General features: G+C 57.0%; 1 protein-coding gene and 2 pseudogenes across 3 annotated transcripts; 2 read left to right on the forward strand and 1 right to left on the reverse strand.

Annotated features, from left to right (window-relative positions):
• Positions 1 to 2571: 2571 nt before the first annotated feature.
• Positions 2572 to 101640, reverse strand: CHL1 (cell adhesion molecule L1 like). 3 transcript variants are annotated; one of them, XM_036219359.1, is made up of 27 exons: positions 101480 to 101640; positions 56788 to 56960; positions 51769 to 51874; positions 48864 to 49051; positions 42948 to 43070; positions 41494 to 41664; positions 40701 to 40748; positions 38911 to 39031; positions 36777 to 36961; positions 31018 to 31149; positions 27691 to 27831; positions 27329 to 27440; positions 25545 to 25711; positions 23164 to 23329; positions 20538 to 20662; positions 19109 to 19210; positions 18734 to 18931; positions 17444 to 17514; positions 12975 to 13197; positions 12036 to 12151; positions 11713 to 11917; positions 11418 to 11540; positions 10570 to 10749; positions 7871 to 8032; positions 6853 to 6984; positions 5301 to 5373; positions 2572 to 2789 (listed from the first exon to the last, which is right to left on the reverse strand). In XM_036219359.1, the coding sequence occupies exons 2-27, from the start codon at positions 56897 to 56899 to the stop codon at positions 2573 to 2575; spliced, it is 3699 nt and encodes a 1232-aa protein (XP_036075252.1). In that variant the 5' UTR covers positions 56900 to 56960; positions 101480 to 101640; the 3' UTR covers position 2572. The 3 variants fall into 3 exon arrangements, with proteins under 3 accessions (XP_036075252.1, XP_016013598.2, XP_036075253.1); XM_016158112.2 differs by lacking the exon at positions 101480 to 101640 and adding an exon at positions 101202 to 101346; XM_036219360.1 differs by lacking the exon at positions 101480 to 101640 and adding an exon at positions 100649 to 101003.
• On the forward strand, positions 52582 to 52700 carry LOC118601825 (annotated as a pseudogene).
• A 29654-nt stretch (positions 101641 to 131294) lies between the features above and the next one.
• Positions 131295 to 131413, forward strand: LOC118602657 (annotated as a pseudogene).
• Positions 131414 to 142082: the final 10669 nt, after the last annotated feature.

Here is a 142082-nt window from a genome sequence, read left to right on the forward strand (position 1 = left end):
ACCAAAGCCACGTTTTCTCAGACACATGCAAAAGCAGTGAAGAACACTTTTGTACGGCGAAGACCCTGCTTAATTTTCTTCTGATGACTAATTCTCGAGGGCATGTGCAAATCATGCCGCTCGTTGGACAGGAGATCAATTTCGTTTCCTGTAGATTTGTTTTTCTATAAAAATATATTTATGTGCTCACAGGAAAAAATTGCGTTGGTGCGCGTGGGGTGACTTTCCAAAACATCGTTAGATTGTGGGTTCATTTGTGAAGTTAAAAGGCATCTTAGCTTTTATCATTTTCAAATTTTTCTTCGTACAAAAGAACACCCTGTGTCAAGGAGAAGGCGACTGGGGTCATCGTTAGCACTTCAGAGTCGAGACAGTCCACAGCCCAGGGGTTGAGCGTCTCGCCCGCGGGTTTGTGCAGGAAGTCGGCGCTGGCACTGGGGAAGAACTGGGGGTTCGCCGGCCCCGGGGCAGCTCTCTGGGGAGCCATCCCGCCATCAGGCCTGGAGTGTGGGCAAATAACGGTGACGGCAGCCCGGAGACGGTCAGCCCCGGGCCGGGCGCCCCGTGCTGAAGTCCGCAGCAGGAGCCAAACGGCAGTGAGCAGCGGTCACAGGGACGGCAGAGGCAGCCGCGACGCGGCGTTGGTCCCGTGCCCGTGGGCTCCGGCCCCTCGGGAAGAGGGGCAGGGACGTCCTTCCACCCCGACGCCGCGTGGGGACCTCCACTGGGAGACGCCAACGCCTCATCACCGGTGTTAATGCCTAACTTAAAGATCGTTCAGTTTATAGTTCATCTGCTCCTAATGATTTTCAGAGGCCATTTCCAGCTCACATGATTCTCCTAAGACCGTCCTGGCCGACGACAAACAGGAGGGATGAGCGTGATCGCAGAGCTAACCTCGGGGCCCGGCCTGGGCCTGGCCAGGAGGCGGGTCCTGACCTTCCTCCCGGCTCCTCGGGACGCGACCCTGCCCTCTGGAGAAGCAGCTCCCCTGAGACCGGCCAGGGCACCCCTGGGCGTGTGGGTCCCTCACACATTCACGCAGGGCGACGTCCGCCCTGGTTCTTACTTTGGGAGCGTGGTCCATCCTGACCCACGAGGTGCTGCCGAAATGACATTCTGCTGCCTACGCGTGTTGGGTGACAGACACACACAGGATTAAAGCGACTCCGCGTGGGTCACCGCGCTGACCGTCACAAACGTCACTACATTTGGGTCCCCAAGAAATACAGCGGCTATGGAAATCGAAGTCAAGGGTGTAGCAGTAGACGCCCCAGCTATAGTTCAGAGAATAAAGGAAACCTGTGAGCTAATTCCACTTAAACAGAATTGAGAATCTTACGGCAAGATTAAAAGACGTTTCCGTAATATCGGAAGTTGAACACGGAAGTGTACCGACATGCCTGCGCAAACCTTCTACTTCTAAACCAGTTCCACGTACGGTTTTAAAAGGACTAGCAGTCTACTTTCCAGGAAATAAGTTTCCTGAATTTGCACTGACATCGACAGAAAGAAAACAGAGAAACGTCCCACCACGTTTAGCATGTGACGTCGGCAAACGCCCAGGGCAGGGGGACACGCAACAAAACTTCCGAGACGCAGGAAGACGTTTCCCTCAGCATTTCTAGGACGTTTTATTTTGAGACTGTTGGGAAAAGCAACGTAGGGACAGAGTCCAAGCGCCCGACACAGTGTCCTTGGTCACGGGCCCTGCGCTGTGGGGCCTGGCGCTGGGACCACGGGCAGCGGCCTCGGGCCACCGCCGCGTGCCGTGTAGACCCCCTGGCCGCGCTCCCTGCAGACTACGACGCGTCTACACTGAAGCGTGCGAACGTGAGCATCGTATGTACAACGTGTTCGGAAGGTGGGATTAACACAGGACAAAGGTGAAAGCGGCCGGCTTAGAGGTGGACATGGAATAAGGGGCAGCAGAGACCGCACTCCGGCCTCGCCGAGGGCTCGCGGTGTCTGTCACGAATTGACCTCTGACCCCTGCGCCCCCACAGCCGAACGCGGTCCGGGACAATGACGAAGGCATGAGCTGATGTCAGAACCGACAGGGAGCAATGGTTCACGCTGGAACCGGACCAGCTCGGATCCTGTTTGGACACGACCGTCCCTGGCAAGTCGTCAGAGCTCAGTAAACACGAGCCGACTGGTCAGCCGAGACCCCTGCGCCTGCAGGTCAGGGCGTGCGGGCCGCGGGCCAGGAGCGGCCGGGAGGAGACGCCCGGGTCCCGCGTCCCTGTTCACGTGGGGCCGCCGTCCTTCCGCCCGCGGGAAGCTGTCCCCCAGGTGGATTGGGGGGCTGAGCACAGCGTGCACGTGGGGGCCGCGCCTGGTCACAGCAGCAGCCGCGGGGCACAGCGGCGCGGGCTTGGGGTTTGGCTGCGGGAGCTCGAGACACGGGGTCTGAGCCGCGTCCCGCACGTCGGCTCCTGCCCGAGCGCCGAGCCCCGAGCCCAGGCCCGTGGGGCCAGGCGCCGCGTCGCCCAGCGCGGTGGCCGCGGGCCCCGGGGCGGGCGACGGGGCGCACACGCACTGCTCACGCCCGCGGCGGGAAGGGCACGGATCACGCCCGCGGCGGGAAGGGCACGGAGACGCCGCCGCCGCTGTCCCCGGGCCCCTTCTCCCCGCGGCCCGCGTAGGCGCCGATGAAGGACCCGTCCTCGCTGAACAGGCCGTGGTCGCCGTCCCCGTAGGCCGCCAGGCTGTCCGCGCTGCCCGTGGTCCCCGTGCCTCTGGCGAGCGACCTGACGCTTCCTTTCAGCGGCTTTTCGTCACTGTCGCTGGAAAACAACGGGAAAGAAGTTGCACAAAACCCGACAGGGAAAACTTTGGTAAAGCCAGACTGCCGCGTGGCTGCTCCGGGGTCTCAGGCTTTCCAGGACCTTCCGTGAGCACGGAGGACAGACGAGCCCCCAGCGACGTCCCGTGTGCCCCGTCCTCACTGTCTGCGTGGCTCCGAGTGCCCGAGGCGTCTCCTCTGTCACCCGCAGGGCCCCCGTCCCCTGCGCCCGCGTTGGCCGGCGTGGAGATGTCCAGCCCGTTGGCCCCCGGGGGCAGACGGCACCCTCTCTGCCCTCACGGAGCGGCAGGCCTCGACCCTCTGTCTTTACCGTGTGAGCCCCCGGACCCTTCCAGAATGTCCCTTTGGTTCAGAGTCCTCCATCCAATTTCGTTTGTCGTAACCAAAGAGCCTCCTTTCCTACAGTTTATGAGCTCAGGTTTGTTAAATTTTTTTTAAAAAATGACAGCATCTGGCTCGTTTAGACCATAGATGCTGCAACCGACTTATGTTTACGCTTCGGTTTTATTCCAAAGCGGCTCCGTCTGTGAAACAATGTGGTCCCCCCAGTTTCTGGCAAGGGTCTAAGTACCCACAATCGTCATGCTGTAGTTATATGACAAAAATGAAGGACTTGAAAAATCCTGGAAAAGTGAAGGACTTGGAAAAGCTATAATCGGAACGGACTAGCACGCGACGCTCCATGGCGGCCACCAGTGCCACCCCTGCGGCGGGTCCTGTGCCCGCGGCCCGGAGCGTGGCAGGCGGCCCTTCCCTGCCCGCAGGTGGCCGTGGGACGTGGCTGGGCCAAAGAAAAGGGGACAAAGGTGACGTGTCACTTTAGAGCCGGTGCTCACCCTCCACACCTGCTCTCTGCGCTGGGGCGATCTGCATGCCCCCCCCCCCCCGCCAGCCACCGCCCCTGCGTGACAAAGGTGACCTGCGCACAAGAGGACGGGGAGTTGTCTGCGCCGGCAGCGTGACTTGCTGCGCTGACGACCACGGGCTCCAGTGGTGACCGAAGCTCCACGCGGAGCTGCAGGCGTGAGAGTCGGGTGCCGGGCCACAGCGCCCAGCAAAGCCCGCCCCTGGGACGACTGGGGTCGAGGCCACGTAACTGACGACCACGCCATTTCAGCAGAGGAGGGCGAAACACACATCGACTGCTCTGAAGCAGCTGTCCCCAACCCTTCTGGCACCAGGGAGTCTAACGCCTGGCGACCCGAGGCGGAGCCGAGGCGGCGGCGCCGGCGCTGGGGGCGGCTGCAGATGCGGATGGAGCTTCGCCCGCTCCCCGCCGCTCTCCCCCTGCTGCGCGGCCCGGGGCCTCACGGGCCAGGACCGTACGGGTCCATGGTGGGGGGATGGGGACCCCTGCTGTACAGGGACACAGGTGAGATGGTTCAGGGGGTGACGTACCTATTTTCTGAAAGAGGAAGGCGTGTGATGAGGGAGTGTTTGCACACGGCACTGACTTAGTTTTCTTGCCTAAAAAGTGCCCACTATTTGTCAAGAGCATTTTAAGCAGCTGCTGTGGGTCCCCAGTGGTCCCTGCTGTGAGGAATCGGAGCCACAATCTATAATCTGGAAAGTTCTTTCTCGCTCTCTGTCTGTCTCTGCCCCTCACATCTTTCCTTCTTCCCCTTTAATGCTCCTTATCCCGGGAAGAACTTGAAGTGAGTTGTAAAGAAATATAAAAATAAAGAGAGAGAGTGTTGACCAAGCGGAAGGAGGAAAAGCCTGTTGGGAGCGGTGAGCGCACACAGCTGTGTCAGGGGGGACAGGGCAGCCGGGGGGACACGCCAGGCCACGGCGCAGGCCGGGCCCAGGACGACCCCTCAGGCCTCTCAGTGACGGCCGCCGGGCGTGGCCTGTGCCAGAGGCCGGGCGGGCCTGGGGACGGCCACTCAGCGGCAACACACAGCGGCTCCGCCGGACGCGGCGACGTCCCACACAGGAGGTGTCAGGGCGGAGGGCGCGACGGACAGGGCAGCGCGAGGGGCACATCGGGACGGTGAGCGCGCACGGCGGACACGTCCCCGGGGGCAGCGCCTGGCGCCCGGCCTCCTGAGTTCCTCCCGCTGTCTCCTTGCGGGTGTGGGCACCTGCTGCCTGCCGCCTGCCCCTCCACGAAGCCCCGGAGGGAAGCGCTGTCCCCTCTCGGCTTCGTTACTGCACTTAACAGAGCCCAGTCATCAGCGCAGAGGAGTTTTGCCTCCTGCGGGCCAGGGCGCTGAAGGACGAGGTGTGTGACACGCTCACCTTCGCAGGTGCACACAGCAGGCGCACGGGGCCCCTGCACGTGGAGGTGAACAGAGCGCCCCCGGGCTCACAGCGGCCCTGCTGACAATGCTTTGCTAGGCAGAGGGACGGTCGCCTGACAGATCTGCCCTCGCCCGGTGCTCACAGGACGCCCCCTGCAGCGCCCAGATGCCCCGGCCCACGCGGGGCGCCAGCCGCGTGACCCTCAGGCCCCGTGACCCGAGCGAGCGCAGGTGACCGCCGCGGGTACCTGTAGTCGCCGAAGGTCTCGTCTTTTCCCGACTGGATTTCTGGGTCTGGGTGCAAGTCTTCCTTTTCTTTCACTACAAGAAAAGCACAGGAGAAAGTCATGCACAGAATTTACACAAAACGTAGCAGCCGAGCCGAGAGAGGTGCCGGTCACACAGCCCCGCTCGCCCTGCCACCGCCGGCGGGTCGCGCTTTCTGTGGCTGGACCTATAGCCCGTCCGACCGCTGAAGGACGAAAAGGACGTGTGGGTCCCCCGCTGTCTGCAGACCCTGCCGTGGCCACCTGTGCTCATGGGACGACGAGACTCGCTGGGAGTCTCGCTTGGCTGTGGCTCAAGCAGGCCGGTGACCGACACGCCCGTCACTGTCCGAAGCCCCCGAAGGTGCCGGAGGCTCACGCCAGCTCTACATGGTTAGACCGGACAGCGAGAGGCAAGCATTTGGTCGTCCGCACTTCCTCCTACTCAGAATCGTCCCTTGGTCATCGTGCGGGGTGACGGGGAGTGACACTTGGCGTCAGCCTGCCGCGTGGCCCTGGGTCACTCTGCTGTCCTGCAGGGAGCGGCGAGGGCCTCGCTCTCTCCTTCCAGCGCATGGTCTGAGGCAGCTCCTTTAGAATCCGGATGGGGCCGCACTTCACAGTGACCAGTGGGGGACACTCGAAGCCGACTCTCCGTGAGCTTCCGGTTAATCACCCAGGACACAGTGAGCCCGTGAAAATCCAGTGCGTAACAAGTCAGTCTCCACAGGGAAAAACGAGGCGTCTCTGCATCACGAATGTGGAAGAGGCGGGAGCGAACGTGCCCGTCCACGGGTGTGACTCAGAAATAAGCCTTTTCAACATCTCTGCGATTTTACGAATAAAGAGTGAGCGCTCAGAAGCGGCGTCAGTCTGGTCAGAGCCTGTCTTGAGCACTAATAACTAGTTCACGGGCGACCGCCCAGATGCGGGACTCTCCAGCGGTCCCCGACCTGTCCGGCACCAGGGCTGGGGGCTCCTGTGAGCACCTAGGGCCTGGCCACCTGAGGCGGAGCTGAGGTGGCGGCGCCGGCGCTGGGGGTGGCTGCAGATGCCGATGGAGCCTCACCCGCTCCCCGCCACTCCCCTCCCCTGTGCGGCCCGGGGCCTAACAGGCCAGGGACTGGACCAGTACGGGTCCCTGGCCCAGGGGGCGAGGCCCCTGCTCTAGGCCACATACTCCCTTTGGTTAGTTAGTGCAGAAATACTTTGTGCCTCACACTGCACTGTATCCCTAATGTGCTAATAGGAATCTGGCTTGAAGCTGTCACTGAAAAGACGAGAGGTCTCTGGAAAGTCGCATGGAAAGACAGCTGTGTTCACCTGTTGCTTTCTGCTCTGTATCCCACAGCTGGGGGAGAGCTCACGGTGCTGGGCCGTTTCCGTCTGGCTTACTGCACTTAGCGCGACACCCCCAGGTCCACCCGCGCCGTCGCGGCCGGCAGCGCCTCGTCTCCGACGGCTGAGCCACGCGCGTCCCCACCAGAGAGCCTCGCGCTGCGCCCGCGCGCGCCGCGGAGCGGCAGGACGTCACCTGAGTACTTCCCGCCTCTGTTCCTCTTCACGAAGCACACGGTGAGCAGCGCGAGCGTGAGCACCGCGACGGCGACCATCAGCCCGATGAACCAGCCCTGCGCGGCGATGTCGTCGTACAGGCCGGCGTACCCTGCGCACAGAGAGGGGGCGCTCGCTCGGGGCGCGTGGAGTCCCGGGGCGGCGCCCCTCGGGCGAGTCACACGGCGCTTTCACACGCGCACAGGGAGAGCCTCAGTGTCGCTCTCCCTCGGGTGACCCTCAGGGCCTGCGAGTGGAAGGCCGCTGCGTGGGGAGGACGCTGATCAGTGTCCAGGCTTTACTGGGACAGGGCCCTGTGCGCTCGCGTGCGGGTCCGAGGCCGGAGCCCGGAGAGGACAGTGCAGGCGGCTGAGGTCGGCCCAGCAGAGCGACAGCGGCGGCGGCGGCGGCGGCGGCAGCAGCAACAGCAGCAGCGGCAGCAGCAGCAGCGGCAGCAGCAGCGCGGGCCGCCTTGGTTACGCAGGTTGCCCTGGTCACCGTGGGTTGCCTTGGTAACCGCAGGCTGCCATGTTTACCATAGGCCGCCCTGGTCACCACAGGCCACCGTGGTTACCACAGGCTGCCATGGTAACTGCAGGTTGCCTGGATTACCGCAGGTTGCTTTGGTTACTGCAGGACGCCATGGTTACCGTGTGTTGCCATGGTTACCACAGGCTGCCATGGTTACCGCATGTTGCCATGGCGTCACCAGGTTCTGATGGTTTGCTTTTCAGTTTTTTTGTTATTCACATGTTAATGAGCGGGGACATTTTTAGGCAACTACACATGGCAGAAACAGGAAGGCGAGCTGGACCTTCGCAGAACATTTTTCCTTTTCATGGTTTTAAAACGCTAGGCCGAAAGAAACTGAAACGCCCGTTTTTACGGGGCGCGGCCTCCACGCGTCTTCCCTCTAGCACAGGAAGTCCGCACCGGGAAGGGCTCTACCGGACGCGAAGGGGTCGCCCGACGCCGCCCCACGCGGCCTCGCGCCTCACCTCTCCCTCTCGTCTCAATGACATCTTCAAAAATGCTATTGTTATCCACCCAATTCTTAGTCGACAGGCGAACTATATGTTCAGCTCCCGGCTCAAATACCTCGACTGGGTGAAGCTTTTGAGTAATATTTACTCCTTCTGATATCTTCCCGAAACTTTTACCTAAGAAATGTACACAGTTAAATCACGTAAATAGGAATCATTGAAAAGCAGGACATGGAAAATAAAAAATATGTATATATTGTTATTTCAGATGAATCAGAAAGCCACTTGTGGCATTTTTTCCCTCAGACAGTTCTTAAATTATCGGGAGAACAATAAAATCGACATTTTAAAATTTTTCCTTTTTAATATGCTGAAACTCAGTCAATGAAATTAACTTAATTCATGCCCTTTTAAGATGATAAACACGATGAAATGGCACTATAAATCTGCCTGTTTGTGTGAATAGTTCAAAACCAAACACAGACTTCAAAAAAATCACACGATATCATTTCGTGCAATGCGAACTTTGCCAATCCCAGCAGGAAACGGTGTGGCCACCGTGGCTCATAATTAAAGCAAGTGACATTTCAACTCGGTGTTACTAATCTCTGCCTTCGTCTTCTCCATAAATACCGATGCGATGGCATCATAATACAATCATGTGTCAAAGAGATGAAATTTGCAGAAACTTAAGCTACATCCAGTGCAGGTTTATAGGCACATGTAAATGAAACGCACCCATACTTTGATAATGTTGTGAGAAATTGACACTTTTCTGAAAAAAAAAAACCATGAATATGCCAATATATAAATTATAGAATCTCATGGTCACAGATAAAAATGAGTCAAGTGTAATTAAAGACACATTAAGTTCCAATCTCGCAACAAAATATCTAAAATATTTTCTCAGATATTTTGCTAGAATGAATTCAATAGAATAGATATAAACCAGAAAATATTAAAGATTGATACTGAAGATAAAATATATCCCATGTTGAGAATATTAAGGGTTGGGAAACTGTTTCAAATGGGTATACTTTGTTACATGTGAAAATTTAGCTATAACATTTTATCATAGATTAGAAATTAATTATATGGTTACTGATAACACGAGGGCTTCATTAAAACATGGCACCATGGAAGAAAAGAAGCCAGTGACATTAGCTGAGCAAAGCCGTTAAGATCGAGCACTGCTAAATAGAATGCAGTTAATTCTGCCTTTGAAAATCAGAAATATTAATATAACATTAAGTAGCATAAGCTTTTGAAAAATAGAGCAGAGCAAGTGTTTCATTCAAACTAGTAATGGCGCAAAAAGAATATTCCTGATTAACGTCATCTTTCTCTTCCGCTCGGACTATGGAATGTGAACCACATGGAAATCAGAGTGACGGCCAGGAAATCACCAGAAAAAAATGCTGGTGCATGAAATCCCAGTCTCTGAAGAAAGGCCGATGGCCTCCAGCCGAGCATGGAGAAGGATGCACAGAAATACATCCCCACGTGCACCAAAGTTATCATTTTTGGAGTGTTTAGTGATATCAAGATGCATCTCTTCAGTGAACAAATGTACGTTTTTCTTTTGTCAAAGATCATGCTCAAGCCCAGTGGGCAAAGGGGCTGCGGTTTCTCTCCTGCGAGCGTGGGGAGACATGCCTGCAGAGGGGTGACCTGGGGGCGGGGATACCGCTGGGGTACCGAAAACGCGGAATCCTGAAAAAGAGTGTAAACAGATCAGCAAGGGACGTCTTGGCCCTCCGGACACGCACGGCGGGGAAGACACTTGCCGTGAGGCCCTCCAGCTGCACCTCGGGTCTGCAGAGAGGCTGCAGCATGACTTACAAAACCACATACGCAGGTCTCCCGTCCTCTGCAAACAAGCTGTCCCGCGTGAGCGGGACTGAGCCCGGACTGCCCCACGACCTCGGTCCTGCTGGACCGCGAAGCTCTACTCAGGCCACGTGTGGCATGGTGTCCTCACAGGGCGGGGCCAGCAAGAGGGGACAGCAGGGCTGGTCACGCTTAGGCCTTGTTTCCATGGAAACGGCAACCCTCCTGGGCAAGTACAGGGTTCCTCTGACTCCCGTCCCTTTCTCACTCTACCCTCTCGTTCCTCTTGACGCCCCACCGATGTGGCAGAAAGCCGAGCAAACGCTGCTAAAATCCTAGTTGCAGAAACGATTCGGGAAGGGAGACGGTTCTGAGTCGGAAATGATTTTTAAAGTGCAGCTGAATTAGGAGAATTGTTTAAATGACACCACCGATTGATGGGCTGTTTTTAAGCCAGTTATTTGGTGTCGACCAGCAGACAGTAGAATAAAACGGACGCACGAATCAGCGTGTCCGTGAGTCCAGACACGGAGGTCAGGGGCATCAGATCAGTGTGCAGAGGGCCGGCCGGGAGAGACAAGTACGTGTCACGCAGGAGCATTTCCAGAAGAAAACTATCCTTCAGCTCACCTTACGGATAACTTCCCGGCCTCGGGTTCCCCGTGTTAATTAAGTAAAACGATGGTCCCTGACCTCACGTTCTCTAAAGCTATGGCTCGACTGCTGTTGCCGCAGAAACCCACAAATCGAGTCGACGTGACCTTGACAAGCGAGATAAACAGACTCTGCGCCGAGATCCGCGGTGCGGACGGAGACGCCCTCACGCGGGTTTACGACAGCGCGCACGTGCGTCCCGGCCACGGCGTGGCGGCCTCGCTACTTACTGCTGTCACCCGCCGTGACGCCCTCCTCGGTGGCGGGGCTGCCGCAGCCCCTGGACGTGCACGCGCGCACGTAGAACTTGTAGCGGGTCGCGGGGCTGAGGCCCGAGAGGCGCCGGCTGGGCTTCGAGGGGCTCGTGACATTGACGTCGCTCAGTTCTCCGACCTCGTAGGTGTCGTTTACTAAAGACATAAAGAACAAGGCCCCACGTCTTGTAGTCGTGACGATCCAGGCGACACTCCCTGATTTTTGCTTCTGCGAATGCTCGTGGTGTCCACGGCACCATCTTAATCACTCAGAGCCATCGACTTGTTTAATTCTGAGGCCGACGTAATTACTGCGACCAGAAATTACGTGGGGAAACTGAGGTTTTGTAAGGAAAAGCACCTTGCCTAGACCCAGGGCTAGAAACTGGCTCAAGGTCTCTGACAAACAAACGCGAAACCCCGCGTCTTGGTGCCCACTGGAAGACTGCTTTTCTTCTGACACAGAGCTTGGCAAAGCTTTCGGACAAAGACTAGCTGGTGACGGTGTCTGCCAGTGTGGCCCATGCCATCTCTGTCCGGCTACTCGACTTGGCCACTGCAGGGAGGAGCAGCTACGGACACGTGTACGTGAACGGCCCAGCCCTGTTCCAATAGCTTTTTTCTTTATAAAAACAGGCAGTGGCCGGAGGCTCCTCCGAGCCAGCTCCCGGGTGCTGAGCTGTAGGGAAGTGGGCGGCCTGCACACGGCCAGCATCGGACCCTCTGCACGGCGAGGAAAATCCTCAACCAAAAAACAAAACAAACGAACGAAACGAAACAGAACGTAGCTCCGAGGGGGGGACCGCAGCGCAGCGTCCGCGTACTTATCTGGTACTGCAGCACGTAGCCTGTCACGTTCCCGTTCGGCGTCTGCGGCGGTCCCCAGGACAGGGTGGCCGTGTCCTTGTCGATCTGGACGACCTTGAGGAAGGCTGGCTGGCCGGGAACTGGGAAGCACAGGGCCAGGGGCAGACGCTCAGGAGTCCGCGGGGTTTAGGAGGCCCCTGGGTGTCGCTTTGTCACGGGCAGCGAGCGGCCAGCCCGGGAAGTCCGCGCTCACGCCGCCGGGCGGAGACGCTCGCGTCGGCCCTGCGGACCCCCCACCCACCCCACGCCCACCTCCTTCTGGTGTCCGGAAGGCGTGGGGCTCGCTCTCGGGGCCGGCGCCCCTGGAGTTGTAGGCGGAGACCGTCAGGCGGAACTCGCTGAAGGCCTCGAGGGTCGGCAGCATCCCGGAGTTTCTCTGCCCCGCAAAGCGCAGCACGTTCACTCGCTTGGGGTGCGTCCTCCCGTCCAGCAGGCTTTTCGTTTTCCACCAGTTTATCTGCAGTGAACACGAGGACCATCAGCGTGCCGGCCGCGCGGCGGGCGCTCGGGGCGTCTTCCGAAACCGGGTCCGGCGGCGCGGGGACCGGGGGGTGGGGGGTGGGGCTGGCGCAAACCTGGTATCCCCTGAGGCGGCCGCGGACGCTGTCCTTCGGCACCGCCGACCAGGTCACTCTAGCCAGCGTGCTGTTGATGACGTCCACCCCGCGGATCTCGGGGGCCGCGTCGGGGTCTGTGAGGCGGGAGAGAGCGGCCGTGCTGGGGGCGCGCGCGCCGTCGGACGCCGGCGACCGGACCCGCAGCGCGGCTAACGCCACGCGGGACACGGCTGAGCTGAGCCGCTCACGGCCAGCGGCAGCCGTGCACGCACCGGGCACCGGGCGCCGCTCTAAGCCTGGCCGGGCGGCCGCGGAAGGCGGGTCACCCCCGCCCCGCTCTGCGGGGCGCTCCCCACGGGGCCCGCGGCGGCCGGGCGGCCAGGGCTCATGTCTCAGGTCGGTGGGAGAATGTGGGCGACAGGTGGAGTCGGACATAGTCACTTCATCTTCTCCACCTTGTGTCTGAATCTCACCATGGCTGCCGCAAGCCGAGGGTGACGCCTGCGGCAGGGGCTACGGCGCATGCGTTACTGTGACGTCGCGCCCCGCCCCCCCCCCCCCCGGGACCCCGGGCCTGTGTCTGCGTGTGTGTGTGAGTGCGTGACGTCAGGCCGCCGTCTGGGCCTGTCTCGCGGGCGCCAGGAGGGCCGAAGACAGCCGAGCCCGGGCACGGTGCAGGGCACTGACTGTCGCATGGCCTTTGCCGCTCGCGGACAAATGGGACCGGGAGCCTCGGGACGACCGTGCTGCTCAGCTGCCTGTACTGATTCTCCATGGAGAGACAGCTGCATTGGGGACTTAGGGACGAGTAAAACTTTCCGCACATTCCGCCCCCCGCCCACACCGACCACCTGCCCCGCGGCTGGCCCCGACGCGGGAACCCCGGCCAGGTTCTCTGCACCTGGCGCGGCCACACCCCGCGGGCCCGGGCTGGGCGGAGCTGAGGGCGGCACTTACAGTCCTCGCCGGAGTAGAGCACCACGGCCTGGGGCGCGGGGCCGGCGCCCAGGTGGTTCACGGCCTGGACCTGGACCTCGTACGGGGCATACACGCTGGACGTCATCACCCGCAGCGTGTGGTTCGTGACGGTTTCCTCCTCCCGCTCCACGGGGGCCCCCTGCGGCCTCCAGGTCACCCTGTACTCCAGCCCCGGCCCGTTCTGCTCCATGGGTCTCAGCGGCTGGAACGGCAGACGAGACGCAGCGAGAGTCGCAGGCGAGCCGTGGGAGGCGGGTCAGCCGCCCTGGCCGCGGGGACACGCTGCAATGGGGGCCGTGTCGCAGGGGCTCGAACCCACTTTGGTTTGGAAATGGCTGCGGAGACCTTTGTCCCTGCTTCCCATTTTACAAATGGCATGAGCTCAGCCTTCCAACTCCTAAGAGCCCTGCAGCTCAGCCCAACTCATAAGAATCCAGCAATCAGCCCCCCCAACTCATAAGAACCCCACAATCAGCCCCCTAACTCACGAGAACCCCACACTCAGCCCCCCAACTCACAAGAGCCCTGCAGCTTGGCTGCTGGGAGGACACGTGGCCCTGACACTGAGTCTGGCTCCCCACGTGAAAGGTTTCACTAGGAAACCCACATGGGGTTTAGCTTTTTTTATACTTCCTTTCACATTCCACTTTTTCACCCAAAGAACTGGCAGACATGAAGGACGTCGCCTGGCTACGAACAGGGTCTCCTTGTGGTCCTCGTCAGAACTCCCCTCTACCCGACTCCACCGTCCGATGGAAGAGGGTGGCGGGAGTCTCCCTCTCTGGAGGAGGCGCAGCTCCTGCCTGCAATAAAGTCACCTCCCCCTCCCCCAACACCCTGCCTCCTTTCTTTCTGAGAAACCCTTCCCCAGCACACACACTTCATGAAACATATAGCACAACTGAGTGGAGGAATGTCTAGCTCCATTTTTAATGGAGCAGGACTTTAATTCAAAAAAACATTAGTGGGATGTCAACCAACTTAATTTCGCAAAAACGGGAACATGCATTTAAACGAATCGGTTTTACGAAACATGTTAAAATGCGATTTTGGTCCTAGGTTGCGAGGTCCGCTTCTTAAGCCGTGCTTTTGTCTGCGCGTGTGAGTGGCGCCACAGGGTCACGTGTCGCGTTTTTACAGAATTTGCAGTGCTTCCTGACCGAATCCAAGTTACTAAAATACTCATTAGAGGCGTTGGCTGGAGTCGAGTTGACGGCATAGTGTTTACAAATAAAAGAAATTCAGGGTCATGTCCGCCCCACGGCGAACACGTGTATGAGCTGGGAGAGAAACGATCGAAGCGAAGCCAAGCCTTCTGGGCCCCACGGCGGGGAGTGGGGGGCGCCCCTGCGCTCACTGGAACACGGCGCCCCGAGAAGGCCCGCACCCCGACGCGGACATGAACCCGGCCGCGGCCGCGTTGGCCCGGGCCCCGGTCTCAGCCCCACGCCGTGCCCTGGACCTACGGCGCCCCCGGGCCCCACGGCACGCGTGTGCGAGGCGCGCGGTCTAGTGGGCGGGCGCGTGCGCGGCTCCACGGAGAGCAGGAAGCCGTCTGGGACATGTTAGCATAGACGGCGCCACCGTCGGCGACACTCGGGAATGATCTCACGGAGACGGCCGGCCTCCCTGACGCCCGGGCAGCGCCCGCAACACGCCGTGTCTGGCGCTCGGAGAAGGGACGGCAGAACCGCAGCGCATTCCTGAACGCGCCCCAACACCAGCGGACCCCCGGGGACCGCGGGCGGCGAGGGAGGACGGCCGCCAGCCCGTCCCCCGGGCATCCGCGTCCAGAGGGCGTCCAGCTGGCCCACGCAGGTCCTTCCGGGCGCCCGAGGCCCCGGTGGAATCGCTGGCGAAACTTGCCGTGTTTCGTTTTCTGGAAAAGGGGCGTGCGCTCCCAGCGCATGGGGGAAGCGATCCAGGAGGCGGCGGGGTTGCGACACCCCGATCTGGAAACCGCGCACGCTGTCCTGCCGCCCCGACCTCATCCTAAAGCAGGCGCGTTTCCTTCTCGCACTCGCGACAGAAATGATAAAATCGGGGGCCTTGGGCGTGGAACCCCTCAGCTGTGACTACACTGTCAGGTAACTGAAGACGTTCCTGTTTACCAAACTCTAGTCGGTTTGCTTTTATTTGGTGGGGGGAGGGGGGTTTGTTTTTTGTTTGTGTCTCTGAAATTAGAAATTTGTTATTTAATTGACTCTCAAACTTAACATAAATATAAGCTTAAGAACAAAGGAAAATGTTATGTGGAAATCATTCTGACATAATTATTTAACTGATCAGGCTGCAGTGGGCTCTGTGTTTTTTTCTTATTTTTTTCCTCCATAGGATTTTTCATTAAACGACATATTATTTTATTTCTGATGTATTTGCTTATTGTCTGTCCCTCCAACTAGAATATATATTCTACGAGAGCAAAGAAAGACGTTAATATTTATTTGTTCCTTTTTTTTCCCTGCCCTATATAAACCAAGGACCTCACGATACATTACTATTGACTGAACCATGTTCAATGCTAAAGCATGAAACATAAAGCAAACAAAACCTAGGGACATCTAACCCTTCCTAATGCTCAGCGGAGCTGCTAATCCTTTTTTAAAAACCACTTTCTTCTCCCAGGTCGTCATCTTAGAGACAGGAATCCTTTTGTAAGTCAGTACCAGGAGGGGCCTGGGGACTCCTTGGAGTCTGCTTGTCACCTGGGAGCCGTCTGGCATCTGATCACAGGGTAATCCATGCAAAATCGCCACCAGGGAAAATGTCCTGAGACTTCGCGGCGTGTGCCTGCGGTTTTAGATCTCCGACGCTTCAGATCAGCAGCAAGCACACCGGGGCACAGTGGGGACCAGGGACGCAGGGCCAGTGGGTCCAGCTCCGCCCCCGGCCGACTGCCCCACCCGCTGGGCAGGTAACGACAAAATCACTGTCCTTCCTCCTTAGAGACTCCTGAACACTGTCCTGGCGTAATCCCATTCTCACAAGGAGAGGGCACGAGTGACTAGTCTCCTTTTGGGTAAGCAAAGGTGGCTTCCGAGGACGGGCAGCAGGGAGAACAAAGGCGGCTCCTGGTGAGGCCACAGAATCCCGCGTCCGCTCCCCGCTCCGCGTGGAGGGCGAGGCTCCCGCCGGCCGCTGCTGCTGCTCCCGCGGGCGCAGTGCGGGGTGACGGGGACGTTCAAGGACACGGGGCGCCTCCCTGAGGACCCCGCCTGCTAATCACAGAGTGCGGTGTCATCGTCGCCTGCCCAGTCATGGCAGCACCTAGCCTACAAAACTTCCAGGGAACTGAAAAGCTGGTCAGACAGAGACACTCGAAAGAATGAAATGCCAAGGCGACTTCAGACTACGAACTAATTAGCAGATGTGGGGGCCACTTAGGCTTATGACCACCAGTTCCCAGAAGGAATAATATTGTTCAATAGGCCAAGTTACTGTGCATGATCAATTTTTTTTTCAAATTTTAAATTTGTAAAACTTAATTTCACTGGAATGGGAATAAAGGGTTCATGTTGATTTGAAAATATTAACTAAATATTTTGGGGGTAAGGGCTACATGATTTGGTAACGAGGGGGAAAAAATCAAACTAAACTTCATACGCCTATAATTCTCTCAAAAATTTATACCTGGAGTGTGGTGTGGAAATAAGTTAGGAGATTCCTGCATACATTCAAAACTGCCCTATATTTATGTTAAATTCAATGAATCCGGTGTTGGAGGACTAGTATCAGTCAGGCTGGTCGACTCACAATCTACTTGCCAGGAGGTTCAAATACTTGTTCGTGACACACGTCCAGGCAGCAGAGAGGAAGGACGTTATCCGCCATCTCGGGAGAGATGAAGAAACGACACATGCGGAGCGAGCTGTCGGGGCAGATCGAGGCTGGTGCCGCTCTCAAGAGGAGAGTCCGTTGGTGACGCCTCACACGCGATCGGGGCGGCAGCACCCACGCGTGGCCCTGGCTTCGCTGGCTCCTGGCGGTCACGGCGACACCACCGGTCGCCGCGGTTTCCGCCGCCGGAGCAAGGTGTCGAGGACGCTCTCGTGACGAGGCTGAGCCATTCTCTCGGTATGCGCAGTGTTTATTAGACCATATACCGAAGTTAAGTGAAAGGTTAAGGTTTGGGTACTTTTTGAACAGAAGAAAAAATTAGGGTCTCAATAATAAAAATATTAGGAATCTGAAACTTTTGGTAACTGATTATAATTAAATCGACCTGGATCATCTCTGTTAAATTATTTGCCACTGCAAACCTCATGACATTCTAATCCAGAGGACCTTTAAAATACACACACACAAAAAAAATCTGTATAAAATTTAATAAAAGATCAGTTTTATCTTTTTGTTCTTAAAAACACTGCTGTATCATTAAATTTAGCATGCAGACCTAAAAGAGGAAAAAAGAACACAGATAAACGCATAATACATTAAAGAATACATACCTCCCATTTTATAATCATTTCCTTGGGTTGAGAGGCTTGAACCCTTATGTTTTGCGGATTCTTGTCCGGAGCTGAAAAATCACAAGCATCACAATTATTTCTCCCTCTCGTATGGCCCATGGGTAAATCATCACTCCTCCGCTCTCCACACGGAAACTGTATTTAAGCAACTTTTATATACTTATTACTGACTATAGAGCTAAGTTCCTAAACTCCCCCCACCAGCTGTACTGAGACGGAACTGACGTGAAGCATCATGTAAGCTTACGGTTACAATGTAACGATGTGACAACTGTGCTTCCTATTTCTAGGTATGTACTGCAGATGGTTACCACAATAAGACTGGTTAACACATCCATTATCTCACAGGAGGCTTTAAGATATATTTTTTATTTAAAGGAGTAAAGTAGTGTTCTTGGAGTGATGTAATTATTCAGTGGGAAGAGTAGATGGTTTACATATCTTACTTTTAAACCTGCTCTTTAAAATATTAAACTTGCTTTTTAAAGCCCTACACCTGCTTTTTAAAAATATGTTTTAACTTTAAAGCTACTTTACTTTTTCTATGATTTTTGTCAGAAATGTACGTCGTAAATATTTGTCTCTAAGCTAATAAAATCAAACATTACATATTAACGTGAGCAGCTAAATCTAGGGACAGGAAACATACTGAGCTTGGTCCATTTCATAAGAAACGGCTCAGTGTGGAGCTTAGGGCCAAGTCCGACTTGGGCACGAGCCCCTGGCCAGGTTATCGCTGCTACCTGCTTTTCCTCAGTCCCAAGGGGGAGTTCTATCCTGGCACATTTATTCCACCCAGGGGCAAAGAAACAGTCCTGTGGTGTGGCCACACTGACGGACCATGGCCAATTCAGAGGCGTAATTTAGGACTGTTCTTCTTGGGATTTTAACAACAAAAAAGTGTCTTTGGAATTTAGACAGAGATCAAGATGCAGAAAACACACTAGCCATGTAAAGTCAGGGATGGCGGAGACTCTGGAATGTTACAAGGAACCTGTGACGGGCCCCACGCTCGGTCACAGGAGGCTGAACTCGCGACTCTCTCTACTGAACTTCAGCTTGGAACCTGCCGTGTCTGATTTCGGCAGGACACTGGCCATCGGGAGCTGCACGGAGCGCGTGGCCCACGCTGCTCCTGCGGCTGGGGGCGCCCCTGGGGCCACCACGCTGCACCGGGGGGCAGCCGAGCCCCAGCACACTCTGGCCACCTTAGTACTTTGCTCCTTCTGAGAAGCGCCACCCGTGGGCGGCGGCGTGGGAGGCACCTACCTGCGGGCGGCGTCTCGTGGCGCTCGGAGGGCCGGCTGGGCGGGCTGCGCCCCACCTCGTTCACGGCGCTGACTCGGAACTGGTAGGCCACGTAGGGGGCCAAGGCCAGCAGGGCCGTCGTCTCCTCGCCCCGGACCCGCGCCAGCTCCTCCCAGCGGCCGGGGTCCTCCTTGTTCCCTTCAAACTCTATGATGTACTCTGGGGGGCGGGGGGGGGGGACAGGTCAGGACGGCCTGGGGACAGGCGAGGGGCCCCGAGCTCCACGCACGAGTGCATAGCTCCGCACTAACCCTGACCCACTGGCCGCGGTCAGCAGGGCTTCGGGCCGCTTCCCGCCCTGGAGCGTAGGTCACAGGGGCGCCTGCCGGTCCTTACCGCTGATGTCACTGTTGTGGGCGTCTCCGGCCTCCCACGTCAGCCGCACACTCCTGTTGTGTCTCTCGGACAAGCGGAGGCTTTCCGGGGGGTCCGGGACATCTAATCAGACGGAAGGGGGACCAGGGGAAAAGGGGACCATGAGCAGAGTGCGGGGCGTGGCTTTTGTTCGCCGGCCCCCTCTGGTCCCTCTGCTGGATGAGCCATGCGCACCTCACAGCAGGGCCACCTCTGTCCCCTCCCGGTTCCGCTCTCAGTGGGGTCCTGGCTGGAGCTGTGGCGAAGGCCACAGGACGCCCGCATTGGAAGGGGCGGGCGTGGCACGGACGCCTCAGGACAGAAACCGGAAGGTGCAGCCGGGACCCAGCGCCCAGCGCCGACGCACGCGGGCGTCTGAGGTGCGCTCACACCAGGGCGACAGTAAAGGAAGTCTCGGCCCCAACCCCACTGAGTGTCCACTGCCAGACGTCTGCAGTGACCCAAAAACGTGTTTTCAATCGGAGGACACGTTCCTGCTTTAAACGTGGCCAGTGTCTGACCAAACGTCACGACCTCGGCTCCAAGGGCCACTGTCCCCGCCGTAAAGGACACGTGACATCCAGGCTTCGGGAAGAAACGTGATTGAAATGGGTCGAGCGCGGGCTCTAAACCCGTTTGCCACGTCTAGGAGGCTTCAGAAGCTGTGCACGGGTCTCTCGTTTGCCACCGTCGGCGGCGGGTGAGGAATCTAAAAGCCAGACACTGGCCTGGACCATCTGAACGTGAACTCCAAGAAGCCATCGAGAAAACGCAGCCCAGCCCAGAGGGCATTTTCTAACTTTATTTTTATTCTACAAATAATCGGTAAGGACTTTGTATACGAACAGCACATCTAATTGTGGCCACTACTTATTTAAAATTACCAAAGGCTGATGGTTCTAGGGGATGGCCTGATGACAAGACTGAAATGTGATGTTTTATAAGGAAACTTAACATCGCCAAGTCAGTGCTGTGTGGGGACCCCCGGGGAGACACCGCCAGCCGGCAGGACAGGGTGTGGGAACCATGCTGACACCCAGGAACCCGTCCTCTCCCCCGGGGACCCATCCTGATCCCTGACTCCCGGGGCTGTCCTCATCCCTGAAGACTGTCCTCACCCCTGGGTACCGTCCTGACCCCCACACTCTGGGAGGCATGGCTCCACGTTTGCTCCGAGAACTCACGCGGGCTCAGCGGTCCCAGGGGACAGCGTCCTGCCTGGCTCTGCCGTGAGGAGAGCTGCCCCCGAGGGGAAGGGGGTCAGGCAGAAGAGGAGACGGTGTTTGAAAGCAGGTTGCTCTTTAAGGGGACAAGTCGAACCGGCAGTATTTGTGCAGGGCTCAAACCACCACCGCTGGCAGAAGTCACCGAGGGACTGGGCAGCAGGGGGAGGGGCCACTCAGGCACTCACCAAGGACGGTCACCCGGGTTTCCTCCGTGACGCTGTCCAGGGCGGTTTGGGCTGAACAGATGTAGACGCCCTCGTCCTCCTCGGTGACGTTGGACACGGTCAGGTTAGCTCCGTCCACAGTTATCCTACAGGGAGGAAGTCCGTGTGACGCGGGCGGACACAGAGCCACGCGGAAGCAAACTCCTGCCAGAAACGCGCGTCCCCGTCCAACACCATCAGGGAACGACGACAATAATGATGATGATGACGATGATGACGATGACGACGATGACGAGGAGGAGCACTGCACGTGACGCGCGTTCCACCCGAGGGCGCCCCCGCTGGACACTGAGGCCAAAGCCCCGCCCACCGCGTCTGCGTCTGGTTCTGTTTTCAGCGTCAGCTGGGTCCGTGACGCCGGCCCGAGTCGCCGGGTGTCTGAAGAGCACACGGAACCGACGGCCACCGTGCTGCACTCAGCTCGTCCTCATCCAGACGTCTCGGGAGCCGTCACCGGGTCTATGGGCAGCGTCCTGGGTGCCACCCCCCCCCCCCGTGTCCCCCAGCCCGTGCCTGGGGTAGAGCTGAGGACCTGCTTCTGCCCCGCACATAGGCGGGGGACGCTGAGGGGTCTGCTCACGGGCGACCCGGCCATCTGCGACACTAGGTGGCAGACTAGCATGCTTCTTTTTTGCAAATCACTTGGAAGTAGCTTTTTATCATTTGTTCCATTTTTGAGAATTTCCGTCTAGCTCACTACAGGGAAAACACCTCCGAATGACAGCTTCTCCTGTGCCTGTGCAATGTCAAGCTAACTGCGCAGGTGGTCGAGTGGCCTTTCTCAGTGCAGGGCCGGAGAGTTTCAAACACGCTCCCCGCAGCTCGCTGCTCAGTTGAGATAAACAGTGTCCTGTGCGGAGGCAGAGGGACCCTCCATCGGCGGCGTCTTAACGTGACACTCAAGAGCCGGACTGCGGGAGGGCGCTTCGGGCTGGAGCGACACTGCTCCTCGCTCCTCGCTCACGGCCACCGCGCCCGGCTGCCTGGCCAAGCTGCGTGCCGAGCTGCGTGCCGGTTCCCGTGACCCGAGTCCGCGTGGCACAGCGTCGGAGTGCACGCCGACCACCCGCAGGTTCGGCCAGCTCCTCACACAGGGCGGGTCCTCGGACGCACGAGGACGCGCGGGGACGCGCAAAGGACGCACGGGGACGCGCGGGGACGCACGGGGACGCGCAAAGGACGCACGGGGACGCACGAGCACGCACGGGGACGCGCAGGGACGCACGGGGACGCGCGAGGACGCACGAGCACGCACGGGGACGCGCGAGGACGTCACGGCGCAGCGTGACGTCCCCGACGCCATCCCTTCTGCACTTTGCTTGAATGAATCCTACCACCTCGCCTGTTGGGAAGGGAGCCCCATCCTGATGGCCCCTGCCGAATGGAACGCCTTGTCACCCTCGCGTCCCCTGCTCCCCCTTCTGGCCTTCCTTGGTGACGAGGACAGGCCCCCCCACTGCGCTCCCCGCGCCCCCCCCCCCGCCCTCCTGTCTCACACCCTCCGCTTCAAACCGCGAAGCCCCTCTCTCTGGCCCGCAGGACCGCATCCTGGCTCTGCCTGTGGTCACGACGGTCCCCGCCACGCTGTGCGCACTGGGCAAAGGATTCCCACTGTGTTTTCCCGACAGTTGGGTGTGACCCACAGCCACCCATGGGTCAAACACCCGCGGAAGCCCCCCAGGGTGCCCCGGCCCTCCCCGTCGGTTTCCACGATGTTGACGGGGAGGTTCGCGGAAGCCATGACAGACATGCGGCATCCCAGGGCACCACAGGGACGGCAGTGAGACCAGAGCCTGGACCCCAGAGCCCAGCCCCCGCTCCACGCTCCCGCCAACCCCGGCTGAGGGGTGCGGCCGGGCAGAGGCCTTGGGTGGCTCCTCCTGCGTGACGGGGCACAAATCACAGCTGCAGGTGCGGCCGGCGGGGGGGCTGCGTCTGTGACCCCCGCGGGGCGCTGCAGAGGGGGACTTGCTGACCCCCGCCCCGCGTGCGGCCAGAGGTCATGCCGGCCAGCGGCAAGCGACGGCCCTCGCTCCTGCACGCGCTGGTGCCGGGCGCTCGCTCGCACCTCCTCCCGCGTTTCCTGCGTCGTTCTGCGGGGGCCGGAGAAGGCCAGAGGGTGCGGACACACGACCAGAGGACACACAGCCCATGGACACGTGACACGCGGCCCACGGACACAAGGCCCGCAACACGCACCACCACGGCTCTCCGCGGGGCTCCGGGCGCAGTCCAGGCCCTGCCCGGGACGCGGACGCGGGGCTGGGCGGGGCAGGCAGGGGCGGCCACGGTTTCCGGCCGCCCACGTCACCCTGAGTGCCCTGTGACTAAGACCCGCCCCCCCAGCTGGTCCAGTGGGTTCAAGAGCCCCTCGCGATACTCGCGCCTCAGACTCCTGGGGTGACATCTGTGTCGCACCCCAACGGGAGGGTACGTGTCACATGGCAAACTGGTCACAGAACAAGGAGCGGCGCCCCGGGGAGCGGCGCGGCTCGCCGGCGCGGGGCTTCTTCAGTGCCGCCTAGAGACGGAAGCGATCGGCCCACGTTCCGGCCCCGCGCTGCTCTCGCCGCGCGCGCTGACCCACCTGCCGTCGTCCGTGCCGTTGCCGCCGAAGGCTTCTCCGCCCGTCCTCCAGGTCAGCTTCAGACTGTGCCTCAGGTGTGAGTCGCACCGGCTCTCACAGTGCAGCTCGAGCGTGTGTGACCTGGGGACGCGGGGACTCTCGGGGGAGATTCGCAGTTCCGTGGCATCTGTTTTCGCCAAACAGAGACACTGGTTAGGACCGCAGAGCACAGCCCGCCTCGCCATCGGATGTCCGCAGTTCACCCAGCCACAGCTGTCAACGTCACACTCAAGTCTCGCGCCGCGCTGGTCACCCTGGGACCCCGACGTCACCGACCATTACTAGCTCCTTTCCGTCCCCGCTGGGACAGTGGTAATTAACAGCCCAGCACCTCCCCTCACTGTTCCTGGGCTCAGGGAGTCAGGACCGGGGGAGGGAACCATCGCACCGGAGAGTTGCAAACAGCAGTTTTTCCTGGTCCTGCTTTGGGACATGTGATCACAGCACCGTCAACAAGAACGGGAAGGCGCTAGGTCCCTGTGAGCACCGCTGTCTAACGGGGAGCCCCGTGGTGGAGGGGAGCCCCCGTGCAGACGCCTCACCCCCGGGAGGGCGATGGGGTCAGCCGGGTCTCAGGGCCTGGGCAGGGGGCTGGCTCGTCACGCTTCATGGCCGAGCCTGGCGCCTGCAGGGCGGCTGCACACCACGCGCACTCAGGACGTCTCTGCCGCCTTCCCCGCGGAGCGAGGGGCGGTGAGTGATGTCCGGCGTGGAGGGACAGCCACACGCCGAGCCGGGCCGAGCGTCACGGCCATGTGACGAGCGTGTAAGTCCTCACGGCTGAGCGCTCACTCTGACGGCCCTGGGGGAGGGGCGCACACTTCACCCCGGGGAGGCGGCGGGTGGCTGTGACCCTCTTGGAGGCCGCAGGCTGACCTCCGATGCCACACGTGTCAGATGACGTGGGCACCATCTGCCTGTCACTGCGGGGCCTGAAAGCAAAGGGCCGATAAAACTGACCGCTTGGTAGCCCAGGCACACAACGGAGGGGTCGTCAGGCTGAATTAATGTAAGCGAATTACTAAACATCCTACTCCTAATTCTGAATTTAGAGCCAGAAATCGACTTAGCAATGACACCACTTAATGGCACCTGCCCTGGTCACCGGGACCCTGCTAAGACGTACGGTCAATGACAATGACAATTCTGTGACTGTTAACATGTCCACCTGACAGACGAAATAATTTAAGGCTAAAAAGGAATGAAGTAGCGACCCCAGTGTCCACTAACTGGTAAGAGGCTGCGCTGGGATTTGAACCCGAGTCTGGCAGGGACCGAAGCTCATGCTCCCCACCACTGCCGCCCACCCCCGCTCCGTCTCGACAGCCCTTGTGAGTGTGCACAATCCGCTTGTCACGGATACGACCCCTGTGTGGTCCCTGCACAAGAGTGGACGTTATAGCAGACGGGACTTGACCAGGCTCATGAACTTGACCATCTTGGAGACGAGCAGCTTCGAGGCCACAGTGGGCCCTGGAGGGGGCGGCAGCCACGGGGAGGCTCGCTGGGCTGGGGTAGGCTGGCTTTATGGGGTGTAAGACTTCGAAAGGGCCTTCTTTAAACTGCGCGTGACGCTTGAAAAGGCGGGAGGCGGCGGAGAGAAGCAGGCATTGGAGCGGGGCACGCACGTGCTTTAAGGTGCGGCCACGGGGACGGCGTGTCGGATGACACGGGGTACAGGAAGGAGCAGACAGCACAGACGACACGAGACGGGAGGGAGGGGGGGCTGGGAGGGGAGGGGCGGGTGTGAGGACGTCGGTGGAGCCGGGGCCTGAGCGGATGCGGACGCTGATGTGCGCGACCTCTCAGCAGCGGCGGGAGGAGGCCACCGCCCTGCCGTGTCACAGGGGCCCGTCCCCCCGCAAGGCCGCAGGACCCCTGCTGCTTTCCCGCAGAGGACTCTGAGCGCGGTCAAAACCATGGTGTCAACGAAGCCCGAGAGACTACTCGTGGCTTCCGGGGACTGTTCTAGAGAGACAAGGCACCGAGCCGTGCCAGAGTCTGAGAGGACAGAAGCCCTGCCTGTCACCCTGTCACACCTGGGTCAGCCTAGCGTTTGCAAGTGACTCGTGAGTTTTCAGCTTGAAGGGTGGATTACTGGTAAAGTTCCCTTGCGCTGGTCATTGTAATAAAATACGGTCACGGAAACACCCAAACGGCCCCCCGGACCATCCGGCCCCCCAGAGTCCCCAGACCGCCCAGCGCCCTCATGACAATGCTCCAGGCTGCCCACGCGGGGACGCGGTCCCGCACCCACATGGGACACGTTGGGGGCCGGGAGGGGCCTCCGCGCGTCGTCAGGGGCCCGGGGCCCGCGAGAAGCAGTGGCGGAGGTGAGTTACTTCGGACGTCCAGGCTGGCGGTGACCGCGGTCTTCCCCTTGGCGTTCTCCACCCAGCACGAGTAGGCGCCGGCGTCGTCCTGCGAGGTCTCGCTGATCTGCAGGGTGCCGTTCCCGTGCGTGTGGTACCGGCCGCCCTCCAGGGGCTGCGCCTCGTCTGCCTTCTGCCTGCGGGGGAGCAGAGGTCTGCGTGGGCATGGGGGACCCGCCAGTGCCGCTCAAGCCCGCCACGGGGGAGGGGCCTGGCCAGCTGGTGTCACTCAAGCTCCCCCCCCCCCACCGGGAGCTTAGAGACCTCGGACAGGGCCTCAGGGGTCACAAGTGTGTGCCTCGCCCACCCTACCCGCCCAAGCCCTCCATACTCCTCAGGGTTATCAGTGCCGTTCTGCACTTGTCCTCAGAGCTTTAACAAACACCTGGCTTATCAATGGCAGATCTTTTGCTGAGGACCAGTCCGAGCACCCTGTGGGGAGCCGGAACCTCCGACCCCTCCTGTCCCAGGAGGACGGGGCCATTCAGAAATGCCAGGGGCCGGGACGTCCTCCCGTGCTGGGGAAACGGCCGTGTCTGCCCTCACTGGCCCTGAGTCACGTTCTCCTGCATTTGTCCTCCCAAGCACCTGCTGCCACAGCTGGAGTCACCTGTGCCCTTCAGGGCAAGTGGCTGTGGAAGCTGAAATTCCCCAGGGCAGACTCTGGCCACTGCCCACACGGCACTGAGGCCAGCGAGGCGGTTACATGTCTCGGGGCAAAATGTCACCCTTTTCCCGTCTAGAAGGAAAAATTTCAGCTCGCTGCCAGTGTTGATGGAGCGTCACACGTAGGATCGCCACATTTTCTAAGATTTGACATTTTTGGTGATGGAGAATTACTGTGTTTTGTAAATGGAAACACCACGACTAAAAACAGAATGCTATCAAGTGAATAACGTCCTCTGTCTCCAAAGACTATCGACGTACTACTAGAACGATGTGGAGATAGTAATAAAAGTGAGACACTCCGTGGCAGACTTTGGGGGTGAGGTTAGGACTGTGGTCCCCGAGTTATCTCGGGGTGAACGCTACAGCCACAAGCACCACCAGCAATTATTCTCGGGGCCAAAGGGAAAAGGGTTAAGGGGGTGCCAAAAAAATCTCAGTCGTCGAGAGAAATCATATTTTAATGGCGTATTTAAAAAATGAAAAATACTGCACTAAAATCCACAGTGACAACATGTCCAAACCTTCGACAGGCAGGAGCCGATGCACTTGTGTGACCCTGCCTGGCTCACACCCCGGCCCTGGCCCTGCAGGTGGCAGCAGAATTACTGAGGGACCGTTTCCCACGTGTGTCCAGCGAAGGAACGAACGAGGCAGACCCCCACGACAGCGTGTCCGGGCTTACCGCACCATTGATGTAAGGAATTAAATCGAAAACATGTGTTGGGAGGTTTTAACATCTGTACAGAATGAAACACAGGCTTAGAGACCACCTGGACGCCACCCCAAAGGACCGCAATAAAACCACACATGACCTTGGACGGTGCCCGCGGGAAAAGCCGGCTCTGTCTGTGAACTTGCTGTCACTATCCCTTCGGCTCTCTGCCACCCTCATGAGCAGGAACGGCTGTGCGTGAGTCCCCACGTGACAGAACCGACAGCCCAGTGGGCCTGGGAGGGACCGGCAGGTGACTCTGCACCTTGTTCCTCAGAGGTGGGTCCACGGAGCCCACGGGAAACCATGCAGCCCGGGGAAGAACGGAGGAAGAAACAAGGGACACCCTCTTACGCAGACCCCTCCAGCTTACCAGGACACGGTGGCCTCGGGCGAGGCAAAGAACTCGCAGTGCAGGGACACGCTGGCCCCGGCCACGGCCGCATACTTCACGTCGTCTTCTGTCTGTATCAGCGGAGGGATGTCTGTGAGGAAACCAGGCTTTAAACTTCCAGGTAAGAAATAACACATGTCAGGCAAAGCAGCCCGCGCCCACCCAGGTTCGCGTCATGGGGACAGGAGGAGCCGAGTCACCGTCCTCGCCTGGGACACCACCCACACAGTCCCCTGCCCGCACGTGAGGCGAGGGCGCCCGCGCCCCCAGGGCTCCCTGCGCCAGGCTCGGCGTGGCCGTGCGCGTGGCCCCCGCTGCCGCCGTCGCCGCGGGGCGCTCACCCACGACGTCGACGTTGGCGCTGGCCAGGATGGTCCCGTGCACGTTCGTGGCCTCGCACTGGTACACGGCCGTGTGGTTCGGCTGCAGGTTGGTGAAGCTGACCTCGCGGGGGGAGACGACGTCCCCGGCAAACGGGCTCTCTGCCAGGGGTCAAAGGGCGGTGGTTTGGCCAAGTGCAGCAGGTGAAGGGCTCACGCGCCCCGCGTTAGACGCGACGCACGGCGTCTATCTCTGAAGACCAGTTTAGGGTGGAGAATAGGTCACAGAAGCCAATTCTTTACCATTTCTCAACATCCACCACGGACTTTTATTTCCAAGCTGTTTCAGCCTCCTGCCTTCGAATGACTCCTTACCGCCGAACCCCCTGCGGCCTCCAGCCCACCGCCCCCCACGTCCGCGCCCGGAAGGGGATTCCTGGTTCCTGTCTGGCAGGTGCGTCCCACTGCGACCCGAGCCCCTTCTCCAGTACAGCGCGTCCTGGGCACGGCCCAGCGTGGCGCACGCCCGGCCCCACGTCGCGGCCGCCTGAGCCCGTCCTCCGTGCCAGGAGCAGGCGCCCTGCTCGCTGCGGCACCCCTCTAGGCACCAGCGTGCGCGCCTCGTTCCGTCTGCTCCAGCAGCTTAGAAAGCAGGGGCGAGAAACCCCGCCCCTCTCGTTAAACCCCGCCCCTCTCACAAACCCCGCCCCTCTCGCGAGCAGGCCACGTCTGGGCGGAGCTCTCGCTGACACTTCCGGTGCGTGCGTCAGGGAGAGAGTCGTCTGCGGCACGCGCGTCATCTCATTGCGCGTCACCCCGCCGACTGCCCGGTGGCGCCGGCAGGGCCACCGTGGAGGGGAAGGGACCGGGCCGCGGAGGTGAGGCCGCGGCCACTGCGCCGCCTCACTCCCACCCCGAAGTCCCGGCGTCGCGGTGACGCTGCCCGTGGCTGCGGACCGGACGCCGCACTCGCCGGGACCGCGGAGCGAGGAGCCCGCGTCCGCGTTTAGTTTAATGACCGGTCGAACCTCTTTTCTCCGTCACACAGAGCAGTGACGCTGCTCAGGTCTCGGTTACAGAAAACATGGGACGTTGCGTATTACGGCAGATTTCTCACGCCTCCTCCCCTCCGAGTCACACGTGAGCGCGCGTGACACGTGGCCGTGAGCTCCACGGGCGGCAGCCCTGCCTGTGCGTTGGGTCCTGCGTCCCCAGCGCCCGAGGAGAAGCCGTCACTACCGTGGCAGCCGGGGAATACTCCCGGCATGACTGAAGCGTTCACGTGGGTGGCATTTCACCCCGGAGGGGCCCCGTGGCACACAGAATGACGGTCCCCAAAGACGTCCACTGCGACGTGGGGAGATGTTCCCGCACATGGCAGACGGGACTTTGCGGGTGCGATGAAGGTTAAGGACCTTGAGATGGGGGATTAGCCTGGACCACCCCACTTTCCAGATGGGTCTGGGGTCATCACAGCTTAAAATGAGAGAACCTCCCAGCTGCGGCCACCCAGAGCGGGTGTGAGTGGGGGACAGCCGGGAAGCAGGGGACTGCGGGGCTATCAGTGTGAGGGGACAGGAGAGAACCCCTCCGGCTCCCCAAAGACCTCCTCCAGAAGGGGACACAGCACCACCGACACCTCTATTAGCCCGTGAGGCTTGGGCTGGGCTTCTAACCTACAGCATCGTAAAATAACAAACGCACGCAGTTCCAAGCCACGAAATCGGCAGTGACTCGTCAGGCAGCAGCAGAAAACCAGCATAGTCCTGCAGAGTGGCTCCTCGGGGTCAGCGAGACGAGGCTGCTCCCAAGCCCCCAGCGCCTCCGAGGACCGCGGCTGACCTTGTCCGGCTCTCTGGCGCCGTACGCGGGGTCCCGCCACTGCTCCAGCCCGTCCCTGCGCCTGCCGGCCGTCCACGCTCAGCCAGGCCCTCCTCACCGTCCACCTCGTTATCTCTGCGCTGGGAGTAGTCCCGGGCCCGACACCTTGCCCAGGGAGCCCAATTCTCCACCCAGAGGCCAGGACGCCCTGCTGCCCAGGAGTCAGCTCGGTCCCCTTGGCTCAGCATCCTCCACGGGCTGCCGTGGTGCTCACCATACGTCCTGGGTCCCCCTGGGCTCCTGCCTGTGCCTGCAAGGCCCTGGCCCCCCCCCCCCCCCCCGCCAGCCTCAGCCCCTGGGCACTCTGCCTTCCCTCCGCTCTCCAAGGTCTTGGGCCCTGGCGCCGGGGTCCCTCACCCTGCGACCCTTCTGTAGACACCTGCAGGGCCGCCTGCTCCCCGCTGCAGGCCTCTGCTCTGAGCGATGTCCTCAGGCCTTCCTGTGGCCGTCTTAGAATGAAGCAGCCCTCTGCTCTCTGGGGCTTGTCGCCCACCGGCACCCGCGGCTGTGGCCGGTTTGTCCCCGGACTGTCTGTCCCCACGGGGACTGTCCACTCACCGCTTCCTCCCGGCCCATGGGGCCAGGGCTGTGTCTGCAACGACACGTGGGGAAACGCCACCGCAAGGAGGCCTGGGCTGCCGGGCGTGGCTTCCCCTGCGTCCTTTACAAGACTCGTCTGCAGAGACAAGGCGCCGCGGACTCCCCGTGAACAGCCCAGCGCCTCCCAGCAGGTGGGGGCTCTGCGTGTCAGGGGCGACGTGCCCGTGTGTCATGTCGTGGGCGCTAAACCGAGCCAAGCTGTGGCTGACTGAGACGCATCTGCACCTGCAACAGCCCACCCTCACACGACAGTCTCAGGCTCGGCGGAGCGGTCCTGGATGGCTCGGGGCTCCCTGCACGGCGGGTACAGTGGGGAGAACAGGGTCAGCCCTGGCCAGTCCCCACCTGTCCCTGCCCAGCCCTGCGCAGGGCCCTGAGCCGGCCAATCCCGGTGCTACAGCCGGGTACAGCATGCAGCAGCTGGGGGCGGTGGCCGGGGGCCGGGACACAGGCCCGCGTGTCTGAGGATTTCTGCGTCATGGAGGCCACCCGGCTGGAGGTAGCCACTGTCCCCACAGAGCGTCACCTGCTCCGAGGGAGACTCCCCCACTACCATCCTCCCCCCTCGCCTGCTGCCAGACAGGAGGTCCCCGTATGGCTCCCTCATGGGGGCGACAGCCACCGGCTTCCCTCCTTGGACACGCCCTCTGTGCATTCAGTTTTCTTAGTTTTTACATATAATTAGCACAGTGACCGATCAGGGTACATACGTGGAGAAGCCACGAATCCCAGCGAACACGCCACACTTAGAAAGAGCCCTGCCCGGCTTCCTGCGGGACCCACCCTGCTGGCGGCCACCTCCCAAGGGCCACAGGGTGGGCCTGACCTCCGACCCGTGCCGCCCCCCCCCCCCCGCACCCTACTCACGCTCCAGTGGGGCGCCGTTGACCGTCCAGCGCACGATGGGCTCGGGCTCCCCCTCCGCCTCGCACAGCAGGATGCCACTGCTGCCGCTGCTGAACACGCCGCCGCGGGGCCTGCGGGTCCAGCGAGGGGGCTCTGCAAACAGGGGGGCACCGGGGGTGAGGGGGGCATCAGGGGGTATGGGGAGCTCAGGGGCATGGGGTGGTTAGGAGGCGTCAGGGGGCATCAGAGGCACCAGGGGGACATCAGGGGGCATCCTGGGCTGTCCTGCACCATCTCATGCTGTCCCTGACCTGTTCCCAGGCCCGTGCCGTGCGCACTTTGGGGACGCTCGGGCAGAGGGGGCCGGCATGACCCGCCGTGTCCACAGGGCCTGCAGCCTGGGCCCGGTGTGCGACAAGCTCAGCACCGTCCCCGGCAGGGCCGGCGGCGGAAGGAGCGGCCGCTGCGCGCACAGAGCACGGGCCGCAGACTGTTCTCCGGGGCAGTGGCGTGGAACCCAACAACGCTGACGCTCAAAAATGATTTTGAAAAATGTCAATGAAGTTAAAGTGTTCTGCTCCTATTTTAAATAGTCCTTAATGAATGACTTATGGCATTTTTATACCCTCAGCTACATCTATTTATCCAGGAACCTGGGAACCTTGGTTTCTTTGTGGGGTACAGGAGGCGGGAGGGGAGCCTAATAACAACGTTTAGCTTTTTGCCCTGAAAACAACGGAGGAAAGGATGTATTTAAATTACTTGCATCTTTCTGTACCTAGCGCTCCAATATTATAATTCTAAGTAGTGGTTCAGCACAGAATGAGACATTTTTCTTTAGTGCAAACATTACTGTCATGTTTTGTCACCTTAAGTACATTACTATGTCAGGAGCGAGGAAAAGATTTAGATTAAAGTGTGGATGGTTTGGATAATTCGATTCCTGAGAAAATTGCATAATACCTGCAGGTAGTAATTCCCATCAAGTGAGCTGGGTTATTTCCCCCGAGATGTTCTGAGTTTCCACTTCTAGTCAAAAAAGCCAGTCTTTAAAGTACAGGGATATGTAAAATGAAAAATGTCATTTAAACCTTTTTTTGTTTGTTTGTTTTAAGTAAAGGAGGAAAAGGGGATTACATGAGAAGAAAATGCCTGTAAATTCACCAGGAAACCAAAAATACACAAATCACCCCGGTACGTGCAAGTTCAAATGAGAGAAGTACTTCCGTATTCATTCTACGGGGTGTGGACTTAATCGTTAAATCCCACGTTACACATCTGTATTCATAGTCCGTGACCTGTAAATAGCGAATTTGAGATGCAGCAATTAGAATTATAAACTGCACGTCACTCTCTGAGGCGAAGGGTTTTTTCAGTATATGTGTGTGCATTTCTGATGGTATTACTTTGTCTTTGTTTAAAAATCACAATAAAATCAAGCATTTGGGTTAGAGAAGAAGCTCCATAACACAAAGCTCATCACATATTCAGAAGAAAAGTGAGGCCATCGCTTTTCGAGTAAAGGAGACGAAGGAGAGGGACAGACAGCATGGCGACCACGGCTGGCGGGATGCACTGTCAGTTAAGAGCTGCTGAGCGAGCTCTTGAAAGGTCTAATCACAAGGGGAGGATGTGTAACTGTGTGAGGCGATGGATGTTAACGGGAATTACCGTGGTGACCATTGCGTGATATATACAGATATTAATCATTCTGTGGTATGCTTGAAACGAAAGCATCGTATGTCAATAATACCACAAGTAAAAAATAATAAAATAAAGGTTACACATGGAGACATGTCTCTAAATCTCCGCGCATTAGACAATCAGGGTTATTTTTCTTTTCATCCCGGAAATGTCACTCATTTCTCGGTGCCTGCCTTCCTTAAGTCTGCGTCTATCAGAGCTGAACGGGGGCTTCGGTCGCCACCTTTCCCCACCCGTCCCCGCTGCCGGAGGGCAGAGCTTCGGAGCGGCCATCCCACCCGCCCAGGCCCACTCGCTGCTCGCGCCAGTCCGTGGATCTGCGGGCAAGCGCCCGGGTGACAGCACCGAGACGCCACGGGAATTCGGCGTCACTGCTGATTCATTGCTGTTTTATCGGTTGGGCCGCAGAGAGGAACCACGGCCGCCGAGAGTCACCGGCGTTCCCGCCGTGCTCCCAAGCCCCAGCTCCCGCCACGTCTGCCCCCTGCCCCGGGGGTCTGCAGACCCACCGGGTCCCCGGCGGGCCCTCCCGGCAGCCTTGCTGTCCTCACCCACACTCGGAGCTCTGCTCGCCTGCTTCCCACCCGGTCCTCTGGTCCTGAGTAAGGGAGGCTCAGCCACGTGGCCGGAGGGAGACGTCACATCAGCCCTGCTCAGAAACCCGGGGGGCCGGGACGCCGCGGTCACTTGCCGCCAGACCGGCCCACACTGCTGAGGTGGATGGCAAGGGCTCCTAGCCCGGCGACCTAGGGGCCAGGGGGCAACGTTCCTCGTCTTGTGTCTCCTCTGCTTGCCACCGTGGGAATGAGCACGCAGCGGTGAAATGACCTGAACTGAAATGAGCGCTCCCCGGAGCCTGCGGTGAGACTCAGGCAGAGGGAGCCACTGACTTCCGGCCAGCCTCCACCCACGACGTCATCCCGACCTCCTAGCCGACCTCCTAGCCGGCCGCGACGTGCTTCACTGGAGAACGCGCGTGAGCTTCAGGACGCTGGCTATGGGCCAGGCCCCTTCTGGGGGTGGAGGGCAGGCGAGGGGCAGGGACAATCACAGAGATGTTTTCCAAAATTAGAACATGCACGGATTCCTGAGAGGGAAGATCTAGTTGAAAAGATGAAGGAAAAAATGCTCAAAAGAGGGAAAAGGAACAGTTAAAATGGAAATTCTGAGAGAAAACACCATCACTGGATTCCAGTCTTTGAAGTTCTTCCAAGATGTCTGGTAACTGATGAAAATTACTGATGTCAAAACTTTACTCATTTTTATAGTAGATTAAAAAGTAATGATAGATTTAAGCTTATGCTGCTGAAAACTGAGATGCAAATGTCTGAACATTTAGAATATAATAAGCAAGCTAATTAGAGATTTTGTCACCAGAAGGAAAACAAAATGAGACAGGAAATTTGGTACCTATAAAATTTACAACGAGAAGTGACTTACTTAGTAAAAGTTTCCTATTAAATATATATATCATAAATAACTAAAAAAAAAGTTAGGTTTGTATATCTCGAATTTAATTAAAACTTTTTAAAAGTAGATTTGTTATTTGAAAATGAGACTTTCTTAAGTCTGTCAGTGACATTTGAATTCACTACCTCCTTTAAAAAGGCAAAACAATTGTGGCTATGTATGTATAGTTTCTCATTATACTTAACTAAAAATTCAAAAGTCTTAAGTGATTCAAAAGTTTACAACACTTGGTGGGAATTTATTTTTAAATAATCATTTCGAATGTGATCATGGTCATATTTTGATTTCTGGATTTATAATGTTTTAGATGCCATTTTAATATATTCAATATATAGTATTTAATATAGCCAACATATGTATTTATATTAATTTATAGATTTGATATTATTTTATTTGTACTATATTACACATTATATAACACGTACACGGCATACTATATAAATATACCATAAATAATGTATATTCTATATTAATAGCTTTAATACATTTTTTTCACTAACTGAGCAGTGCTTAGGGACAGCTGGGAAGGGCAGTTGTGCCAGGTCAGGGCGTCCTGACTGTCCCGGCTGCCGCACAGCGGAGGGTGTGGGAAGGCAGTGTGTCTCCGCACTGCAGCGTAAGCGACAGCAAGCAGCCCTGTCGGGACTGAGGGGCGGGGGACGAAGGCCAGCGGCCCGTGCGACCGGAGCAGGGCCGCGGCTCTCCACAATCACGGCTCTGCTCTCTTCCCATGTGGCTGATCCTGGCGATTTAACCTGAGTTTCTAAGGAAGGCACAAAAGACGGGGGAGTGAAGGTTCAGGAAAGCGGAGGAACGTCCAGTCCGAGAGAACCCGCCGCCCGTGTGATTGGGGGGGCCGTATTTGTGCCGCTTTCACGCTCAGAAGAGAAGAGCCCGCTGAGGTCCCCGTCCCCGCTTGCCTGTGTGAAGGGCCAGTCCCAAACGCAGAGCTGGGGCACATTTACCAGCTTCTCTTCACGGGGCAGGATTAAGTGTTCCCAGTAAAAACATTATTTGCATCTCAATAGCGCTAATAGCTGTTTTATGAATAGTGAGGACAATTTGTTCGGGAAACCTGTACCCCGTGGAGTCCCCACCATCAACATTTCAAACTGAGTAATTTATTTTCCATCCTTGACTTTTTTTTTTTTTTTGCAACCCTTGCAATTCTTTTGAAAGCTTCGGTCTTACAGTCAGGAGACCGTGGCCAGATTGTTAAAATATTCAGCTGCCGTAGCCCGGCTCCAGCCATCTGGAAGGGCTTCTCGCCGTCAGCGGCTCGGGCGGGAGCAGCGAACAATCGGGCTCCGCTTCCCGGGCTGTGTGGTGCCAGGGAGAGGGGTGCGGGGGGGAGGGCCCCCCGACAAACAGTGCCCCGTGCCAAATGACACGGAAGCGCCACGATGGCTGCGGGCAGAGGCGGCATGCACCTCCCTGGCTCTCCCTCGCGGTGTCTGGGGGAATCATCGTATGTCGGAGGAACGCGGCCCAGTTGGCAGCGACGCTGAGCTTCCTGCCGGCTGCTCCTGCTCTTGCGGAAGGGACCGAGGCAAACGACTTCCCCGTCGTGGGTTTCCTGTTCCCCCCAACCCGGCTGACGCCACGTGCGGTGGGAGCGGCCTTGGGAAGGGCACGGCAGCGCGCCCCAAACGGTTACCCTTCAGCCCTCGCTTCGGAGCAGAACCGGTGTGTGAGCCTCCACTTTTTCCCATTATTTAACACCCTGGGCCCCGGCACAGGTGCTCCCCGTGCGCACTGAGGCTCGGAGGGGCGGACTTCATCGGAATGTAAATGAAAGCCCCAGGGTGCCAGCCTCTGCATGGGGCCTGAGAGGGACAAGGCCGGCTGAGCTGGAGCCCACAGGGCACTCGGCAGCGGCAGCCTGGTCATCGGCCCCTCGGCCTGACGGATCCCCCCGCGGCGCCGCGCAGAGCCGCCCTGTGCCAGCCCAGCCCCAGCGGGAGCAGCGCGCCTCTCCCTCCGCCCGGAGGCGCCCCCGTTCGTGTCTGCACCCCGCGCGCAGCGGCGTGGGCTCACGGAGACGCCTGCGGGCGCAGAGTTCGTGTTTACACCACGGTCCGCTGCTCCTTCCCCACGGGCAATGCGTGGCATAGCGTCTGGATCACAGACGAGGGCGAAACCAACACGTGCCCCGGAAAGGCCCACGGCGGCCGTGGGTCTCACTCGCTCCCTTCGCCGCTGAGGCGGGGGAGTGGAGCAGGCTCACGGGGACACGGCGCGCCCAGGGCGGGACGGGGCGCACCGCCCAGCGGCCCTGCAGGCCCCTGCTGACCACGTCACACGTGTGTTACGAGGAACGGCGTCTCTCACGACGCGGCGGCCAGGGCCGGGTTAGTGGCCGTCTAAGCGAATCGGAGGAGCGTCTGGGCTTCGTCCCTAACACGAGCTCATTCCCTGTCACGCATCCCTTCTGTGTGGCTTTGTGGGTGGGTGACAAAGCGGATTAACGGCGTGCGACACGGCCCAGGGGCCCCCGGAGGCGGCTCACCTGTTTTCACATGCGCCCTGGGGTGGCCCCCCGCCATGCGTGGGCTCCCACTTTTTGAAACAGAAGGAAACAAGCCCGCTCGGGGCGGGGACTGTACCTTCCACGGTGACGTGGAAGCCGTGGCTGGCGGTGCCCAAGGCGTTGCTGGCTGTGCAGCGGTAGGTCCCTTTGTCCTCGTAGGAGACGTTCTCGATCTTCAGGGTCTTGCCATAATTTTCTTTAGTTTCTCTTCCTTTTGGTAAATCGCCACCTATTTTTTCCCAGTCAACCTGTGGAGTTGGTCTGAGAAACAATAAATAAATGACACACGTTTTTTAAAAGTAAAAAAATAAGACATAAAAAACCCCACGGACACACCCCTTAGCACGTCATTTCCACCTGTACCCTGAGACCCACCGTGTAACAGCCACCTCCCAGGGTGTGTGACCTGCCACCACTGTGTGACCCTAGGGCTGGGCCAAGCCTTGTCCCCACAAGGCCCTCGAATGGTCCCCTCCTCAGAAATCCTGCTCTTCTGTTAAGGGTGCTGACCATGGCGAGTGCTGGGCAGGTGTGGCTGATGAGGGACGGGTGACTGGGCGAGGGACAGGTGACCAGGTGAGGGACGAGTGTCCGGGTGAGAGACGGGTGACTGGGCGAGGGATGGGTGACCGGACACCCAGAAATATTATAAGGGGAGTGTAAAGGGTGAAATCTCCCTGCAGCTGGTGGGAAGTGGCCGGAAGTCACTGCCTTCTTCCCTGAGTCTGGCCAGCAGGGTAGAGGGGACCCGACAGCCACCAAGGAAAGCCTTGGGGTCCTTTACTCCCCAGCAGCTGGCACTGGAGGCCGTGGCTCAGGAGAGGGCCACGGAGCGGGTGGATGCGGGACACCGTGCTGGCCCCACAGGCCTGTCCGCCTGGGAGGAGGCGGAGGGAAGGGGGTGAGCCGGGTCGCCCCTGCTTGGAAAGACTGCATCACCCAGTCAACACGAAGGAAGAAACGGCAACCGCGAAGCACGGGGAAAGCCAGCGGGTCCCTCGTCACCCGCCGGCACTGAGGCTGAATCTCCCCGCCCCGGGCGGGGGCAGGAGCGGTGCCCGCCGGGCTCTCTTGCGGACACCGGGCCGGGCGGGACAGGGCCCTCCGCGGCTCCCGTGATCTCGGAACCGTGTGGGAAGCACCGACGGCTGATCTGATCGGGGATTTTTCACCTCTGCTCTCCGGCTGGGCTACGGGACTGGGTGGAGGGAACTTAGACTTGTTTCGATCGATGCCGCTTTTCCTTCCTCACTCTGTTCTTTTTATTATCAACAGTGGTAAGTTCTCGAGGACGTACCGGAGGTGGGTATTATTACAATCATTTCACCGGGGAGGACTCTGAACCCCCCAGAAGTTACTTAACTTGCTTCAGGTCTTTGGAGTAAAAAACCCAACATATTAGAACTTAAATTTGTCTGACTCAATTTGCTACTTTTGTCATTGTGCTGTTATATTTGGGCTTTTTCCATTTTTTCCTTCCTAAATGTATATTCTTGGAATGCTAACGTGTAGCCAAATTAATTCGTTGCTAGTTAATAACTGAACAATTAACTCACAGCGTTTGCTTCGTTATCTCTAACTGCAGCATCGATGGGTAATGGTTAACATAACCCCGTTATGCGGCAACGCACTGGGGTCAAGATGAAGTTCCTTCATCGACGCACTTCTACACTGTTCCTCTTGCCTCCCTGAGGCTCGGACCCAGGCCCAGGAGCTCACACCCCCAGGTGTGGAGCGCGCGGGGCCTCAGCGAAGCTCCCAGACAGGAGTGCGGCCGGCCCCGCGCTCGCGCCCAGCACGCAGCCTGACCCGCGTCTCCCGCCGGGCCGCCTGCTTTTCCCTCCGCCCGCCCAAGTGGCCGTTTGCCAAACACCAGGCTGCTGGGACCCCAGCTCCTCGCAGGCGGGCGCCTCCACCAGTCCCTGAACATCGGGCTCACCCCCAAGACCCACGCCTGGAAGCACGGAATAAAATGATTGTTTTAAGTGCCAGGTGAACGTGAGCTATAGTTTATCTAGGAACATCTGTACCGTGGCAAGAACGTCCAGCTACACCCATGTCGTCACCCCGCCTCCCTTCACACTGTCGCGAGCTGACAGAGCGGTCTGACCACAAACCGGCCTCAGCCGCAGCCTGAAGCCTGCGGGGTCACCGCGGGCCGACACCGCCCTGCAGAGCGCCATGCGCAGTCGGAGGCGCGCGGGACTCACAGGCCTTCCGCGAAGCACTCGAGCAGCAGGGCGCCCCCCTTGAGGACGGTGACCGAGGACTCGGGGCCCCGCTCCGCCGGCGGCAGCAGCAGCCTGGGCTTCCTTTGCTTGATTGAGTTCGCTAAACAGGAAAGAGAAATCACATGTATTTCACAAACTAAGAGAGTCAAAGTGCCGAGCACTAAATGTTTCTTAAAACGTATTTAAACGCAGGCGCCGTGCATGTGCGTGTGTATCTGTACAGACACACGCATTTCACTGATTTTAACATGTTTCCGTTCACACGGACGCCACTTAGCACAAAACATGGACTGTCAGGTGCATCAAAGGGGGTGGCACCAAGTTTCAAATCGGACGTTCAAATGTGGTTTGGGGGATTTGTGTCATCACAAAAGTACTGGTGAACTGCCAGCGTAGGCCTCCTGTCCCCCACGGCGCCCACATCTGACCCTGGGCCGTGGCCACGTGTGTCTCTCCCCTCACGAGCCTCAGTCCTGGATAAGTGTCCCGTTGCGGGCAGTCCCCTGGGCCCCACATGCGCAGACCCCGGTTCATGGATGTGGAGGTGACTGCGTGCAGCCTCAGGCCCCCGCGGGAGACGCCGCTGTAGGGAACCGGGCCCCTGCCGAGTGCACATGGAAATGTCCCATTTCTCACTTTCCTCAGAATCCTCTTTTCAAATGATGGGGAGCGAGGACACCCTCAGTTTCAACGCCACTTTTGACTCTAGTTCCAAACGCTCACATAAATTGTTTGTCCCACTTGACATCACCATGATGTGACGTAGTGTGGACAGAACAAGCCGGCACCCTGCTACCCGAGCAGAGGGCGGCCAGGCATGCTGGCTGTGAGCACCCCGCGTCATGCCCTCTCCAGCACTAAGCGGAAGCGAGCTGGTGACCACGGGCCGTTTTCACATTTTATGTAATTAAACGACGGTTATATGCTATGATTACTGTGCATTAATATTAACATGTAAAGATAATTAAATAAGTTATTGAAATGATCCTTTTTAATGCTGGGGACGTAAAGTTAGTCATCCACCTCCAAGGTGAGGGTCACCAGGAGGAGCCCTCGCCCCGCCCTGCTGTGTTGCCAGAGAGTCAGACACTGGACTAAAGCCACCAGTCCCAGTGGCGTAAGGAATACTTGGTGGCTTCACGTAAATGATCCTTCTCATTATGAGAAGCAAGCTCACTATGCATGCAACTCAGGGTGCTCGGCCATCGCCCACAGACACCAGCTCTGGCAGAGGCTCTGTGGAAAAATACAAAGCGTTTCGCAGACAAATGAGGCTGGAAAATGCTGCAAATTGTTTTCTTCCTCAGCGTTATAACAGACGCTTCCATATTAAGCATTCTGGGAGGTCTTGCAAGAAAACCCTTTAACGTGCTTAAATCCAATTCTCTCCACTTCTGACACTCAACCATTTCTTTTTTTCTTTCTGCATGTAACAGCTATTCACCAAGAGCGAGGGACATTTGGGGAGACCTAAAATAATTACATCATTAAAAATAAATGGTTCTGTGTCTGCATGTGCATTTGCATGTTAATTATGTTGTATGTAAATATATATTTATCTGGTTATGCATTTGTAAATACGCTCCCTTTGCATATATTTAAGGTGTGAGGGGGTCATAGGAATCTCTATGCTAAGGGATTTTACTTAACAGGAATTTAGACATTTTAACACACTTTCATAGGCAGTAAAAGAAAAACTCAACTTTTGAGATGGCAATGAGCTACTAAAGGTGAAAATGAATGCCACAGTCTACACATGATCAACTTACCCTTGGAACCGATTCCTGGGGATGAACTTGAGTCATTAGCATGCTTTACTGAAATAAAAAAATGGAAGAAAAAACTCACGAACACAATGGTAGATGCTGATATCAATAAGGAATGAAAAGTCACAGTTTCCCCTTAGGAAATCACAAAATGCAGCATAAGCAGCTTCACCAGAGCACCGTCTTTGTGGAAACAGCTGAAAAGTATTTACTCGTGAGCTGCCACGGCCAAGTCCAGCGGAGCAGGTGGAAGTCACAGTCCCCCTGGAGGACCGAGGCCGCCAGATGCCTAGTGAAGCTGTGGTGACATGCGACACACACACACATGCACACACACACGCAGTGCGGGACAACGTCAGGGACCAAGAGACAGCGGGGCAGCAATGCCATCTCTCTGCCCTGCATCCTACGGCTCCCCCCGCCATGCGGGACACCAGAGTGGCCTCTGCAGAATCAAACAGGGCAGAGAAGCACGGTGAATGACTGTCAGCCTGGTGACAATGACAACTTGGGACAATGAAAGTGTCCTACTGCTTCTGTTTTGATTGTCATTTTCTCCCACGTTTCTGGCCTGCAGGATGCGGGTCTGAGACCTGTGGGCCCCGGGATATAGGTGTGCATCCCCCGCCGAGGGGACCAGACGTGCAGACACAGGTGCGAGCGGACTGAAGTCTAGGTCTGGCGGCGGACAGGCGTGTGGCCGGGCAGCGGCCGACGTGACTGTCGCGGCGTGAGGTTGCCCAGGCAGAACTAACGAGGGTGCAGGACAGCGCGCCCGGGCCCCACGTGCACTTACAGCCGCGGACGGTCAGCTTCATGGGCACCTTCTGCACGATGGTGCGCAGCCGCGGGAAGGCCGCGAAGCAGCAGTAGTCACTCCGGCTGTCCCTCTCCTCCACATTGGCGAAGTACAGGTCGCCCTGCTGGCTCACGTGTACCCTGTTGTCCTGTGCGACGTGCTCCAGCTCTGCAAGGAGCACGGGTGGCTGAGGGGCCACGCCCTCGGGGCGCCCTGCCGCGTCCCGCCCCCCGCCCCCCGTCCGCGGCCCCGCCCCCTCACGCAATCCCCGCCCCATCCGCGGCCCCGCCCCCTCACGCAATCCCCGCCCCATCCGCGGCCCCACCCCCTCACGCGATTCCCGCCCTCATTTGCGATTCGCTGCGTCCCCGCCCTTGCACGTGTCCTCGCCCTCGTCCGCGGCCCCGCCCCCTCACGCGATTCCCGCCCTCATTTGTGATTCGCTGCGTCCCCGTCCTTGCACGTGTCCCCGCCCCACGTACGCGGCCCCACCCCCTCACGCGATTCCCGCCCTCATTTGCGATTCGCTGCGTCCTCGCCCTCGCACGTGTCCCCACCCCCATCTCGCGATTCCCATGCCTGTCCCGCCTCCGCCACTCGGGTCTGCTCGCGCTGCGGGAGTGACCGGAAAGTGCGCAACAGGTAAAAACACAACACGGCGATGAAGCCCCCGTGGCACGCTTCCCACCAGTTGCCGGAGACCTCCGTTCCCCGCGGTGGCCCCGCACACACTGTCCCCCTTGCTCCCCACGGTACAGGCTCTGCGCTGGCTGTGCTGAACAGGGGCCCCTCCCGACCCTGGCCTCGTCATCGCTTTTATTTTATTAGGATATTTCTTTTAGACAGATCTCCCTGAACATTGTCACTGAGATATTAGTCAGCCCCCCCTCTCCCCCGCCGAGGCATTCTGGAAAGTTCTAAGGTGACTGGAGGCCAGAATGCTTGGCTGCAGCGGGGAACAGCCCCCTTCACGCTCTCCCAAGCTCTGTACGGATGCGATCATTCGCTCCGTGGGCTGTGAGGAGAACATGCTTCGGGAGCGCTGTGAAGGCCCGGCCGGGCTTTACAGGGCGCGGGGCTTTCAGGTTGAGAGTTAGCAGAAGTTTTGGCAAGTGGGACACAAATGTCAACACCGATTTCTCTGTGGGCAGCGGGTGCTACATCCCCAAAACAGAATCCACAGCGCCAGGGACATGAGCTGCGCTCGGCCTCAACGTGGGTGTGACCCCCGTGACCTCTCTGCACAGGTATGACAGAAATAGAACATATGCATGTGCGGTTTCCTAGTGTTTTCTAGTCACTGCTCAGTGCGTATGGAAATCTCGGAGATGAGGTGGACACAGTTCTGAAAGTCGGTTTGATTGGATGTTGACAACCTCATGTTACTTTCCGTCTTTGGTCCCAGGATGCTGCTTGGCACGTGCTTGACGTGGATATGGAGCTGCACTCACCGATGTTCATCCAGTAGACGTGTAAGGGCGGCAGGCCCTTGGGGGGGTGGCACGGCAGGACGACGGCGTCTCCCTCCTCCACCTCGAGGGGCTCGATTTTCTCTTTCGGGAATTTCGGAACATCTGATATGGAAACAAAAATCATTTTAAGACATCGTTTTACAGACTTTTAATGTCACAAATAATAATTCATCCTACTTTTTAAAAATTAAGGCATTTTTAATAAATTAAGGACCCCAACCTAGGTTCTTGTATCTACCCTGCAAAGGAAAATGCTGCGAAGGATCTGCATTTTGTAACCAGATGACACATACTTAACGACGATTCTACGCTCGGACATATTCTGCACAGAGGTGAGAGCCACCCCGACAACACCCAGAAAATCTAATGATTCAAAGAGAGAGTCCCACCATCGAAGCATAATCGTCCCGCAAGGAGTAAGTCCCGACTCTGAAAACACAAGCCTGCAAATCAACCGGCTTCCAAGGCATCAATGAAAACGCAACGTAACGTAACGTCGGTGCGTCTACCGGACACGTCATCACACGCTGTGCGTCTCCGGAATAGCTGAGCCGGAGACGAAATTAATGCCTGCAAACGGAGGCACATTTATACACGCCATAATTGAAGGCCTGAGAATAGATCTTGTAAAGGACATTAATCTGCTAAGTTTCTTTATGTCTTCTTCTTTGACTCTGAAATTCCTCAGCGAGTCCGATGCTGCACTAGAAAGAACACACGTCAGCATCGCAGGCGAGCATGCAGTTTAATCCCATAAGCTCGAGGGCAGGTGCGACGTCCACCTTCGTCCGGAGAAAGCCAGGACTCCATTCAAAAGCAGCTCGCGCCACTGACCGCCGCACACATGTGTCTCGGGGACTGGCGCTGGCATCGCCGGGTCTGGACACGTGCACACGTCACAGGGTGAACTGTAAACTGTCACGTCCCTTTTCCACGTGGCAACCGCGCTGCTATAGCTGGCTCATCTCATGGTCTCTCCACCAACACCGGAAACAATGTCACTGAGCTGCGTTTTGGTGACCCAGGGGGTGGGGGGGGGCACACCATGGGCTCCACGGTGCCGGAGGTCTTCTAGCAAGTCCCCGCCAAGGCCAGGCCGGCCTCCTCTGACATCAGCCGTTCACGGCGCTGGCCCAGCGGGCGGCTGAGGCCCGGGTGCGCCTGGCATCACGGTCACAACGCAGGCCACCGAGCTCTCTGCCATGCCACCAGTTTCCGTCTGTGGAGAGGTTTGATTCTCACTTCCTGTAGAGTACCCCCCTAAGCACCTCCTGTAGAGTACCCCATTAACCACTTCCTTAGAGTACCCCATTAACCACTTCCTTAGAGTGCCCCCCTAACCACTTCATATAGTGTACCCCATAATCACTTCCTGTAGAGCACCCCACTAATCACTTCCTATAGAATATCCCCAACCACTTCCTGTGGAATACCCCCCTAACCACTTCCCATAGAGCACCCCATTAACCCACTTAGGACTTCCGAGCAACAACAATGCCTTTTGGTCACAGGCTCCTCATGAATGCTCCCTGAGGAAGGACACCCAGTCCCCGTGGACCATCAGCAGAAGGAATTAGCATATGCCACCAACACTGCTTCTGCCACCTGACCCTCCCAGGGGATGGCTGCAGGAGACCGTCCCGAAGGAGCCACCCCAGTGGAGGAAGCCAGCACACCTGGTGACTGTGGGAAGCCGTCGGTGATGAAGTAATCTCAGGAGGGACAGGAAGTGGTGCCTAAGAAACCCGATTTATTTTGCTCCTTTCTACGGCAGCAGAGAAATGGGGCACTGACCACAGCATGGCCCGGAGCCCACGCGCGTCCCCAGCTGCCAGGTCCTGCCAGAGCACCCTCGGCCGTTCGTGTCCTCACGTGGTCTGCTCAGACGACGAGAGAAGATATTTTTAAAAATCCTTTATTTGCAGAATCTTATTCCAAAACGTGCCATTTCCTTCTCCGCAATAAGTCGAGCAGCTGCCTTTGCCTTTGTGTTTCCATAGCAACCACTAGAATTCAGGTTAAGGATCACCCCAATGCCTCGCTCGCTCGCTCTCTTTCTCTCTCTCTCTCACCTTATTTCAGTTGATTTATTTCAGATAGGTAGACAGATAAATCGATAGACTGAGTGTTCTAGTTTCTTGATTCTCACCACAATTTTCGTGGTTATACTTTCTGATCCAGGATTCATTAAAATTTCCTATTGACTGTCACTTGAAACTTGAACTCCTGAGGCCACTTCAAGTTTATGTCCCTGCCCTGTCCAATGCTATGCTACAGTGTCTCACTTAATAACCTAGTGCCACTCACTGAGACAAATCAGTGTGCATCACACTTATATAGACAAAAAGTCCACATATGAAGCAAATGTAAAGAAAAAGAAAGAAATACAACTAACACTTCACCCGCCACCCGCCACGCAAAAGCGTCACCGTGACGCACCCGATGACCTGCCGCCCTGTTCCCTGGAGGCCAGCGCTGTCACCAGTCTGTTCCGCATTCTCATTTCCCCACATGAGGTCGTACTCCTACGTGATACTTTACATTTGTCGACTTTTGAAGTTATAAAAACAAAACCATCCTGAAGGTATTCTGAGGTTCGCTTCCACTGTCCGGCCCGCTCCTAAGGCCACCGGTGTTCGCGGCTGGTGGCGCTTCTCGTCTGAATAAACCAGTTTGTTTATTCATTCCACTATGGGGGTGGGGGAGCTCGTGTTTTTTCCAGTATGTTTTTAATGCAGATGGCGCCACCACAGATATCCCTGGGCACGTGGACTGGGGACATGGGTGTGGACGAGGACGTGAGCCGCCTTCAGCTGAGGGGGTGACGGCCCGTCCCCCACAGACGCAGCAGCGAATGCGTCCTGGCGGCCGTGTGTGCCTGCCCGGCGAGACTCGGGCCCTGAGACAGGCCCCAATTTCGTGACATCGAATGCTTTCATCGTTCAGGTTACAATGTATCTCTTCTGGATTCTCGTGACGCCGAGCACGTGCTTGCATTTTTACCGGTGATCCCAGTCGGAGGTGCAAGTTCGTGTCTATTTACTCCTTCGTTTTTGTCTGTTCGTTTTACTTTTCCCTTAGAGGTGCGTAAAATGATTTATAAATACATAACATTATATTTAATTATATTCATTTGCAAGGATTTTGCCTGGGCTGTGATGCATCTGCTCATGTTCTCCTGGGCTCTTTTGAAGAAAAGAAGGTCTGAACATTGACTGGTCAGACGCCTCTTCCGCGGCCCTCCCGACGGCCTTCGCCGTGTCTGGTGTCGGCGTCTCCCCGCCCAGGCGCGAAGGCCCCGTCCAGTCTCCTCCTAACCTAAGAGCCTTTCGCTCCCCCAGTTAAGTCTTGAACCACCTGGAGGAATCTGTTCCAGGAGGCGAGGGAGGCTCCAGAGACAGGTTTCTCTACGGGAACATCGGTTTTTCCACACCATTTAGCTTGAAAAAAAAAAAGAAAAAGGGGGGAGGGAGACGCGGCCAGCTCTTTGAAACCGTTTGCAGACACGCAGGGCTTGTTTCTGGGGTCGCCAGCCTGCTCCGAGGTCACCTGGCTGGCTGAGCGGGGTCACCCGACAAAGACAAGGGCTGCTGACCTGTTCTCGTTCTTCAAGGGATTCCACCAGATTTGGCCCATTGTTCCCCAGATACACTTGTCAGTCACTTGGTCACAATTCACAGACAGACAACAACCTGCAGTGATTTATTTAATTATTCTGTATATCGACTTGGAGAATTGACAGTTTAGCTTTTCTGAGTCTTCCAATCCACAAAAATTGTATTTTTTCCATTATGCAGATCTCTTTAAAACACTTTTCAACTGCAAAGGTTTTGCATCTGTTTGTTGGACTTATTTTTTGTGTCTGTGTTTTTTCGCCCTCCACTCTGCTTTCTCCGAGTTTATCCTGTTGCCTTAAATTAGCTCATTCGGTTTCATCTTAACATTATGTCACCTAGAGAGCTTGCCTCACTGTCATCCTCCTTTTCCAATAAAAGTTCTTAAGTTAAAAATATCTCTCTACGTAATGTCTTAGCTGCTTCACGCTTGTTTGGTTTTGTAGAATTGCTACTAGTGTCACTTCAAAATACACTCCACTTCCCTTTGGCGTTTCTCATTTGACCTGTGAGTTACTTAGAAACATGTTTGTTAATTTGCAAAGATAGAAGACTGTTTTGGTTTTCATTATATTGATTTTGAACGTGGTCTCATATGGCCACATTTTCTGCACAGCTCATTTGTGATCAAATATTGGAAAAAATGCATTCCGCGGTTTTGGGCGCCATGGTCTCGCACGGTCACCAGCTGGAGCTTGTGACAAGTGTCCACGTGACAAGCTTCCAAGTGCTTACCGACGATGTCTGCTTCAGCTACCGGGTCAGGAAAGCGAATTGTGACCACCTCCCTCACGGTCTGCTTCTCCATGTGCTTCGCGTTTCTGCTTCACACGATTTAATATCCTGTGGCCCAGTGAATTCAGCGCCAGGACGCCTTTTCACGTCTGCTGTGGCTGACATTTACAGAGCCGTCCCTGCTTCCTTACGTAGCGTGTAGCTGGATGCCGTTTCCCTCCTTCCGTTTCAGCAACGCTGACACTTGGGATTTAGACGTGCTCTGTTGTGAAGAGCTTATGGCTTTTTTATTCATTCGGAGCATTGGGTCTCTACGTTCATCTTCAGTTGGTGATATATATTTGGATTTATCTCCATTTTTTCTTTCTGCTTATCTCACGTTTTCTTTTATTTCTCTCCTTTGTTACTTTCTCTTCCTCTCCCTCACACCACAGTCTGATAACCGTCCATATTTTTCTATACTCTTAGAGTCATTGCTATATAAATTTTAAATTGCACTGTTTACTTGTAGAGTCTTAATTTGATCTCTATTATCCTCTACAATAATAGGAGGAGTTTAGAACAGTTTGACCCCAAACCCCGTCCCAGCTTTCAGGAGGAGGCACGTCTTTCTCACAACTTGTTTTCAGAAGTGTCTGCGGACCCTTCCTCCACATCCCACAGGGTCTACGACTTCCTCTGAGCCTCTGAGTGTCTAGAACTCGGCAAGAAGCCAGCAAACGGTGGCTCGCGGCAGCTTTAAGTGTGAGGGTCCCCTGCAAAGCCTTTGGTCAGAACCGTGCGAGGCTGGAAACATCCTGATCAGGGAGAGTAAGTGCACGTCCTGTGCACAGAGGCCGATGCGGCCACGACCGAGACCCTCGCTTGATGATCATTATCGATAAAGGGAACCTTAACAGTAAAGTCGTTCGCAGCGTGAACGTCACTGCCTGTGAACAACTCGCGAAGGTGTGCCAGTTACGAGAGCTGCCCCCGGGGTGACTCTGCTGTTGAAGCTAGACGGGGCTGTCCAGTTGCTTTGTGCCACCAACTAAACTAAGAGAAGAAGTCACCGGTGTAACTTCTCCTTGGAAGCGAACTTTCATGCTCTCTGCCCCAGACTCTGCCCAAGGGGGCACGAGTGTCCCATGGCGCAGCCGCATGATGACGAGTCTCTATCAGCTTGGCCCGCAGAGGAGGCCGCGTGGGGAACAGCTGCCCCGAGGAGCTGCCTGGGCCACAGCAAGGAACAGCCTATGTCAACTCGGGCGGGGGTGACAATCCTGCAGCATGACTTTGCCGAACATAACTAATAATGCGATGTACTTAGCTCTCATCCTACGAGGCGAAGGTACTTTTAGCCTCGGTTACTGAAACGCAGCTAAATGATGCTGCCTTCACGGTCATCCGCTTCTCAGTATCGAGACGCGGAAGAGAACTTCCCTTACAAATAAAATATAAGGTGCACATAAACTGCCTGAATTACAACGTGCGACTGCACTAGTGCCCAGTATAACTTCTACTTCACACTTCGCAAGAGCAACGAAACCCCCGTCGTAACACTCACTCGGAACGATGAACTCTATCTCCTCCGACATGGCGACTCCCAGCTTGTTGGTGGCGAAGCAGCGGTACTTCCCTTGGAAGTGAGACACGTGCCCGTTGTTTGAGATCCTGAAGGTCCCCGAGTTGTTGGAGACAGTGATCTGGGGGTCGGAGAGGTGGAAGGGCTTGTCGTCCTTTGTCCACGTGAACCTGTAAGATAAGCTCAGCTGAACTGAAGAACCATCAGGCCTGTGAAAACATTTAGACACGCGCGCACAGGAACGACGGAGATGGTTCATGGTAAAGCACATTCATGCGGAAGACAAACGCGGGTCAGAAGGATCCTCACAAGCTGCTACGGACTGAATTTTGTGTCCCCCAGAATTAGCCTGTTGAAGCTGAACCCCCAGGGGCTGGTGTCAGGAGGCAGAGCCCTTGGGGGCCATTAGCTCACGGGTGGAATCTCACGCATGAGTTACTGCCCTGTCAACGTGGGGACACAGCGCGAGGATGGCCAGCCAGGACCCAGGAAGCGGCCTCGCCAGACGCCCAACCTGCAGGCACCTTGGCCTTGGACTCGCGGCCTCTGGAACTGCGAGGAACTCATAGTGCAGTGAAAGTCCCCTGCTAAAGTCCCCTGCTCCAGTCCCCTGCTCCAGTCCTCCGGCCTGCAGTGTTGTCGTTAAACAGTCTCAACTGACTAAAACGTAAGCCTGAAAAAGCTGATAACAAAGAGCTTAAGCATTGAAGTGGCTTCATTCTGTTCTTTTTAAGTTAGAGTTATTTTTTTTTAATTTTTCCATTTGGAAAGGTAATATCCAATTCTTAGGTATCTGAGACCACATTAAAATATAATTTTTCCAGGTGAGTTTCTTTAGTTATTACAGTGCTGGTAAAGACATGACGTCCTGTCTCGTGGTTACTATTTAGGTTACTTTGCTATTTCTGTTTTCTCCCTTTTACGTGTGACGCTGTGATAAACCATCCCCATTTGTTTTTTGCTACTTGTCCAAATAGCATTTTGGGCCAACTCCTTAGACGTGAGACTGGCACGCCAATAACGAGAACATTTGTACAGGTTTTGACGTAGGTGGCAGACTTGTATCACATGAAGCGCACGGTTCTCCCCACGCCGGTGGGTCCGTGAGTGCTGTGGACAAGGCTGTAAGTGCCTTTTTGAACTGTATATCCGTCTAACAGACAGGCAACGCCTTCCCACTGATGTTATTCAGCGTTTAATATATAGAGCACCTGTGTGAATCTGGGGGTCTTTGGGACCCTGCGTTCTCACAGAGACCTATCCCGTTACTCCTTCAACAGGACACCTTTTTGTTAGGGTCATCTGGCCTTCTCCCCCAACAGCTTCCTCTACTCTCTCTCTCTCTCCCTCTCTCTCACGTTTTCGCTGGTTTTATTTCCAAACGAACACATGGAATCTATTCTTTTAAATTCCAGCGTATCTCCCGACACTGCTCCACGCAGGCAGCATGAAACTTTCCCACTCGGCGATGCGGTGTACCTTCTCACGCCTCCAAATCTTTTATGATGCTACATGGAATTTCGTAGACACCCCAGTTTACATCGCACACTGTACTTGTTACTACTGTAACTATTACTAATTATGTTACCAATATTTTTTGATATCGTTTTTGTTGACCTTGCTGCCACTAACCATTGAGATTGCTCGATTCGTTTCTTTTACTGTTCTGTTGAGATATTTTCTTCTTGTTGTCTAATTATTTTTTAACTGCTTTGTAGGGGCATCTATTTAGGCTTGTAAAAAAATATATTTATTTATAATTGACCACTTAATGTGATGTTTTATAAAAGCTTATTTTTGTCTAGTGAATTTTCTTGGGTTTTCAAGTAGAATGTCAAATTTTGTAATCATCAAATTATTATTAATCATATTTTCTCAATATTTACAGTATTTTTTACATAATTATATTAGACATGGCTCTAGAAAAATACCTGCTATTAACTAGTGTTAATAGCAGGTATCTTATTTCCAGATTTACTGAAAATGCTGGTAGTATTTCATAATTAAACTCAATAGTGAATATTAACATGATAAACACATTTGATAATCATCTCTGATGACTGCATGGTATTATCTTTTGAAATAATATGTCAGTTATATAATATTAATATATATGATAATGTTGATTATGATACTTATTCACATTGACTAGCTAAATTCTTCATTTTATATAATTCTATCTATGTATATGCTGAATATATTCTATTGGTAAAAGATAGATATAATGATAATTTTATATGTCAATGATTTGCAATGAAAGATTTGTAAAATATCAAATTATCAGGCAATAATGATGGTAGTCAGGATATAATTTCAAATCATCATTTTCATTACATATGTATCTTCTTAATGAATATAAAATAATCAAGCAAGTCAATAAATGTTGGCTTTGACGCTCATTTAATACTACCGTGCAGATAACATTGTGCCATCAGGGATGACTAAATATTTCTATGACGACTTAAAAATATCAGTAATGACCTATTCACTGAATATCTGCGTCACTTTTAAAGTCATGCGACAATCACTATGTGTAGGATACTATTTAAAAATGTACTAAGTGTGGTTTAATAAACGCTGCTGTTCGCTAAGCAACATGAAGAATCTCCTGATTTCCAGCTCCCGGGTTCACTCATAAGCTAAGGAACTGCTGTGCCCAAGCCTCCGCGAATTATTGATATAAGACCATTTATTTTATGGCAAAAATATTTTCAACTTGTAGAGGAACATATGTAAGATTCCAAACTTTATCTTTCAGACACAGCAGTTATTCGTGTGGAAACCCTCACCTTCCACCACATGTAGATTTATAATCCGCGGTCGGAACACAAAGGAGGAAAAAGGACTTTGCGCGTTTCGACAGCTGGGTTGTTTGGAGGATACTCACGTGGGTTCCGGATTCCCTTTAGCTTCACATTCAATCTGGAAGTATTCGTCAAAGGGAAAGGCGACTTGCACTTTTGACTGTTTTGTGATGGTTGGAACCTGTTGAACTAAATATTAAAAAATGCATTTGAAGAACACACTCTTCAAAAACAGGGCAAAGTTAATTTAGCTATAAGAGAAATGCTTTTAAATGGGCTTTGTTTATTGATGAGCAAAAGGACTACGAAAGAATGACTATTACAGAACAAATCTGACTTCTTTGCAAAATGTATTTCATCCTGAGGAATAAACGTCACTGCCATCATTTCACATTGTCATATACGTTCCTTTTCTTTAAATCTAGAATTACATACTAATTTTTAAAATAGAAGAAAAATCACGATGACTTTAAAATATCTACTTTGAAATTTTTGGCATTTAGTCTGTGTTGATGCGTATATGCATTTTTACTTAGCTTTGTCACTTTGACAGTACTGTTTTTTTATTATAGTTTTCTAATACACTATAATTAATTTACTATTTTACATTATTTCTTTCCATTGTTATGTGGTACTTTAACGATTTTCTCCTTATTGAACACGGATTTTTTTTCAGTGTTCTTTTTCCAGGTAACGTAACATCGACAGACACCTGTGAGCACAGACTTTTCCCCTGTTGAACCAGTGACTTATGACAGGATCCCAGGCACAAACGGTAATGGCTCTGGATAAATGCCGACCCTTGTCAGAGCATTTAGTACAAATGATACGCGAATCCCATGATTTCCCCTGTCTTCGCCACAACAAACAGCAGCATCTATAAGTAAAGTGTTTTTGTCGCTAACCATGCCACCCTGAACAAGCCTGATCCCGTCTGATCTCGGAAGCTAAGCAGGGGCGGGCCTGGTTAGTACTTGGATGGGAGACCACCTAGGAAGACCATGTGCTGTAGGTGTAAATAAATAATAAGATAAATTTTAAAAAATTATATATTCTTTGTTTTTTAACTAAAATGTTTACTAGTTGGCTGCAACCTCTTCATTTTTATTTACATTTATTGCTTTTGTTAATAAATATTTTTCTGTGAGTTGGTTTATTACTTGTCATTCCCCACTTTTAAATCTTCCTTTCATATCTTTTTCCCACTTAACTCCTGGGGCTTGAGGCTAGTATTTTTTTTTCCTTCCTGTAGGATTTGAAACAAACCACCACTGATGCATTAAGTGTGCTAACGCTGAAGATACAAATGGAGTAGGTTCTGAAGCAGGACAGACCGCGATGTTTGTACAGATCTGTCGCGGAGCCCTCGGCAGTGTCAGGGGACACGGGCCCGTTCAGTCCGGTGCCGTCCGCTCTGGGCTGAGCAGGGGCCTGAGCTTGCGCACGAGGAGGCGGCCAGGGCTCAGCGGCAGGAAACGGACCGGAAGATTTGCTTTGAGAAAAGCAAGGTGCAGCCAGGCGCTGAGGCTGGTCTGAGTGACAGTCCCCGGAGCGGCTACTAACGGGGTCCTAAACCCTGTGACCCGGCCCTAGGCCCTGACCCACTCTGTTCCCTCATGCGGGAAATCAGGTTTGGGCTAGATAACTTGTTCTTGGTCTTTTTGGTCTTGGGGTCACCGGACAGTGTTAAAAATCGCAGGAGGCCCCGAAGCTCTTTGCTCACTGGGGCGGTAGCTGACAACGCTTATCGCGTTAGAAATTAAAAACGGAATTATTTAAAATGCTCGTTTACTGATCCACGTAACATCATCCTATCACGTGTTAAGTAAGTTATTTCCTCAAAAACACTACGTACGGGGAGACCCGTGGCCTCGTTTCGCGTCCCTGCCACCCTCTTCACTGCCTCGGGAGAAGGCAGAGGGGTCCTCGCTGCCTCCGCACCGGATCTGTGGCCACAGGGCTCTGCCTGAAGAGACGAAGGAAACCCAGCCGTCCACACGTCTGCGCCTGGAACAGAGCGAGGTGCTCCCCGCCCCCCGACGGCCGCAGAGAGGCCTTCCGGACTGTGTGTCGCGTTCGGTGACCGGTAGCTTTCTACTGTTTGAGGCGACGTGGACTCTCAAACCACATCAACAGCCTCTTCACGTCGTCACATCAGAACGTCCTCCCCGTGGGCTCTTTCTAATCCACGCGTAATCGCGCACATCATGCGATAAGCGTTTGGAAAGAAATATTGGTTCACTGAGTTAGGCAGATCTTCCCCCAAGGGACACATTTCATTACGCGATATCCAAAATGCACACGTTATCATCATCGCCGATCTGACCAAAACGACTTAAATGTTGGGAAGCTGTCAAGTTTTCTGCAATTCTGGTGTTTGCTGAAACGCTCACGTTTGTCAGGGACGACGTGTGGTGTCATGTGTTTACCCGGACGTGATGGGCGCACGTGAGTCACCTTGAGGAGAGCGTCTGCCACGCGCCCATTGGTGTGACCGCGCTGTGTGTGTGGCCGTGCTGCTGGGCAGCCACGGGGCCGTCTTGGGCTGAGGCGACGGCACGGCCCACGAGCAGGGCTGTCACAGGGCCCACGCACGCCGGGGACTGCGTCACGGGTGTGTCCTGCCTCGGCCCACAGGCTGCTGGGAAGCGCGTGACAAGAACAGACGCCTAACAAAGCCCGTGACGCCCACCACGACGACGGGACAATCTCGGCAAAACCCTCCTGCTTCGGCGTTGGTCTCACGGCGGGCCTACGGCCGGGGAGAACCCCCCGAGAGCCGACGCTGACGGGTGCCGGGGTGGCACCTGCCACCACCGCGTCTGCCGCATCGGTGCACGTGCCGACCCGGGGAAAAGCGAGGCCGCCGAGCCGCGCTGAGAGGCCTGCGCCCGCGCGCTGCCCTCCGCACCCCCTGCCCGAGCGGGGGGCCACGGACCTCGCGCGAATGGCAGCTCAGCCACCTCCAGTTCCAAGATTCTGCTTTCTTTGCTCTTTCCTAACGAAATCTGGTCGCTGAGGATTCCTGGCTTAGGGACGTTAGCCCAAGCTCAGCCTTGCTCCGTGGCACATTCCTAAATATTTTAATGACATGCAAAAGGTATTCGTAACTCCACTGACATGGACCTGCTGATTGCCGCTGCTTCTCAGGAGAGCTGGTCCTGAGGTCATTGCAAATTCGTATAATTTAAATTCTACTACAGTTATCAATGGTGAGGGACGGTGTGCAACAGTGACAGCCCCTGAGAAGTCGGCTGCGGACCTGCGAACACCCTGTTTATCAGAGCATTATTCTTTCTTAAACTTGCTCAGGTTGTAACGGCTCAGCAGTAACTACCTACGCAGGGAATGGCGCTAATAACCTTCGGGTGTTTATAAGGTTATTATAAATCCTTTCCTCCGTAATTAGGCCAATTACAGAGACACTAAACTCGTTGACATTCCAACCGAATACCTGCTTCGGTGGCATTTGCTCGCGACTGCTCTAGAGGGCTGAAATAAATGGATACTATTCAGTCGTGCTGAAAACACGTCATTAATATTTTATAACAATGGTTGTCGAAGGACGGCACAGCACAAAAACGCACAGGCGGCCGAGATGACCCGAACGACGACGCGTCCGCGGACGCACACACACTCTCCCGCCCCGCCCCGCGGCGGGCTGCCCGGGGACGATGGAGAAGAGCAGGGGCTCAGGAAGCCCGGTCGGGCCTCAGCCGGGGAGCCCAGTGCCCATCCGCCCACCGCCCGGGGCTCCTGGGGGAAACGCAAACCGCTGACGCCCTTGCCACAGGGGTCCCCAAACGCCCTGCTCCTGCTTTGGCACTGCGTACTGAAGATGAATCATCTCAGGCTCTCGGCTGGAATTTCAACAACTGGGCTGGTACACTCGTGTAGGGCTAAGCGCTTTCAGCCTGGCTCCAGGAGAACTTAAACCTGCCCACCTGTAGGACAGGTGACCCCCGTAAGAACAGGGTTCCTTAAGAAGCGGGATACGGATGCAGAAACTTGGCCGTCGAGGTGAGTGGAGAAGGGCTCTTACCTGGGGTCAGCGACCTGCAGGTGTGGTGTGAACTGCTGTCTCACGAAATTTAAGGTGGCCCTCAGCAAACGGTTTTAAAACACATTATATTCCCAGTCAGAGCGACTCCCTCTTCTCACGTCCGGACTGAGTTTCCGCAGGAAACGGCTCAGTTCCATGTTCCCACCTCCCTAAGGCCACGAGTGTCCAGCGCGAAGAGTCCGCCGAACGGGCCGCACCTCGCGGGCTCTCAGTCCCGACCGTGGACGGACAAGGCAGAGTGGCGACACGAGCCACAGGGACCAAGTGTCCCTGCAACCCCCCGAGGCCCTTTCTGTCCCATGTGCTTACAGCCCGAGAGAAAGACCCCGAATCTCTGCACTACGCAGTCGACATACTTATTACGTAAACTGTGTTATCAGGCATGTTATTTTTTGAACTTTTAATTTCTATAAACTGTTCAAACTAATTTACGATTTTAAGAATTCTGCCTTCATTTTTACCAACATATGCTGAGTTGTGTAGTTCCGGAAAATGACTAATCTCTCGATATGAATTTATACTATAGAGTGCTCTAAGTTTCCAGCTGACGCCATCTTACAGTTTTAGTCGCACGTGATAAAAATGGCTTTCAATATTTTCCTGATTCATAGTTTTCATTCTTAAATATATGATCATTTTAAAGAAAAAAAACTGAGTTTATGCATTTCCTTTTTTGTCATAACTGGTTAAAAACTGGTAATTCCTAAATCATAATTGTCCCTAAAACAAACTAAGCTGAGTATACATGGGTAACAGCTGTCGGTAACACTGTAGACTGTCACATAGCAAAATTCACCCGATCTAGAGGTTTCTTTTCTCGTCATGCACCTAAAAGCCTTAGATGGAGAAGCATTACAGCAAGCAGCCAAAATACGTCATCGAAACACTGAAAAAGGCAAAGGGTAATTCTGAAGACAGATTGCTGGAAAACATAGAAAAGATGGTAGAAAAAGACATCCTCGATTGACAGGTGTTGCTCTTAAAATCAAAAGGCAGGTGTGAAACCCCGAAGGGCAGGTACCGAGCGCGGCCTCCATACCTGAGGGTGGGATCTCGGTGGCCGCGGACAGCTGGACCAGGAAGAAAGCCAGAGCCAGGACGGAGTGTCCCCTGCCTGCCAGCCTCGCCATGACCCTTCCAAAGGGTCCCATGGGGATGAAGCGAACGTCTCCTCCTCTGTCCACTTTACAGCCGATGGAGGACGCGGTCGACCTGGAAGTTCGAGAGAGAAACAGAGTCACACAGGCGCCAGGCTCACGCACTAACGTGTCACGTCCTAGAAACTAGATACATTCATCCTGTTGGCAATAACCTTCCTCGTGATGAGACTGTTCTCACGTGTATAAGGAGTGTTTCCTCTTTGTCTCAGGAACAGGTGACATGTGTTATGTTGTCAGCCACAAACCGCTGCAATAAATCACGTTTTCCAGGCAGAGGAGCTGCCCCCGGAAGGTGCCCCGGGACCCGCCGATGTCGCCGCTGGCCTGACAGTGCCCCCCGCCCGCTCCAGAACAAGGCGGCTCGTTCTCGGTCCTTCCAGGCATCTAATCCCATCGAGGCACTTACGGCGCATCGCACATTCACGCTTTGTTCCTTCCGGCAAAACGACTTCTCATATCCACAGTTACCAACTCATAGGAGGGGAATAGTGAGATGCAGGGACAGAAAAATGAAGGACGAACGGGTAAGAGCCCGCCACCGTAACTGTAATTGACGAATTTGGGACATTCGAGCAGGAGGAAATGGCACCCAGAGCTCTGCCGAAGCAGACGCTCTGCTCGCGCCCGGGTCCTGGGCACCAGAGGAAAGGCCGAGGCACTGGCTTCCCCCGACTTCTGCTCACAATCCCAATTCTTCTGAAACACTGTGATAAGAGATGTTTAAACAACACTGATAATGCGTTCTTAAAAATACGTTTCTCCAAAATGCAAAAGTTAATTTTTCAGGTCTCTAACTTTTTGTTTTCCATAAAGATCAATTACTGTATTCATTTAGAACTGGTGAAAAAAATGAATAATTATAGAGTCAAAGAAGCCATTAATTTTATATTTAATTCCAAGTATTTGGCTTTTCGTTTTTCACCTCTAGGTGCTTCTGAAGGGGTGGTGGCCAGCGCCTTTCCCGTGTGTAGAAAGTAGGTCAAATGTAAAGCAGTAATGAATGCTGCGGTTTTGCTGTTTTATTTTATAATTTTGAAGGTCTGAAAAGTTACATTGATCATGATGGAAAATACTCCCCCACCAAAAAGCAAATCTTTGCTCCTGAATTAGAGTAATGGCATTATTCTACTTTGTCTGATCTCACTTGACCCATCTGTAAAACGGAAATTGGAAAGAAAAAAAATGATCATCATGTGCTTTAGAATATTATTAAAATGACAAATAACTTATACTGATAATTAACAATGTTCTCAAATGTGTCATTATGTTAACTGACACCCACTTTCCTAGCGTAATGAGTTATTCTAATTGACAGAAGAAAATGCGACAGAAGACGGTGTTCGTTGTGGAAAACGGAAAGTCGCCCAACTGCCAAAACCGAGTAACACACGTCGGGGCGAGGTCGGGGCAGCGGACCGGTCAGCTGCGTCGAAGGCGAAAAGTCGGAAGAGAACGTCAATGTCTTGTCCTCTGAACTGTCCTTTCCCGTCCCCGTCTGAAGCACTTCGAGAGCAGTCATGTGACTTCGTCGTTGATGGTCACATGTTGCTCATCACCATCCTGCTCCGTGAATGGTCGGTGCTGGTTTTCTGAAGGGCGCCCCGTGGATCTGGTTAAAGAGCTGTCTGTCCTCTCTTGGTGAGGACAAAGGGTTTCAAAACCGTGACGCTCAGGAAGCCCTGTTTCCAGATCAAATCAACGCCCTGCCCTGAAATACAGAGTGAAAACTCCAGATGGCCACGTAAGTGAGGACGGACTCAAGTTCACGAATCTCCTGACTCGGGCGAGTGGCTCCTGGGGCTCCGTTGGGAGCGTGGCAGACCGACCGAAAGCCTTCAGCCCTCCTCACTGCCCGGGGCCACAGCTCCGCGACGCCACCGCCCGGGGCCCCGCCGAGCAGCCGTGCCCTCGCTCCTACGCCTGCCCGGCCCTCGGCCCACAGAGGGAGCGCTCAGCCTAGGCCTCAGGGGGACCCATGTGTTGTTGTCACACCTGCTCAGTCTAGAGGGTCCTAGCCTGCTGGGGACGAGAGCCGCTGCCCCGTCACCCTCTGCAGTCCTGGCCGGGAGCCGGCGGCCGCCGGCCGTGAGAGCGCCGCCCCCGGAGGAGCTGCAGGCGACCTGCAGCCCAACAGCTGCGCTTCGATGTTGTTACGTTTCCACTGGAGTCTGCTTTCCACTCCAGTAGCAAAGCGCGCGACAAGGTAGAGGCATCGGGTGGGTCAAGGCTGCACGGTCCCCTCGGGCCATCCGGCATGCACACACCCCACGCGTCTGCACTGAGCAGAAAAGGAAGGGCTTCGCCGCAGGTCCAGGGGGCCCTGGGGAGCTCCGGAGGCCACCCGCCTCCTGCCAGCGCTGCCCTGTGCTCTGGGCGGGGGGCGTGAGGCTCTGCCGGTCCTCGTGAGCATGCCTCCTTTCACTGAGCAAACGACACAACGCACACTCGTGTGGCCACACTCAAACCTAAGCGATCCCTGCGTCACTGAGAAGGGGCAGGACCCGGCTGGAGTGGCGGACGGCCCCAGGCAGCCTCAGGCGCGGCTGGCTCAGGACACCTTACTCTGCCCGCGAAGTGTCCTCCATGTGCTCGGCCTTTTCTGCCGACGATCCTTCACGAGCGTGTGCGGGTCCAATGCCTAAGGGGACACGAGGCCACCCAGAGCCACCCAGAGACGACAGCGGGTCCCGATCCCCGCCTCACAGGCCTGCCACGGCCCTGCCTCTGCCACCGCCCTGACCTGCCCTGACCTGCCCTGACCTGCCCAGGCCCCGCCACCTCCTCAGGAGACCCACACGGACCACCAGCCGAGCGGCACCTGCTGGCCTTCCCGCCACCCTCTCCCGCCCTCGAAGAAACCACGTTCCTCATCTCCACCGCTGTGAGGTCTAGAAATCAGAATGGACCTTGTGAGTGCTCTAACACACTTTTCTCGTCGGGGAGGCTGAAACAGACCAGCAGCGTCTATCACAGTGGGCGGGGAGGGACACGCAGCCCTGAGGTCCAAGAGCAGTTGCAAAGGTCACAGAGGGACCTGGGCGAGCACCCGGGAAGGGGCCGTCACTCGGCACTTCCTCCCTCGCACCGCGGGCTGCGGCGAGCCAGCGCCTGCACGGGGCGTGGGGGGGGGGGCTGCGCAGCCCTCTGGCCTCCAGGGCCCGACTGTCAGGCAGGGTGAATGGTTCCCCCACTCAGGAGCTGGGGCTCAGGGGAGGAAGTCCCCACCAGCCCCCTCGATGGGAATCACTAGGCACCTCCAAGCACAGAAAGGAGAAACAAAGCAAACTGAAAGGCTTCGCTCGGTCCCTGCCGAGGGCTCACGCTGTAAATCAATTTACAAGTGTCATAAACACAGTAATCCCAAGGAGCTGTTAATGGCTTTCTGCTCTGAAAACAAAGGTGTCCACTCAAACTCTGTTTCATGTCACTGCAGTGACAAAGAACGGCTCAGCGTCACTTCCTCCTCCCTGCAGAAAATCAGAGGAACGTAGGCTTGACTAGAGTCCGATCGATTTTACTGGAAAACTTCACTTGATCACTACGGCGAGTAAGCTAACCGCAGGATGGTAGCAGAATGTCGCGCAGCGGAACACGTGGCCGATCGAGGACACGCCCACCTGTCCTCGCTTCGCTGCCCCCCACTACGCTGGCCTCCTCTCAGATGTCGCTGCGGAGAGCGCCTCCGGTGCACCAGCCGAACGGCACCCGCGTCAGCCCCCGCCGGTCCCTGCCGCGCCGTGAGCAAGGCGCTCGCCAGCCATGCCTTCTGCTTAGTTCCTGGTTCACTTTCTTCTGCTTCTGACCAAAGTTGGTGAGCGTGGGGGCCTAAATCCCACCAACCTGTCCCCACGACCCGGCTCATAACAGCTGCACTGCAAACGACCGCTGGATGATGAGTGAGGGTGCGGACCGGTGAGAGAGAAAACACATACGTAAATACGTTAATTCATACGGTGACCACCCCGTTGTTAGTCTCGGCTAAATACCGTGGGAGCACGTGGGGACATTCACTCATCGTTAGCGCCTAAAGCCAGGCAGGGTTGTTTCCGCTCCATCACTCACAAGAGAGGAGCATTCATTAAACCAACCATCCAGCCAGCTAACTGCAATTCTTCCACCCCGTCTCCTTCCCCTTTGCTGCCTCTTCAGAGAACAGGGGCTCCGTGGGCTCCGCTTGGGGTAACGGCTTCTTGCGGCTAGACCTGCCTGCCGGGTCCTGAGCCCCCTCCAGGGTCCCGGCCTTGAACAGCGCCTCTCGCGGCCCCTGCTCCCGTGTGGCGGACAGCCCAGAGCAGAGGTGGACCAGCCTCCCCCGGGCTGGGAAGACCCAGCCTTCGATACTCATCTAAATCCTGCCGCAGGTCCTCAGTTTGCAGGTGAGAGCGAGATGATCTGCCGTGGGTTATTTTCTTTATTTTCAAGAAGATTGACTTGCCATTTTCTTGACATATTGTGTTAGGAACTGTTTTAGATACCAGCCATGTCAACACTACAGTATCTGGAAAAACACCTATGAAACTCTCATTTTCTTACATACGAGATTGCCATCACGGTCGATGGCATTAAAATAAATGGTTTCACTCTACCGATAGCACTTTTAAACATGTTTCATTTTTAAATTTCATCTTGACCCTGACTTAGCAAAGACATCCCGTAAGACCCAAATTGGTACGGACCTCTATTTCTTTCGCTTTTCTTTTTGGTTCTCTTTTTGTCCCGCAAAAAAAATTAATTTTACCCCAACATAACCATGATCAGCATTTAAAACAAACACACACACACACGCGCACACACACACACACACACACACACACACACTCTACAATACAGAAAGAGATCTGTAGTTTTACACTCAGGAAGAACGATGAATGCTTGCCAAGCAAAGGCATCAGCACGCTCCGGGGATTTCTCAAGTTCCATCTTCCCCTCAGCTCAGCATTTCGTCTTCGTAGCACCTGTTAGTCAAGCGTAAGCAGCCCTGACGTCCCGCACGCCTCCTCCAGGCAGCCCTCCTCTCTCTCTCCCTGGTATCCCCCTCCCGTCCCCGCGGCTCCAAACTCAGGCCTTTGCTCCACACCTCGATCATCCCAGTGCCATTGCCCACGGAGAAGAGCGGCCACCGAGTCCCAAGACCAAACCACTAGGACCGATGCTCATCCGTCCTTTTAAAGGGAAGTGCCTAATCATAATGACCACTTAGGAAATGCCAGAAAAAAACGATTGACCGGAATTCAGAGCAGTTGGTCCAGGCCGGAGAAGAACAACAGCGTTTGGTCCTCAGAACTGGATGGAAAAGAAAGGAAAAGTGAACTGCGTTTACCTTCGTTCTTTGTCGTATTTGAAGATTCAAACAGGATCCAAGACTCATGTCACTTACTCAAGAAGAGAGAATGAGACCTGCTCTAGAAACCACGCTCCTCAATTAAAATAAACAGTTAAAGAAGCTAAAGGTGTGTAAAAGATATGCAAGAAGATCAAAAATAGTACGGCGATGTGAGAAACCAAACACTTTCTCCATTGAGAAATTGTTTGATTCGCAAAATGTTACTATATTACAAAGGTGGAAAGTCACGGTTGGCTGTTTTCTTTGTCTTTATTCTTAAAAGTAACTGACAAATTGCTGAGGTTATGAAGTTTAAACGTCAGTGATCGATTGTTCTCAGACGTCTGGATAACTCTGAATCTGCTAACCTGGAGGTGAGTTTGCGCCTGCCCCGTGAGAATCACCAGGCCTGGGCCTGGGAAATACAGAGAGACAGCGGAGGAATGTCAAGTCGCTTGAAGCCGTTCGAGAGCCAAGAGCAAACTCGCATCCGAAACCCAAGCTGCCTGGGGTTTTCTTCCACAGCAAGACGCAACACGGCGTCATTTCCGGGGGTCCTTCCACCCACGGTGGAGCAGACGCGAAGCCTTGACGCCCTGTCTGAGGTCTGCAGACCGACGCTCAGAACCTCCTAAAACGCGCCTCGACTGGAGGGCTGTGCGTACGCCTGTGAAGTGGGGTCCGTCTGCGAGAACCGCACCCCAGACCTGCCACCACGCTTCCGACAAGTGACAGTCAACTGATGCTTCGAACGCAGTTTCTTCTCATTCTTTTTATGGATATTGGAAGAAAAAAAAAAAAAAACTGGGATACCAAAGAAGAAAAACAGGGTAATTTTATGCCAATCACGGAACGTGGTGACAGGTGTCACCATATGTTGCGACAAGATCTCTCGGCCGTGGGGCATTGCTCCGGAGGGGACTAGCTCTGGCTTGCAGTGCTGTGACATGCTGAGGGGGCCCCTGGGAGCTCGCGCAAAGACCTCGTGACAGCCATGAAATTAACTTGTGGTGTTAGAGTACGTCCCAAACATGACAGCTCCCAGGTCAGGTGCCACTTAGCACGGCGGGGACGGTGGGGGAGCTGTGACAGCCACCGAGTGCCGTCAGGGGGACGGCCACAAGGAACATCTCCCCAGGGAGGACGCCCGGAAAACTCGGGATCATGGGAGGCAGTGGCCAGGCACGCAGAAGTGAAGCAAAATAACTCTGTTTTGGATTGTTCCGTACTTTTAATTTACCTCCTGGACTAATTTCCACAAAGAAAGTGGATAAAATATTCAGAATTATAATGCCGAAGAGCCCTTTGCTTCTCCCTTGAATTAGAACAAGAGTTTCGGTCATGAGTTGAGGAAGCACTAGAGTGAGGACATCCCCTCCCAAGACACACGCACAAGTGTGCGCGCACACACACGTACACACACGCCTGCAGAGACGTCCATGCGGGCACGCGCACGCACAGACACATGCACAGGCGCGCACGCTCGCACGTACAGAGACATGCACACACATGCGCAAACACACAGACATGCGCACACTAACACGCACACATGCACGCACTCACGTGTGCAAACGCACAGACAAGCACACACAGAGATGCTCCTTCAAAAGCCACTGAGCCAACAGACGTGGTGAATGGTCTCCGTGCTCCCAATGTCAGAAACCTAAAAGTAAGCCACGCGGAAGGAAAGGCACGCAGGCGTCACACGCGGCGCGACTCCCGTCTCTGTGGACCCCGCTCGGTGGATCAGTCGTGTGGCTAAACCCCGGCGAGACGCGGAACGAGCGGCCCGCGCAGCAGACGAGCGCGGGGTTTGCAGCCGCGGCAAACGCGAGAGGGGCCCGGGGCCCGCGACGCAGCTGTGCGGAGCACACCCTGTCGCCGTCACCTTTCCCCGGCCCTGCTGCTCCTCAGAGGGACACGGAGGGGCCCACGAGACCCGAGCGCGAGGCGGCGGGGGCTCGGCGCCTCCCTGGGGCCGCGGCTGTCACCGCTGCGTCCCGCGGGTCCCCAGCACCAGGGGCACAGCGGTGGTCCGCGGAGCATGCATGCATGCACACAAACAGACAAACGCACACACATGTGCACACATACACACAGACATATACATGCATGCACACACGTGCACACACGCAGACACACATGTGCACGCACACATCACCAGCAAACACACACATGCACGCACCACCAGCAACCCACTCAGCAACCCACTCAGCAAACCACTCAGCAACCCACTCAGATACCCGTCTGAGCCTCTGCACCAGAAAAGCTGCTGCATCTGAGGGCCACGCGAATGACTCCTGATCGTAAACACGTGTGGTGTGAACCATCCTCACTGAGATTGTCGGAAAAAGTTTTCGTAATTATGTGAAATGCTCGGAAGTCTTCTCTGTTGCCGCTGAATCGTAGCCACTGGAATGCTTGCCTCTAGTGGATAAAGGGATTTTTTAACTACACACAATTGACTAATTCACAACCAATAGCTCAAAACATCCTTCTCCCAGAAAACAACAGCTTTTTGAGACTATAATTATAGTAGGAAGCCAGCGAGAAGGTCAGAATGAAAGGGTCTGTGAATAGCATTCTGAAAGAAAAATACGGCCAAGCCACCGTCACAGGGCAGAGCGGGCGCCAGAGGGCAGTGCCACCGCGGCCAGGACCGGCGGGGAGCCCGCGGCAGGGGCAGGGAGCGGACGCCGGCGAGGGACGGGCCCGCTGCTGCTCCGCACGGTGTGGGCCCCGCACCGCCGGGTGCCGTCGCCCTCACCGCCCGTGTTCCAACGACGGCGGTCATCTCTGAGACCCCAGAAAACGCCCAGCCCTCTCACTGCTCGGACCACGGAGCTGAACTCTCCTCTCCAACGAGCCTCAGCGAGCCGAGCCCTCAAGCGACCTTGTCGCCACGAGGGGCCTTCAGAAGGGACCGAGCAGGCCAATCTACCTGGGAGCCGACCGGGTCATTACTGACGGGTCTGAGATCAGTGCCCGGGGCAGGGCAGGGAGGCGCTGGGCTGAGAGGCAGTGTGCAGAGGCCACAGCCGGCCCTCCGGGGAGGTCGGCAGTGTGGGTGATCCTGCACACTGTCCCGAGCTGGCTGAGGGTGTGGGGCCTTTATCTCTCTACGTCGGGCATTAGGTGCAGGCTGCCCTAGAAAGGACACATGACCTTGAGCGAGGAGCACTGTCTTCAGCTGAGGCAACTCTGACGGGGATGCTGTCGTGAGGGCTGGCTGCCGGCTGCACCCCCAGCGGCAGAGGAAGCGGCCGATTCTCAGAGGCCGACCTGGGCAGGGCCGCAGCGTCCTCCGCCAGGGCTCTGCCGCACTCACCCTGCATTTTCTCTTTTGTAAAATGAAGACAAAACTACTGACCTCAAAACGAGTACAATACCTAACCTGACGCCCGACACGACATTCTCGATAAATGTTAAATTTGCACCTGCACCCGTCTGTTCGGGAAAGGACGTTCCTTCCTTTCTCCTGTCTTCCATCCGTTCACCCTGTACTAGGTGGTGGGGATTTCCCAGCACCTGGGGGAGGAAGATGGCACGTCCTTGTCCAAATGGAGCTTGCATTTTGGTAACAGGAAGAAAGAAAATAACCATGTAAATAAAAGATAGGATGCTGTTGGGAGTAGTAAATGCTTACTGAAGGGTGGAGGTGTGTGTTTCTTAAGCTGTTGCATTTGGGAGCCCATTAGTGGCTCACAGAAAATTAACTTCATTAAGGGGACGTTATTGGCCCACAGACGAAGCCACAGAAAAGGCAGAGGGAGAAGCGGCCCAGGGCCCCGCATCCCGGAGCACGGGTGCTCGCTCTTCCTCCTGTCCTGCCCGGGTGGTGGCACCGATCTCCGAGACCCGCCCCGTGATTCAGCTCGAGCGCGGCAAACCCCCAGCCCGGGACTCTGAGTGGCCCGGCGCGCACCGCCTGTCCCATCTTCGACCGGCGGCGCTCCGGGGCCACCAGCCCGGCCGGGCGAGCGCGTTCCCTGGAGCGGCAACACTGATCACTGAGCTGTCGCCACGCACAAAACGCCATGCGGTTGTACAAACGTCCCTGTTAAAAAATAATAATAAGTCCGAAAGCACCGTCGCCTCCTCCACTGGCTGAGGCTCAAAGCGCTAAGCAACTCGCCAACACGCGGTATCGGCGAGAAGCGAAGGTCGAATCCGAGCCCACTTGGATCGGGTCCCCGAAGCTCATGCCCGCGACCACTAGGGGCCCAGGCCGGGCTGGTCGAGGCTCCTGCGTGGCTGAGCCGCAGCAGGTGTAATCGACCCCCGACCTCAGTCCGTCCGAGCCGACGGTCCAACGTGAAGGATGATAACTGGGCGGTCGCAAACGAGAAGCTATCTGTGCAGAGGCTGACAAAATGGGGAGTTTTATAAGAAAAAGCCGGGAGGGGGAATGCACATGAACTACCACCTGACGTGACCAGACGGAAGCCCCGCCGGGTCCACGCGTCGCCGGGCGGGCGGGGCCCGTGGCACGCGGGAGGTCGGGCACGCGCTGGGACGTGTGCTCTGGCCTGGACGTCAGGGGACACAGCACCGAACCCTCATCCAACACGTGTGCGCTGACCTCGAGCGGCTCAGCCTCTCGGCGTCCTCACCTGCAGCACCTGGTTGACTAAGACGCTTGACGTGGTTCCCTCAGGGCAAAAACACGCGGAAGCACGCGGAGCTTTATCGTGCCACACGTGAGGCGAGGGTTTAAAAATGCCAAGTGGGAAATATGCAAATGCATGTGCATACGCGCAGACGCACAATAAATATGTACACACGCATGTTGTTCTGTCCGTGGTACTGCAAGCAAAAGTTAAAGGTTTAACATGATGCGGTCAACGGTAGACTTTGTAAAGCTGAAACAATATTAACTTAAGTGAAGCATAGAATAAAAACGATCCAATCCAATCAAATACATATGTGTTTAAGCAACGAGGTATACAATAAATTGTTTTCCCTTCTCTAGATTTAGAAATGCTATAAAACTTCGTTGCGACCACAAGAATCTCAGAAGCACTCTTAACGCGTTTTATAAGAAAAAAGGACGCGCTTTCTCTGCGGTCTTTCCAGACAGTGCGGTGGCTGAAAACTTCGGCCCGAAGCCTCGTTTCCGTCATTTGTTTTTACAGTCCTTGGATTTCAATTTCCAACTCAGCTTGATATTTTTAGTGGGAAAACTAAATTCGTTTTAAACAGGACTGTAAAAATGTGACAATTACAAAAGGAGTGATTTGAGAACCTAACCATAATGGGGAATTAAATGTCCCACCGCAACACTTTAAAGGCTTTTTAGCAGAAGAAACATGTGCTATAAAATGTAATCTAAGATAACGGAAACTTCTAAGATGTGATTTTCAGATTGTAAGGAAAGCTGCTAAAAGGTGGAATCGCGTTCCTTTTCAAAGTCTGCTTCTCAAAGCAACGCCTTCTGTTACCTGCAGCCACGCAGGCTTCCCACGTGTGGCCCGAAATGGCCAGGTTTAGATTTGGCTGGGAATGCGTGGAAAGCTCGAGCAGGAGGAACCGTGAGATCGTTCAATCCAACGCCTTCATTGTGTAAAAGTATGAAGCTGAAACTCGAAGTAATGAAATGATGCGCCTGCAAACAGCGCTAGACCCCAAGGTGGTGGTGGCGGTGATGGTGGTGATGGTGATGATGGTGGTGATGATGGTGATGATGGTGGTGATGGTGGTGATGGTGGTGATGGTGGTGATGATGGTGATGATGGTGGTGATGGTGGTGATGATGGTGATGATGGTGATGATGATGGTGATGATGGTGATGATGGTGATGATGGTGATGGTGGTGATGGTGATGGTGATGATGATGGTGATGGTGGTGATGGTGATGATGGTGATGATGGTGGTGATGATGGTGATGATGGTGATGGTGATGATGGTGGTGATGGTGATGGTGATGGTGGTGATGGTGATGGTGGTGATGGTGGTGATGGTGGTGATGATGGTGGTGATGGTGATGATGGTGATGATCGTGGTGATGATGGTGATGATCGTGGTGATGATGGTGATGATAATGCTGACAGTGATAATGATCGTGGTGATGATGATGATAGCTAGCATTTATTAGGATAATTCTATGAGATAATTATAATCAAAAGTTTAAGGTTCACAGAAGTTGACAAATTTATCCAAAATCATCAACTGGGAAGCTGCCAAATTAGGCCTGGAACTCAGATTTTCTTGGAGGTAAATCCATTCTCATAACTGGCACGCTACCTGCTTCACTGTTCTCTGCCCTGTACTGGACTAAATTCACACCCCCCCCCCATGTTTGTTTGAAAAGCTGCCCGCGTTGTGCTGGGGTCCAGGGGCCCTTTAGCGTTTCATGGTCTTTTCCCTGTAACTCAGTAGCAACTGTTTTCCTATTGATGACGGACTCTGCCTTCTAAAATTGCCAAGAAAGAAAAACTAAATTAAAAACTTATAAAATGATTATGAAGACTGAACCCAACCCTAGTAAAATCTTAAAAACCAAGAGACTGCTAACTGACAGGTTCACGGCCCGGGGACAGCCGTGTGACGAGGGCTGACGGCCTCCCCGTCGCCACCGTGGTGGCCCTCGAACGCAGACTTTCCTCTCACTCTTCCTGACTCTGAAAACACTTCTGAGTCAGCCTGGCACCACGCACAGGACTCGAAAGAGGAGGACTCGGGCCAGAGTCCACGTGGACCCGAACCCCAGGGCGGCTGCTGGGGCCAGAAGTCCTTCTGGCCGAGAAGGCCCAGGCCTCCCACAGCCTCAGCCCCTCGCAGGCTGGCCTTCCAGACTCCGCCGGCAACGCCGGTACAGCCGACGGAACTCACTCATCATCAGGCTGCAACTTTCAGACTCACACAGAGACCAGCTGGCAGGAGACGTGAATCTCAGCTCAGTGTTTTCATCTTTCAAAATCATGCCATCGCTTTAATGGAACGTATACATCTGGCCCATGCTACACATGCTGCCACCGCCCCAGCCACACCCTCCTCGTGCTCCGTGACAAGGACACATGGTCGAAACGCACGGAGCGAATGATCAAGGGATCAGGGCTGCTGACAGCCGCTGAGCTGAGCAGTAAGTCGGGGCCACTGGCCACAGCTCACGGCTCCTAGAGACAGATTCCAAAGCTGCGGTTGTAGAGATAATTTCCGTCTAAGAAACCACTTTTACACTAGTTTTTACCTTTCCCTGTTAATAAAGAATTGATCTAATCTTCCTTTCTCCCTGCCCCTCTGCAAACTCACCAAATAGCTGAACAACGGCCCAGCTCGGGTGCCATGAGGAGATATAACGACACTTCTCGCCGCGAGAATTGCGGGCATGTCTCCCCCCACGGATCTGGGCATTTCGCGAGAAACCACACTTTGTGAGGATTTCTGCCTGGCAGTCCTCCCTGAACTGGCTCACAAAGCCACTTGCTTTGTGTGATGCTGTGGCCAAGCTCTCGACACGAAACAGTGTGACGAGAATGGCTGCCCGGGGGGGGCTCGGGCGCAGACTGCGGGGCGTGGAGTCCGGGCCGGCCCACAGGGCCCGCCCCGGCCCGGGCACGCTGTCGCCGGCTGCCACCTTTCTAAAAATCCAGTGTCACCCCCTACGTACAACCCCGCTTTGGCGACTTCTCAGATCACGGCTACGCGCCTGCTCCGTATGCTGCCCGTGACTAGCGCGTGTGTGAGCGGCCAAGATTTTCCTACTGAGCATAAGGAGGGTTGAAAGAAGCCACAAATGCTCCGCGCGGCCATTGTCCTCACTTCACGCGCATCCCGCAGAAGGGCTAAAGTCCGCCCGGGAATTCTAACTCATTCTGGTAGAAATTACTCATTAAAAAGATTTATAAAGACTACATCTTTTGCCCCAGGAAAGCAGATGGCCTAAACTTTCAGACGACTCGCTTCCTTCCTGCGGGCTCCTTGGCAGTCCCTCTGGCCTTATCCCCAAAGCCTTTGCCAAAATGTCACAGCAGATTGCAGTGCTTCTGGGCAGACTCTCGCCAGCGAACTGAAGAGAAAGATCCCACCCAGGCAAGCAGGACTCGTCCCCGCTGCCTGCCGAGTGGCCAGTGACCCTGCACAGACCGGGCCCTGCTCGCTGTTTACCGACCACACCTCCGCCCCGCCGGGCCCGTGTCCGACACCATGAGTGTTTGCACCATTACAACAACCAGCTGTGCGCAGGTGACCGACAGCACACGGAGCGACATCCGTGCGGGTCTGCGCATGTCTGTGTGTCTGCGTGTGTGTGTCTGTGTGTGCCTTGCGTGTTGGTATGTCTGTGTGTCAGTGTGTATCTGCACACGTCTGCAGGTGCCTGTGCATGTTTGCGTGTGTCCATGTCTGCGTGTATCTGCATGTGTCCACGTGTGTCTGTGTAGCTACACGTACCTGTGTCTGCACGCGTCTGCATGTGTGCGCACGTGTGTGTGCGCAGGTCTCTGTGTCTGCGTGAGCGTGTGTTTGGTTTCATGCTTACGAAGGCCCATCTCTGTATTATTAGGTCTCTTTTCATGCCTTTGTGTCCTAGGACTTACATGAAAAGGCTGTGCAGACAGTCCTTAGGACGTAACACATGATGTTAAAACCTATAAAATATGCACTCAAATACTGATGTACACATACGTGTGTGTAAACGTGTTATTTGCATCTCATTCTGTTTACTGTCTCCTTATGGTAAATATCAGCACACTGTGCATCTGCATAATTTGGGGTACACACATATCAGAGGTACAGACCCAGACATTATGATAAGGGCACACGCACACCCCCACACGCACACCCCCCACACACACACGCGCGGCACTGCTACTCAGTGAAGGCCTCTCACTCTGCCTTCCTTACACTCGGCAGACCACGCGATCCTTTGAACATGCTGCAGCCCTTCCCGGTCCCCCCACCGCCGCGGCCACAGATGCTAACACCTTATTTTCTGTTCTTAGAGAAAAGCGGTTCGGCTCGTTTTTTCCATAGTCTCTAAATTTCTTCTACTTTAGAGATAAGAAAAAATACACCTACCAAATGTAGAGGGAGGCAGAACAGGAACTGTGAGGGGAAACCCCGAAGCGTCTTAGACGCACATTCAAGCAAAACGGGCCTCTGAGCCCTCGGTGTTCACTTTGCGATAAACGAAACAGCAACGAAGCGCGGCAGGAAGGACGAGCAGTGCGGGCAGGTCAGACGGAGCCGAACTCCGGCCCGCCTGAGACACGCGGGGGGAGGGGAGGGCGGACCGGGGTGCTCGGGGGCCACCCACGTGGCGGACTGGGGCGCTCGGGGGCCACCCGCCTTCCTGACACGGGCCTGAGGGGCAGGATGCACATGGACAGGTGCCAAGCTCGGGGCTGGGACCCGGGACCTGTTCCGCGACCGTTGGGGTAGCACAGGCTCCGCCATCACCCAGAGGCGGCCGGTGAGGCCGGAGGGCGCGTGGTCAGTCCCCACCTGGCCTCAGCCAATGGGAGGGGCCACGGGAACCGTGGCAGTGGCAGCGGGAGCCACTGGGGCCACCGGCCTCATCCTCACAGACAGAGGGATTTCTTCGCAATGTCTTTTCCAACTTCGTGAGTTCCTCAAGGCCAAAAAAATAACTTTTATTAATTTTCGCCTCCCCATCACTCAAGTCCAGTGGCTGTCAAATCAAATGCTAGCTGAGCAATAAACGTTTGTTAAATGAAAATGCCTCTTTTGTGTGCGTGTGTGCGCATGTGTGTGTGTGTGCACATATGCATGCGTGTGTGCAGGTCTATGTGTGAGTGAGTGGCGTGTACTTGGAATCAAGAGTGGCTGTTTTTATTTTATTTTTTTAAAATGTGCTTAATCTCAGTTAATCCTTAAACACTGGAGAATTTCTAGTGATTTAAAAAACAGACTGAGAGCTGCTCAGCCTTTAGTCAATATTCGGTCAATATTCTTAAGAAGTTGAGACCAAAAAGACCTCTTGTTTGGGTCTCAACTAATGTCTCTCTGGCAGGAATGAGATCTTGATTCAAATCATGGGGGTCTGCACCCGCAAAATGCGTGCCAAGACGCTCCATTCGGTTTTGTCGAATGAACATGGTGCCTTTCGAAACGGAGACGATACACCCTGCATGTCATGTTCCGCAGAAAGTGAGCTGAAATCACAATAAAAATGAGCAGAAAACAGAAATTCTCCAGGATGCTTAACAGAAAACGATGCACAACAAAATGGGAACCAGGAAAACGGCGGCAACCAGTAAACGCTGGCTTTGGGAAACTATTTATAAGCAAATTCTCGCACCAGCAATGTGAAGATGGCCCTCCGAATATTTCTGAAAGAATACCCTGAAATATATTCCCGATCAGTAATCTCAGTACAGGCGTATGGAGAAGTAATTACTGACCGCCTACTGGGAGCTTTGTCTAACATCAGCGGAAGACACACTGTGTGCCAGACGCCGTGCTGAGCGCTGGAGCATCCCACGCGGCACCCACGTGTGCCCCTGTAGTCCGTGGCCCGGCTCTCATCGCACCAGCCCGCGCCCCAAGACCCGGGGGAGTCCAAGACCTCAGGGCTTTACGCCCAGCTTGGCACCAACAGGCCCTCCCGGTGCCCGACTCGGCCTCTGCATCCCCATCTGCAACATGACGTCGTTCACTAAAAGTTCTCTTTTTCTCTCAAAAGTCTATGGTTACAAAAAACAAGCTTCTCCGGTGACGGGGCTGAAGGATGCAGAGACGCCCATGAAACCCCCGCGGGGCGGGGCGGCGCGTCTCTCCCGGGCAGGGGGTCGCGTGGCCGAGGCTCAGGCCGCCCGGCGGCGCGTGCGGGGTCGCACGTCCTGGTCTGGCGCCCGGCCGGGCCGGGGGACCCTCGGGGACACTGCAGGCGGGTCACACGACGGGATCACGCACCGGGGCCCGCGACGCGGGGCAAAGGAGTCCCTGCCTGCGAGGAGCACGGGCGGCGTCGGGGCGAGCGCGCCCCCAGTTCGCCCGCGGAAACGGGGGTCTGCCCTCTGCCTGAGCGCCGCGTGGGGCAGCGGCAGCCCTTCTCCAGAACCTTCCCCGCAGACGGCCGGCCCCGCGGGCTCCAGGGCCCCGGACGTGGCGGGCTCGGCCGCCCTCGGGCCCCGGGGCGGGGACGCGCCCCGGCACGCAGGGCCTGAGGCCATCGGTGGGCGCTGGCGCGAGCCAACGAGCCCGGCCGCCCGGCCGCCCGGCCGCCGCGTCCCCGGGACGTTCCACTCCCGTCTCCTCTGCAGTCGGACGCGGCGGGGTTTGCTCCGGCGAGCGGCGGAGAGGTGGGAACCCGCACGCCGACCCCGCGGGGCGGGCTCTGAGCGGGGTCGCGCCTGACGTGCCCCCCGGGGAGCCCGCCGTGCGGGGCCCGCAGCCTCAGGCCGCTGGTTGGGGCGGAATCTCCAGCGGGGCGGCGCCTGGGCCACCGGCCGCGCGGCGAGGCTGGGACCCTCGGCCACCCGCAAGACCCTCCCCCGGCAGCGCGTGGCCCCGGCACACCAGACGGACACCTGGCGCCGTTCCAACTGCGCCACGCAGAAGACCCACCTGCCCGAAGCCGCGCCCGCCTCTGCCCCGCCCCCCGTCTGTCCCCCGCGCTATGCCCTGCTGTGTCAATGCCGGCGAAGGAAGTGCGACCATCCAAACGAAACCACGTCTGAAACGGTCTCAAAAGCAGTGCGCAAAAATGTCTGCGTCTTGAGTTAATAAATGAAGCAGGCGACCTTCCAGATCTCACCCCGCATCTGGCTGTGACTCCGCGGGAGCTCCTCGGGTGACGGGGACCATCTCGCCAAGAGCAGGGCCGTCCGACATGCAGCTGCGACTCTTGAGCACAGGCCGCCGAGGCGCACCTGGCTTTAACGTAAGCAGGATGCACACGTGTGCAACAGTAACGCGGGCGTCAGAGGCCAGGCCTGGCCTGAAGCCCAGACGAATGCGCTCGCCGGGGACCCGCTTCCGCAGGCCCCGCCCGGCCGGGGGTGACAGCAGGCTCCTGCTGCGGCGCTGGCTGTCACCCAGCCACTCAAGGCTCACACCCTGGGTGGGGCACACCTTTCGTTCCTAACGTCCTCATTTTGAAGATGAGAAAACCAGGGCACAAGGAAGTCACGCGGGGCCTAAGGTCACAAAAGCATCTGTCCAGAGAGCGGCTGTAATTCTGCCCGAAGGCAGGACCCAGCCAGAACACTTCTAAAGCGGACTCCTGTTCTCCGGGGCTTTGGGCCTTGTGACACAGATATTGTCAATCATGATTAAAGAACGGAATTGCAAGTCATTAAAAGTCGCACTGAAGGACACATGAGAACCGCCGTGAAGTCTTCCGGGCACATTTAGGCATGAAGGACGTTCACGCTACTACTCTTGCGACTGTGTGACCCTAAGCTCTGTACAGGCTTCTCCGTTGTTCATGCAGCGTTTACCCCTGGACTGCCCTCTGCCCAACACTCTGGGGACCCCGGTGTCCCCCAGAGAGGGAGCTGTCGAAAGAAATGCAACTCCAGGTTATGCGGAGCTTGAACTCATTTCCAAAAAACATATATGGATCTCCATCTACACGGGACATCAAATCGCTGGGTCTGCGTGAGGGAGCAAGGAGAGGCCGAAGGCGATCTAACTTAACAGGTGTACTTGCTCACGGTCAAGAATTATTCTTTACTACAAAACGAGCATGGTAAGAAATAAAAACACCTTTTTCTCCAGAGGCTGCATAGTTTTTTAGCTAGGTGAGTAAATGGACTAATTTCTCAAGCCAAAAAGGAGGGGCATTCTAGTTTGAGGGTGGCGAGGGGAGAGCGGGAGGGGCCGCTCAGAAGCCTGAGAAAGTGGGGCACAGTCACGAAAATGCATGAAGTTTGGGGAGGCTGGAGATGAGGCCCATGACAGACGAGGCTGGTCGCCCAGCACTGGACGCTGAGACCTCTGCTCCGGCCGCAAACTGGTCAGCTAACTAATCCATCAGCAACAGAAAGGGACCCAGCGGCCTCTGACATATAGAGAGTAAGAAGACCATGAGTGATGCTTCGAAAAACAGTCGTCAACGTGCACTTCGTACTGGCCTCATTAAGCTGAAGGTAGAATTGGGGACCAATGCATTTACGGCGACGGAGGACAAGGAATCGTCTAAAGATACACTCCCAGCTGAAAATTCATATTAACACACACACATTTTTAGATATTAAAAAAATTTTAAAAACATACCTATTTAATGCATTCCTATTTTGAAAAATTTGAAATTTAGTTCACCTAAGGGCTAGGGCTATTTCGGCTCTCCATGAAATTGTGCATCTAAAATTACTGACACTTTCAAGCAAAAGTAGAGAAAAAGATGGCGGCGGCGGTGGTGGTGGCGGCGGTGGTGGCGGTGATGCTGGCGGTGATGACAGCAGTGGTGTTACCATACAAAAGAAAGGAGACGCACGGAAGAAAGAAAACCTCACCTCAATTAGGGGACATCGCCAAGGTAAGTATTTTTTAATGTGAAACTGGGGAAAGTTATTCAGATCTCCAGTCCTCACTGATTTTGTCTTTGAGAAATTGAGAGGGAGGAATTCTAGTATGAAGAATTTCAGGCAGACAGAAACAGTTACTAAATATAAAACATAACACCCAATTTACTCATTAGGTATTCAGTACCACACTAGGACGACCAATTGATTTGAAATGAACATTGGTGATGAGGATCTAGTTAAGGGGTTCTTAATGCCAGAAAGACCACAGAAGCATTTGGGATTCTGGAGGCAGCGAAGGGCCCTTTCTGCAGAAAGATGCACACGCCTCCTGCATGCAATCACACAGGGACAGCGGCTTCAATCACCTCTGGTCTGAGTCCTTCAAACTACCCAAGACAAAGTCCAATGGAAAATGAATATTCAGCCTCAAAAAGAGAGCTAAAACCTGCTGTAACTGTTTAATCAAATTTTGTTGCAAACCACCTACTGGAAACAAAACAGTTGACATTTCATTTAACTCTTGAAAGAACGTTATGTGTTAATTTTATCAGGTTCATTTACAAATGAGGAAAGGTAAAATTCAAAGGGTTAAGTTCCTTCTCTAATGTCACATACAGCAAGTGACAAAGATCAAGAGTAGAGCCCAGTGCTGTGATTCTTATCTAGTCTTTCTTCAACAATGTCACAACCCAATTTCTATCTTAGAAAAGAAAAAATCAACGGGTTTATGCTTTGTGAAACTGGACCGTTTCAAATGACACAAAACAAACTCAGTCCTTTACTGTGAAAGGAAAACATTTTTTTCCAGTCGTCAGCTGAGGGTGTCACGATCCAGCAAGAGCTGGGCACGAACCCTCCCTCCCGCGGACATGGCCGGCGTCAGGCCTTCGCTTTCATCCATTTCTGGCTCACGTGAGTGACACAAAAGCCGGAGAGAACCGCGACTTCCGCGTCCCTCCGCATCCTGCGGGCATCATGATGGAGCTTCAAAGGCGTTTCTTCTCTTCCCTTCGTTGCACACTGAATGCTCCAGATTCATCCTACGAGACGAGCCTTTGATCCTTCGGAAACAAGCCACCCTTGAAGCCCTGCTAACGAAGTGTTTATGAGGTGGCTCGGGCAGGGGCCAGCTGGTCAGTCTGCTGCCGCACAGGTGCCCTGTGGCTTTGTGCGGCTCCTCACCGCACTGCTGGCACTCGGCTGGGGGAGGGGCAGAGGGAGGGTCCACGCCAAGCGACGCTCAGCAGAGGCAGCAAAATCTAAGTCCGGTCCAACGTGTCCTCCCCGAAGAGCCCACAGAGAAATGGAGAGAGGAAAATTTTATCTAATCAAGTCTGGGATGGGGGGAGGAGGAGGGGCACAGGCAGGTAATTGATTTGCAAGTTTGAGGCAAGAACAGCGTCAAGATGAAGGTCTAAGCTGCACGCAATCAATACTACTTTCTGCTTTCTCAAAAGTGCATAGAAGATTCCTAAACGCAGTCCGGACGTAGCGATCAAGATCCCACTCCAATCTCAATAGGCGTTGTATAATCCCACCACGAGTGGACAGAGAGACTGACGGCTGAAGGAACGATCTAGAAAATTCAAGCACAACATCCTTTCCACATCCACAGATATTCCAGGAAATACCAGACTCCAGAGACCTGCGTGTTCCAGGAAGAGGCCTTAGTTCTGCAGAGCCGGCTCCCCTGCGGGCATGCACATTCTTTCGGTTTGAGAAATGTCGTATTCTCAGCTTATCTCTGGCATCACGTACTGACTTATCCCCCTGGAGTGGACGCGACTGAATTTGCCTGTGTTCTAGAGAGGCCTGTGGCGACGGGCCGCGGCTGTCTGAGGACGTGGCCGGTCAGGGGCCGCTTTGTGAATGGCGCTCGCTCCTGCCCTTTTCACGCATCGGTGCTCAAAATTAATGACATATCCGAAGGACACACAATTGGGGGGAAAAAAAAGATGAGGAAAAAGTTTTAATAACGTGTACCAGGCATAAACCACGTGGGCAGAAATTGTAATGAGTAAGAAACGGAACGCGACACCACCTTCCGTCACGCAGCGGAGTCGCCGGGAAAAGCGGCTGCGGTGACGCCGAGTCGCAGCCGCGGTGCGGGCCGCGGGGCCCCCGGGGGCGCCGGCTGTGCGGGGCGCGGAAAGGGCTTTAGTAAGAGCTCCCACGAGGAACTGAAGGCTTACACCCCCGTTTCTCTCTCTAAAACAGCCGGTGTTTGACGCTTAGCGGCCCCCGAGACTGTCAGTCCCCGAGACTGTCGCGCCCGCGGCCGGGCCCAGCGGTGCCCGCGCCGGGGACCGAGGCGCCGGCTCAGGCGTGACACGCGCAGCTGAGCCGCTTTCAGCGAAAGGGGGGGATTTACGCGTCTGCGTGAGAACGACGCCGCCCCCTCCCCTCGGAGTGATGGCCGTGACCCCGTCGCCCTGCCGAGCCGTGACCCCCGTCACCGGGCCGAGGCGTGACCCCGTCACCGGGCCGAGCCGTGACCCCCGTCGCCCGGCCGAGCCGTGACCCCCGTCGCCCGGCCGACCCGTGACCCCCGTCGCCCGGCCGAGCCGTGACCCCGTCACCGGGCCGAGCCGTGACCCCGTCACCCGGCCGAGCCGTGACCCCGTCACCCGGCCGAGCCGTGACCCCGTCACCGGGCCAAGGAACCACTGGAACCTGTCACCGCGGTGCTCACCACGCGGAGTCGCGGTCCCCAGTGCGTGGCGTTCATGCACATCACACCCCGCCTCTTCCTCTGTATCTGTCAACAGAAACAAGGTGACCCCTCAGGCACGGTCCCCCCGAAAGCGTCGCGGGTCCGGTGCGCCCCGCGGGCCCCCCGCATCGCCGCCGACGGTTCGCGGTCCCCGCAGAAAACAGCTCGGGCGCTTTCCTGGTGATTCGGGGTCTCCGGGGGACCCGTTTGCACTCTGAGGCCGGACGCGCTTCTGTCCTCACTTCTGTCGCCGGCCGGAGGCGGAGGGGCCCCCCGGCTCTGCCCGGCCCCCCACACCGTGTCGGAACCGAAATTCCCGCGAGGAGGAAACATTTGCGGTTAACACGCCGCGAGGCAGCGGTCTGCGCCCCCCGGGGCCCGGTCTCGTCCCAGCCGCGCCTCGTTCCGGGGCGACCCGCACACAGGTGGCCGTGTCCCCATGGATGGACAGACAGTCCCCGCGCGCCGGCGGCCACGCACGGGACCGGGCCGCGCACAGGCGCCGGCTGCGGGGGCGCACGGGGCAGGGCGCCCGCGCCCCCCGGCGACGCCCACGCGGGGCCCCGCCCGAGGAGCGCGGTGGCGGGACAAGGGGACAGTGGGAGGCCCGAGGAGTCCCAGGGGCGGAAAGCGAGTCCCTGCCCGGCTGGCCTGGTGGCCCTCGCCACGAGCCACCTCCGCTGGGACCAGTCTGCGCAGGCCGCTGTGCCCGGAGCTCGGCCGGCCGCTGCCCCCACGTGTGGCCACTCAGGGTCACCGCGGACCCTCGAGGTGGCTGGCGCCCTGTGCACACATGCCGGCACCGGAGGGCGGGCCTTCTCCCCTGCATGTGAAGCTCCGCCCCCCTGCCCCGGTCCCTGCCCGGGGCCCAGCCCAGCGATGACCCCCCCACTCCCCCAGCCTCTCGCAGGGGGTTCCATAGAACCGGTTAAGCAGAAAACCATGAACTCCGCCCTCCACGCCCACGCCCGACTTGGTTTTCCTGGATGGCGCCCAGGGGCAGGCTGAGAGGTGGGGGTGACCGCAGCCTCACCAGGCGGCACCCACCTCTGCCTCCGCCCAGCCCTCCGTGCAGACGCGGGCGGAGTCACTTACCTGAAATTACAAGCATGAATTAATCTGACACGCAGTTCAGCTTCCACCAAAAATGCTCCCTGTTTCCCACAAGAAAATATTTTGACAAGGACTAAGACGCCCTTCTCGTTGTGTTTTCGAAACTCCCCCATATGACGTCTACTCAGAAAGTCTCTTTTTACTGAGTCGTCAGCTAAGCACTGGGGAGAGAATGCGTTTTGGAACACGAGGGGGGAAATGACGATTACATGCGCCATAGGGTAAGAATTTTCTCTAAGAATCATGGAAATATTTGCCAGACAAGCAGTGACCACCGCCCTCATTACCTGACTGCTCCGCTCCAGATTTTATCTGGAGAAGCTCATTTAGTTCCTACACCGTGGTCTGTGTGTGTGTGTGAGTGTGACCACCACTGTGTGTGAGTGTGCACAGACTGCGATTGTTTTGCATTGAGCCAGCTTTCTCTTGTGCTCTGTGAGCTGTCTTCTGATGAGAAATAAATGCTTAAGAATTAATTCAGGCTCCACCTCACCGGTTGGCTCTCTCGTTTATATTCATTTCCAGGCTTTAAAGACGTTAAATTCGGTTTTACTCGAAAGGTCAAGTGAAGGGCAGCCTGACCCGGACAGCTTCCCCCGCGGCCCCACTCTGCTCCCCAACCCAGCAGCGAACTGTCATGCTCAGGGCCCTCGGTTACTAATCGAATGAATTAAAGGTTTATAAATTGAATCCTCTAGTCAATTAGTACCTAACACAGTCCTGGTGAGTCTTTTAAATCAATCCTTTTGCACTTTTCTCTCTCACTAAATCCTGCAATTTGATGTGGTTGTTGATACTTCGATGAATGCAGTGATGTTTCCAGCAAAGACATCTTTAGCAAACACTAGTTGCCAGTCACTGTTGTAACAGTTTTAAAGGTCATGATTCCTGTAGTGACTGCAATAGTCTCAGCTGCATCCTATTCCTTATCCATGATCCAACAGCAGTGACCACATTCTGAATAGATTACTCCTTTTTAAAACAGATGATAGTGTCCACACAAGAGCAGAGTGAACTTCGACAGTCGATACTTAGAGGATATTTACGTTCTAATATTAACTTCATGAAGCAGATTCGTGTTCTTCTAACGCTTCACGGAAGCATCACACTGTTTTGTATCACACAGGGATAGTGACAGACCACAGAGCTTTCAGCAGAAGGTCCCTTCATTTATGGGTTTTCCAACTGGAAAACAGTTTGAAGGGTGTCTGGCTGGCTGCATAATGACTGCCAAAGACGTCCACATCCTGACGGCCGAAAGCCACGGGTGTGCTGTCCCACAGGGCGGGCCAGACTTTGCACTGAAGATGAAGGGCTGTCTGAGACGACACAGCGTGACCACGGGGTCCCCACAGGAGGAAGGCAGGAGGGGGACAGAGAAGGGGATGTGAGCACAGAGCAGAGAGAAAGAAACGGGAAGACGCCACCGTGCCAGCTCTGACGATGAAGGTCGGGGCCACATGGCGAGGACCGCAGGCGGCTTCCAGAAACTGGAGGAGGCAGAGTGTCTCCTGGAGGCTGAGCGGGATGCAGACCCCATCGACGCCCCCATTTTGGGTCTCCCGACCTCCGGAGGTATGAGAGTGTACATCTGTGTGTGTTAAGCCAGTAAGTCTGCGGTAATGATTTAGCAACAAGAGGAAACGAATACACGTCACACAACACGAGAAAGTACAAATAAGTGTCGAAGCCAAGTTGGTGCTTCTTTTGGGTTCATACAGAATATGCATTACCTTCATCCTAATTATTTTGCAAGGAAAGGGAGTAATATTACATGCATAAGCCTAAATTAAAACGAGACTGCTTCTTGCAGAAACTTGGCTTTCAATAAGATTCATGTCACATATGTGATCACATCATTATTGTGCACGAACAATCTTTTCATGAATTAAAGCCAATAAACATTAAGGCACAATGGAGTAATATGCTGCGTAAGTATGGCTTCTATAGTCTCGTTAACTAAATATTAAGCAAATAATTTACACTCTTTCTTCCGTGGTGTGCTCGTCTGTCCCGCAACGGTGGGAACACTTGTGGGACTGAGCCGGCCACTGCGAGCTCCAGTCGCGGTACAAACCGCTGCGGATGCGGTCTCCGTGGGGACGCTCCGCGCCGAGCCCCTCGGCCGCGGGCAGGGGCTGAGCTGATGCTCTGTCTAGTCCTTCCCAACCGTCGTGACATTAAAAATGGAAAGACGTGGATTTCTCTTAGATCTAAGCACGTGACCTTTGAAAGTTTAAGGTCTCTGCTGTAAAACTCCAATCGACGGGCACTGTAATCAGGAGCCGACGAAGTTGTTAGGCATCGCTTTTCAACCGAGGACTCAAAAAACGTTAATTCTATACTTGCAATGTTGCAGCATAGCTTAGGTGTTATTTTATGAAGAAATTTATAACAGGAATGATTATATAAAATACCTACATCGTTGCCATCTAGAATTAACAAGTATAAACAAGTTGTCACATTTGTTTCAAATAAGTAAAATGTGAGAAATTAGGCTGAAGCGCCTTAAATTCCCCCTCTAAGTTCCATTTCCCCTTCACTCCCTGAAAGAACCAACGCAATGAAGGTAGCGTGGTGTGATACGGCCTTTGCGGAGCGATACGCCCTTCGCGGAGCGATACGGCCTTTGCGGAGCGATACGGCTTTGCGGAGTGATACGCCCTTTGCGGAGTGATACGCCCTTTGCGGAGCGATACGCCCTTTGCGGAGTGATACGCCCTTTGCGGAGTGATACGGCCTTTGCGGAGCGATACGCCCTTTGCGGAGTGATACGCCCTTTGCGGAGTGATACGCCCTTTGCGGAGTGATACGCCCTTTGCGGAGCGATACGCCCTTTGCGGAGTGATACGCCCTTTGCGTTGTTCTGCGAAGGCGGCATAATCCGCGTCCTCGCGCACAGAACTGGCATCGCGTCCACGAGACTCGCTCCTTTTCACATAAACTGTTGCTCCCAACATCGGTCTTTAGCTTCTTCATCTGGGGCTGACACGTATATATATTAAACAGTCCACACCCTCCGTCGCCTTTTGACACACGCGGGCTGCCCCGTGTTTGCGCCCACACACGGTCGCGGGCAGCGTGCGTGCGTCACTCCTGGGTGACCCGGCCGCAGCGGGGCGGCCGGGGACCCCGCGCGCCAGCGTCTCCAACTCCCCTTGCCGGGGCGAAGTCCCCCTGGGGAGCGGCCCGGCCACGTCTCGCCCCCTCCGTAGGGCACAGGCGGTGCCTGCGACGATGTCTTCGCGGCGCGCGGCATGGTCGGGGCTTCAGCCTCGTTCGGGAATGTTCGACGGCTTCTTGTGCGTTTGTAAATCCTCTTTTTCGGGGCGTGATGTACAGACAACGAAAGTGCCAAATTTGAAATGTGCGATTCAGTGGGTATTGACACGAACAGGCAGTTGTGCAAACATCACTGCCCTCGATGTAAAATATTCCCGTCGCCGCGCCCCCCAAGCCCCCCGCGGCGGTCCCCGAAACCACTGATCGCGTTTCTGCGCGCCCGGTTTCGAGTTGTGCAGACGCCACGTAAATGAACCGATGACGTCCCTGACCCGTCGCGCACAGCTTCTCGCTCGGCCCGGTGCCTTCGAGAATCTTCTCTGCTGCCGCGTGCACCAGTGTCCTGGTCTTCGCGCCGGCCGGGCAGGGCTCCCCAGTCCGGGGGGACCACGGCTTGTCCCCCGGGAACGCAGTTTGGCTGCCCTGAGTCCCGCGAGGCCGGGCGTCTCCGCCTCCGCTCCGGGCGCTCGGGGTTCTTTCCTCCGCGGCGAGTTCTCTCCCTTTGCCCGCGGCGCCGCCAAGTTGTCTTATTTTTTTTTTTTAAATCAATTTATAAAATTATCCTGTGCCCTTTACGCCTTTCTCTGCATGACTAATAGGTTATGTATTTTCACATAAATTTGAAAATGAACACCCAAGGTGTAAACTTGGAACTTCACCGAAGGACACTGTCGGTCAGCGCGGCCCGCGCGGGGCAGCCACGCGGGTCACGTCGGCGGGTCGCGGTCTGTCCGGTGATCGCGCAGGGGAGGAAAAGCACGAACGCCGGTCCCTCGGGAGAGGGGGGCGGGTCCCCGCACCTCGGCCGCTTGGGGAAACTTACGTACGAACATTCGGCAGGAGGGGGACACCCAGGTTCCGTTCACCACGATTATTCTCCACCCCAACCGACACGCGTCGTGCTCGTGACCAGTAACTGGACGCCACACGCCTCGCGCCGCTGTCCCCAGCAGGGAACTGCCGGGGGCGGCGCGGAGAGGCTGCGGCGCGCGGGGCCCCGCGTTCCCTCCGCGAGGGCTCCCCTGACCCTGACCCTGACCCGGGCGGCAGCTCGCCCCCCGCCCCGCCCGGACGCCCCCGGGGCCGCCCGCCCGCCTCGCTCTGCGCCCGGCTGCGGGACACGCGGACGCGAAGCCCGAGCGTCCGCCGGGCCCTGCCTCCTCGGTCACTGCCTCTGCGGGTCCCCTGCTCCCCGAGGCCGCGGGTCCGTCCTCACGACGCCCTAACCGCCGTGTCGCCTCGCGATCAACAGTCTCGCAAAATCCCCCGTCCGACGGCCCCGCTCAAGCCCAAGCTGCCTCGCCCCGAGTGCACCGCCACCCGACCTTGCCTGCCACCTTGGCGGGCCTCACACGCACACGACGACAAAAGGGACGTTTTCACAAATACTATCAGGTGCCGAATGGCTTGGATCCCTCCGGAGCGCCCGGACTGCACCTGAAGCCCAGATTCTCACCCGCGGCCCGGGGCCTGCCCGCGCCGGCTCGCCCACGGCCCCCGCGCCCGCCCCCCGCGCCCGGGCTCTGGCCTCCTGTCCCGCCGGGCTCGCCAAGCTCCCGCCCCGCGGCCTTCCGCTCCCCCCTCCTCCGCCCGCCCCCGCTGGCCCGGCTCCTGCCCCTGCTGGCTCAGAATGAAAGTCACTTAAATGCACCCCACAAAGCCACTCCCGGCTCCCATTTTTCTCTATCACTGTCCTTTGTTTCTTTCCTGTAATGATTTTATTTGTTTATTCACTGGCTGACATTCTCATTAAGGGGAAGCTTTGGGAGGGCAGGAAATGCGTCTCCACCCCAGTGCTCAGCCAGGAGCCTGGGATTTACAAACGGCTCAATAAATATTTGATGACTGAACGAGCGACTTCCTGGAGCCGGCACTGCACGCACACGCATGCACACACACGCGCACACACGCACACCTCGCTTGGAGCCTGGCTCTTCTGTCTCGTATCTGGGAGCATGGCAGAGCCTCGTAGGTAAATTTTTTTTTTTGATATTATTCTTTCCCATCATGAATCTGGTCAAACCCAATTATTCAGGAGCTGCACACAGAACTAAAGGGGAAAAAAATCAAGCTACTGAAAATTCCTTCCTCTGCAGACTTTTACACTGCTAATTAGCACAGCGGCATGTAGCAGATTAAGCACAAAAGGTTGCTGAAACGGCACGGAATGAATTCCAGGTGATGTAATAGCCTGCTCTGCCCCAGTGAAAATATTGACAAAGAAGAATGTGCTTTGCAGTCCCTCTGCACGGCTGAGTCCCGCGTTAGCTTTTGAGCTCCTTTCAAGGTATTTTCATAAATCAACATTGCTGGGGAAAGAAAGTTTGGGCGTGGCCTCTACAAACCACTGGCAAATCGGATCAATATGAGAAAATGGGGAAATGCTCATTTTCAGAGTACAAAGGGCCATATTTAGCAGCTCTTTCTCAAATTTAAGGTCCACTTTGTTGGTGTCAAAAGAACCCCCAGCAGTGTCCCTCAATGGCATGTCTTAGGCCTACGGAGAACGTCTCCCAAAGATCCGGCCAACACCTGCACATGACGAGCAGCGCCCGCAGCTGCGTGACCTCCGGGTGCTCCGGGCAAAGCCGCGTCTTGCTCAGGATGCAATGAGCACAGGCCCCTTTGTGTTCTACAGCCGGGTCCGGTCCACCCAGTGGTCCTCAGGTTCACAGGCTAGTCTTTCATTCATAAAGGTATTCCCTGGCACATGACTTCAAAGTTAACTCTCATTAACTTTATGAAAGGAAATATTGATTTTAATTCTTCTGACCACATTAAAAAGCAGCCACAAAACAAAGGAGGTTTTTTGACTGTCATACAGAAAAGTCATATTTGAAATCACAGGATATAAAAAACAAAACAGTATTTAGAATTATCGTGCCGTATACCTGCAAAGACACAACTCCCCTTCTTTGACCCCGAGCTTCAAATACCAGCCATACTCTTTCCCCAGGAGTATTTCCATTTAAAACTATTCCCTTGGGGGCTTCTGGTCACGATGGGGTAGAAGTAAAACGCTGTGTCCACCTCCACTCACGACCATGACAAAATCACAACTAAACTGCAGAACAACCATCACCGAGAGTCGCCTTGAGGTCTGGCTGAACAGAAGTCCTACAACTGGGGACACACAGGAGAGGACACTCGAGACTGGTAGGAGGGCGGAGACACAGAGGGGCTGGTCCCGCACCCGCGGGAGCCAGTCGAACATCGGGGATGGCTCACCAGGGAGGCCCCCCACAGGAACGCGGGGTCCTGCCCACACACCGGGCTCCCCAGCCCAGGGTTCCTGTGCCAGGAAGAGGGGGCCCCACAACCTCTGGCTGTGATAACCAGTAGGGACAGTGGCTGAGTGACATGGATGGTGGCTGGAGTCCCAGGCTTCTTCTGAAAGGGCCAGGACAAACTTACTGCTGACAGACTCCTTCGCTCTGAGCTCCAGTGCTGGGTCACAGCTTGAAAGGTGCCAGGGACACACGGGGAGGGACTGAGATGTCTGCTTCAGGGCGAGGGACGGAGGGGCGGCTTCCCCCAGACAGCAGCGCTGGCGGGGGGCCTGGCTCCTTCGCTGGTCCCTCCCACTCCCCAAACTGCACGCACAGGTGGGCCCCATATCCGAGTACCCATCATCCTGGCTGACACCGCTCACCCCGCCCAGGTGATTCCCTGAGACCCCGCCCCCACCCCAGGTGCAGGTCATCCGAGCTGCCTCCAGTGGCTTTTCTATACAAATGGCCTGTCTTGGCTCCTGCTGTGGACTTTCCTAAAATTTCTCAGCGCCTCAGAAACCCACACAGGCAGCTTCTGGCCTCAGTGAGGCCACACCTCCTGCTGAGCAGCCCCCAGTCTGGCGCCGGTGGCAGCCAGCCTTGGTTCATGGCTTGGCCTCTCAAGACACCTCTAAGCCCACACAGGTGGCAGCAGTCTGTGGATCGCTCGATGGATCCTACCAGGTGGCCCTGGAAAGGGCACAGGCTGCAGCTGAACTCAGCCTCTCCCAGGAGGCCCTGGGACAGACATGCTCAGTGGCCAGACTCTGACCCTGCTAGAGCACCACCTGGGGCTGCATTCGAGGACAACACAGCCCAAGGGCAGACTTGGCAGGCACCAGAGCCCTGCTCTATAGGGCCAGCTCCTCACCAGCCAGGCCTCACGACCAATAATCAGCCTGAGGGCCAGTGCCTCCCATCGATGTACAAACAGCAACCAACCCTTGACTACAATAGTGGGGCGCACACAACCCATAAAGGGGACACACCTGGAGCACCCAACTCAAGTGACCAGGGAAACTGTGCTACTGGATGCCACAAGACACCTACCACATAAGGTCACGCTCCTGAGACCTGGAGACATAGCAGCCCCACCTAACATGTAGACACACAGAAAGGTGGCCATAATGAGGAGACAAAGAAACATGCTCCAAATGAAAGAACAGAACAAGGCTCCAGAAAAAGAACTAAAATGGGGACAAGCGATCCACCAGATGTAGAGTTCAAGACACTGGTCACATGGAGGCTCAACGAACTTAGGAGAAGAGCAGATGAACTCAGTGAGAATGTTAACAAAGAGATAGAGAACATAAAAATAGAGTAGGAAAACATAAAACAAGAACCAATCGGAAATGAGGAATGCAAAAATCGAAATGAAGAAAACATGAGAGGGAATCAGCGGTAGATTAGATGAAGTAAACTGAGTCAGCGATTTAGAAGATGGGGTAGCAGCAAACACCCAATCAGAACAGCGACAACAACAACAACAAATGAATCCCCCCAAATGGTGATAGTTTCAGGGGCCTCTGGGACAACATCGAGGACACCAATGTTTGCATCACAGGAGTCCCAGGAGGAGCAGGGGGCGAGCAAAGTTTAAACACAAGAAGAGAATCTTAAAAGCAGTGAGAGAAAAGCAGTGAGTTACCTAAACGAGCCTTCATAAGCCGGTCAGCTGATTTCCCAGCAGAAAGTGTGCGGGACAGAGGGGACTGGCAGGAAACATCCAAAGTGATGGAAAGCAAAGACCTACAACCGAGACGACTCCACCCAGCAAAGCTGTCGTTTAGAATCGGAGGACAGAAAAAGAGCTTCCCAGACGAGAAAAGCTGAAGGGTTCATCACCACAAGCCAGTGTTACAGGATATATTAAAGGGACTTCTTTAAGAGGAAGAAAAAAATTAAAAAAAAAGAATAACAATATCAACAATTACTTTAAATGTAAATGGATTAAATGCTCCACTCAAAAGACGGGTGGATAAGTGGGTACGAAAGAAAGACCTTCACACGTGCTGCCTAAGAAAGACTCACTTCAGATCAAAAGACAGATACAGCTGGAAAAAGATAATTTATAAAAACAGATACAAACAAACAGAAAGGCCAGGTGGCTACACTTATACCAGACAAAACAGACTTTAAAACAAAGGCTATCGCAAGAGACAGAAAAGGACTCTGTAGTCCCGCTTCTGGGTATTTATCTAAAAAAACCCCAAACACTACTCTGAAGGGACATATGAATCCATATGTTCAATGCAGCATTATTTACAATAGCCAAGAGATGGGGGGTACCATTAGTGGAGGAATGGATAAAGTAGAGGTGGTACCTATACACGGTGGAACATTACTCAGCCATAAAAAAAGAATGAAATCTTGCCATCTGCAGCAACATCCATGTATCAAGATAGTCCTACACTGAGTTGAGTGAGTCAGACAAAGACAAATGCCATGCGATTTCACTTATGTGTGGAATCTAAAGAACAAAATAAGTGAATGAACAAAACAGAAATAAACTCATAAATACAGAGCATCTCGAAGGTGGCCAGATGCGAGTGCGGTTGGAAAAGTGGGTGAAAAAGGGGAAAGGATTCAAACCAGTTGTTATAAAATAGTCGCCGGGCGCGCACCCCACCGGCTTCCGGGCGCCGCGTGGCCTCGCGCCTGCAGCGTCCCGATCCGGCTCGGTCGCGGGGCTGCGGGGCGCGGCGGGGACGCGCCTTCGCCCCAGCAGCGGCCTCCGCGCGTAGAGCCAGCGACGCGTCTCATTCGCCCTGGGGCCCCCACCGACACCCCGGTTTTCGGTGGCCGGCGCGGCACTTACTGAGTTCCAAGGGAATGGTCAGGCGGGGAGCAGTGGGTTACAGGCCGGAGGCCGGTGAGGCGCCGGCCTTGGGGGGGGCCCCCACCCCCCCAGCGGGGGGACCCCGGACGCGCGCACGTCCCGCGCGGGCCTCAGCGTCAGCCACGCGCGCGCACTGCGTCTCTGGTCGGGCCCACGTCGCCGCCAGCGCTTGGCACGGCTGGTCTCGCTGTTTTTGGAGAGAGCGGGACTCCTGCCCACAGCCTTTGGCCGCTGTCCCACGGCCGGAATGAGTGACCTTGGGTAGCTGCCACCTTGCTAATGCCCATCCGCAGCCACCCTCACTGTCTGCGTCCGCATTGGGGCTCCGCCCCCCGCGGGGGAAACAAACCTGCGCTTTATGTCAGCGCCGTTTTCAATGGGCCGGTGACCGGTTTGCGCGAGCTAAGGCGGGTGGCGTTTCGGGGGGCGCAGGGAAGTGGGGACCAGACCAGGGGCTGAGGGGGCGTGGAGCAGGGACAGGGGGGGCCGAGCCAGGGCCAGGCCAAGCTGGCCGGGGACGCTGGCCAGCGTCTCTGAGGGACAGGAAAGGAGCCGGGAACAATGCGGAGCGGCCGGGGCGCTGGGCGTGGAAGCCCGTGTGACAGCTACTTGGCTGCAGAGTGGCGGGGAGCTGGGGGGGGGGGGGATTTTCAGGAAGTAGGTGACATCACGGTCAAAGTGACAAGCGAGAAAGGGGATTTTCACAGTGGCATTTAGGCCTTAGTGGAGGAGAACGGCTGTAAAAGGCGGAAATCCAGCGGGAGAAAGCTTGCTGGACAAGGAAGGTTCCAGAACGGTCGTGAGAAGTGAATCCGGGTGCATCAGGACAAAGCCGGGGTGCGCTTTCTGGCAGTCGGTCAGGTGGGAAAGGGTGCGGATGACAGAGAGCGGCCGCCTGGTAAATCGACACCAGCAGACAGAGCGAGCGGGGCCTCCGCAAACGCAATCCCGGGGCTGCGCACCCGCAGGTGCGGGGGCCCCCCGACGGCCTCCGGCCCCGCCCCGCAGCGTCCGCGTGGAAGTTCCTTGTGAAAATCTCAACTTCTGCCACCGCCATTTCTTAGACTCCTTTTCCGCAACCTCAGAAAGCGGAATTGAAAATTTAAAATGCTTTCGTTATCTCATCTAAAAATAAAACTGGTTCAGAAGACTTCTCTGAATAAGGGAAGCTCGTTATCCGTGGGCAGATGATTTGTTGCCAACACGACTTCGGCAGGGCGGTGCGTCCCCGCCCACTCCGGCAGACGGTGCAGGGAGCCCCAGGTGACTGAACCGCCTCCCTCAGCCAGCAGTCACGAGCGTCGCACGCAGCGCCGGACACGCGCGCGTCCTCCGTGCACAGGCGACGCACCGGCACCAGCAGAGACAATGGTGTCTGAAATGTGGCAGTGTGGGCGCCGGGCGGGGCTGCGGAGAACAGCAAGCACTGGGCACCGCACTGGGGGGACAGTGCTCCGGAGGGCGAGGGACGACGGCGCGCCTGGCCCCAGCACTGCGAGACACAGGACACGCCGCCCAGGGAAGGACGCGGAGGACCCGACGGCCTGAGAAAATAAGGCCGCAGAGCGCGGAGAACACGGGCGGGACCGCGTCAGGCCAGGGCGAGCTGTCCACCTGCGGCCGGGCCGGCGAGCTCTGGAGAAGGCCAGGCAGTGGGGGGAGGCGCCCCGCCCTGCCACACTCTGCCTCACGCTGCCGGCCTCCGGCCTCTGGCCCTGGGCGAGAGGGCATGGGCGCACTGCGGGACCGGCCACCGCCCGCCCGGCTCCGGTCCAATCGCGCCTGCGAGCGTCACGGGGACCGGGCTGCAGCCACATCGTATCTTCGATTTGGGGCGGGCGGCCTGCTTTCCCTTCCTGGTTTGTGGCTGCAAGGGACAGACACAGGAAGTGGGGGGGCCCTTCTCTCCCCCCCAGGCCTGGGGTCCTGCCTGGCCTAAGCAGCCGGATCTGCTTTCACTAGGCTTTACTGACTGCGGGGTCTCCCACTGCCCCCAGGCCCAAGCCACCTCCAAACTAAGTGGGAAGAGTCTGCATAGATGGGAACGCATCGGGACAGGCCACCTGCAGAGCGCTGCGGCCGGGGGGCTCCCACGGCTGCCATCCCTCCTCTTGTCTGCAGCCTCTCTCCCCAGGCAAACCTCCCCTGCCCCACGGTCCCCTAAGCCATGTGCTCTCCGGGCTAGGACGGCAGGGTGGGACCAGAAGGTGCCGCCGCATCCCAGGGCGGCTGGTCCATCCCCCCGGCCCAGGTCCCTCTGCGACCAAGGCTGCGGTGAGTGGCATTGCAGAGGGGCCGATGATCCTGGATATTCACGTCTCTTCCTTCTGATGGCTCCGCCCTGTCTACCGGGGTCCTCCAGCAAGGGAGCAGGGTGACAGCCCTCTTCAAATATGGACTTGTCTTTGACTGCTTGGGACGTCGGATCCCAGTGGGAGGGACACTGTGCCTGCCCAGGCCGGCTTCGGAGCTGGGCTCGTGGAGCCGGGAGCCACCCTGTGTGAAGGCCAGCGTCCTGTGGGTCACCAAGGCCACGCGGCTGCGTGAGGGGACAGGCCAGCTGAGCTTGGCCCAGCGTGCGAGCAAAGCCATCGTGGGGGCACCAGCCCAGCCCAGCCACCATCCAAACACTGCCACGTGACCCAGGTGTCGCCAGGTGGGGCTGAAGAAACCACCAGCCCAGCCTGAACTGCCGACTGGCAGAATCATGAGATTGCATAGAACGGTGGCTGTTCTAAGTTATCGCTTAAGTGACGTTAGTTGGTCATGCAGCAAGAGGTCATTGAACGATGCCTCTTCACGTGTGCATAAATCGTCACATTTCAGAATCAGTCTTCATCATCTTCTGAGTGACACAATGCCTCCAGGTTGTTTTCTTCCAAGTGACAAGCAGCTTGTGCATTTTCCCGAGGCCCTTGGGTGCAAAACTCACGCCTGCTGAGGCCCCAGACAGTTCTACGCTGCAGGGGAACGCCCCGCTCACGGTCCAGCAGAACCGCGATGAGGACGGCGTGCGCTCGCTCCAGACGCCACGGGAATGGCGAGACGTGCCAGAGCACGGTGTCCCTGGGGACGGGATCCACACGCGCCGACGCGTTCCGGGGCAGCCCGTTCCGGGGGCGACACGTTCCAGGGGCGACGCGTTCCGGGGGCGGCCCGTTCCAGGGGCGACGCGTCACGGGGGCGGCCCGTTCCGGGGGCGACACGTTCCGGGGGCGGCCCGTTCCGGGGGCGACACGTTCCGGGGGCGGCCCGTTCCACGGGTGGCACGTTCCGGGGGCGGCGCGTTCCGGGGGCGGCCCGTTCCGGGGGCGACACGTCACGGGGGCGGCCCGTTCCGGGGGCGACACGTTCCACGAGCGGCACGTTCCGGGGGCGACACGTCACGGGGGCGGCCCGTTCCGGGGGCGGCACGTTCCACGGGTGGCACGTTCCGGGGGCGGCCCCTGCCGCAGACACAGACAGCAGCCCCCCGGGGCTCCCGAGCTCTGCTTCCCGGGCCCCCTGTGAACGGCGGGGTTCCTGCTGCTTGGGTTCGCGTCTAACGTTAACAGGCCGCGCCCCTGGCGAGGACGGTCTCACGGGATTTCCAGGGAAGTGACCTGTCCGCCCACAGGCGGAAACACCAACCTTTATTTTTCAATTTCGAACTCCTTCATCGTTTCCTAATGCCTCAGGGTCACCCGCACGGACGCGCCCCTCCCCGGAGCAGAGGCGGTCGCGGTGACCTCGGCGCGCGCGTCTGCACAGCGTCCCGCCGCCGCGCGCGCGGTCGAGGCGCCGTCCGCTGACACGGAGGACGGTCGCGCTCGCCGGACGCGCTCTGCAGTGAGAGCGGGAGCCGCCGAGCGCGGGCGGCCTCCGCGTGACGGGACACTCGCGCTTCGGGGACTTTTTGGAGAGACCGATGTCGCTCTCACGCCTGTTTGTTCGACTTTCCCGCCCGGGCCGGGAGCGAGGAGCAGGCGAGGCGCCTCCCGCCGGACGCCACTGCCGCGGCCTCGGCTTCGGCCTTTGCGCCGCCTTCCCGTGGGCAACGGGGGAGGGACGTTTACACTGCTCCGTGTCGCGTGCATCCTAGGGCATATGTCACAGAAACTGGGGATTGAGGGACTTAACACCACACGGTGGTCGCAGATTCGTACACCACCCTGCACAACGGGGCCTCCAGTTCTGTTTCTTTAACGTCTGTGGGATGGAGTAGCTGCACGATCGCCCCAGTTTCCACTTCGGTTTGCACGTGAGTCGTGAACAGTGCACACACACCCCCAGCACGCACGCACGCCGCCGCCCGAATACACTGGTTTCACTCACAGAGCCAGTTTTCAATAACCGGAAAGATACTGGTTACTGGCCACAGGCTTCAAAGACAGTGAATGCCACGCAAACCCAGGCGAATAAAATCCAGGAGCTGGGTGCCCTGCCCTGTCGCAGCTCACAGGACCCACAGAGCAGCCACAGGAGCCCCCACGAGAGACACGGCCCAGGGTTCACAGTCAGTGACCCGCCACGGAGGCATCCGGTCCGTCATACCCGTGACACGCCCTATCCGTCCCAGGCGTGGGCTCTGGACTCGGGCGGGGCAGGGACAGCGGAGGGCGGAGCCTTACCTGGGGCAGTAAATACTGAGCAGCCGCGGACTGTTCCCCTGTTCAGTACGGTAATGGGTTTTTAATGGCGGCTGTCCAAAATTACACCGGAGAAAAATGGTTTATTAGTAATAATAATAGCTGGCCCTTTTATCTTCAAAGCACTTTCCAAACATTAGCTCATTAATCCTCCAGCTGCCACTGGGAGGCAGGTACCTGTGCCTGTCCTCAGCGTCCAGCTGGCCAGCGGGAAACCAGGGGCCGGACACCCAGACCCCAAAGCAGGTTCTGTGTCCGGCTGGAGGCCAGGTTCCCAGTCAGGTGACTCTCGTCAGTGTGATGCATAACCGGATGGCGTGCGCCCTGGGGCCGGCTGGCCTTTTATTGAGGGGATAGTACTCAAGGTCAAATCCAATTTATTTTTTGAACTTGACTCACAGGAGCTCATGTGAGTTGCTCAATGCTGGTCCTTTATTTCAAGCAAATCCATTGTGTTCAAAATCTGTTCCGCCCAAATCAGTTACATGCAGAAACCTGTGTGCGTGGAGAATGCGGTCTGTCCAGACCCTTTGAAACCTAGCTCTGCCGAGAACTGCCGGAGGTTACAAAGCGGAAGGGGATCAAGGTCGAAGTTAAACACCTTTCTCTTGCTTCCTATTGTTATCCATTTACTTAAATCCCCTCCATGGAAAATAGCAGATGTCTTCGATTAGTGAGCAATGGCAAACAACCCCAAGCGGCCTCTGCCTCCCTCAGGTGCAGCCCGCGCATGTTAACATAGTTGCTATTGTTTGCTTACCTTTGCAGGCCACGTTTTCCATTTCTTGCCGTTGTATAATGCCTTAAGTATTTTAACCTCATGAACACTCTTTCATCAGATGCATTAAACAGAACGAGTTCAGAAAGTCTATGAATTTATAACACAAAAATAAATGTCTTTCTTGAGAGGGCAAGTGCTGAGCTCTAGAGAAGCAGGCAGAGGTCAAAGGAAAGCTTATAGCAAATCCATGCACCGAGCCGGACCCGGGGGCTGCATCCTTGCCAATGTGGGGGCAAACACGTTCTTGCCCCTGTCTATTGCACAAAAATAATCCTTGGGGGTCACTGAGAACTTGAAAATGTTATTTATATCTTGTCTATTAAACACATTAACATTTGCTTCTAAAAACCCCAATCCAAAAAATCAAACACCTTTCGAAAATCCCAAATCCTGCATGTTGTCTGTAAATCTGAGGCCCTCGGGGGTGCCGGGGGTTCTTCATTAAGATCATGGCGAACCCAGAAGATGCAGGCCCACCCCCCACCTTCCTCCACCACACTCTGTGCGTAGAAGTCTGACCTCTGCAGCCTGCTGGACCAAGACGCACCGGCCACTCCGAGCGATGACCAGGAGGTCCCGGGGCGGGAGGGGCCTGGGCAGCGGCTGCATTCTCAGCCCGCCTCGAGGGGCCCCGGCAGCCCTTCCCGAGGTCACTGCTGCTCCCCACCCCACCACCTCAGACAACTGCAGGGGCTGCAGCTGGCCCCTGGGCTCCCCCAGCCCTGCCCAAGGCAATATGGCCCCTTTAACCGCACTTCAGTCTCCAACCACGCCGATCCCGGCTGATCTCGGAGGCTAAGCAGGGGCGGGCCTGGTTAGTACTGGGATGGGAGACCGCCTAGGAAGACCAGGTGCTCTAGGCCTAAAGAATAAGGGATCGTAAACTGACAAGGTCCTTGCAATCTGTGAGGTCAACCAAGGGTTGCCCCACCTAAAAAAGATAAAAATAAAAAAATTTAAAAATTTAAATAAAGAAATAAGCAAACTCCATTCAGTGGCCCCATTTGAGAACGATCCACGTAAAAGAAAAAATCCTAGTGCAACAGGAGAAAGCCAGGTTTCACCCGGAGAAGTCACAGGGGAACAAGCACCAAGGGACACACCGCCAGCTCCAGCCGAGCCAGCCTCTGCCACCTGGGCATTGAGGCCTAACGCTGCAAGAATATCACATTTTCCAAGACGAGTCAGAATACAAATTTCTTATTTGACTTCTCCAGTTTTTGCGTGTTGGCGGAAATAGTTCTTAAACATTCCTCGGGCCAAACAAAACACACGTGAAGGTCAGGCTCGGTGCAAGGGACGTCAGTCTGGGTCCGAAACAGACAACGGTACCTCATCCTTAGTCAAAGAAAAGGGGCTTTTCATTACGATGCATAATTACAAGAAAGGTAGGAGCGCTCACCTCCATGGCTCTTTCCTACACAATTAGCCCCGAAGCAAGAACTCTCCCTCTTCCTTTGAAATCTCAGAGCAAAACAGAGAACCATCCAGAACTCGAGAGCCACAGGAACCCTGATATCTGCGCCTGTTCTAATGCATGAGTCTCATCAAGTCGTTTAATTTCGGTGCGGCTCCCTCCATTTGTCTGCGAAATCAGGGCAAATGCGTCTTTCCTACCATTTCACAGAGGCACACAGCTGAAGAATGAAGTCACGAGCCGTCAGTGAAGCGCACTCGTGAGAGCCTCAGGGACGAAGCGCAGTTTATCCTCGGGGGCCAAAGCTCCTGTGACAGGATGGAAACTGAGTCCTGCCACAGGCGGGCAACTCCACCGAGGCTGCTGGTGCTCCGCGTGGAGGTGCCCAGCGGGAAACCCACTGCGCCCCCGGGGCGCCCGGCCGGGCTTGTCCTGCTCGGCACTTACAGGCTCTTTAGGGAGCTGTCACCCTGCCCAGCCCAGAACAGCTCCTCTGAGGGCGATCAGATGCGCCGGATGGACACCAGCAGCAGCACCCGCACGTGTGACGGGTGTAGGTGTCGACGACCACCTGCGTGAGCGCGCCCTGCCCGCGGCTTGCGTTTATGCACACGCACAAGGACACACGCGCACGCACACACCCATCCTCGCTCCTACCCACCAGGCACAGCCGTGGGTGAAAGGACAAGACGCGTCATCACGGCGAGAGCCGGATGCCTGAGCACTCGGCCAGCGCACTCAGCTGTCTGCACGGGTCGCCCCGACTGACAGCCCCGGAGCTGGGCACGACCACGCCCCTGCTCTGTGGGAGACAGCAGTCACAGACAGGCCCAAACGACGTGGCCAGGGTCACACACGCAGCAGTGCGGCTAGGACCCATGACGGCCAGCGCATCCGAGCACCAGGGGGCCGGGCACTGTAAGGCTTGCGATGCAAAAAAATGGGCCCTGTGTCCTCAAGGGTTTTACGAGAGGGGAAGTGTGACTCACACTGAAATTCGTAGGCCAAACTGGAAAAGTGCATATTGTCCCTAGAGTCTCGAAGAGGTCACCAAGAAGGTCGGCAGCCAACAGCCCTGCAGAGCTAGTACCTGAAACCTACAGGGAAATAGGATGCACCCAGACGCCAAAGGGAGGGTGTGACGAGGCCAGCAGAGGAGGGCCCAGGTCGAAGGACAGAGTGTATTTATATATTCGCCAAATCCGATACGTCGTCATTCCCACCATCACCACCAGCAGCGCGGCACTGGAGGAATGCTGCCCTGGATTTAGGAAAGTGTCGGCCTCATCTCAGTTCAAGCTCTATTTCTGGCTTTTACTGAAAAAATGTGAATAAATACACACAGACACACACACACACACACACACACTCCTAATAATCTGACTACCAAGGAGATAAACAAGTTGTAATCATGTGGTAGAAATAAATTAATGTGAAAATAAACATCTTTTTACAGAATATTAAAAAATGAAGGCAGAATGTGCTTTCTCTTTGTATTTTTGTTATCTAAACACAATGGGAAGGTAAGCAGGATCATTTTTTATCCACAATACATAAAATCTCAATTAGTTATGGTCTATTTGTGCACTGACTAAAAACATTCGTTAACAAAACAGAATTTTCTAGTTTACTGGATAAATATACCAGAAGAAATCGCAGAACAATGTCAGGTTGCCAAGCAACCAGAGCTCTCCTCCGCTTGTCCCTGATCAACCCGCACCATTCATCAAGCGTTTTACCCCGGTGCTAGACAATTCCAACCAATTTGTTTCTTGGGAAAATTATAGTGACTTTCGGTAACACAATAACACTTTTATTCTCAGACGGTAAACTTAGATGTGCTTTTGATCAAAGGGATGTGTCGATTCATTATTCTCTACGTGGCGCTAATGAGAAAGCTGTAATTATCTAACTACACTATTGCGACACACATGAAACAAACTGCAGCAATTAGTAATGTTTAAGGTGTTAACCGGCCTCCAAAATTAGAAAATACAGAATCCTCCAATAAAGACGCAGAGAAAGGAGTAAGCACCAAATCTGATTGAAATGAGAATTGCTTCCGTTCCCGCCCCCCCACTCCCCATCCCCGAAGACGGTGAGGGGGATGCCATGGCCAAAATGTGAGTCATTCCACCTCCGCAGCCCAGAAAATGGCCGGACACCAGCTCTCCACTTGTAGGAAGACGAAATGCTGGCGAATAATGTGATCTTCTCTTTGAAAGAATACTTAGCACGATATTTTTCCAGGAATGAACACAAAGAATATTATGCTTTTCACTCATTAGCTGTGTTAACGTAGCATATTGTATGTAAATCACCATAATAATTGCATTCTCTTCAGACTGAATGAGTTAGAATGAAGCTGTAATCAAAATGTTCATAATTGAAAATACAATACTCGCGGTCTTGGTTTGTAAAAATAACAAGAAACGCTGATTGAATCAGATAATACAGAGCTTGGATCAAAACGGCCTTAGTGTGGAGACAGCTTGGCCCTCTGGTTACACCTTTGCATGTCAATGAGTTCCCCCAAATTCAGGGCTCACACCTCCAGACCTGTCATGGTTCCCTGCTGCTACCCTCTGTCTCTGGCCTAACGGAAGCTTCCCAGTGCATAACTGCTTAGATTCTTCAGGAAAATACAAAATAGTGAAAAGCTGAATTTTTGTTTGCAAAATATTTTAGGCTCCATGGCACTGCTGGCTGTCATAAATCAAAGGCCAAAATAATATCCAATAAATGGAACGTTTAAGGCCAATGCTCCTGGGAAACAATATGTAAATGATCATGTGAATTTCAGGCCAGCTGTCACGCTAATTCCTCAAGGTACCTTTTAAAGATGACACATTCCCTGTGAAGAGCTGGTGTTGTCATGCAAAGTCAAACCCGAAGTCAGACTCCACACTCAGAACTGATGCTCACAGGGCTTCCTGACAATTATTCCTCAAACCTGATGCCTTACCTGCCCCCAACCCCACTGCTCAATGTTCCTTTATAAGATAAAAAAAAAAAAAAAAAAAAAAAAACTAGTAGAATCAGAAATCAGCCTGATCATTTAATTCTTCATGAAAAATAAATCAGCCTAATCATTTTGACAAACCAATTTTGGGTAAAGCAATCCCCTGTCTTTGAAGATTTCAGAAGGAAAGTCTAAAATCGAGCTTCTGTCCAGCAAACATCCTTCTAGGTGAGGTCTGCTTTGTGAAAGTCACAGGGAGCTTTGCGGTGGTGCCTTATGTCTGGTTTCAGTGCTTCAGACCCACTGAGACATGCCAATATTTTAATAAGCAAGTGCTTTTTAAAAGAATTTGTTTAAAAAGTTCATTCAATGGGATGAACCAAGTTAAAGGTAATACACTTACTATGTGCAATAGGAAGCCTGTTGGACTTGCAGCGAGGTCCGTAATGCATAGCTTGCTCATGAGCATGACCAGGTGAGTTGGAGCAACTATATAACCATGAGGTAGCAACACACACCTACGGCCTTTGCTTTAAAGGAATGGACTCATAACTACGGATGCGGCAGAGAACAGTCTGGAAGGTGTGCGTGCCTTGCCACAGCACCCCCTGCAGTGAGCGGGCGCAGACAGGCACGGAGAGTGCTTTCTGGGGAGCGGCGGGGGCCAGTGCTCCCGCCCGCCCAGGAAACCAGTGGGCCCCGGTCGCTCTGGGGGCAGTCGGAGCTCGCGAGGATGGTCACACACTAGGGTGAATCCTCTGCAGCACCCAAGGCCACCGACGGAGAGCCGGTCGCACCCTAGACCCCAGAACCGTGTCACACCATGAAAGCCAAGGGCGCTCCTCACAAAGAGGACGGGGTTAAGACAAACGCAACCGAAGGTCAGCAGGTGAGAGAGGCACCAGGGTTATCCGAAGGCCCAGAGGCAACATTTCGGTCCCTGTCAGTCCTAAGCGTCTCTCCCCATCCGTATAGCGACCAGCCAACCTGACGAGCAGCTTATACTTCACAATCAGCTGCGAGCCAGGACCCCGGAGGACCTGGACCGGGCGGTACCATTAGCATTAACTGACATTCAAGATTAGAAAACACGTAGCGACACCTTCAGCGCCCGTAACTAACTTCGGAGCGAGCGCCACGCGTCAGACACCAGGCTGCGCTCGGGCTACGTCATTCCGGTCCTGCAACCCTTCCCTAAGCAACTTGCTGGCATTATCCCCGTTACTTAAAAGGGGAAACTGAGGCACAGAGTAGTTAAGCCCCGTCCTGCGAAATCACACACCACGGAGGGGCTGGTCCTTGAATCCCAACCCACGTGGGCGCGAGGACGAGACTGCCCGGCGCTCGCCCAGGTGGCTCGCCAGGCGCCCACGGCCGCGCGCACGCGCAATGCCTCCCCCCCCCACCCCGCCCCGCCGGTCCTGGAGCCGCCAGGGCGCACGCGCAGGCCGCGCCCCCTCCCCTCGCCTCCCCTGCCAATTCCGCTGGCTCCGGCGGCTCCGCGGGCTGGAGCGGGGGCTGCATCCCCGCCGCGCACCTGCCCTTCCCTGTGCGCCGCTCCCACCGCGCCCCGCCCGACCCCGCACCCGCCCCCGGCCCGGGGAGCGGCGCGGGCTCGGGAACCTGCGCCCGGCTTTGCCCGAACCCGAACCCGAACCCGAACCCCGGCCCTGCCCCGGCCGGGACGGCGGCTGGCGGCGAGCGGGGGCAGCGCGGACAAGGGGCACGCCCCAGCTGGGGCTCCAGCCCCTGCTCTCTGGAGGAGCCCCTGTGCCCCGCTCCCCCCGCCCCCGCCACGCACACGCGGGGAGACAGAGGAGGATGGGGGGATGCGGAGGGGCACAAAGGGGAGGGAGGGCTGCCCGCGGCCGGCTTCGCGGAGCCATGGCAACCGCCCGCCTGCATGCTCGCCCCGGTGGTCGGCGGAGGCGGGGCTCCACCCCCCTAGGTTTTCCACGCGCAGAACCCCCTCCCCACCTTCTCACGCGGCAGGAGCCCCAGCGGCATCTGGAATCTTGTCATCAGAACAGGGGGGGGAGCTGAGCCCCGAAACCCCGGGGGGTGTGGGGAGGCCGAGCCCTGGGACCCCAGAGAGGTCGGAGAGGCACGGGGTCCCCCAGCAAACCCCGCTGGACCTCGGGCCCCCAAAGAGTGCTGGGCCGTCCGGGGGGCGGTCTGGGGTCCTCTCCGAGGACAGTGAGGGTGGGGGGCTGGAGGCCAGACCCAGGCTTCTCCTACCGGTGACAGTGGAAGCAGGATTCGGGGATCTCGCTGCTTCAAGACTGACTACCCTCCGGGGGCGGGGCTGACAAAGGGGGTGTCCTTCCCAACGTGGGGCTGAGGAGCCTCCTAACACCCCACTTCGGCCAGGCTGGGGCTGGATCGCGCCGCGTCCCCTGCTCACAGCGGTGACCCCTCCTCCCAGGAACAACCCCGAACCCCCTCCATCGCGCCCTGGAGTTGGCTGCTGGCGAGCGGGGGACCCCCCTGGGGACCCCATGCACCTGCCAGCCGCCCAGCGCGGACACACCTGCGCGGCCTCCGACACCGGGTCCCTCCGGCGCTCCCCGCGGGGATCCGGCTGGCGCGGGCGGGGACCGCAGGCCCCGGCTCCGGCTCGGGCTCCGGCTCGGGCTGCGGCTCCGGCCCGCGTGTCTCCGGCCCGGGGCGCGGGACCCGCTCGGCTCGCGCTGGCTCCGCGCCGTCCGCGCCGGCTGCTCGCGCCGCCTCCGCCCCCCACCGCCTCCGCCCCCCAGCTCGCCTCCCCCCCCCGCACCCTGCTCGCCCCCGCGGGACGGCGCGACTCACGGGCTCGGGGCGCGCGCGGAGCCGAAACTTCGCCCGCCGCGGCCGGCGCCCCGCTCGGAGGTCGGTCCGCGCCGCCGGCGTCCGCCCGCGGTTCAGAGCGCGTCCGCCGGGCGGCTGCGCGCTGCGGGCGCCCCCAGCCCCGCCAGCCCGGCCCGGCCGCACGTCGGCGGGCGTGGTGCTGGGCCGCGAACGCTGCTTCGCTTTCCCTCCTCGCTCAGAGGCTCAGAGGCGTGGCGGGGCTTGCACAGAATTTACGAAAGGCGCCGCCGCCCAAAGCTGCCAGGTGATTGCTCACATAAATAGGCACCGTCCACTGTTAACCGGTTTTAAAAAACTTGTCCTAATATTTACGGCCTATAATGTTACCGTATCATTCCCTAATGTTTTCCATATTTATTCTGTATTAATTTGCCTTACAGGGTAAAAGCCCTGTGTACTTATTTCCATGTGTGAGGCCATTTCTGATGCTTTATCAGTTCCACCAAGATACGTAAATTTTATTTTAGGACTCCAAATTTTTTAGGGACAGTGACGGCCTCCTGCAGCATTACCGATTCGCGAGCCCCTTGGATTCGTTTTCCCCTCCACGGTCAGATTTTCACACAATGCCGGAAAGATGCCGGGTTCCCGTCTGCCGGGCCGGGCTCGGCTGACGCGCCACCAGCGTCGCTGAGGCCGGCGGTGGCCCTCGGCCTCGTCCGCACTGAACAGTGAGGACTCTTAGTGCTGGGGGCTGCCTCGGAGTCAGGGGCCACGGCACCCGGCCATAGGCGCAAGGCCACTCCCGGCTGCTCCAGGGCCACCGAAAATGAACAGACGGGCCTGGAAACATTCGCAGTTGCTGGCCCCCAAGCCCCCAGCCTGCCAGCCCGAGTGTGGGCACCGGTCTCCCCCGCTGTGTGGCAGACTGCAATGCACGTGGGGGCGGGATTTGTCCCGCGTTCCAGGGTGCTGCCCGAGGCATCGCTTGCTCATGGGGCATGCTTCCTCGGCAGAAACAAAGAGTTTCAAAAACCTGGATAAAATTCCATCAGGGAAAATACTGTGCACGTAGGAAAATATTTCCAGGGTGAGGAGACGTGAAGCCAAGTGGGTCTTGGGGAAGCATCCCCTGAGCAGAAGAGGCTCAGAACCACCCCAGCCAGACTGACAGGCTGCCCTGAGCCCCGGCTCGCCTGCTCGTTGAGGTCTGTCTGCTTGTCATCGGAATCGTGTAAAAAAAAAAAAAAATAGAACCAAATATTAATTAAGCACCTACTATCTGTCATTGGCCAGGAGGTAGGACCAGGGTGAAATTAAATAGACAAGGCCAGTTACTTCTTTTTAAATCAAATATCCAACTATATTAGAGAATACCAAGGCACAACACTCGAAACAAGAAGATGAAATGCCACTTCTTCCATACGGGTATTTCTTGAAAGGGAAATAACATACTCTGAGCCTCCGCGCCGTACATAAATGAGGAGCTCACGGCCCACCAGTAAGCCCGCGACTCACTAGGGGCAGCCGTCAAGTCAGCATATACACAGGCATGTGCTTTACCCCGGGCAAGCAAATTTTAAGAATTGCAGGAGAATGGGAAAGGTAGATAAGAAAAAAGGGAAGGAAGGCAGGAGAAAGGGAAGAAGGGAGGGAGGGAGATAAATAATTAACTGAGAAAGCAAACCAGCATTTGCGAGCAGGCATTCTGGCCAGCTAAAGGATGTCTTTTTAAAGAAACGTGAGATGGAGGCAGCGGACTTAAACCTCCATGTCCAAGAGACGCCTCACAGCTGCGGTCCAGCCCATGGCCAGGTTCCCGTGTGACATGCCATCCGGGGCGGCCACCAGCCTGCTCTCCCCAGGCCCCGGAACATGCAGCTCCAGGCCCCGTCTCCCAGGAAGGCTGGGCCCGGGACCAGCGGCACCCCAGCCGGTGCACGCGCACTGCGGGCCCGTCTGGGGCCCCTGGAGCCCCCCTGGGCCCCCGCACCCGTCTGGCGCGTTGTTCAGATTCATTCCTCACTTGAGGAGCAGCCTCAGTCTGTCAGGCGCCACATGGCTCAGCGAGAGCTGGAGAGAGACCAGACTCTGCTCATGTGGAGATGGGACGTGGCGGCTTCGAAAGGCGTGAATTTATCTGTCACAGTAGAGGAAGGTCACGGAAAATGAAAGTGCCACACACGAGCGGCAGAGGGCGGCACCCTCACGGACAGAAGCAGGTGAGAGAGATCCGCGGTCGTCTGCAGAAAGGGGACAGGTGTCATGGGCCGGGCGTTTTCCAGCTCACTGCAGGGTTCCCGCTGGCCCCCGGCCTGGCCCGGCTCAGCGCCGTCCCCAGAACCCCCACTGGCTGTCGGCAGGGCCCAGGGGCTGGCCGCATGATGTCCTTCCGGGACAAACTGCTGAGTAGGACAGCGGCAGCCGTGGCGTGCCATCTGGGCCACGCTCCGATGGTCCCAGGCCCGCAGGGTCGTCCGGCCGCTGGCTGCTGCTCACGGCAGTATGGGGACACAGGGCGCCCACCACGAAGGCCCCGCCCCGCAGCCCCCTGCAGGGCCAAAGCCTCGGCCTGCAGCACGGGCGCCGGAGTGGAGACGGCCCGGCTAACACCAGGGGCCGGGCAGCGGTAGGCGCAGAATGCGGGGCCCCCCTCCTTTGCGTCTCTCCGGTTGGAGCTCAGCTACATCCGCCGCCTGCTCAGGAGAGTCAAAATCGATATCATTTGAAGAACATAGCAGAATCCAGAATCTCTACGATGCCCAGGAAACAATCCCAGTATCTCAACGTGTGATTAAACGTGGTCTCTGTACTCAAGGAGAAGGCAATGGGCCCGACTCGGTGGACAAGGCATTTAAAACAATTATGATTATGCTTAAGGAAATAAAAGATATTCTCAAAATGAATATAAGATCAGGAAAGCTACGCGGGGAAATGGAATCTCTAAGAAAAGAGCCAAGGGGAAAGTCTAGATTTGAAAACGTCCGCGAACCTGAAGTGAGATGAATCGAATCTCTCCGAGCTGGAAGACAGTGAGCAGCTTGGACAGAGAGAAATGGGTAGAGCCTGGGAACACTCGACATGTGTGCAAGTGGACAGAGGGGTGGGTGTAAAACGGACTGGAAAAAGCAGCGGCAGAAAATTTACCAAACGCGAATATGCGGATCCGAGGACCTCGGCAAAGCTTCGGCGGGATGGATGCACCGAGGCGCGGAACGGTCAGCCGCTGGGAGCCGAGGCCGACAGCACGGTCTCGGGAGACAGACGGGGAGCAGATGACGCACCGGCGAGCGGCGCGGGGGGCCGGTGAGGGGGGAGGCGACCTGGGACTCTGGGTCCAGTGACATTGCTCTTCCAGTGCGAAGGCGGGAGAGAGGAAGCTCCAGAGGGGGGGCGGGAAGAGAGTCACCGCTCGGCGCTGCCCTCCAAGGAACGCCGCGCGCCGCTCCGGCTGATTGACGGGAAGCGAAGCCAGGTGACTCGCGTCTCTCCAGAAAGAAGTGGAAAGCGCCGGAAACGCTAAGTACAACAGACTACTTTTCTTTCCATTTATTTAAAGTTGAAGCCAAAAATGTCTACCTCTTACTTTCGATAAAAGCGAAAATTCCCCTAACTCGGGAGAAAATGCACATTATCACAGGTACGTCCAATATCATTTCATATAAAAAGATGCTTCAATAATCTATATTTCCCGAATAGAATTACAGCATCATTCACAGTGTCGATTTCATCCAGTGTATTTTTATTATTAACACAACTACAGAAGCCTGCAGAGATTCTGCCGAAAGATCAGCCCAATTGGATAAAAACGAGAATCCTCTTTCCAGACCTACATGTGGCTGTCATTTTCTCTCTAGGAATTGATCATTAAATGATGAGGTAGTCACAGGCTCCTCGCGGATCACGCTGCAGAACACTTAACCATGTGCATTTGAAAACAAAGTGAAGTAAAGAGAGCTAGTTTGCTTAAAAATAAAGTCAAAGAACTTAATATTTATCTAAATTTGAATGAACTGCTTCAGAAGCACAAAGCCACTCTCTGCTGGGCATGATGTGTTTTTCTGTTTTGCATGCCCAAAGGGAACTGTCTGGTGTGGAAACAGCTAGGACTGATTAACTGACAATATCTTACACACAACGTAACTAACGACAATTCTCCCTCAAACCTGTGCTCTTTGCTGTATCCCAAGGAAAGATGCATTTTGGCGCAGCTCGGTTTTGATTCTCAGAATGGCTCTCATGCTTATTTGAGGACCAGACACAATTATTTTGAACCGAGACAAGGTTCTCCTCTTGGTGTTTCATCCAATATCATATCCTATCTATTCTTTCATGCAACAGTTAAGAGTCCATGGGCGGAAGAAAGATAACGTTTTAAATTCTTCATCATGATCCGATAACCAGAAATCGTAAAGCATATGCATAGTGCATTTCGTGCGTTTTCAAGACAATGACAAGCGTTAACGGTCCAGCTAAAAGAGGACAAGACGGAATAAAAGTTCGTTTTAGATTCCTAAGCTTTTTTCTTTATAAAATAAATATTTGGAGAATACTACATTTTTTAATACACAAAAACACCACAAATGTAATGTACATATGGAAAACACAATTTCCCAAAAATGCTACTCAAATAAAATGCAAATAAAGTTTTTACAAACTGATATTATCTGGCAGCCTAGTTAAGTCTAATTCGCACACCCACTCTGAAATTTAGATCCAGCAAAAATCTAAAATGTTCGCTAAGGTATCTAATGAAGCATAATAATAAGGTTTTGAAAACCTTAAAATGCTATTGAAATAATTTTCATTTTGAGAGTGAGTTGATATATTTACTAGGGACAAATTACAAGGCCTCACTGGCAAATTCTTACTGAAATGATTTGAAGAGCAAATTCCAGTGCCAGATCTGGGAGGTGTCGCTGGCAATAAACTTCTCCAAGAAGCCTGTGAGTAAAGCCAGACATATGTCCCCCGCTTGACGAATCGCACACATCCTTTGTAGGGCCTGGCGACGAAAGGCGCCACCGCGCCAACCTGCGAGGCCCCGGGAAGAATTTATTCAGGCCATAACTCAGCACCCAGGACAGAGCCAACCAGCTGGCCGGGGACCTCACGGGAGGAGCCGCTCACGGGCGGGCCGGGGCAGGGCCCCGTACGGTGCTGCCGAGGCCTCCGTTCTGTTCCGTTTTGTACGTCAGCCGTAATGAAGTCCTCCATGTTAGTTTTCTCCCGTCGCGTGATCGCAGATGTCCAGTGAGACAGGCCCTCGTCGGCGTCATCCCCAAGAGAGAGAACGGAACGGGCTCTCTGCTCTGATTGTGTTTCTGTCCCTGGCCCCCGCAGAGGGAGTCGCCTCCCCGGGAACTGGCAGCTACGCGCAGCCTTGCCGTGGACTGTCACCCGCCCCACACTCGCTGCCGTCGGGGGCTGCGTCCTGTGTACCTCCTGAAGCTGGATGACTATTTTCGTTCTCAACCCCCAGGACACGGACGCGCTGTCAACTGCGGTGTCTCCGAGGGCCAGGAGGCGGCGGCCGGCGAGGCGCAGGGGGAGGGGCCGGAGACCAGAGCAGACGCCGCCTCGCTGCGGTGACAGAGGCCACGGGGACAGGAAGGGTCGGACATAAGTGCGGACGCTCGCCAGAAATGCTTCGTGTAGACAACAAGTTCGTCTACCTTCATTTTGCTTTTCTTGAGAAATGAATGTCCCTATCTAAAAAATACGCGGTATTCTAGGGTCAAAACGGTAACGGGGCCATACAGAGATGGCTCCGAGTCGAAGGGGAACGGGAGACAAATGCACGCGCACCGTGGGCAGCCGAGGCCTCAGACCTCCCGGTATCTCCCGGGCCCTGCGAGCGAAGAGCCTGGAAGTCTCCCGATGGTGCCGCTGGAAACCGTCACCTGAGGGGAAGGACGCCGGGAATGCGCCGGCACGGGGCACGCGGCCTCCGGGGACGGGGAGACCCCAGGTTCTAGTGTTTGGAGTAAGTGGAACATAGTATGTCTTTAAGCTTCCCCTGGGAATAACGCCGAGGGGTGAAAACAGCGAAGAGCATCCTGGCACCCCAGGGCGACAGCCGTTCCTTCCCGCGTCTCCAGGGGGAGTCGCTCCCCACCTGCCTTGGGCGGCATCCCCCGGGGGGCTGGCAGCCCCTCACCTCCAGGGCCCGAGGCACAGGCGGGACCTCGGGGCTCCGCCCGCCCAGCGCCCAGGCTCCCCTGTCTTCCCTCCACGGGTTCAGGCAGCGACAACCCAATTCTGGCCGCCGCTTTGCCGAGGCCCGCGGGTGATACTGGCCTGGCACCGTGGCTGGCCAAGTCATCAAACAAACATGTTTTATTCTGAGAGGCAAACTATTTTAAGAAGCTCCTTGGCCCTTATAATCCGAGTATTTGATCAAAACCAACGAAATCATCGAAGCAAAGCCAATAAGATGTTTCCGTTTGAATTAAGTGACTCATTCTCATGACGAGGAAACAGAGGCCATGTCCACACAGGCAGAACTCTGCAGACCGACCCTGTTCACATCATCGTGGAGCCCATGGCTCAGCGGCGATCACTTGATTCCGTCCTTGAATCTCGCAGCAGTGGAGATGGCGTGGCTGATACCTGCATCTTTCCGTCTTGTGACAAAGCACCACACACACATTTGATCCCAAACTAGCCCTGATTTAATGGTACAGAACGTGACCATGGGATAAAATAACAAAATTAATATATCTTCATAAAATGAAGTGGTCTAAAAATTCTACATCATTGGCTTCAATCAAAAAAGTTATGTTTCAATAAATAATCAAGTATTTGCTATTAAGGACTTACTACGTACCAAGAATAAGAACTCTGACACAAGGCAGAGTCCATTCTCATCCCAATGCCACATGCAAACAAGGAAAGACACGTGTGACTGGCTTTAATAGAGGTCAGGCTAGGCATGCACAGAGGAATGCGGGGTCAGACTGAGATTTTAAATGTTTCTGAGTCGATTCCATCGTAGTACATAAAATCTGAACTGTCTCCACACCAAGAACGGGAAGAGGTACGCAGTCTGGCCTGGGATGTGGGGCTGTCGCTCCCACACCTGGTCTTGCTGGCGCCCTTCCCGGGGGACCCGAGTCTGCATGGGGCCGCGTAGACAGGCACTGCCTCCAGAAGTGGCCTCGGTTTTCCTCCTCGCTCTCACGCTAGGTGACTCATCCTGGCGTTCAGCACACAGAGCCATGTCACGGCGACTTCCTTTCGGTTTTTAATTAACAATAATAATGCCACTTAGAAGGGCTGACACTTACGGAGGGTTTATTATGCTTGGCACGGCGCTAAGGCTCAGAGGTGCCACCGCCCGGTCCAGATGCACGAAAGCTCTGTCAAGTATGTGCCATTATGACCCATTTTACGCAAGAGAAAATGAGTCATGGGGAGGCTAAGGCGTCTCGGGTTACAGGAGGGGACGGGGCCAAGGTTTCGACATAAGACCGTCGGATTCCGTGGTACGCGCACGTGCTCGATGTCTTGTGGCCTCCAAGGGAAAACGCGTTCCACGAAGCCAGTAGTGGACGGGCGCTCCATGCGCCGCACGTCGAGACTGCCACGCGGTGGGGCTTCCGTGGGCGGGTGGACGGACAGACGGAGAAACGCCGAGGGCAGAAACTGATTCGGGGACGAGATCTGATGTCCCGGAGGCGGCGGGGCAGGGAGGTGCTTTGAGGGAAGGGCAGGACTTGAGAGCTGGATGAACACGTGAGAAGAGGCAGGAGAGTGAAAAACGGCTCAAAAGTTTTAAACCTGGGGCCCTGAAGAGACGGCGGCGAGTCAGAAGGACCAGTCTCAGAAAGTGTCGTGGGTTGCGTCCGGGACACACGTGGACATGACTGAGCTTTGCGCAGGGAAGCATCGGGTCATCGGAAAGCTGCGGATGTGGCTTTAAGGCACTGAGCCTGAGGACTGTGCCGCTGTGTCCGGGGGCCGTTGACAGTTACCGCCGTGCTCAGGCCCTCGGGGCGGGAGTGAGGGGAGAACGGACAGGAAGAGGCCGCCTCAGCCAGCGCGTCTGGGGAGTTGAAGAAGGAAAGCCATCGCATTTCATGAAGAAGGAAACATCAGTCAGGTAAAAGATAAACGGAGGTGCAACGCCACAAACATGACAGCAGAAGAAGACGGAAGAAATGGTGTCTGATGACAGCACATAAATAAAGGACTTGGGGCCCGAACGGTCACGGTCAACCCTGGTGATGTTATGGCAGAATTATGGCAGAACTACGTTGCATTAAGGATCGGATTAACGAACAAAATAGAAACATCAGTAAACTATACGGAGCCCTGGCCAGGTCTGCGCGCTGCCACACAAAACGACGTGCTAAACCTGCGCAGGAATGAACGGACCTCTGGGCCGGACGCTGTGCTCGGGCCAGCGGCGAGGAAGAAGGGCGCGAGCCCGGCAAGGCGACGCGGGGCTGGGTGACGCGGGCGCTGCTGCCCGGTCCAGTGGCTCTGAGGAGTGCGCCAGAAGAGACGGCGACGTCAGAGATGCGCTCACGCCACGAGGAGGCCCGTACCAGATGGTGGCGACGAGGCTGAGGACGGCGTGCCTCGGGATTCGGGACACGGTGCGATCAGGGAGGTCGTCGGCGCAGACAGGAGCCGCCCTCCCTCTGGGGGGCATCGAGGCAGAGGCAGCCACCGCGGTGTCGCCCGGCCGTGCTCCACCAGCTTCCTCGAGCTCACATGCTCGCTGCGGTCGTAACCAGCTCACGGAGCTGCCTGCGATTGCGAGGCCAGTCCCACGGAGCACGGCTGCCGCCCCTGAACCATGCGTGACGCTCCACGTGGTCCTGGGTGAAGCACACGCGGCACGGTCACGCAGCGAGGGCCGGGCTGGCCGTCGGCTGAACCCACTGCCCCGCGCCATCACCTGAGTACAAGACCGAGACGTTTACGAAAGGGCAGGCGAGCCGACGCGCTGGACAAAGGGTCGCCTGACCCCGGCCCGCAGGCCAAAGCCAGCCTGCCACCTGTTTTTGTAAATATAGCTCCACTGGAACAGAGTCACGCTCGTGTGTGTGTTCCGTGCACGCCAGTGGGCCGCAGGGACAGAGCTCACGCGTTCCGACGGGGCCCGCGTGGCCCGCACACATGTGCATCTCGTCGCGGACGTCTGGGATGGCCAGAGGCGCTGCTGGGAGCGCGTCCCCGAGTGCAGATGGTCTTCCGGGTACCATGACAGGAGTCTGTCCCCCTCTCCCAGCGTCCGTAAAGCTGCAAGCCACACATGTGGGGGGACACGGGGCAGGAGCCCGCATGTCCATCGGGGCCGCACTGCCCGTCTGCTCTGGGCACACGGGCGAGCCACGCCTCCCGGGACGCCTCGCCTCTGGGGCACACACGTGACGAGCTCTGGCCGGCAGCATCTGAAGGAAGAAATGTGTGGCACCTCCGAGGACGGCCACGCGACCATGGGTCAGGTCCTCCCCGCAGTCATCCACGGGGCCCACTGTGCCCAGACGAGGCGGGGCGCAGAGCACAGGCCAGCGCCCCGGGCAGCGCGGCAAGGCGCCCTCGGCCTCTATCCGAGCTCGGAGTCCACACCTGTGAGTGGCCCTTGCTGGTCTGCGGGGCCACCACGGCAAGCCCCGCGGATGGGGCGTTCACCAGACGGGCGTCGCCCCGTTCCGCAGGCTGAAGTCCAGGGTCAGGAGCTGCCGAGCTGGCTGCTCCGGCGGCGCCTCTCCCTGGAGCGCAGGTGGCGGCTTCTCGGTGCCCGCACATGGCCTCTCATCTGCATGTGCACGTCCCCGCGTGTCCGCCCTCCACGCTCGCGGGGACGCCAGGCGGGCCGATGGCGGTGCCGAGCGTCCTCTCTCCACACGCCGTCCCATTCCGGGCACGGGGATCACAGCTTCCGCACGTGGACTCTGGCGGGGACACAGCTCGGCCCGGGAGGGGCACCGGGAATCCCCCACTGCGGGCCGGTGACGCCTCCCCCTGCGCCACCGCGCACGCTGCCCCAGCCAGGGCGCTCACCCCGGGGCCGTCTCCCGTCCCCCCCTCGTCTGCGGCCCCCGCTCCAGTCTGAACCTTGGAGGCTTGTGCTCCTGGGTCGACCTCCCATCCGCTCCTCCCCATCCCGCTAAACGTCCGCAACGCCACGAAGGTCTCCGACTGCCCCGTGAAGTGGAGGCCGCGGGTCCGGCCTGCCGATCGGGAGCCAGGAGGTTCTGCTTCCAGCCGTTCCCAGCCTCCTCTCCTGACACCCGCTTCCATTCGGATGGGGCGGCATTTACTCCCCCAGAGCACACTGGGCTCCCCGACACCCACTGTTTAGCTTCTCCTGCCCCCGGACCACCCGTGCCGTCGCCTCGACCCGTGCTAAGCCGACGCACACGCCCCGGCCCGCGGACACGTCCCCCTGCGCTGCCGCGCGCCTGGGCTTCGCTGACCACGGCTGTCGCCACCGCGGTGCTTGCGGTAGAGCTGGCTGACCGCCGGCGCCGAGCCCGCGCCGAGCCGCCACCTCCCTCCTTCACGCCTGTCATTATTCCCCCTTTGGCGGGCGTGAAAAAGGAGCCTCGGAGAGTTGGATACCTCAAGGCCCCGCGGCTGAAACGTGGCCGGGCACACCCGACCCGACCCGACCCGGGTCCGCCTGCTCTGACCTCGCTGAGCGCAGGGGCGCGGCGGGGCCCCTCCGGGTCCGTGCGGACGCTCTCCCGCCCGCGGCATCTCACTCAGGGGCTCTCGCGGGCGCGGTCACAGCCGTTTAGCCAAACGAGCGCAGGGCCTTGTCAGCGGCCAGCAGACGGCCCGTGATGCAGGGTCACCGCAGCCCCCGCCCCCGGCGGGCACGCCGCTCCCTTCCAGCCGAAGGCAGAGTCAGTCCCGTCGTCTCGTGCGTGCGCCACACTGAACGACACACGGACCAAACGGAAAGTGACGAGCGTTACCACCTCTGACCCGGAAGCCGCCGCCGCGGTCTCGCACGGTAATGAAACGGCGCTGATCCCAGGAGTGAAACGAGCGGGAAGTCGACCTCGCGGGAGGCGAGCGCGCGGTTCGCTCTGCCCGTCCGCTGCCTCCTCCTTCGGACGCGGGACGTTTACTGTTTCTGAACTACGTTCTGATTTTTTTTTTAATGAATAAACAGATTAAATAAAGTACTATAGCCCCCCCCCGTTATATGTTACTTAAACCTGTTTGCTCATAATATGTATCAACAAACTAGAAATTTCATGTGATCTAAGCTAAATGCTGAAACACTATTTAACTAACTAAAAAATCATGACCATTCATTTTAACGTCATGACTTAAACTGATTTAAACTGTGTCTACACCAAGTAAAGTGAACAAATGAGGTAGGTGGTCATCGTCATAATTCAGAGCAAATCAATTTTAGAACAAAATATTCAAGCAACTTTTCCTTCTGAATTACCCGTTTAATGGTTTGTACCCGGGACTTCGCTTTACTTGTGTAGAAACAGCATTATTTCTAAATCAATATTACTATTAAGTCTGGGTCACTAATAAGTAATATGTTTTCTGAGTTCAGGAGAAATCACACACGAGGCAGTGAGCACGGGAGTCCGGCTCCGTGGAAAGACTGATTTATGTTCGTCGTGGTAGCAGAAAACGGTTATCCCAGTGGAATTAGTCGGAGCGACAAAACTGTCCGGGGAGAAACAGCGTGCGAGGCTCGTTGTCTCCACGGCCTCTCAGCAAGAACACCGGCGAGCAAGAGCTGGAGACAAGTTGCGGGGACTGTCCCGCTCCGGGGCACCCTGGCCAGGTCACGGGGGACAGCCATGCTCTGGGGCCAGAGGCAGTCGCCGCGTGTCCAGTCAGCTGTCCTGATGAGCCGACAACGCACGTGGGCCGAGACCAATGCGGGCTGCTGGGCGAGGGCTTCGGGAGGGAGAAAGGCTTGGAAGCACTTAGAGGTCATGCCACTGGGGACCACGACGCAGCCACACCACGGTGGCGGCCGCCCGCATCAACGGGGTCGCCCACGCGGACCACGGCCTCTGGGCGGACGGCGGTGGCGTGCCCTAATGCGCTCGCCCTAATCTAACGTAGAAATGACACTGAATGATGGTTCTTAATCCACACCCCCTCTCGACCTGCGTGGGGCGAGACAGCCCCACACCCGCCTTTACGGTCTGCCTGACGCAAGCTCAGCCTCAGAAGGCCACCCCGCCCCCCCCCCCCCCGCAGGAGGACACGACGGGACGACGCACACGGGTCTGCGCAGACAGGGAGAGGCCGCCTCCGGTCCCCGCGTGTGACGCGGGCTGTGGACACGCCGGCGCACGCCTACTCCCTTATAGGGGGACGCGTCCCTCCCGAACCCGACCCTCGTCACACACGTGACGCTGCAAGGCCGGCAGAGGCGTGGCGGTGGGCAGCGGGCGCTGACCGCCGCCCCCGGCCCGGAGCCCAGCAGCGCTCGGGCCCGAGATGACGCAAGGGCGGGGACCACGCAGGCATCGCCCTCGCTGCTCACGCCAGCAGAGGTCTGAACAGCCTCCCTCGGTCACCCGGCCTCTGGCGCCGCCGCCCCTCCCCCTGCAGAGGTCACGTTTCCTGCAAGGCTTTTCTAGAAGGCAGAGCGGACTGTCTGGGGCGGGGCGGGGGGCTCTGCTCTCCTGACCCCACTGTCAGGTAAGCTCGCATCAGGAACCCACCCTCATTCAGAATCCATCCTGAGTCCTTACCCTTCAAGCCACCCAGGACTGGTCACCGGGAAACGCCGGACGGAGACTGGAGCCCAGCGCTGGGAGGGGGGCCTTCACAGCCCTGCCGGGTCCTCGCCTTCGGGCACTGCCCCCCAAACCGCCTGCCTTTGCACGGAGGGCCTGACCCCCTCCCTGGCGCCCTCCTGAGCCGGCTGCGGTGAGGGAGCCCACAGAAGCCCTGCCAGACGCTCAGCCTGTTTCAAAGGACAGCCAGGTCCCTGGGGGACGGGCTGCCAGGCGAAGATGAGATTTACTAGCACTCAAATCCCATCTTCAAATGCCACCGACTGTCTTGAGAGAAAACGGCGCACGCAGCGAGGAGAGCGAGCCAGCCACGGGGAAAGCGGAGGGGAAGGGACGGCATGAGACGCAGACGGGGGAGAGGTGACAGGGAGAAGCTTCCTTTTCAGGGGGTGGCCTGGCGGGGTCCCTGGGCCAAACGCAGATGAGCTCTGAGCCGGTGATTGACCCCGTCGCCCCCACCCACCCGATTCATTATACGAAGGAATTAATTTACGGTGACAGTTCATAGCAGCTTTCAAACTATTCCTCTGCACACAGACGAATCTGGGTAATAAAATAAAAAGCATCAGGAAAAAAACGGCTGATTATTTACTTCCTTCATGATATTTCAATTAATAACATTGACTTTCAAATCCTTTGTAATTAGGAGAACATTTGGCTGATAAGTCCTGGGAAGCATCAGCTTTTCCACAGCGTTCGCTATCTCAGACCATCACTGGAGCAGGTTGTATTACGCATCGGCTTTGACAGACTATGCTGAGCATTGTGCAGAGAGGTGTTTGCAGAAGAAATTTTTGGCATTATGTGAATAGATATGTTGAGTAAAATGTTGTTACTGAGATAAGGTTCAGAATAGAAACCTTACAATTTAAGATCTCTCCATTGTCTGGTAAAATTACCTTTGAATTAAAGATTTGTAAGGTGTGTAAATGCCAACTGAAACAACACTCATTATTAACACAGAAAGTACTTAATGGTAAATCATTTTTTTTCCCTCCAGGGGATGAAATCCAAAATAAATTCAAAACATAGCGACATTCGTGTAGAAATTATTAAGAACACTGTTCGCTTAGGAAGCTTCCAGACATAACTTACCTGACGTTAATTTATTCTGAAATTTTCAAATAACCAGTGAAAAAAGGAAGGTTTATTGTCCGTTATTTGATGATCCAAGCTAAGCAGTGTGCAGGGGACACAAATCACAGCCTCCCACAGAGAGCAGGCCCTTCCTCACGCGGAGGCCTAGCCGCTGCGGCTCATGACTCTGCACCTTCCACAGCACCGCGCGCTGCCGAACCCCGTTTCCTCGGTGTCCACTGCGTGTGATCATCTGGAGAGTGGTCCTCACCCCGGGCCAGACCAGTGCCGTCCTGGCCCATTAGGGACCAGGCCGCACAGCAGGAGGGGAGCGGCGGGGAGCCAGCGAAGCTCCATCCGCATCACCATCCGGCATCGCCACCTCGGCTCCACCTCAGGTCATCAGGCGTCAGGTGCTCACAGGAGCCCCGGCCCCTGGTGTCAGGCAGGTTGCGGTCCACTGGCCTGGAAGACCCCGCTGCGGTGGTGGCCCCCGCTGTCCCTGCTGGTCATCCAGGTGTCCTGATGAGCACGGCACCAGCCAGCGCTCCAAACTTTCTTCTGTCTCAGCAACACTCCCATTCTTCACTCACTGCGGCTACGCATGGGGTCAAGTATCAACTGAAGGAATTATCTCAATGGTTAGGCAAAAGATATCCTGCGTGTGTGTGTGTGTCAGAGAGACTCAGAGACAGAGATTTAGTCTTGAATGTCAAGTTTGCCTTTCAAACTACTCCACCTGCCTGGGAATCACTCCTTTGATGGCTACATGGTTTAGCAGATCACTTAATACTCTTCCGATGGGAACGAGAAAAAACAAAGCTCACAGCTTTGCCTGTTGTTTTAAGAACACACACTGGCTCTTGTGCTGGGGACCAGCAGCCCGCCCGGCCCGCACGCACGATGGGTCTGTGACACCGGCAGGATCCCCGGGCCTCTGTCTCTTTTTCCCTATGAATTTTTTGCTTGGCTTCGTTTTTGGTCCAGACACCCCCTACCTGCCGAACGACCTGGCCCCTGCAGCTACGGACCCAGGAATCGCAGCCCAGAGCCCAAGACGAAAGACGACACCACTAGTGGTAATGACGACGACAGCTGTCACCGACGCTGAGAACTTACTTTAAGCCAGGCCGTCTCTAAGTTCTTTAACACTTATTAATGATCAAAATAACTTTATAAGCAGGCGCATTATTCTTCATACGTTACAGGGACTCTTTATATCTTATATGTTCTTGCCAAGTCTATGAGAAAACCCCGGAAACCAGCGATGAGCTGGTTTGCCTGAGGGCCCGGGTCCAGGGCGGCCTCACCAGAGGCAGAGGTCACGTGACGGTGGGCCCGGTCCAGCTCAGACTCCACCCTGACGGCCGCAGAGAGTGTGCGGTCTTCTCCAAAGGAGAGAAAAATGAGCCCAAACTGCTCGCTCCTCATGGTCGACATGTGGACGAGGCCATGACCCACATCTAGCCGGCAACGACTAAACCTGAACTCAGTAAACGACACTGACTGTCCCGACTTAGACGTCGTAATTCAGGGAGGCATAAAAACCAGGGGCCTCATTTCCACCCTTGGTTTGAACAGTTAAGCAGCACACAGGCGTGTACGAAGTGGAAACGCAGCATTTTAAGAAACGGGTGAAAAAGGACGAACGAGGATGCGCAGAGGGTGGGAACGCACTCCCTGGGGAGGCGCTGAGCGCGACAGGCCAGCAGCAACTTTCCTCGCCTCCCACGAACACCTACTGTGCGCAGACTGCAATGAAGCAAAGTGGCAAGTACTGTGGCTTCACACTTTCCAGAAAACGCCACCGAGGCTGAGAGGACACACGACCCACCCAAGGGACACGGCTGAGTAATCACGATCCTGCGTTGGACCCAGGGCCTCGGCCTCCACCCTGCTGTCTCGCTGACGGCTCTCCTTCCGGAATAAAATAGAGTTTGGATAGAATTTGTTTAAATTAATTTAGGAAAAACATACCCAGAACTACTGGGACTCTTTATATCTTATACATTGAAATAATTCTGTAACGTTGTCCTACGCATTCGTAATTTGTAATTCCAATTCTAGAAAATATACACATTTGTAGTTACATCCGTAAGAAACAGAAATTTCTTTAGTATTTCATCTTAAATTCAAACTGTAAGCCCAGAACTGCAGTAGTTATAAATCAAATTAATGAACACATTAATTTGATTCAGGCAATATTACTGCAGTCCAGTGTAAAATATGACCCTGGGAAGTACTGTCATATATCAACATAAAAATACATTTTGCTAAGTTGGTAGGAATGAAATGTGTATCTTATCTCACAGCTACTGTTTAAAGACCAAAAGGTCTCCCTTCAGACTGTGGCATGCTTCCTCTAATGTTAGATGAAATGTTAAAAAGCGCTTTGAATTTTCACAAAGGTATCTTACAGCTCATCGTTTGGTGTCATATGCGATTTCGCTTTGCAAGGCTGGAGCTGGGAACGATTCAAGGTCATTCGCTTGAGAAGAAGCTGGAGCGAGACCCCCGCACGCGGTGCGCTCCGGAAAGCGGCTCCGGTTCAGCCCCGCAGGCTGGACGGCCCGCCCGGTGGGCAGGGCACCCGAGCGCGCGCCGCGACCCCGGAAGCCACCACGCGCTGAAGAAACGACGCCGGCACGACCTGCTCCCCGGTGCAGTGAGCCGTCTGGCCTCTGCGTGGGAGAAGTAACAGCTTTAACGTCATCACCAATGCCTTAAAACTCACGTGAACGAGCCTCGACGTGCCCTGCGCACCGCCACCGGGCGCGCGCTCTGCGGCCAGCGCCGGGACGGTCTGCGCGCCGCCCGCGCCGCCTGCGCAGATGACGCCGTCCGCGCCGTCACGCAGATGACGCCGCCCGCGCCGCCTGCGCAGATGACGCCGTCCACACAGATGACGCCGTCCACGCAGATGACGCCGTCCACGCAGATGACGCCGTCTGCGCCGTCACGCAGATGACGCCGTCCGCGCCGTCACGCAGATGACGCCGCCCGCGCCACCTGCGCAGATGACGCCGTCCGCGCCGTCACGCAGATGACGCCGCCCGCGCCGTCCACGCAGATGACGCCGTCCGCGCAGATCACGCCGTCCACGCAGATGACGCTGTCCACGCAGATGACGCCGCCCGTGCCGTCCACGCAGATGACGCCGCCTGCGCCGTCACGCAGACTCCACGCCGCTCGCGCCGTCCACGCAGATGACGCCGCCTGCGCCGTCACGCAGACTCCAGGACGAGCTTCTGTGCTGAAGGCCCCGGAGGGAGCTCTGTGGTGTCTTCTCGATGGTTCCAGCTGCGGACAGCAGAGAGAGGCAGGTGAATGAGCAGGACGCACGGCAGTAGCACGGCACGATCCTGACGTGGTGCTGGGGTGGCGGGACGGGGGCGTGGTGCACGGTGGCCGGGTGGGGACACGGTACACTGGAAACACGCTTCAGAGACGGGGCTGGGCGAGCCTGGGGTCTTCGCCCCACGTGTAAATCCTGACCTAAAAGCTGGGCGTCAGGGCAGACGGGAGCGAAGCCCTAGGGAAACACCGACCGTCTGGCATGCGGGCCCGGGTGTCCCCTGGAGGTCCCTGGCCACACCGGTAGCGAGCTGATCGCTAGATGCTTTTCTCAGCTCCAAACTCGGGTTCTGCGGAACCCCACGCTGGACGGGTGGCCAGAGCAAAATGCCGGAAATGGGGCAAAGGGAAGGAAAGGGTAAAGACGGGTCCTTGTTTCGTCAAGATACACACAATGGAGTGTTTAACTTGGACCTGGAATTGTCTTAATTATTTTAAATTTAACATCTTGTTTAGTTCTCATAATAAACCAGTAACAGAAGAGGCAGATGGAAGAAAGACACACCAATAAACAAACGCCTGTCGTGGGAGGCAGCAAAGTACCCTCTGGGGAGACTGGCTAAGCTGACAGAATGTTCTGGAACGCGGAGTCTTCACCCAGGGCGGCCAGCAGCCTGGGGTCCTGTGTTACCTGAACGAACGCGATGGTGTCTACTGCCCGTCTGAAAAGCGGGTCATGCCCGCCCTCGGTCTATACCCCAGTGGGGCTGTGAGTGTCCTTGGGGGCCGGCCGCAGACCCTGAATCCCAGTGGCTGTTCTCGGCACCACCCTGGACCCGGCGGGGTAGAGACAGGTACTCAGGTGACACGCACGCTCGACCTTGGGCTGGCGACGCCATGCCTGATGCACGCCGTCCCCACGGCCAGGGGCCCGGCGTCCCCGTGGTTCTTCAGGCTGCAGGGCAGTGGGTGCGGGCTCCAGGGCGTGCCTGCCACCCGGACCCCCGCCCTGTCGGCCCGGGGTCCCTCCTCCCGACACGCACTGCGTTCTCTTCCCTTCGTCCTCACCTCTGTTCCCCTAAGGTCCAGCAGCATCAGCCACCTTTGCTGTGAGCCGGGTTTCCATAATGACCCAAAGTCCTATGAAAACGCACCCGTAACTCGCTTGAGAGTAAAACGCACCATCTTGTTTATGCAGAAAGTAACAGGTAGGACTTATGAGAAACGCCTAAAAAAAGACGTCATTCTTCAACTGGTGATCAAATATTAACAAAATGATTAAAGTTTTTAGGTTGATGGCTGGAACCTGGTTTCAGCTCTTCCACAGAGCAGGTTTGCAACCGAGTGCGTACACGTCCATTTTGGTCAGAGCAGGCCCAGCGGCGCCCAGCTCTTTGGAAGGGAAAGGACTGATGCCTTCTCGCTTTATGAAACAGCACGAGAGTTTACTTTTTCTTAAAGCTCTGGTGTATAATTTGTTGTTCAGGAAACTAGTTGCAAAAATGTCACTGAATCAATTAGAGATATGAATCATTTTTAGCTTTCTTGACATGAAAGTGTGGAAGGCTTGGTGAAAACCCAGAACATGAGATGCTGGGTAAAGATGATCATCTTTTCACTCTGGGCTCCCGGGCTGTGCCGGGGAGGAAGCAGGCCAGCGCGTGACGTGCCCGGGCTTCCTGCGAGCCGAGCACAGGGGGTCACGGGCCACTGGTTTGCTCAAGCGAAGCTCACGGTGACTCCCCAGCTGAATCCTGGCACTAGCTGCCGTGACTCAAGTGATGCCATTTATCCCTGGACAGGACAAAATAGCTGCCTTTTTACAATCAACACATTATTTTCTATTCATTCCTCCAAGAATGTAAACTGCACCGAATGGTGGGAAATAGCAAGTGGAGAAATGCTTACGTTCTAAATCATTCGGATTACGCATCCCCCCACCGCCCCCACCGTCCCCCCACCGTCCCCCACCGCCCCCCGCCGTCCCCCACCGCCCCCCACCGCCCCCCGCCGTCCCCCCACTGTCCCCCCACCGTCCCCCCCGTCCCCCCCGCCCCCCACCGCCCCCCACCGTCCCCCACCATCCCCCCACCATCCACTGCCCACACACCCATCCATCCACCCACCCACCCATCCATCCTCCATTCACCCATCCATCCAGGGCATGTGCTTGGCATTGCGCTAAGTGTCGGGAACAAACGGTGATCAGTTTGGCTGTACTGAGACCACCCGGGTCTCAGGGAAGATGTCCTTGGACTGGGCCGACAGCTCTGCGCAGGGCGCGGTCCCACCTTGGCGGCCTGGCGAGCCTGGAGGCCGAGCTTTGTCAGTGTCCTTACCTGCGCGACTGCAACTCCGGTTCGGGGGGCGGATGCACGTGCTCTCTTCCCCCTCAAAACAGCCGCATGAGTCGATGCGCATGCACACACACCGTGACTCTAAAATGAGGGGCTGCCCCTTAAAGTCTGGATTTATAATTCCTCCTGGAAGAATTTCTTCTTAAGGAGACGGAAGATGTGACATTGCTGGGGCCATATCCCGCACGGCAGCGAGGAGCCGGGCTGGTCACCGCGTTTGTGCAGAGCTGAGGGGGCAGGGGGGTGACCGCGATGGGGGGTCTTCAGACACGGAGGGGCCGGTCTCCCGCGGCGGGCGTCACTTCTGTGTGTGCGGCACACTCCGGCCTGCGCTGGCATCACTTCCCCGTCCAGCGGGCGCCGCGGGGCGGGGTCCTTGTCCTCGGCTGCATCAGGCCTGCGGCTCCGCTCCTCCTGGCCCACGCAGCAGCCCCGGCCTGAAGCTGTCCGCAGCGGGGGTGCTGTGCGGGCCACAGCGGGAGAGGACACGGCTCAAATGGACGGGAGACTCGGCCCCTGGTCTGCCAGGTCCTTGCACTCGGGCGCGGACTTACGAGGCAGTGTCCAGGACAGGCCCTGGGGACCCTGGCACACACGGCATCGTCGTCCCTCTCATCACTGACTCCGTCACGTCAGTCAGCGGAGCCACCACTGCCGCACCGCGGGAAGGAAGCCGCCTGCCCCGTCCGCTCCTGCAGACACCGTGTCTCGCAGAGTCCAAATTAGAACAAATATTTGTAAAATACAAGTATCTAGTAGAGAGAAATATTTATCTTAAATCCACATGAATTCTAGTGGCTTATTTATAATGCATGATAAAGTTAAACACTCAACAACATAAAATAGGAAATTTATGAAAAAAAGGACATCCAATATTTCCCTAAAAAAACACGCGGGGGAGGGAGGCAGACGGGGATCTCTGTTTACTGGGTGCAGAGTTCCAGTTTCGTAAAACGAAACAGTCCTAGAGACGGGTGCCCAATGCTGTGAATACACTTAACGTCACTGAACAGTGTACGCAAGATGTCTGAGATGCTAAATGCTACATTATGAGGTTTTGTTTACCACAATAAAATTAAAAAAAAAAAAAAAAGGTTGTCATAAGAAATATGTGCAGAGAAAAACTAGAGATTCTGGTAAATGAAAACAAAAACATGACAGACTGTTCAGAAAGCAAACGGGCCAGGCCGGGCCGCTGGGGACCGGCCTGCTCGCTGGGCGGGGTGGCACCCTGCGCCTGCCATCGGCAGCTGGGACCTGCCTGCCCTCCGACGCCCACGAACCGCAATCCACAACGGCGCGGCTCTGTCCTAAACGTACTGTTCCTAAGAGGAGAGGTCTCTGTCAGCTGAAATACTGGTGGTCGTGACAGGGGACAACGGCCCTGTCTGCCTGGGTCACAGAGACTTTCCAGACGGTGTTTCTGGGCCAGGCTCTTGCTCAGCCCCGCCCAGCTGGCGTCAGGCGGCTGGCGAGTCTGGGCGGGTTCGAGGCCTCCGTCTGCGTGTCCTGCCACGTGAGTTCCTGCCGCTGACGCCCACGGCCCGTCCAGGGAGAAACAGCTCGCTGTGCGCGTCCGTCACGACCTGTGACAGCTCCGAGGGCTTCCACACAGAAGGGTCACAGCAGCCAGGCAAATGGCTCTGCTCCGAAGGTCTCCCCAACGTTCACGTGCTGCCAGCCTGCTGGGCGTGGGCTGCGGGAGGCGAGGAGGCCCTGAGGGGAGCCATGGCGGGTGCGCGCCCTGAGGGGGAGGCCCCAGAAGGGCCACGGCAGGAGGCCTGTGGCCTGGAGGGCCCGCCCCCACCCTCCGGCACCTGACCAGGACGGCCAGCCCCCCGACCGAGAAACACATTCCTGTGGCCTGCGGGCCACCGGGCGGTGCTGGTTTGCTGCAGCAGCCGGACAGAGCAAGGCACAAGGACAGGGCAAGTGACAGCCGAACACAGCGCTGCCCACTAGGCGAGACCGCTGGGTGGCGGAGCCCTGTGCGCCGGCGTCTGGCCTCGTGGTCCCGTTCGCTCGTCCTGCCAACAGCGGAGCCCTTCAGACCAGACCCCGCCGCTTCTGACGGGTGTGCCTGACCCTGCCGCCCCGCCAGGCGGTTTTCAGCTTCACCTCTCGTTAGCCAGGGGCCTTGGCTAGCGGGGGCGCACGCACCTGCACGCACACCTGCTCCTGTGCACACGCGCATGCACACACACGTGCACACAGATGTGCTGCGGGAGGTCTCGGGGACCCTGGGAAGGGCCTGGCTTCCTGGTGGTGTGAGCAGAACGCCCTCGGGTCCTGGTATTGCAGATAAGGAACCGAACCTCTGAGGGCGCTCATTCCTGCTGCAGGGCCCACCGCAGGCGGCCCCGGGGGAGGGGACTGGGAAGGGGGCTGGGAAGGGGAAGCCCCGGGCAGCGTTTCCAGGACCCCTGGGGACAGGGGCTGGGCTCGCGATTCAAGGAGGGCACTGTGTCCCACTGTGCAGACAGAGCTCAAGGACACCATGGTGCCTCGGCCTGCAGCACAGCCGGGGGCGGGGGGCAGGGGGGTGGCAAGGGCACGCAGCGGCCGGCGCGGGAAGCCTGGGAGGTAACGCTGGAGGCCGCAGCAGAGGGGGCGGCGTGACCACGAGGCCACAGCCTCCGCCAGCACGTGCGGCTGTAAGAAGCGCGGGGCAGAGCGGGCAGGGCAACACGACCCTGAATCCCCGCTCCAGCCCCCCTGCCTCCCAGGTCCCCCCTGCCCCCCAGGTCCCCCAGCCCCACCCACAAGGCTGCGTCACTTGGCTGTTTGGGGTTCCTGCCAGGGGCCCCTGGGCAAAGGGGATTTTGCATTCTCTAACCATCCTTTTCTTGACTTCCCACTAGATGACCTTTCACTATTTAGCGACTTTCTTCCCCATACGGTTCTTGCAGTTCACAAGGGCAAATCTTCCCTCCCCAAGCCGATCGCAAACTCCTCGAAACCAGAGCAGCCGAAACCAGAGCAGCCGTGAACTTCTGCGCTGTCTCTGAAACAAACCCGCCCCGCCGCACAGAAGCTTAATAAATATTCATTGAGTGGGGCGGAGCAACGGGGGCGCTAGCAGCCGGGTCCGCAGGGCCCCCCGCACCTGCTCCGCACACCGGAACCCGCTCCCGCGGCACTGCAGCCCACGCTGCGAGGTTAAAGTCTTTCCTACCCGGGAAAAACGAGTCAGGACCGCAGGACACACGCGGCGTGCTGAACCCTGGCTCGGGGTTTCCAGAGACCGGCTTCACCCGGCTCTGCATCCTCTACCGCCGCTTTCAAATCGCAGGCCTTAGGGCAGAGTTTCCTGCACTTGGGGTCAGATGACAAAATTCATGAGCGAGCTGCCACGTCCACCTCGGCCGGGGAATTTCAGGAATCAGAGAAGCTGCTGATGCAGGAACATGGAAAAGTCCTCCGCGGCAGGGCACAGGAGCCCGAACTGCGGCGACGAGTCCTCGGCCTCACGCGGGGCCCTGGGAGGCTGCAGACGCCGCCGCGCGCCTGAGACGCGAGGACGCCCGGCCGTGTGCACGCGGCCTCCGAGCCGCAGCGCGACTTTCACGGCAGGAAACAGCCTTTTCCGGGGACAGGCTCGAGGGACGACATCCTGAGAAAGGAAACAGCCTCGAAAGCATTTCACGCCTCCGGCGAACTCTGTGGAGACGTCTCTGAAACAGCGATTTTTAAAAATTCATTTTCCAATTTATAATCATCAAACTTGATAGTAATTGGTTTTCGGAATCCATTCTGAATGCTAATTGCGACGACTGATACTGAAGAAAGGTCTCAGCAAGGAAACCCCCGGGGCTCAGAGTCATTATCACGGAGGACACTCGCCTCCTCATGTGGGGACACGGCAGTGCCGGTGGGGGGTCGCCGCGCGCTGTGCTCCAGACGGGACGGCCGCGCCCCGCGCCCGCAGGGCCACGCGGCCCCGTCAGCCACGCCGCGCGCGCTCTTGGGAGCGTCCGGTCCAGTGCGGCGGACTCACGCTTCCGCCTGCGTTCACGCACCTCTCCCGCGTCGCCTGATTTTCTTGAGTTGTTCTCCTACCTTCTGGAACTATACGTTATTTATTTTTAACTTTTTCCTAATAAGTATGTAATTATCTCTTTTGAAGAGTTATTAAGAATAATGTGTGTGCTCGTTATAATCACTCGAAGCATGACATTTGGCTATTCTTTAGTTCTTAATGGCTAATTATCTTTTGATTCAGTTATTTAAGCTGTACATTTTCCGCTTTGAAGACCGTAATGAGAATTTTATTTTTGACCTAATACTGGAGCATTTTTTTGTTATTGATCATGTGCTTAAAAATGTGTCTATTTAGAGTTAAAAAATCTAGACATACTTATTTATCCTATGGAGGTTACTAATCTTATCGTATTCATTATCTTTACTCATTTATAGTGTGAACTCGACGTCCATTTTTAACACGAAAGTGGCTTTCCCCGTGATTCGCATGAGTTCTTTGTTTCTGTTAGTTTCGCAAATACTTCAGCTTTACACGTTTATTAAGATGCCACATTGTACATGGCACATAAAAAATAAACACTTGAAACCAGTGAGGAGCCAAGACAGTTCAGACGCGCACTGTGTGTACAATGGCGAGCGTGGCTGGAGTCCCAGCGCCCTGTGGCCTGTTGCGGGTACGACTCGGGGAGCGGCGGGGGGCGCAGGAGAGAAGCCACCCAAACCCCGACGTCTCGCGGTGGCTGCGATGTGCACAGGGTGAGGGTACGAGGCGCAAAGGGCCGTGGACACCAGCATCTTAGGTAGAGCTTCTCCCCCTCGGGTGGCGACCGGAGGGAGGGGGGCTGGCCTCATCTGAGGGACATGTGAAGTAAGGAGAGCTCGTCACAGAAGGCCCAGCTCCCCGTGAGGGCGGGCGCCCGCTGGCCGGGCAGGTCGCTGCACGTGCGACAGGCCCCATGTGCCGGGAGGGACTCCCCCAAGTGCGCGGTGCCCCGCCGTCTGCCCGACGCGGCACGGCGTGGTCATAGTGCAGATGGCGCCCCTGCCGCACCTCCCGAGCCCTGCCCCGGCCGTTTGCTTAAGAAGCCGGAGGGGAAACGGGTCAGACCAGCGGCCCAGTGCCCACCCTTTCCTGTCCCCAAACCACTGCGAGACTTAAAGATCCTTGTGAAATCCAACTGTTCCTCTGTTACGTGTTTGAGAAGAACAGAAAATAACCTAATAAAATACAGGCATATGGTTTTAAAAAGGCACACTGTTTAGACGACAGACTGGGTCTAAACGGAGTCCTAAGGAGTGAACTAAACAGCGGTCATTCCCCACCCCGTGTTCGGAAAACGACGAGTGAGCTCGTTAAACATTTGCTGAATCCAGCTCATCTCGCCTGAAGTTCAGAGTCAGCTGGTGGGGTTCAAGCCGGCGGGGTTCCAAGCGGGTCCAGCAGCAGCTGCGGTGTAAGCTGGGGCGAGCGCTCGGTGACGAGCCTCGTTTCGTCATCTGTGAAGGTGGGGATAACACGGTGCTTTTCAAATAGAGTTGGGGGATTAAACGCATTCGCTCCTGTGACCTTTGACATGGCATGTCCTGCATGCATAACAAGTATTAGCTATTTGCATAATGCCATTTCATCAAAATGGATTAAAAATAGAGACACATGATGGCTTTGGAAATCAAAGTTTAAGTCTTGCACACGAGTGTGTAAACAACCATCATGAATCAAGCCTCCACGCTCTCACTTGCTGGGTAATTCGCAGGGCACATCGGGAACCAGCCGGTCCCCACATGTTGCTGTTCGACTGCAACGCTTTTGTCATTCTTAATGAGACCCTCAGATGGGATGCAAATGCAAGAAACAGGTGGTTCTGCTCATCGTAATGATAGCAGGGCTATGAAGCCTTTGTCTTCCAATTTAATTAATAAATTGTCCCCTTTTGATCCCAAAGCGGCAATGGCTTTTGGTGAAAACTGGCCCGCTGACGTTTGTCGCTATCGTCTGGGTTACAGATGCGGAGGCCGAGGGTCCCGGCCGGTTTTCCCCAGGAGCGGGGGAGCTGGAGGAGCCGCAGGGAACGTGCTGGAAGGCGTCTGCCGAACGCGCCGGCCAAGGTCGCCGCACGGACCTCAGCGACGCTGGCTCGTCACTCTGGCTGGAGAGGCCGCGTCCTTCGTCCCCTCCCCTCCTGGCGTTTAAAGAACTTCACGCGCACGGCGGGGGGTCGGGCCGAAGTGGTGTGGCCAGAACGCCTTCGCCACCTTCCGCCTCCCGTCGGCCGGAGTCTTTTCCTTTAATCTGCCCAGGCCACGCCGACCGCTGCGCGCGGGCAGACGGACACTGGACACCAGCGGCTCGGGCCCCACGGGTATTTCCGTTCAGGGCTAATCGGACAGCAGCAGTTTCTCAGACGTGGTACCCAGCCTCCGACGCCACACTGCCGGTCTTACTTGTGAGACGGGGACAAACGTTTGCACGTTTTGTACAATTACGAAGTCACACATTACAAAGATACGACGTGAGGGACGGTTTGGAGGCTTCTTACCAAAGTAAACAGCCTTTAACCATACGATCAGCAATCACACCCGTTAGCACTTACCCGAAGGAGGCTGACACTGTGTCCACACAAAAACCTGCACACGCTGTTCCCAGCTGCGACACTCATCATCGTCAAAACCTGGAAGCGACCGAGACGTCCTTCAGTGGCCAATGGACGAGGCAACCATGGTCCATCCAGACAGTGGAATGTCGTCCAGCACCAAACGGAGGCGAGCCATCGAGCCGTGAAAAGACGCGGGGAAACTTCAATGCCTGCGACTGAGAGAGAAGCCGGCGAGGAAGGCCGCGTGTATAACCAGCTACGCGCCGTTCTGGAAAAGGCAGGACTGCGGCGAAAACAAAGATGTGCGGTCGTCATGTGCGGGGCAGCGGGACGGGCTCGGCCCGGGGGCGAAGGCAGGGACTACGCTCTGCGTGTACCCGGACAGTGGACGTTACTGTGCATCGGTCCAAACCCATGGAGCATAAACCCTGAGGCAGACGACGGGCGCTGGATGACAGTGACCCGTCAGTGTCGAGTCATCCTCAGAAAACGTCCCGTCTGGTGAGAGATGCTGATGACAGGGGGGCTGTGCCCGTCGGGGGGAGGGTGACACAGGGATCCCCGAACCTTCCTCGCAGTTCCGCTATAAGCCTAAAACTGCTCTAAAAAATTAAAAACCCTGACCAGGAAAAGAAAGAGCTGTGCAGAGGCTCTTAGGAAGCGGGAGGCAGAGCCATGTCATTCCGCCCGCTCTCCCGAGACTCGGGGCAGCAGCGACCCGCGAAGGGCGAGGCAGCCGGGTCACAGTGCGGCCGCCGGGCTCCCCTCCCCGGGGCCGCTGGCCCGCGTGCCCGCCACGTCTGTGCCACCGTTCATTCCTGACGTGCGCACCTGCGTCTCAGCCACAGGACCAAGGCGGCCGCTGACGCCATGTGCCAGCGAGCGGCCAGCAGGTGTGGGCACAGTGCGGCCGCCCTCAGCGGACCCGGGGCGGCTCTGAGGACAGAGCCCTGGAAGGGGACCCGGACGTCCAGGCGGTAAGTGGCCGAGACTCCAGCCCTGCCAGGAGACCACGGCCCCGCCCATCCTCGGCCGGCTCGGCAGCCCAGGGTGCCGGGCGGCTGTGGCCCCAGCGTGTGGCCCTGAGGGCCAGCACGGCCGTCATGGGCACCGGCGAGGCCCCACTGTGCTTCAGTTACTCATTTATTTCTCGCGGGCTCAGAAGAGTCCGAGGAAACGAAGCCTCTGCAGTGCTCAGCTTTCATAGGACACTTCGGGGTGGATGGGAAGGGTGTGGGAGCACGGGCAGCCACGGGCGTGGAGGCCACTGTCCCCCGTCTGGGGTGTACCACTGAGCTCTTGCCATAGGTTCCTGCGTCATCCAGAGGCGACACCCTGGCCTGTCAGGGGACGTGGCGAGATGAGGCGGACGGTTCCGGGCAGCTGTGAAGGGGGCAGCGGTGCCCGAGGCGCCCGCGTCCTCCCAGCGGACGGGGGTCTTTCAACGTGCCAGACGCGCTCGGAGAGGGACGAGGGCCTGGCCCGCACCTCTGATCCCTGGGGTGCACTTTCTAACGCCTCCTCTCAGTCACCGTCTCCCCTCGTTTGCGAGAGAACAGCCTCTGCGAGGGGCCCGACGGCGACGCTGCAGCAAGCCGGCCAGGTCCCCGCGGGCGACGTCACCACGGCCAGCAAGGTGGCCCCGCGGACCAAGACCCGGACTCGGTGAGAGGCAGTTGTCACAAGACAACAAGCAATTTTTTAGGTGGTACGAACTTGAAACCAATCACATTAGAATCTAATTTTCCCTCAAAGCAGCCCGAGACTGGGGGAAAGGGGAAGAGGAGAGGGCGGCTCTCCGCTCGGCTGCCTCGTGGCTCCCCGTTCTTGTGCAGCCTGAGCCCTCCTGAAGGAAAAAAAAAAAACACTGTAAAATTAAAGAAATGAGATAAGATCATAAATCTTCTCTACCTGCTAAATTCAGAGAGTGATTAAATATTAAAATAGATTCACTTCACTGGAAATGCAAAAAAAAAAAAAAATGAAGACCCTTAGAAAAAGTGCTGGCTGAGAAGGTTTCTTAATAGTTTCAAAGCAAAATGCCGTGATGTAATATACTAAATGACCCGTTCTGCAAAGTCACAGCTCTGGTCGATGTGATAAATGGCTTTATAACGTGCTGGTGTGCAGTCAAAATAAGTCAGATTGCGGTAAGTGATGGCTGTATCTGTTTGCTCTTAATTATTATTTTACATATGGCTAAGACCAGTGCTGGAAAAGGACCTGTTTCCTGATATTTGTGAGATAGAGGTCAACGGGAACTGTGGAACTGGCATTCTCTGAGCGACTGCTTAGCCCGGCTCTGGGCCCTTCGGTGTATTTCCAAGGTGCGTTACTAGAAGTCGCCTTGATCCGGTACGACACGGTCTGAGTGACTTCGGGTCACTGAGCTGGCAAACTACGCACCGTCGTCTGAGGAAGCTGAGCGCCCGCGCCCCGAGCTCAGGGGAACACACGCGGGCGCCCGAGGTCACAGGCGCCGGGCACGTGGCGCGCCGGCCGGGTAAGCGCGGAGAGACCCGCGATGGGCGCAGACGGAGCCTCCAGACCCGCCTTCGCTCCCCCCTCCGCTCCCCCCTCCGCCAGGACCATCCGGCCTCCGAGGCGGATCTGGGACGGCGGACGCATGCGCGCCATGGGGTGGGGGCCGGACGTCCCTGCGGGGGGACCCTCCGCGGAGCAGGGGGCCTGGCCGGGTGACGCGGCGCCGGTGCCGCGGGCGCGTCCGCGCGGAGGGGCCCCAAGCACCGGTCTCCGTCCACGTGGCTGCGGAGGTCGCCCGCGGGGAGAGCGCGCTGGCCGGTAGGACGCTGGTCAGACGCGGGGGACGGGTCAGATGCGGGGGACGGGTCGCCCGCAAACAGAGCGAACGCGAGGAGCCCGGATTCCCAGCGCCCGCGGGAGGGAGGGGAAGACGCGGTCCCCGTGCGCGGCCGCCGGCCGCCGAAGGGACGCGCGCGCTCCGTCCTGGGGGCCGAGGACACCGGAGCACGCAGCGCCCGCAACCTGCCTGCCGAGCGCTGCTCTGCGGCCCCTCAGCGCAGTGGCCTCGTCCGGCTGAGGGGTGAGGGACGCAGGCCAGAGCCGGGCCGCCTTGCTGGGCCTCGCAGGGCCGCCCGAAGCGGGGAGCACGGCGAGAGCGGCCCCCGCTGGCCAGGCGAGGGGCAGCGGACCGCAGCCCCCGGCGAGGCGGCGACGGGCACCAGTTCAACGTTTGCTGAGAGGCGGGCCAGGTATGTCATTTCTAAGTGCCCAGTACGGTATTAGTTACCAAGAGAAAACAACTAGTTTTGCACTGGAAAACTCTGCCGGGCGGGCTTAGTCGGGTCGCGGGCCGCGTGCCAGGCCCAGGGCTGCAGGAGACCGTGTCGGTCCCATGAGGGCTGAACACGGAGCCACGACGGGCCACCACGCAAACGCGCAGCGAGGGGCAGTCTGTGAAGAAACTGGCCTGCGACCTTCTAAAGGGTCAAGGTCATGAATTCAACAGAAGACAGAGGGATGGCTCCGAGCTTGGGGTTCCTCGGCTGCACCCCAGTGAGTCTGGTTCTGACGGGTCCTCTGCTGTCAGGACGTGGCCGGGGTGACGGTGGAACCTGTGGGGTCTGAGGGGCGGACGGCAGCACCGGTGCCGGGAGGGAGGGACGGCTCCGGAGGACGCGAGGGGACACCGCGGCCCAGGGTCTGCGGTTCGCTGCACGGGGCTCGGGAACAGTTCCATGTGACTGCGCTCGTAATTTTCCCATAAACCTCTGGTCGTTTCACATTTTTAAAAATGAGAAAATCTGTCTACAGCCATGTCGCCCTGAACAAGCCTGATCCCGTCTGATCTCGGAAGCTAAGCAGGGTCGGGCCTGGTTAGTACTTGGATAGGTGACTACCCAGGAAGACCAGGCGCTGTAGGCATCAAAAAAACCCCAATAATAATAATAGCAATAATAATAAATAAGGAATTGTGAGCTGTCAAGGTCCTAGCACTCTGTGAGGTCAACCAAAAAATGCCATGCCATAAAAAAAAAAAAAAAAGATAAAACCTTTTGTATCAGTCTCCCACAATGTTTTTTCCCAATTTAAAGATAGCCGTAATAACTCTGATCGCTTTTGCAACTCTGAATTTTAATGGATGCCCTAGAGAATGCCTGCGAAATTCAATTATGTTTCTAGCTCATTGTACATCTCACTGTAGCGTATTTACACACGGTACCCGGGGACCTAAGGATAATACGGAAAATCCCTCGTTTAGCCAAACAGAATGCAAGCCCCATGACAGGCAACACACACCATCCTTGCATCCGTTTTGAACATGCTTATTGAATCCGTTTTACAGTGAAATCAGATGAAATTAAAACCCCATGTACGTGTTCTCCCGAAGCTGACTGAGCCCCCAGAGTGATCAGCCACAAAGACATTTTAATGGGTTTGATGAAATCTGCTCTTTAAGCAATTGGATGTTTAGAGACTCAAGAAAATGACCTGCCACTTTTTTCCCCCCTTTTATAATCTAGACGCGGAGTGTGAAAACGCTTCGTGGGTGCGGGGCTGGCGCCCCAGGGGGCACGCGGCCTGTCCTTCTGGCGTGCGTCTGCCACCCTGCGGGCCCCGGGCTGCGGCCGCGCGCAGGGCGGCGGGGACTCCGCGAGCTGTGGCCACCAACCTCCGGGACGCCGCCCCACGGCGCCCGGCGACAGGCCCGCACTTCTGCGGACTCGGCCAAAGGCACTGGACACCCTCTGTCCCCGCGATGGTGAGTTCTGTGTCCTGCTGCCCCTGCTCTAGTGCTGCGATTACCAGCGGCCGACAGGCAGGGGGCACAGGGCACGCAGAGCACAGGCGAGCCGGGGCGGGGACTTCAGGACTTGCTTCATAAAACCATTAGTGCGCGAGAAGACTCGTGCACTGGTGTCCGGGACCCGGGTCCGGGAAGGAGGGGGGGTGCTGGGTCCTGGGTCCGGGCAGGAAGGGGGCGTCGGGTGACACACGTCGGGGGGACGGCGGCCGCACCTGGCTGAGGTTCCCTTCGTGTCAGAAGACAGTTCCTTCAAGGACGGAAACCAGTCGCTCCGGCACCCTCGCCGCCTTCCTTTCCTTGCAGCCCGGGGCTTCGACTCGCCGGCCTGGCCGGGGGGACAGTCGGTCGTCGCTTCCTGCGTCTCTAATTTCCACAGGTCGCCCGGCACGTCGGGGTGACGCTGGGCGTGGTCCCTCGCGTGGCTCCCTTGACGGCCCGTCCTCCCCAGCGCCCTGGGTGTCCGGCACGTTCGTAATCGACAGAGGGATAACAATGCGATTGGCAGGTTCCCAAGGCCACCCTCCAGCAGGACCTGATGGGACGGCGGCCGTGAAGTCGTCCACGTCCAGCCCTCGGCCCCTGGAGAGGCAGGTGGGAGAGCGGGAAGGGAACAAAACATCCAAAATAAACGATCTGATGGGATCATCGAGTTTAATTAAAAAGCGCCCACTGAGCACCCGCGTAGCTGGTAAGCGAGCCGTGAACCGGGGCCGAGGCCTGATGGCCGGTCCTGCTGCGTGTGAGGTGCGGGACTGTCTGACAGGCGGCCGTCCTTCTGCTGTGCTCGGGGAAGGGGGCGGCCGGGGAGGGCGCCTGGCGTCTGGGCTGCTTCGCCAGGGTGGCCCCGGTGACAGTGCCCGTCTCTGCGGGGAAGCCACCAGGGAGGGGAAGCCACCTGTCTGCACCGGGATCAGAGGGAGAGAAAAAGCATCGACGACTCTCCCCCTTCGAAATGTGCAGAAAGGAAGGAAGGTGAGGTTCCCCAGCCGCAGGCGTCAGGCGAGTCACCAGTGGCCGAGGGGCCACCAGGCCGTCCGCCTGCTCCCTCGGACAGCCCGGCGCCGGCCGACTGAAAGCACAAAACACTTTGATGATGGAAGAACAGTCACTGTCCTTCCGAAGCAAAACAGAGGGTCAAACGCGTGGATTTTAAAATTTATAATGTATCGTTTGTTGAAAGTTTGCATAAAAGTATGCCAATTTGATTAATTATACCTCCTTGAGATTTGGTTATAGTACAACATTCATAAACTGGCAACGGGTTTCACAGTTTGACTGTCACCCCGATGTGGAGGGTCGCATGCGGTACCGGCTCTCACCCCGCCCAGCACGTGTGCCCGTCCCCACGCGGGTGGCGGGTGACTCCGCAGCGGCCGGGGCTCCGGCCGTGTGCCTCGCTTCGGCCACGAACGAGGCTGAGGTGAACATGCGCCTGCCCTGTGCCCGGACCTCGGCGGGTCTCATGAACTCTGCCTGCTGCTCTCCTGCGTCAGCTGACACCGTGAGGCCTTTCCCAGGCTCGTCTGTGGCTTGGGAGACGGGCGAGGGACACAAGGGCCGAACCGCCCCATACAGCGCCCCCGCCAACCCGACCTGGACAGAGCCCGCAGCCGACCTGCAGCTCCGTGAGCGTGGGAACGAGCAACTGCCCTGTTCGGCCGGTGCGCTGAGCAGCGCTAGCTGGGTGCTCCCGCGGGGCGCACGGCTGAGGACGGCGCGGGGATCCCAGGGGGCCACACGGCTCACGCAGGGCCCTGCTCAGGTCGGATGCCTGGTTCTGCAAGCGCCTCCAGCCTGCAGGCTCTTCTGCCCGATCCCCTTCCAGAACTGGGGTACGGTGGCGTTACCACCTCAGAGAGACGTCTCCCGTGACCTGGCCGGTCTGCGGCCTCGGACACCGTGCGGTGGACAAAGCTCTGGGGTCAGGGCCGCAGGGGGCACGCCCCGTCCCCACGGCTCGCTCTGTGAGCACACACGGCTCATGCAGGGCAGGGCACCCCAGAAGTGACGGGGACACAGAATTCAGAAAATGCTAGAAGCTGAAGTGAGACTTCAAACATTGCTGTTTTCATCAAATTTCGACACTTCCCAGAGCTGGGATCAAACGCTGTTAAGCCTGACAGGACGGAGACAGCTCAGCCCCGCTCCGAGCTTCTGTCCTCGCTGCCTGGGGCGGGCGGTCCCACGGCGGGGACTTTCATTATGCCTGTCCTTGTGAGGAACTCCTTCAGGCCCTCTGCCGAGGCCATGCAAAACGTTTCTATGAGCGCCAACCACAGACAGGGCGGAGGCACACGGTGGCCACGTGCTCACGGGACGGGCGCGTCCCGCGGGGGCCCGGGCACCAGCGGGGTGCGGCTTCCGGCCCACGCACCGTGTCTGGCCGCGGGCAGGATGGTCGGTCCCCCATTTCCTGCTTCACGTCGCTGTCCTGGGCTGCTTACAGGGGCGGACTCTGCCACGTGCTCTCTGCACCCGTTGCCGTCGCCCACGGTGCGCCCCACGTGACCCCCCAGGAGGGTGTGGGGGGAGGGCAGCGGCTGCGTCTCCCTCGGCTCGCGGGGCTGGGCCCCTGCAGCGCACGTCAGGACGGAGGTGGTTTCGCGGGAAACGTGCAGCGAGGACGCTGGACGTTGACCTTGCAGCTGGGCGAGGCCCGTGGGATTCGCGCTGTTAGGCTACTCCGCATTTCAAAGACATTCTACTGCTGAGTGTCTGAGAAAATATACGACTGTCACATCAGTACAAAAAGCACCAAACGATCACGAGAACTTGGGGCCGAGCCAGGGGACGGGCCGTGAGGCCGCCGCGCGGGCAGCTGCGTCGCTGATCACACCCTTCCTACCTCCGGCACCGCTTCCAGTTTCTGACCGTGCGCGTCACAGTGACACGATGTTGCTGTACGGCAGTCCGGCCCGCAGGTGGACGCAGAGCCCGTCGCGAGCCTGCGCCCCGAGGGACCTGCTCGTCCGTGGGGGTGTCCGACGCACGCGGCAGGACGTCCTGCGCAAACCTCTGCAGTGCGTCCCCGCATCCCGACGTGCCGTCAGCACCCACGGGTGTCCCGCTCTTTGCGTCGGGGGCACGAGCCACGCGGGCACGGTCGTCCCTTCGGCGAGCACGCTGCTGGGGGCATTTCAGTCCGGTCTCGTCGTGCACACTGTTCTAAACGACACTGCGGGGAGCCCCGAATCTACCCCTTTGTGCCCCCCACTACTTTCCCTCACATTCAAAAGCCTCTTCCTGGCCCTGCTAGAGGTGCATTCTTAACGTTGAGAGACATAGAAACTTCGTTCTGAAAAGTTCCCGTCGCCGCAGCCACAGCGGGAAGCGCCCGCTCCCTCAGCCTGGCCGGCGCGAAGCCCGCGGCCAGCTCCTGACGCACGGAGGGACGGGCCAGGCCGCCTCCCACGCTGTTACTGTCTCCTGCCAGCCTTATTTTCTTCCGATTTTGTGAAAGTCAAATTGTCATTGAGACGTCCGTGGTGAGCAGTGATTCGAGCATCTCTCAGACGCGTGTGCTGTTCCCTGTGATGCTGCCGGGTCCCGGCCGCCGGGCCACGGAAAAGCCTTCCCCCGAGCCCCGGCCACGCACCACGACCCAGTGTGCCAAAGCAAGGGCTTGCTGCACTCTGCGCCTGGTCCCGGGGCGTGGCCGGCCCCTGCAGCGTCCTCACCGCAGGTCCTGGTCCAGAGGGAGCCTCCGTGTGCCTGGGGGCCAGGAAAGAGGTGGGGGCCACAGGACGGGAAGGGCATGGGCGACAGCCAACACGTAAACCTGTAAACGCAGTGCCCTCCAGAAGTCCTGCACGACGGTGCCGTCATTAGGTGATGTGGCCTGTTAGTCAAGATTTCGGGTTTGGGGATCAGACCATGTGACCTTAAACGTAACTGCTTTGGTGGCCGCCATTGAGGTAACCAGCCCAGGAAAGCGTGGGGCCCACAGGGACGTCACAGTGACTCTGGCAGCAGGTCTGACCCCGTCTGGCTTGGGGGGGTCAGAGGGGGTCCGAGGGGCAGAAGGTGGCTTCCTCCCGCCCCCGTCACCATCTTAGTGACGGGAACGGCCTACGACAGGACTTGGGGTTAGGACGGTGCCCTCCGGCTGCGCGGGGCGTGGTGCTCGGCCCCTGTCCGTGGTGCTGAAGGCTGTCGGCTCCGCCCCCGCGGCCACACCCAGCAGGCCACACGTCCACCGGGTCCGTGCTTCCTCCCCACCTGGAAAGCCCTGCCACCAGCCGTTGGCCCCGTCGCACTGAGAACGAAAGGAACGGCCCCCACGCTGGCCCCTGAGGCGTAGGGGGCTCGCCTGGGCCCCGCGTGGCTTCGCGTCGCCCCAGCCCCGGGCACACCGGCCCCGTCCACCGAAGGCGGCAGCGTTCGCCTTCCCTGCCGCCCTCCCGCAGACAGCCCCGAAGGCGGTCAGAGGTCAGGGGGTCGCAGCCCCGAGGCCACCTGGCCGGGGACTCGCTAGTGAGCCCATCAGAAGTGTCCCCTGCACCGCCCCGCCAGTCTCTGCTCCGCAAACGCTCGTACGTGACGACCTCAGCCCCGCGCCTGCCTTCTCCACCGGGACACAGGTCCTTGCGGGCAGGGAGCCCTCAGCCCCCGCGGCGGCTGCCTCCCTGTCGGCCCCGGCACCTCCTGCTGGTCACGCCTGCGCCCTCCTCCCCCTCATGGAGTGGACGCTCTCGTGACCAGCGGGACAGAGTAGAAGGCATGAAGGGTAACGCCCAAGGCGAGGCCATAAAGGACACCGTGGGTCCTGCCCGGCCCTCTTTGGGGCCACGTGTGCTGGGCACAGCTGGGTGCCTGCCCCCCGAGCAGCAGCAGGCCTGGGCGTGGCCGCCCCGCGTGGCACCGTCATGGACTTGAAGCTCCATCCGACAGGTTCCAGAAGCCACAGTCCTGGTGGCACTTTGCCCGCAGTGAGTGTCGCGGGAGACCGAGCCGGCGCCAGCTCGCCTGTGCCCGGCCCCCTGCACGCATCGTCTGCATGAGACGAGGGGCCCTTGCTTCGCCCGGGGCTGCACCCGAGTCGCCGCCGCACGGCGGGTGGCGGCTGCGTCTGGGCTCGAGGCCCCGTCGCCCTGTCGCGTGGCCAGCACGCAGCGCTTGCCGAGCGTGCTGACGGGAGGAAGGGCGGCCGGGGGAACCCCTGAGCCTCACCCGGCTGCCTGGACACTGAGACTGGCCGGCTTCGCTGCAGGGTTAAACGTAGGTGATCGTGGCAACGTCTGTTCCACAGACGAGGGCGCAGGTGAGGTCAGTGCAGCGTTCCCGCGTGACCCCGGGCCCTCGGTCGGCGGAAGGTTCTGGCGTCTGTTGGCAGCGGTGAGGCCTTCTTCACGATGGCAGACTTACTTCCTGTCCTCGCCCAAACCCTGCGGCCCGCATGCCGCTGACACTCGGCGTGGGCACGAGACGGAGCCCCGGCCCCTGCGGACGGTAAGTTCTTTGTGAAGAGAGAAATGCTGTGAGACCCGCAGCCGGGGTACGTTTCGGAGGCGGACGTGGCAGAATCTGCAGGCGGGTCAGACGTGGGGAGTGGGCAGGTAGAGACGCCAGGCTTGGCCCCTCGGGCGCCTGCTGTGCGGGTGACACAAGCCTCGGGCCCTGCAGAGACCAGCAACAAGGCAGAGGCCACGTCCCTCCCTGGTCCGAGGTCAGCAGAGGGAAGAACTCGGACTGAGGGCAGGTCAGAGATGGCCGGGGCGGGGGGAGGCCGGGGGCTCTGGCTGCGACCTGTCATCTCTCAGACGCTCGTGTCCAGCAGCCGCTGTACTTGGCCAACCGTCAGCTGCGTTTCGGCAAAGCCCGAGATGTGGCCTCATACTGTCTGGGGTCACCCTGTCCTCAGGACGCGCCCTGGTCCCACTGAGTCATCAGCCGGGGACAGCGACTCCAAGGTGGGATTGGACTCTGCTGAGAGGAACTGCCCCGAGGGAACGGAGCAGGAAAAGGCACAAGGGACAGTGGGGACTCTGCTGAGAGCACAGAAGAAACTGGCTGTTCCTGGGGGACCCTCCCGGTCTACACAGACCGGCAGTTCAGTGCTTGTCAAATACCCTGCAAGCCAAAAAGACCATGCTTTTTGGTCCAACCCCGCCCGGGACAAGGGTTCCGTTTGACAGATTTGCTGGCACCCTTCAGGAGGACCAGTCCTTCCTGCCATCGCCGCTGGCAGCGAACGCTCTGAGGGGACCCGAGGGCCCTGAGCACGTCCTGCTGCCTTCACAAATGACTCTCAAGCAGTCCCCTGGGTAGAGGAGGTCTGACAGGCTTACGGAGGGTTCGTGAGGACGGCATCTTGTTACCATGGTGATGAGATGCGACGTGCAGCCTGGCGATGGAACTGCAGGAATCTGGGGTGTGGGGCTGCGGGTCTCTGGGGTCCCGGGGGAGTGTCAGGACTTCGCTGACGATGCCCCCCACGCCCCGCGTCCCTTCTGAGCACGGGTCCTGAGGCCATGAGCCTTGGAAGCTGCGTCCCAGCTCCCACGCGTAGGAACGCTGTGACTTCTGACAGGAGAGGTGAAATGTCGCAGAGTCAGCCGCATTTCACAGAGTTTGGGGTCCACCGAGACTGGACTGCCCGCCTTGGGCTCCGCACCAGGAGCGGTCCCTGCACCGTCCGCCTCTCTGCCTGGGCCACCTCCCCGACACCGGACGCACTCGGTGAAGACAGACGACGCTTCCGCACGCACACCGCGGCGAGCACGGTGTCTTGCGAGCGCTGAGTCCGCGGGAGGAACCGGCTGAGGGGTCCGTGAATGAGCCACCAAGCGGGGAAGGGCGACCTTTTCAGACACAAGCCTGCGACCAGGAGGCCGCAACAGGAATGCAGCGTCCTGGTCCCACCAGGGGTGGCCACGGACGAGAGGGGGAGCCCAGAACGCCGACGAGGTCATCACGTCACCACGATGAGTGGGGAGGGGGGTCCTGGGGACGCTCGGCTCTGCCCCGGCGCCCGCCTCCCGCTCTTCGCCATGACTGACGCCTCTCCCGTCTCGGAGCGACTGACACTGTCCATCTCTCTCCTGGGGCTCCAAGCTGCAGGGGCCACTGGGCAGCATGGAGCCTCCGGCACTCAGCACCGGGAGCTGGAGGGGGTGGTGTTAACGGGCAGTGGCCCCGCGTCCCCGCCAGGCTGGGAGCCTCCTGTCCCGTCTCCTCCAAAGAGCTCGGCTCCCTGCTGGAGCATGTGGCCGGGGCTGTGCGGGGCAGCTTGTGGCCCTGATGGCCCTCGTCCTCCCCGTGGGCACCGGGCAGGCGGGCAGGGACTCGGGTCAGACGTCACAGAGCAGACGACGTCGCAAACCTCTGCATGGGGTCAGCGCTGTGGCCGGTGAGTCGATCGCATTCACCGAGCGTCTGCTCTGTGCCCCGGGGGGTCGCACAGGGAGGGACGGCCGCTGCCGGCCTGCTGCCTAGTGACGGCGCCACTGGACCCGACTCCACCCTCTGCCGCCCGGGGCTCAGGTCTCCAGCCCCTGGAGGCACCGGCCACCGACTGGCCGCGGTGCCCAGGGCTGGACTCGGGACCTTCGCGCCCTCCCTGTTGGGTGGACGAACTCCCCCCTCGGTTGAGCCCGTGCTCGCGCCTGCTTTCCCCAGAAGCCTCCTGGGTTCCCCCAACCCTCCCGCGTGTGTGTGCGTGTGTCCACGGTGAGGACAGACGCGGTGCGGGAAGGCCGCGCGCTGTCGGGCAGCGGCTGGAGAGGTGAGCGGCCACGAAACACCGCTGATCCCGGAAGCGAGCTGAACAGCCACAACCCAGAGCCGCGGGTGGCGGGCTGTCACGGACCCCGCGCGAGGCACGCAGTCCTCCTGCTGTCCCTCTGCCACAGGCTCCTGACCCCTGAGTGCATCGGCGTGCCCCGCCCCAACTCCAAGGTCAGGCCTCCAAACGTGCATTTGCGACCACCGGCAGGTGGAGGCCGAGGCTGCTGGTCGGGAACGCAGGCTTGGGGGACCCGCGGTCCGTGGGACAGCCTCCCCTCCGCCGCCTCCAGATCGGGTCCGAAACACGCACAGGGACTTGACCGTCCCAGTCTATGCCTCGGGGATCAAAAGGGAAGCTGTGCCTGAGTGTCCCTCCCAGCGCCAAGCCTATCGGGAGTGCAGGACTCGGGGGAACCAGGGCCGCCTGACCCAGACTGCTCCTGAGGGACTTGCACCCACCGGGGGGCCGTCCCAGGTGGGGCGGGGTCAGACGCCCAGCTGCCCACGCGCAGAGCGGCCGCCTGGAGTCGTGGGGGCCCCAGCGACGCGGGAGAGAAGCGTCCTCGGTGGCACGGAGCCCGGCGCAGGTGTGCGCTCACACGCCTCGCTGTCCGCCCGAGGGGCCACACTCCCTCGGGGATGTCACCGTCCCACACAAGTCGCACAGCGAGAGGAAAAGAGGGAGCAGTCTGAGCACTCCGCGGTGTCTTCCGCCTCCCCGCGAAGCGTCACATGTACTGAGAGACGCCCGCGGGCTCCCGTTTGGAAGGGGGACGCACCACGGGTGTAAGCGAAGGTGAATGCCGCCGGGCGAGCGGGGAAGGAAGCGAGGCTGGCTCAGGGAACCGGGGCGGCCGCGGACGAGGCGAGCAGCAAGGAGACACCGTGCCGCACGGAGCCATCCGGGCCATCGCTGTTGCCGGTCACCATGGCAACGCAGACAAAACGCTGTGTGGGCACGCACAGACCAAGGGCCAGACGGGCCTCAAAAAAACGCCAGCAAAGCTCAGCGTCTGGGGAGAAATTACCATTATTTTAAAAACGTAAAAACCCTTAGTCAGGGCTTTAACAGAAAAACGACGCGCACGTTCCTGGCTGGGGGAAGGACTGACGGCTCCCGGCCAGCAGACGGCGGGGGCGGCGCGAACACGGCTGCGGTTCAGGGCAACCGCTCAGCGGCACCGACAGGACGCCCGCGTGTCCCGTCAGCTCTCGGCTCCCCGCTCCGATGAGCGGCCACCTGCGCAGGTGAGCTGCGTGCAGTGCCCCGCCCCCGCCAGGCCTGGCTGGAGACGTGTTTCCCACTCGGCAAAATCAAAATGACACAGCGGAACGGAGAAAGCCACCGAGCGCGGTGGGGACGGCCCCGTCGGTCGGGGGGGACGTGCGCCGCTCGGCCGCGGGCACGCGGTGACACTGTGACGTGACGACTCCTGCCGCACCTGCACGCAGGGCTCGGCCACGGCCGCCCCGCGCCTTCGGGCGAGTCAGCGCCACCTCGCTGGCTGACGGCCCCTGGCCTGCGCTTCGGTGCTGACTGTACCTTGTCTTTGCATTACTGTCCCTGGCAACCCACAGGCGAGCGCACTGAGGCACGAGGTTGTTGACGGCTCTGCGAAGGCCACGGGTTTGGCAGGTGGAGCCCAGAGCTCTTCGCCGTGAAGCGAGAGCCACTTCTGTGTCTTGACGCCAACTTCGAGGAGCTGCAGAGACGCAGGGACCCGGCTCTGCGGAGCCCGAGGGCATGGAGAGCCCCAGTGCGGGGCCAGGCGGGCTTGTAGTAACAGCTCGCAGGAGGAGAAGTTTGACTTTGCCACAGAGGATGAAATCATTACACACATAACAGGAAAGTAATTAAATGCCACTCGTACAGGATGGCTCTTTGCAGAGAGGTTCCGTTTCTTAACAGTCATCTTAGTAATTACCACGCGAACACCCCTCCGTGGCTGGCACCGCACAGCACGCACGTGAACAGTCATGGTCAACGGGAGAGACGTTTCTTTTTTTCTACTGAACTTGGAGTCCCAACTGTTGAGCACCTCGGCGGAAAGCAGCAGCCGA

This window comes from Rousettus aegyptiacus, unplaced genomic scaffold (genome assembly GCF_014176215.1).
Source record: "Rousettus aegyptiacus isolate mRouAeg1 unplaced genomic scaffold, mRouAeg1.p scaffold_m13_p_4, whole genome shotgun sequence".
Lineage (NCBI taxonomy): Eukaryota > Metazoa > Chordata > Mammalia > Chiroptera > Pteropodidae > Rousettus > Rousettus aegyptiacus.

Excerpts from the sequence above, each read along its gene's own strand:
- CHL1 (XM_036219359.1), bottom strand. The coding sequence starts at position 56,899 with ATGGGACCCTTTGGAAGGGTCATGGCGAGGCTGGCAGGCAGGGGACAC. Across the intron at positions 19,211-20,537 it reads AACCCGGGTGACCGTCCTTG|ATGTCCCGGACCCCCCGGAA; the intron begins GTGAGTGCCTGA and ends CCGTCTGATTAG. Across the intron at positions 10,750-11,417 it reads CGTGCTGCAGTACCAGATAA|TAAACGACACCTACGAGGTC; the intron begins GTACGCGGACGC and ends TTATGTCTTTAG.